General features: G+C 31.3%; 11 protein-coding genes across 14 annotated transcripts; 4 read left to right on the forward strand and 7 right to left on the reverse strand.

The window, feature by feature from the left end:
- Window positions 1-18,615: 18,615 nt before the first annotated feature.
- On the reverse strand, window positions 18,616-22,907 carry LOC127254884 (katanin p60 ATPase-containing subunit A1). 3 transcript variants are annotated; one of them, XM_051280216.1, is made up of 8 exons: window positions 22,609-22,907; window positions 21,894-22,365; window positions 20,911-21,108; window positions 20,386-20,630; window positions 20,121-20,279; window positions 19,941-20,028; window positions 18,984-19,292; window positions 18,616-18,886 (listed from the first exon to the last, which is right to left on the reverse strand). In XM_051280216.1, exons 1-7 carry the CDS (start codon window positions 22,728-22,730, stop codon window positions 19,011-19,013), a joined length of 1,566 nt encoding a protein of 521 aa, XP_051136173.1. In that variant the 5' UTR covers window positions 22,731-22,907; the 3' UTR covers window positions 18,616-18,886; window positions 18,984-19,010. The 3 variants fall into 3 exon arrangements, with proteins under 3 accessions (XP_051136173.1, XP_051136171.1, XP_051136172.1); XM_051280214.1 differs by having other exon boundaries at window positions 21,888-22,365; XM_051280215.1 differs by having other exon boundaries at window positions 18,616-18,904; window positions 21,888-22,365.
- Window positions 22,908-46,370: 23,463 nt separating this feature from the next.
- On the reverse strand, window positions 46,371-47,896 carry LOC127253960 (auxin-induced protein 22C-like). The gene is made up of 3 exons (XM_051278777.1): window positions 47,531-47,896; window positions 46,845-46,932; window positions 46,371-46,591 (listed from the first exon to the last, which is right to left on the reverse strand). The coding sequence occupies exons 1-3, from the start codon at window positions 47,880-47,882 to the stop codon at window positions 46,504-46,506; spliced, it is 528 nt and encodes a 175-aa protein (XP_051134734.1). The 5' UTR covers window positions 47,883-47,896; the 3' UTR covers window positions 46,371-46,503.
- A 3,924-nt stretch (window positions 47,897-51,820) lies between these two features.
- LOC127253961 (cytochrome b-c1 complex subunit 7) lies at window positions 51,821-54,210 on the reverse strand. Its single transcript, XM_051278778.1, has 4 exons — window positions 54,019-54,210; window positions 53,781-53,938; window positions 52,455-52,502; window positions 51,821-52,173 (listed from the first exon to the last, which is right to left on the reverse strand). The coding sequence occupies exons 1-4, from the start codon at window positions 54,113-54,115 to the stop codon at window positions 52,105-52,107; spliced, it is 372 nt and encodes a 123-aa protein (XP_051134735.1). The 5' UTR covers window positions 54,116-54,210; the 3' UTR covers window positions 51,821-52,104.
- A 1,709-nt stretch (window positions 54,211-55,919) lies between these two features.
- On the reverse strand, window positions 55,920-59,437 carry LOC127253955 (DNA-repair protein XRCC1). Of its 2 annotated transcripts, none has more exons than XM_051278772.1 (8): window positions 59,286-59,437; window positions 58,868-59,099; window positions 58,585-58,773; window positions 58,007-58,118; window positions 57,820-57,902; window positions 57,502-57,594; window positions 57,329-57,415; window positions 55,920-56,423 (listed from the first exon to the last, which is right to left on the reverse strand). In XM_051278772.1, exons 2-8 carry the CDS (start codon window positions 59,066-59,068, stop codon window positions 56,085-56,087), a joined length of 1,104 nt encoding a protein of 367 aa, XP_051134729.1. In that variant the 5' UTR covers window positions 59,069-59,099; window positions 59,286-59,437; the 3' UTR covers window positions 55,920-56,084. The 2 variants fall into 2 exon arrangements, with proteins under 2 accessions (XP_051134729.1, XP_051134728.1); XM_051278771.1 differs by having other exon boundaries at window positions 58,868-59,113; window positions 59,286-59,435.
- Window positions 59,438-71,102: 11,665 nt separating this feature from the next.
- Window positions 71,103-74,399, forward strand: LOC127254117 (F-box/kelch-repeat protein At1g80440). Its single transcript, XM_051279018.1, has 2 exons — window positions 71,103-72,354; window positions 74,270-74,399. Exon 1 carries the CDS (start codon window positions 71,273-71,275, stop codon window positions 72,344-72,346), a length of 1,074 nt encoding a protein of 357 aa, XP_051134975.1. The 5' UTR covers window positions 71,103-71,272; the 3' UTR covers window positions 72,347-72,354; window positions 74,270-74,399.
- LOC127254116 (histone-lysine N-methyltransferase ASHR2) lies at window positions 74,272-76,143 on the forward strand. Its single transcript, XM_051279017.1, has 3 exons — window positions 74,272-74,407; window positions 74,489-75,675; window positions 76,092-76,143. Exon 2 carries the CDS (start codon window positions 74,493-74,495, stop codon window positions 75,648-75,650), a length of 1,158 nt encoding a protein of 385 aa, XP_051134974.1. The 5' UTR covers window positions 74,272-74,407; window positions 74,489-74,492; the 3' UTR covers window positions 75,651-75,675; window positions 76,092-76,143.
- Window positions 76,144-76,420: 277 nt separating this feature from the next.
- LOC127254115 (protein MLN51 homolog) lies at window positions 76,421-81,464 on the reverse strand. Its single transcript, XM_051279016.1, has 11 exons — window positions 80,709-81,464; window positions 79,455-79,557; window positions 79,157-79,380; window positions 78,256-79,079; window positions 77,910-78,024; window positions 77,617-77,742; window positions 77,427-77,479; window positions 77,251-77,296; window positions 76,961-77,173; window positions 76,780-76,859; window positions 76,421-76,695 (listed from the first exon to the last, which is right to left on the reverse strand). The coding sequence occupies exons 1-9, from the start codon at window positions 81,215-81,217 to the stop codon at window positions 77,146-77,148; spliced, it is 2,028 nt and encodes a 675-aa protein (XP_051134973.1). The 5' UTR covers window positions 81,218-81,464; the 3' UTR covers window positions 76,421-76,695; window positions 76,780-76,859; window positions 76,961-77,145.
- A 15,994-nt stretch (window positions 81,465-97,458) lies between these two features.
- On the reverse strand, window positions 97,459-101,150 carry LOC127254029 (recQ-mediated genome instability protein 1). Its single transcript, XM_051278885.1, has 9 exons — window positions 100,487-101,150; window positions 99,599-99,769; window positions 99,384-99,529; window positions 99,019-99,155; window positions 98,772-98,912; window positions 98,303-98,697; window positions 98,113-98,223; window positions 97,909-98,037; window positions 97,459-97,818 (listed from the first exon to the last, which is right to left on the reverse strand). The coding sequence occupies exons 1-9, from the start codon at window positions 101,051-101,053 to the stop codon at window positions 97,633-97,635; spliced, it is 1,983 nt and encodes a 660-aa protein (XP_051134842.1). The 5' UTR covers window positions 101,054-101,150; the 3' UTR covers window positions 97,459-97,632.
- Window positions 101,151-112,635: 11,485 nt separating this feature from the next.
- LOC127254629 (thionin-like protein 2) lies at window positions 112,636-113,280 on the forward strand. Its single transcript, XM_051279843.1, has 2 exons — window positions 112,636-113,001; window positions 113,085-113,280. The coding sequence occupies exons 1-2, from the start codon at window positions 112,677-112,679 to the stop codon at window positions 113,168-113,170; spliced, it is 411 nt and encodes a 136-aa protein (XP_051135800.1). The 5' UTR covers window positions 112,636-112,676; the 3' UTR covers window positions 113,171-113,280.
- A 61-nt stretch (window positions 113,281-113,341) lies between these two features.
- LOC127254628 (nuclear pore complex protein NUP50A-like) lies at window positions 113,342-116,383 on the reverse strand. Its single transcript, XM_051279842.1, has 2 exons — window positions 116,276-116,383; window positions 113,342-115,168 (listed from the first exon to the last, which is right to left on the reverse strand). The coding sequence occupies exon 2, from the start codon at window positions 115,091-115,093 to the stop codon at window positions 113,549-113,551; it is 1,545 nt and encodes a 514-aa protein (XP_051135799.1). The 5' UTR covers window positions 115,094-115,168; window positions 116,276-116,383; the 3' UTR covers window positions 113,342-113,548.
- Window positions 116,384-133,402: 17,019 nt separating this feature from the next.
- On the forward strand, window positions 133,403-136,766 carry LOC127254630 (probable sulfate transporter 3.4). The gene is made up of 11 exons (XM_051279844.1): window positions 133,403-133,818; window positions 133,888-133,936; window positions 134,022-134,229; window positions 134,412-134,583; window positions 134,660-134,725; window positions 134,804-134,917; window positions 135,003-135,119; window positions 135,204-135,330; window positions 135,399-135,876; window positions 135,957-136,119; window positions 136,452-136,766. Exons 1-11 carry the CDS (start codon window positions 133,495-133,497, stop codon window positions 136,596-136,598), a joined length of 1,965 nt encoding a protein of 654 aa, XP_051135801.1. The 5' UTR covers window positions 133,403-133,494; the 3' UTR covers window positions 136,599-136,766.
- The last annotated feature ends 2,056 nt before the right edge of the window (window positions 136,767-138,822 follow it).

The following is a 138,822-nucleotide window of genomic DNA, read 5'->3' on the forward strand; positions in this document are numbered from 1 at the left end:
GAAAACATTCAGCCACGCCTGGATGTATGGCCTGATTTTATTAGGGTTTTTCAAGTTATTGTATATAACTAATATCATGCGATTAAATTAATATTTATTGAAAATTAGTACTTTGTTCTAAATTATGTTTATAATTGTTGATGCAAATTTTTTAACAATAAAAAAGTAAAATTCGAAAATAGAAAATTATCTTCGAATTTGATATAATTAGTGTATGAGATTAGGAATCTCTAAACACTGTACGGTACATAAGTAAACTGAAAAATAAATGCTACAGACTCAAAATTAAATGATGATCCCCGAATCACTGACTTTGTTGTCGTTTGAAGATGATTGAAGATGTCCTGCCAGTTGCTGACCCCAATCCTTAAATATTCCTTAGAAACGATACCTGGAACCGTCGCCCGAACAGTTAAACCGCCTCCTCTCAACCGTCTACTAATTCCTCTTTTGATGACACGTGTTTTCAACCGTCTTACCAGCCGCGTAACCCAAGCGACCAAACTACTGCTCTCTCACTCGATCCCCGCAGCAGCCAACCTCCACAGCAGCCGACTTGCTCATCCAACTGCAGACCAATCGACCTGCCTGTCCGACCAACGGACTTTCCGACCTCCTTATCCGATTGTGGACCAACCGACATGTCCGTCCGACCGCGGAACTCCCGACTTGCTTATCCGCCCGCGGACCAACCGACCTGCGGACCATCCGACTTGTGGACCATCCGACCTGCTTATCTGACTGCGGATCAACCGACCTGCCTGTCCGACTGCGGACCTTCCGACTTATTTATCCGACCGCGAACCAATCGACCTGTCTGTCCGACCGCGGACCTTCCGATTTGCTTATCCGACTGCGGATCAACCGACCTGCCTGTCAGACCGCTGACCTTCCGACTTACTTATCCGACTGCGAACTAACCGACCTGCCTGTCCGACCGCGGACCTTCCGACTTGCTTATCCGACCGCGGACCTTTCGACTTGCGGAACGTCCGACCTGCGGATCATCCGACTTTCGGACCATCTGACATGTAGACTGTCCGACTTGTAAACCATCCGACCTGTGGACTGTCCCACTTGCCGATTTCCTTAGAAGAACGTCCGGTTCAACTGATTATCTTGAAACACCTCTTAATTAATCTAGCGGACCCAATTACAGGCCCACATCTCCTTCTAGCTTGGGTCTTTTAACCTAATTATAAAATTCATACTTAACAACTTGTCTGCTGCCATCGGACTTTCAAACGCCACTCCTCAATCGCCGTTTGGAAGTTCGCAATCTATATAACAATACCCCATTTGTAGAACCACCTCTTCAACTGCACCCATTCACGGCAGCACGGTTTTTACCACCAAACTATTCACCTTTGCTGCTGGCTTTTGCTTGCCCCTGAATCTCTGCAACTCCAAATTATGGCAAATCAATACATACATGCACTTCCTATTGACGGGTCCATTCCAGAAACAGAATTTGTTGCTACGAAAATGCTCACTCCTACCATTTGTCATACTGCACCACTCCTGAAGATTCCAACAGGATGAGAGAGATCTTGGAAGCAGGAAACCCCCTCGCTGTCTCCGTCTCCATGACAGTATCAAAACGCACCTGACGGACCCCAAAGACCCCTACCGCACCTGGTACAAAAGGGTGGCGGAACATTTTCGAGATCAATGGAAACACCAACAAATAGACCATGCAATACTTCTATCGACTCTCCCATGTCATTTGCATGAGAAAGTTCTTTTGGCGATGTCGGCGTTCTGGCACTCGGAGATGGGCATCTTTCTCCTTCCCACGGCCCCCATCAGCCCAACGCTCATGGATGTGGCCATGATCACCCATCTTCCAGTTGTAGGTGAGGACCCTGTGATAGGAGCCCTAGATGGACAAGAGCCCAATGCAGACCACTTGGGTGTGGTCTCTGGCTGGCGTAAAAGAATGGGGCTGGACCAAATTTTTAAACGACCAACAAGGAGCAGCCGGGACCCCTGTGACCAACCGCGAGCATGTCGCCTTCATTCTCTTTTGGCTCTGTAAGTATGTCATAATTTCTCCTTCGAAATGCGTCATTCCTCCTCATCTTAACTTCGCCATTCATATAGTCTCAGGTCGTTTATTTTCTCTTGACACTCTCTTCCTTGCCAATCTTTTTTACGGGCTATCCAGGGTTAGGACCCGTCTTACAGATAGTGATAGCAAAAAATTGGATACCGCCGCATCGGGCCCTTTTTTGTTCTTGGAATTGTGATTCCGTCTCTATTTCCCCGAAGCGTTCCAACTCGGCCATCCCCCTGTTGCTCCAACACCTGACAAATCTTTGGGAATAACCCTTAACTGACTTTGTTTAGGTCACAATAACCTCCAAGCATCCGACCCTATCAAAATTGTCATTCTAGCCGATGACTGTAGTAATTCCCGATTTTACATGTACAGAAAGTATGTCGGTTATGTGTCTGACCTATTTTGGTCTTTCCCTGTATCTTCACCCTTGTCCGAACCGGACCCGCTTCCTCATCCAACCAACTCCTTCGCCTCGGATGCTGCTCTTAAACCCAGGTCTTTATTTATTAGTAAGAAAATTGATAAGAAATGTCGCAAAGCGTTTTATACCTTCAGTTATCAGCCTCAAATTCTGGCACGCCAGTTCGGATGCCACAAAGGTTTACCTGGCCCCATCGCCTGTCCACATCTAATAATTCAAAGTCCAGACGGGAGAGTCATCCCTGAATTGATTGCTCCTTACGTATCTCAACTTAACAACTATATAACTTCCAACTCTTACATTCCCTTCCGCGAATGGTGGTCGGTCACCTGGGCCCTAATTGCCCCTGACAAAGATCGTCTGCTGGGCATTCTCCTACCCCAGCCTGCCTTGGTACTAGGGGCGGCTCCAATGACCAACACCTGAAGAAAAATAATTGCCCCAGGCATCGGATCGGGCGTCCCACAAAGAAAACGAAGAGCTTCCCAAATCCAAATTGTCCCGTTCCCTGAAGAAAATTAGCAGACTTCGAAAGACCGTTCATCAGGTCGGGCGCCAGTAAAGACCCGACCCCGTCTAGGTATGTTCCAATAATCCTGACTTAATCTAATTTTTCCTTAAAATTTTTATAAATCACCATTCTTATCCTCAGGCCCGACTCCGGCAAGAGCGACTGTCCAGTCTACTTCAAGCCGAGTCGAATCACCAAAGTCGTCAGCCGACCAACTTCAAGTACCTGAACCCCCGACCAAACGACGAACCTTAATGCAAACGCCTTCACCAGCCAAACTGGCAACAACAGGGGCTTCATTCGATAGTGAGGCGACTGCCTCGCAGATGGGTAGATTGTCTTATGTTGCCTCAGACCCATCTCTCCTTAACGCGGAGCCAACGGTTACGCCTGTATCCGCCTCTGCTGCGATCGCTTCTGGTGCGCCCGCCTCTGTTATAGTCTCTCTCGAGGCGGCCGCTCAAATTAATAGAGATGTCTCTGATGCGGCCATCTGAATTGCTCTCAACGAACCGGCTGTAGCCGCCCTGGGCGCAGCCGACCTGAGGGCAGCAGACCCCCTTTCAGAAGTAGCCGGACGGGAAGAAGAACCCGCAGCTGCTCAACCGAGGGGTCTTTTACAAGAATTACAAGAAGTCTCCTCCTCTGATTCAGAAACCTCTGTCAACTTGGTAGACGCTTTAAACTCTTTTTTTCCAAACTAAGAGCCATTATTCACATAATATTAAATACATCATATTTCCATCATGCAGGGACCCAAATCAATACCGCAGCGTCTATTTGAAGCAGCCGACGAATCGGTCATTGCAATACCAGTTCCCCCTTCTTCCAGACCCATGACGATTCTGGCACCTTCGGCGACCACAATCCGCCCAGAAGAAAGTAAAGTTTTCACAATTAATTCTTGATATTGGGTTTCATATAATCTGAAATAAAAATCCATTCTCTCGGGGATGTCTTGATCTAGCCCCTCTGTCAGCTGTTCCAATTCCGACAGACGTCCGAACCGTAATTGCTAAGGTTGTCGACCAACCTTTCCCCGACCTGGGGTCAGACTTGTTAGACGGACTTCTTCAAGCAATTGATGGCCTTCTATTTCAAATTCTTTCAGAATCGGCAGCCGCCCCCATTCTACATTGGCTGATGGAGAGACTATCCGAACTCCGAAACGACATCCTATTCGCCCAACTCATGTCAGCTGAAACGCCCCTACCTAATTCGGATCAAATAAGTCTGGAGGTTTCCTTGACTAAAACCAAAGAATCACTTCAACAAGCTACTAGAAGGCTGGATGGACTCCTTAGTGCCAAGACTCAAATAGATGAATCAATTCAGACAAATGAAGCAGAATTGATGGCACTTCGACAAGAATGAATTGTCCTGGAGAACCACATGGCTGACGAACAACGCTTAATTCAGCGGTATAAGAAGAATGAGGCCGAACTGGACCAAGAATTAAAGATTCATGCCCGATCTCAACTTATAAGACAGTACCAGTCGGCTGCTAAATGGTCCCAGATTAAAATTGCTTTGGGGTCCCTTCTGTAAAATTTTGGAAACCTTGCTTAGTAAATAAATTTTTCTCCTATTGTTTAGGATCACTTTCCAAAACTCCTACCCTCCAGGGAACAAATCAAACTCATTTCCTTTATAAACATTTGCATTCCCTTGTAAAGTAATGAACGAACGCTCAACCATAAATTTGAAACTCGGGCACGCCTGAAATATTTACTAAAATGCCACACAAAAGTCCTCGTGTTCCTGTAAGCAATTGGCAAAGCGTTATTCAACCCTTCTTCGTGGGTAATCATCCAGTTGGAGGCCATGCCGGGGACTTGCTATGCATACTCAAACAACTAGATTTCAAATTCAGATTCTCCCACTGAGGCAGAAAAACCATTCATCGTGTTATTCGTCTGATGGAAAACGTGCTGGGAGGATATGAGACCCTTCGGGATATACAAAATCGCCTTCCTGACATCGATCATCATATGGATTTGATTGAACACCATGTGACAGCCACACTCCCAGACCTTGGCTAGGATCATACATTTTCCAATCAGCGCGCAGTCTTTTTGAGATTACGCACTCTTATTGATCGTGAGCGTCAAGCCGTAGCAGACTTGAAGGCTCGTACCGACTATTATCTAGAAAAGATGCAAGATCAATGGGAAAAGTATCGACCCGCCTTAGAAGACCTTGTCGATAAAGAACCATAATTGATCCCTAATCACTGGGATGAAGATTCCGACTCAGAAGAAAGGAGTTCTCTGCATGACTTAAATATCTGATAATGAGTTAACCCCTTTTTGGGGTCCGAACCTCTAGTGATTGGGTTCTGAATAAAGTTTATTGTTTCATGCATTCTTGTTATCTGAAAAGGCAGGAAAATACCTCTTCAGATATTTAGCATTAATACAATCATGTACCTTTTTACCTTCTTGATTTATAATAATAAAGGCACCATTTCCGATCTCTTTTTGAACGATAAACGGTCCTTCCCAATTCGGAGACCACTTCCCTAATTGATCAATCTTCTTATATATAGGAAGGATAATTTTCTAAACTAGGTCTCCTTCTTGGAACGTTCTATAAAACTTTTCTTCCATAAGTCTTTGCCCTGATTTCACTCTGCTTCACAATCTGATCAATTGCATGGAGTCGATTGACATCCAAACTTTCCAATTGTTGCAACATAATTTGTTGATATTCCTCAGTAAACTCATCAGTAGTAAGGCTTGTACGTCCAGATGACACTTGAATTTTGGCTGGCAACACAACATCTTGTCCAAAGGTGAGCTGATATGGTGAAAACCCTATGGCGGAATTTTTGTTATTCCTATGTGCCCATAAGGCTCGAGATAACAACAAATGCCACTTTTTTGGGTTCCCTTCAATCGTCTTCTTTATAATTCCAATAATAATCTTATTGGTTGCCTCTGCCTGCCCATTAGCTTGGGGATAATAAGGCGAAGAATGGTTCAAACGAATACCAAACTCTGCCAAGAAGTTTAAAAACTTCTCCCCAGTAAAGACCAAACCTTGGTCGGTCGTTATAGAATGAGGAATACCATACCTATATATAATTTGATTCAACACAAAATCTAACACTTCCTTTTGATCCACACTTCCCAAAGCAACCACCTCGACCCATTTGGTGAAATAATCCGTTGCAACCAAAATAAAACAATGATGTTTGGATGAAGGAGGATGAATTTTACCAATGATATCCATAGCCCTAGATTTAAAGGGCCATGGTTTTACCATAGATTGCAATTCAGTGACTGACAAGTGATTCAACTGCCCATGCTTCTAACACTCTTAGCAACCTTTAGCGAATTGTATACAATCTTCGAAAATCTTTGGCCAAAAGAAACCCAAACGATGAATAGCCCATCTCATATTCAAACCTGCCCTATTAGCTCCACAAATCCCACCGTGTAGTTCTGTCATGACTTCCAAAGCCTGCTTGGACCCCAAACATTTCAAAAGTAATCCTTCGAATGTCCTTTTGTATAAGACTTTTTCTATCAACTGGAATCGCAAGGCTTTCAGCCGTATTCCAATCGGTACATTCGCTCTTGGATTTTGTAGATACATGATAATTTGTGTCCTTCAGTCGGCTCTAGCTTCTATTTCAGAGTCGGCCTCTGCACATATATCTTTTGGGATTCCTCTACAAGCTTTTTGAGCTAACTCGTCTGCAAATTGATTTTCTTTCCTAGAGATGAACTCAATTATCACTACGAAAATTTTTTATAGCAACCGACTTACAATATCTCTGTATTTGCGTAGATGAGGATAATTGCAAACATATTGTTTGTTCACTTGGTTGATTACCAATTGAGAATCCCCTCTTATGATCACGGACTGAACATTCCTGGCTATTAAGGCTTCCAATCCCAAAATTAAAGCTTCATACTCTGCCGAATTATGGGTCATGGCTTCCAATTGCAACTGCAACTTGACCTTTTGACCATCTAGTCCTTTCAACAAAACGTCTGCACCCGATCTGTTTCCTGAAGTAGAACCATAAAAAAACATTAACCAATTTCAGGTACTTACATAAGACATGCATCTGGTCGGTTCCTGCTCATAACCCGAAAAGTCTGCCAAAAAATCCAATATTGCTTGGCCTTTTACCGCCCTCAAAGGAGAATGACATAAATCAAAATGAGCCAATTTAATGGCCCACTTCATAAGCTTGCCCTGCATGGTAGGTCTTTGAAAAATTAATTTGATGAGATCTATCCTTAAATAACCTCAATTCTCCTGGGCAACATATAATGTTCAAGTTTGGTGCATGCAAACACCAATGAGTAACACATTTTTTCTGGCATAGTATAATTTAATTCTGGTCCTGTGAGGGTCTTACTCAAGTAGTAAATTGCCCTTTCCTTTCCATCATCCCCGTCTTGTGCTAATAAGCAACTGACCACTTCATATATATTTGCCAAATAAATTTTGAGGGGTCGACCTTATTTGGGGGGCATCAACACAGGTGGTTGAGCCAATGCTTGCTTTATTTCTTCTAAAGTTGTCTGTTGATCTGGTCCCCACTTGAAAGCATGTCCTCCAACTTTTAATAATTTAGTAATTGGTCTGATCTTCACAGCAGCATTGGAAATGAACCGTCGGAGATAATTTACCTTCCCCAAAAAGCTTTGTATTTCCTTAACTGTTTTGGGTGGTCAGCTGGCAAGAATTGTTTTGGCTTTATTAGCATCGATCTCTATTCCCCTCTCATGTACCAAAAATCCCAAGAAACGCACGGCTGATATACCGAAAGCACATTTAGTTGGATTCATCTTCAACTTGTACCTCTTCATCCGTCCGAAGGCATCTTTAAGATCTCTCAAATGTTCCTCAAAACTGCACGATTTGACGATAACGTCATCAATATATACTTCCATGGATTTACCAATAAGATCATGAAAAATTGAATTCATGGCCCTTTGATAAGTTGCCCCTGCATTCTTCAAACCAAAAGGCATAACCGTCCACTCGTAAATACCTAAAGCTCCTGGACATCTGAATGCTGTCTTATGAATGTCTTCTTCTGCCAAAAAGATTTGGTTATATCCTGGATAACCATCCATCAAACTGAGAATTTTGTGTCGTGCTACTAAATCAATTAGCATGTCAGCCATAGGCATCACATATTCATCTTTAGGGATGGCCATATTAAGATCCCTGAAATCAATGCATATCCTGATCTTACCATTCTTTTTAACCACTGGCTATATTCGTCAACCAATCTGCATAACGGCAAGGTCGGATGAAACCTACTTTAAGAAGTTTCTGAATTTCCTCTTTAATTTAAGGCATCAAATTAGGACTCATACGCCTTGGATGTTGCTTGTAGGGTTTAAAACCTTTTTTAATAGGCAAACAATGCTCTATCAGACTTCGCTCAAGACCAGGCATTTCTGAATAATCCCAAGCTAAACAATCAATATTGTTTTTGATAACTTCAAGTATTTTTACTTGATGCTCCTCAGACAAATAACCACTTATCCTTATTATTTTTGGAACCAGGTCGGTTCCTAAATTAAATTCCAACAAAGGATCTTGTGCTGAAAAAGCTGGTTCTGTCTTCTCTAATAAATCTGGCCAACGAAATTGTTCATCTTCTTGGAAATGAACATCATGAATCTTTTTTATTTTTTATGCTTTTTTCAAAAGCTGATGTAAATAAAATTGATTAATAAGTAAATTACAATCTTCTAACTATGCACTTTCCATAAAAGATATATTATAAAGTAGGTTTGGCTTCCTCATGAGCCATACAGTAAAATTGTTCTTTTAGAAAAACATTGAATTCTGGCTGATGAATTTAAAATCCTTCTTTGGGTAATCATTAGCCATAAACAACTGAGACATTGGGGGTATATGACTGGAATAAAAAACTGATTCTTCAACTTGTTCTGATGCACCGAAAGGGTTGTCATTTTCTTCCATTTTGAAGACCTGATTGCCTTCCCAGAACATTAATATTTGATGCAGTGTTGATGGTACACATTGAGATGCATAAATCCAGTCTCGCCCAAATAGGATTGAATATGTAGTGTCCGCATCCACCACAAAGAAAACAGAATAAATCTTTTTAGGACCGACTTCAATTGTAGCGATCATCATACCTTCTGGTCTGGTCGGCTGCCCTGTAAAGCTAGTCATCTCAAAATCTACTTGAGACAAATCGTGAATTTCCTTCCCTAACTTCTTAAGAGTCTTTAATGGCATCACATTGAAGACGGCTCCGTTGTCTATAAAAACCTTCGTGATTGGTTTCCCGCAAATATGAGCATTAACATATAGAGGCTTTAAATGAGACGCCGTGCCTTCTGGAATGGGAGGGAAGACTATCGGAGGAACCTCTGACTGAAAATCAGGATCTGAAATCTTTGCCCATTCTGGTTCTTCTATAATATCGTCCACCAGACTTGCCCACAGGGGTTCTTCTTCAATCCAATTAATTCATGTCATTCGGCAGGGAACTCGTGGCCCTAGCCGAGATTTGACAGACCTTGAATCTGTTTCCAAGGTAAGAATTTCTTCTCTGATCTCATTTTCAGGTTGAGCTGTCAGAGATTCTAAACGAAATTCCTCAAGAGATGGATTGATGTTAATCTCTTCACAATACTGACATCTGAAACCTTCAATTCTCTCATCTGATACTCCTTTACCTCTCTTCTGTATGGACCGACCTCTTTCAGAGTACTCAAAAACGCCTTGCACATACTTCGGCTGCCTTGATGAGGAGAGTTTTAAGGACCGACCTCCTTTAAGGCAATCTATAACGTCTCGTACATCATTCAGCTGCCTCGATGAGGAGACCATTATAGACCGACCTCTTTCCGGATAATTAGTAGCAACTGGTACATCATTCGGCTACTCAAATGAGACGACCCTTATGGACCGACCTCCTTCCGGAGAATCAACCGCGCCTCGCATATCATTCGGTTGCTTTGATGAGACGACCCTTATGGACCGACCTCCCTCTGGATAATCAACAGCGCCTCGCATATCATTCGGCTGTTTTGATGAAGAGACCTTATCCCTGTACCTCGCAGCATACCTGTGCTTAGCATTACGAATTTGAGTACGATTCATACCCAGAAAACAAGGATCCACATTAACTGGTAAAGGTTTTTTATTTCGAGCCCACTTGCTCCTGACCAACCCAGTCCTTCTAGTCAGATGGTCTCGGACCAAAAGTTGTTCCTTTAATTCTACACTAAAAGAACCATCTTGATTATCCCATTTTTCGGCCACTGGTTTTTCATAAACCTTGAGTTTTTCTTTTGGTCGGCCACTGTTTGATGGGTTTCTTTTTCCCGATTTGGGACTTGCTTGTATATTAACCATTGTTGTGATTACTTTTGGAAAAGGTTGTTGCTCTACACCAAAGTGATATATTTGAGCCGACCTGCCTTATTTTTAAATTATTTTTTATTATTTTAAATGTAATACTCTAGAAAGGATGGCAGTTTTTCTTTATTAAAAAATTATAAAAAAAAGACAAGAGACATTACAAAATGCAAATAAATATGAACATTAATACAAAAGCATTAATTTGTTGTAAGACTTTGTTTACCCAATTTTGTCCTTAACATATTGATGATTATTGATCCAATTGTTGGAATTTTTCTTTGTAATAAAATATTTATTTTCTTCAATGAATTATCTCTAAGCAATTTCAAATATTTTTTATTTGAAAAATGTTTTTATCTTTCTTTTTTTTCAAAAAATAATTATTATTACTGCAATTGGCAATTTGCTCTGATATTTATTTTACAAACATAGTTTTACAAAATTTTATTAATTTACAAGTCAACTCATTGAGCAAATATATATATATATATATAATAAGAATTTGTATAAATGTACAAATTTAAGATTGCTATCAAATTTTGTATAAAGATGTGAATTAAATTCTACCAACTCTTTCATTGTATTTTTTATGCTATGTGAAATATATATTAAATTACTATTGTTAGAGTTATATGCAAGGATATAAATCGAGATCAAACAAATGTTTGATTATGTCTTTGATGCAATGTGAAATATGATATCAATGTCAAATTTAACCAAATTTGAATATTTTACTTTCAACATATTTAACATCATTTTTTATTTTTTTTTATGTATTCTTCAATCTTCCTCTCAAATAAATAAATAAATAAATAAATAAATAATAATAATAAAGAACTCAACTTAGTACATCAATCAAATTGTCTTACTTTGTCCATATTTTCATACCTTTTCATAACAAATGATAACAAAATCACATTTTGCTTGCCGTCACAATGAGAAATATAAAATCACTAATTAAAATATTGAATCAATTAAATTCAATTATATATACAAGTTCTAAAAGATTTAGATCAAGAAACAAAAAATAAAAGATTTAGGTGTGTGTTTGTTCGTGGGGTTTGGTTTTGGATTATTCAATAGTAAAATTTTGAATTTGAATGAATGTTTGATGTGTTATAAATATTTATTTATATGATATTTTAAATTTAAATTTAAATTATAAGTCTTGAATAATCTTTTGATCTATAGCCATGGGTAATGTAATGTTATAATAAATTAAAATAGATATTTGATTTGATATATTTAGAAGGGAAAAATTTGAAGTCGTAAACCCTAATCCAAAAACAAATCAGTCCTCTATAGTTGTTAATGATTAAAAAACTTAACCAAACTTTTTACTCGTTTTGGAATATTCTATGTTTAGAATTCTAATGTTGGTTTAAAGAATTAGTTGATATGATGTTTATGAGAGGAATATATATATATATATATATTTGAGAGTATGGCGATTAAATACTACTCCCTCCGTTTACTGAACACAAATTTTAATGAGTATATTATTACATTGGTTGATTGTGACATAAAATAAAAATATTTTAGAAAGTATATCGATGAGTTAATAATGCGAGATAAATTTTTTGATCAATTGAGTGTATAGATAGTTATGACATCTTTGTTAACAAATATAATATTGAACGGTTTAAATTAAAAGGTATGTAAAAATTATCTACCATAAATAAGAAAATGTACATTTTTTATCATTTAAAATAAAATAAAAAAATAAAAAATAAAAAGAGAGAGAGAGAAAGAAAGAACTGACATAAAGAGATGAGTAAATCAACTAAAAGAAACCCAGAACGAATCAATTCATTCTCAACCGACTTTTTATTTGGCTTCATCTGCAAGTAGCATTATATTTTAATGGTAATTAATTTTTAATAATAAAATAGATAGGATATATATATATATTGCAATAATTTAAAAATAACTATTTATAATCAAAATTTTCTCTTTCTTCTTTATTTATGTGTTTGTAAATGTATATATATATATATACACACGGCGGCAGCTGCGCTCAACAATACTTAATAAACTCACAAAAAATATATGATATTAATATTGACAGTACATTATTTATATTAATATAATACGAATACAAGACATGAACTAACAGTACATGATATAGACTCAGACAGCATATGCAACAATTGATTTTAGCACATGATATACTATTATACAACATATATTGTAATTATGAACAAATATCACATCTTTATTACAAAAAATATATATTGTGTATAATAAAGACATGTGTTGTTTTTATATTTTATACGTGATGTTTTAAAAAATCTCAAATCAGTATCGTAACCCTTCTCGTTTATATATATATATATATATATTAATGTTGACGGATTCATTTAAGCCAAAAAAATAATCTCTACTTCCTTTAAGTATTAATTTATTTTTTTGCATAAATTTTAAATATTAATATTATATTCATATATAGTACAAATCAAAAAAATAAAAACACATTTATTAGTGTCGTATAATACATATATAATAACATATATACAAAATATTATATAAATATAAAGATACCACTACAAAAAAATAATATATTTGTAACAGAATTTCATCCCTAAAGTTCACGTAGCTAACGTAATTCCGTTCCTAATTCCGCCTCTAATGTCATTAGTAACGGAAAAAGTAAATTTAGAGACAAAAAAGTTTTATCACAAAAATTATTTTTTCTTGTAGTATACTTTTCACATTAGATCACACAAAAAATAAATAGATATTTTGTTAAGGGATGAAAAAAAAGTATAATTATTAGCTTATGCTTCCTAATCTAAATGGTCATTTGTGGATTTTGTAATAGATTAAAAAATAATAATGATTAGTGAAAATTTTATAAACTAATTTTAACATTTATGTCTTTTGTATTTTATGTATAAATTAATTGTATGTGTAATATTATATTTGTAAATTATATAAAAGTTAAAAGGTATTTTCATAGTAGTATTTAATTATTTTTACTGTAATAAAAAATTAAAATTAAGTAAAACTGACAAAAATAGTAAAAAATATTATAATTGAGACGGGGAAGTATCTAAATATATATTGCATTAAAAGTTACTATCGAACTATGTAATATATATTGAATATCTCTTATAATTAGTTTCGTTGATAAATATATATATATATATAATACACTATAATTATTTTAATATTAATTTATGTAGTATTAAATTATTATGTTAGTACATATATTAATATACACTCTACCCATTAATATATGTTAATTTATATCGAGGATTTGATATGGGTGAAATTCCACGTATAAAGCAAACAATACCTTCTATAATTATGAATTAATAGATAATATTATTCTATAAAGTAAAAAAAAAAAAAAAAATTATCAAATTTGTGTAATTGTGTCATGTCTGATGAATTATAAAAAAGAAAATCACATGTTCAAATTCACGGATGACAATGAATCAAATGTCATGAATATGATTCAATCGGAGTACTCGATACTCAATCCGAACATATTAGATTCAAGATTTGAATCTGATATAATAATGCTCCGATCGATAATACTCGGATTTGATCTGAAGTAAACTCAACTAAGACTCGACAGGCCCCAAATATCTTTGTTAGTGTTAAGAACTTAACTTAGAATTTAACTATATTAAACTTTATATATGTCATTCAAAAAATTTATAATAAAATCATAATACATAAATAAATCAAACTATAAAAATATTTTTAATATAATTATATTGTTAAAAATTATTTTTTTACAAAATATAATTGATATAATTATTACTATATATTAACGAGTCCTATTAATATCCAAATTTGAATCGGATCCACCATTATACTCTAGATCCAACTCAAATCCAATTAGGATATATAAAACCCGAACGGATACCTTAATATAAACTCAACTCCTAATAAATTGATCGGGTCTCGGATCTACCGGCCCGTTATCGTTCATATTAAAACTCCATCCATTCATATTATCAATAAAAAATAAATTAATTAAAAAAATAAAATATAATAATAATAATAATAATAATAAGTATTTTTCTTAGTATATACTTCAAAAATGAAAATTACTCTACTTATTCTATTTTGACAACACAATTTTCTCGTCTTGTAGCAATTATAGTATTTTAACAGTCAAATCGTAAATTTTTTAGTTCATACGAAAAGTCATAATAGCGACAACCGACGGTAAAAGTAGCTAGAATGGTAATTATTTATTGTATGATTAATTGAACTACTATAATATGACCACGAATAGGTATAATCATCATTGTCATAATTTTTCAAATTGATTCGTAATAATTTGTCCAGTTGATTCATCAAAATTTGGCCGCTAATAGTCATAATTCAATCTGAGCATAAAATTTTCATACGAATAACAATATCAATTGGTTGAAGAAACAACCAAATTGTTGTGTAGCTGAGAATAGTCATATATTGTTGTTGGCGGCATTAGGAAGCCATTAGAATACGAATTGTATAATGCCTACGAACAATATTCGAATATCGAAAAAAATATAAAAGTAATCCTTTGTATTGCAAAATAAATAGAAATAAATAAAAAAATTACACTACAAGGTGATGACCAAAAGATCTAATCTCTACGTATTTCTTCTTGATGATTTGATGTATTTTTATATTATACATATTTATAGAAAAAATAAAATAACTGTTAGTAAATGGTTGGTAATCTCCTAGCAATGAAAAAACAGCTGATAGTATTATGTTGAGATTGATACCGCCGATTGACAAATTGCAAATTGATCGTCTACAGAAATCTGGACCGAATGACAATGTATAATAATAATACAACACAATCAGAAATAATAAAAATAATTTGCAAATGAGTGAACTATTGAACTATCTGATTTATTTAATCTAAGCAATATTTGATTATATAATCTAAAGATGACTGATCTGAAGACTATCAATTTGTAGATTGTCCGATTCATAGACTAACTTTTACAATCTAAACAGTCTAGAGAATACCTGCACTTCGCGCAATCTGTACAATTTAGTCGATTTGTGTATGTGTATAAATATTGTGTATAAGGTGGATTTTTTTTGTTTTGTAAAATTGTTTAAAGAGATGTTTTTTTCTATGCGAAATAAAATTGTATAAGTATATAAAAAATAATAAGTGCGCATAATATAGTAATTTTTTTTAAAAAAAAATATATTAGACATTTTTAACAAAACTATCAAAAACTCCTTGTTTCTTGGTGTGTTAGTTAATTTATTTATTTATTGATATATTTAGTAAATAATACAGTATAATGGGTCATATTGGTTCTACTCTGGTTGGATTGGGCGTCAAATAAGCCCAATAAATATATATGAGAAAGTGAAATCAGAATGGATAATAATATTCATTTAAAAAATAACAATAATGACAGAATGGATTCAACATACTTTTATTGGGTAATATGACAAAGATATGTTGAAAAGTGAAAAATCATAAAGTTTTGAGACAAAAACAGTCATCTACTTAAAGGAAACTTAAAGGAAAATAAAAGCTTGATAAAGTTTTGTCCATGTAAACCATATAGTGATCCCGGTGGAATTAACTATCATTACAGAGTTTCGAATTCACAGATCATTTTTGTCAAAAATAACATGATGCAGGAGTTAAAAAAGTCAAGTATTGAATCGAAATTATAAAAAAAAAAAAAGAAAAAAAATCTGGACAGACAGGAAGTCGTTTAAATTAAATCTGGACAAACTATCTGAACCAAAGAATTCAAATTAAATGTGAATAAAAGCCAAAAATGTCATCAAATCTTCACCATATTGCACCATCTATATAAAAGTCAAATAGAAAGGTGTCCAATTCAAAAGATGATGCTACTAATGCTATTCAAGTCATTGGTCAATTAGCTTTTGAACGTGTTGGGGTAAAATCTAGTATAAGAATAAAATCTACAATTAATCAATATCACTTTACAAATGTTATTGTTTACAATTCTAAATGTGAAAATTATATATATATATATATGTAGATTAATTCATGAATTTATGTGAGGACGATGGCTAAATTATTTGACTTCAAAGATTGAGCCAAAAGAGGTTGAAAAAAAAGTCTGTATAACAAATATTTGGAAGCTAATGTTGGAGAAAAATTAGTACAATGTAAATATATGCGCAGAATCAAATCTTAGATTATTCGAATTAGCAACAGACCACCCAAATAGAGAAGATGTGGAATCATCTCTTTTCTCCCCAACTTTGATTATTTTTTTTTAAATGTTGATTTAAGTTTTTTGTATCTAAATTGTCCTCCACGGTGGGAAGCAAAAAGAAGGAAGTAAAATTGCGATAAGGGGTAAATCGTTTGTCCTTATATTGATACGATTTGATGTTGAATTGATGAATTTGGTGGATTACTTGCTTGATTATAATTGTTAAATGAACTGACCTGCATAGATTAAGGAGAAACTATTTATATTTTTGAACGAGTAGACAAAAGAAGAAGAAGCACTGTCTAGTCCTCATGACGTCGAATAAGGTCTTTTTGTTTGATATCTCCCAAAAAAAAAAAAAAAAAAAGTGGATTGCATGTCTTTTGTTTGGTGTTTTTATTCTTGATTGAGGAAGAATTTGCAATAGTTTAAATGCTTACTTAGGGTGTATTTGTGTGGGGGATTGGATTTTAAACCCCCCAAACAAACACACCCATATAGTATGAAATATTGATGTGATCGTCCATATTGAAGTTAGCAAAATATTAGCTAAAAAAATGGAATATTATTAAAAGTTAATTTGATTTTATATTTAGTTTTGGTTGATGTTTATGCTGGGTTTGTGATCATGAGCCCAATATCAAGAAGGCAGCCCAAATGTTGATCTGATGCAATTTAATTGATCGATAGCAATGACTTAATAGTAAAAAATTACAATGTGTACAATTCATAAGATTTTTTTAGCATCTCGTTAGGATGTGAGATTTCATTTTGGACATGAGCTTGTTAGAAGAGAATATTTTTGAGATTTTTTTATAATTAACTCATGAAAGAAAAACAAGGTAGCAAGTAGGGTGTATTTATGGTTGGTCTGGAACCTTGAGAATGCATAATTGAAATTTCTTAAGGTAAAATCCAATACATTCTTCTTATAAATTTGATTTGTTCTTGATTGAGTGTGATTATGTTTAGGTTGGAACTTCAAATATACATCATTCATGACTGAACTTGGGTTAACATTTACATGTGTCTTAGTTATTGCTTTCATGAAATATTTGTCTGCGTAAATATGAATGTATTTTGTTAGTGCTGATTAATTATTGCTATGAGCAAGTTTGATACCAATCATGTATGTTATGAAAAGTTGAGAAAAAAATAGTATTATCATAAATAAAGGGCCTAAGAATCACTAATTAAATTATAATTTTAAAAAATAATAAGTAGCAAATTTTCATCGCTTAATTTACAAAAAATAACAAGTAATATTTAAAATTATTTGTATATATTTATTGATTATAGTTGCACATTTATAATTTCAATGACATTTCAATTTAATTTTACAAAATAATGACTAGTAATATTTAAAATTATTTTTATATATTTATAATTTCAAAAACATTTATAAAATCCAATATCCGATAACACAAGTTGACGAGTAATACGCATGAAAGATTATGTACTAATACATATGATCGGAGAGTTCTTATTCTTAGAAGAGTAAAGTAATAAAAATTTTAATACAAATGTAAAACCATGCAACATTTGATTAAAAATATTGTCCATGTATTTTTTTAATATGTTATTTTAGATTGTTTACTAGACTTCGCTATTACTCTAAAAATAAAAATATATCGAAAATTAGGTTGGTAATATATATATTATATTAAAATATATGTGTATTTGTATTTTTTTAATAATATTAATGGAGAAATATTCCATTAAAAAATAAACTAAATGTATTTACTTCTTTTATTAGTATAAAACTTGTATATTTAAATTTGTATTTACAACCATATATCAACAACTTCGAACTAAGTATTTTGTGCAAATTTTATTTTAAAGTATAATAAAACACTGAGTCCTTTATACATTTTACTTAAACACAATGTTATAGAATTTACCCAAATATATTGCAGATAGGAAGTTTTAACAAGCTGAGAACACATCCCGAATATATTTTCTCAATAATTAACCAAAACCCAAAACATATACAACCATATAAATTGCATCAAATTCATTTTTCATAAATTCAAAATCTGATTATGATATTGAAACAAACTATGCATCCATGGAATGAAAATACACGCCATAATTGATCATTGCCTTCGGTTTGCGATTACTATTTCACTATCAAAATTAATTGATCAGCACAGTAACTTTACCCAAAATAAATAGATAAAGAAGACCTTCCAAAAGGGCATAAATGGTAGCAACAACATCAAATTGAAACCGTACAAATCAAAACATCGATCGATTGTATTTAGAAACACACACACACAACAAATTTTACCAGAAGACGGGCGAATAAACAAACAAGCTCGCTTACGATGGGGCGCACGATTTTACTACAAAAGAGAAACAAACTAGTTCCATTAGCTGAAAAAGAATATCATATAGGTAAAGCAGTTAGTATTGCATAAAAAGGGGGAAGTGAGATGATACCGGGACATTGCCCTTGCCATTGTCGCCTTATGCTGACCCAAATTCAGTAAACCATTTCTCATGTTTTTCGATATCAGCTGCAGATACACTGGGTTGAACCTTAGTGATGGCTTCTAGAAAGTCGCACATGGCGACAGGATCCTTTGAGATCTCATCTTTTGGCATGTTCTTGATCTCATCCCTTGTCTTTCCTGCTATCTTGCGCCTCATGCCATTTAGTGAGGCATCTCGACAAACATTTGTTAGATCATCTCCACTGTATCCCTCTGTTCGGCGTGCAACGTCATCAATGTCCACGTCTTGAGCTACCTAATATGACCACACAAATCAAGAGAGGAAAATACGAATTATACCACTTTGCCTGATGTCGACGTCTTGATCCTCTTTCTCACTCTAAGTTTATTTATCACTATTCACAAGTGGATATTGGTCTCTCTATAAACAAAAGATTTATTGCATCATTTGCTGGTCATTAGTTGGGATGAGATCCTATATCCTGAAATTGTATTTGTCTGCTACCTGACTAATATGCAAATCATAAATGCAAATACCAATTAATGATTCTACAAAATGGATACACAAAAGCTCGAAATAGAGGATCTCATGCTACTTATTTGGAGAATAACAATTATACATGATAAAATACTTCTACAAAGTTAATCAGGTAGATATGCTAAAAGGGCTTTCTATCCAATAACACGTTAATTGGTTTCTGTTTACATGTTCCTAATCATAATAGAATTGGGGGAGAAAAAGGTCAAAACCAAAGGCAAAGCCTACTGAATGACCTAGTGATAGTATAATTTCAAAACGTTATTGCGTGCCAACAAGTTTCTACAATAGAAACTTACCGATACCATATAATTTTGTAATATACAAGATATAATTTTGTCAAATAGTTCTTACAGGCAAGCAAGCAATGCATTTCAAGGTGCAAGAAGGACAACTGAGTTTTACCTCAACAGTTTTCAAATTTATCCGGATAAGCTCCTTACGACTCTCGAAGTTTGGTAATGGAATATATATTCTTTTCTCCAGCCGTCTCCTGCACTCATTATGAAAGAATAAGCTGATGCAGAAGACTGTTTTGAAGAAAAAAAATATCACTATAAGAAGTGACAGAAAAAAAAGTACAACCTTAACGCCTCGTCTATGTCCCAAGGAAAATTAGTAGCTGCTAAAACCATCACTATCTTGCGCGTACCATCTTCATTTGTGGAAGAAGCATTAACACCATCTACCTGAACTAGAAGTTCAGACTTCACTCTTCTAGAAGATTCATGCTCCCCAGAAGCCCTGAAAAATGAGTAGTACACATATCAAGCAGCGAAAACCTTTAATCTCATCTAATTATTAGTCGTTAACAAAAAAATATTAAGTCACCACAAAAGAAATGTCTTACCCACGAGCATTGCAGAGAGAGTCAATCTCATCGATGAATATTGTACTGGGAGCATGAGCTCGAGCAAGATCAAATAAGCAACGCACCATCCTTTCACTTTCTCCACGCCATTTAGAAGCCAATGTTGCAGAAGAGACATTAAAAAATGTTGTCCCACATTCAGTTGCAACGGCTTTAGCAAGAAGAGTCTTTCCGGTACCTGGAGGACCAAACATAAGAACACCCTTCCATGGCCTCCGAATTCCCTACAATCACTCAGAGAGCATTCGCAAGTGTAAACCCAAAATGTAACTACTTAATTAATGTAATTGTAAAAATTAAGTTCTGAAAAGAAATATATTAGCAATAAAGTAACAATGACAAAGAGAAAATCAAATCCCTGTGAAAACCAGTATTAGACATGAACCCTTGACATATAACAGCTCAACTTCTTAGAAGACCACACAAATGAAGAATATCTTATCCAATATAGAAAAACAAAGAATTTAATTCATGAGTAAATCATCTTCAATTAATAGTTGATACCTGGAAATATTCGGGCATCCAAAGTGGAAGAACCACAGCTTCCTCTAGTAGTCTTTTCGCTTCGCTCAGCCCCGCCACATCATCCCATCTAACACCAGGACTAGAGTCCAAGACATCCCTTTCAAGCATAGCAGCCAAGTCTCCATCAGGACCTTCATACTGAACTTTTTTCGGCTTTGCTTCCTCCGATTCTCCACTCTGAAAATTAAACAAAATCTATAAGAAACGACAAAGAGCAATATCTGAACACATGGTGATATAAGAACTTCAGATTATCCACAATAAATCAAATTTGTTATATGTACTTCAAAGGCACATAGGATAACAATTTAAAACTGCCGGTATGTTTACATTCCTGGACTACTTAGCCTTTACCTTCCTGCAAGAATATAAATAATGCCAGAAAGTGCACGAGCATAATAATGGAAAAGCAATTAAGATCACATTTACTAACATCCATATATCCTTAATAGGATTCGAAAAATAAATTCAAAACCAGTAATGAAACATCATTACAGTAGATCATTTGGTGAGGACAGGTCAAGATGCACACAGCCAGTTTTAAAGTGTAATTTTCCTCGAGCTAGATAAGAATAATAAAATCAAATTTAATATGCTCTATTTCTTGATTAAATATATGGAAGTAAATAAATAAATGCATTTAATGGAAGGTAAAAGAATGCAGAGTTCTCAAAATTATAAAGAGAAGATTGCATATTCATTATCCCTTACTAATTTCTACATTTGCACCACTCACTAACTGTTACTAATCGTTATATAATGAAAAAACTACAATTTTCCCAAGGTGTACTAATCTAATTTTTTGCAATAAAGCTATGGTTATGATATGACTTTAGATTAATTCTTTTTTCAATTCAACAGCAAAGTATGCAAATTACCATTATGTATCACAATACTTGAATCAGTTGGATGCATAAAGAAGCTAGTTTGCAAGAACAAAGTATCTCTTGTCTTACACTTACTGCAGCGTCTGCCTTCCCGGAGGCAGACTTCCCACTCCCCGGAGCTTTTTTCCCAGCAGTCGATGCCCGGACTCCGGTGTTCACCTTACTAGAAACGCTTGTCTTTCCTCCACGCCCTGCAGTTCTAGCTGTAGCTCCACGAGCCCAAGTTGCATCTTGAGGTGACTTCCTCGTGCCCACTGCACCAGGTCGTGTCGGCCGCCTACCTGTAGGATCTCTACTAGGTGGCCTCCACACCTCGGGGTCGTCCATTGGAGCACCAGAAGAAGTTGGATATTCATCCAATGGCTGAAACACAAATGATGATTTGGCTGATATTGGAGGAGAATTAACTCGTCTACCAACAGGAACCTCCTTGAACGACCTTTTCTCTGAATCTAACTGCTTCACAACCTCCACTTCTTCAGAAATTGCTTTCTTTACATTCATCCATTTCGTACGGAGCAATGGATCATCAACAGTATTCAAATGCCTAAACCATATTCAAGCAAGCCACTTTACATCTTTGTGAAAATAATAATTTACGCAAACAACAAGGGATAAAAAGCCCTAATTCTGGAAAGCATTTCCATGAATTTTGTTTCCCGGGGCGGTAGCTACTAAACTAGAGAGCAAAATAGTTAACTTGCAGATCTAAATAAACAAATTAAGCTTCGAAATTTCTGAGAAATGAGGTCGAAGGTAAAACTACCGAACAAAGGGATCGAAAAATTACTTGTTGATCTGAGCAATGGCGCCATCGAAGAAGATAATGGCAGTGTCGTAGAGTCCTTCGATTGCATACTCTCTGGCCAACTTCACGTGATCTTGCAAGCCTGCCAGCGTAGATCCCACCATTTCCTGTTCTCACACAATTTCGCTATACGTAAACAATTCCTAAAAAATTCCCAGCTTTTGCTTGAATCAGGATTTCACACGAATCCAAATCACCGAATCAAAGCCCGCAGGACAAAAATTGGAAGAACACTGAAAGATTCGCGATAACAGTAATGGAAAATTGCTGAAGAATTTGGATTCGTGGTAGCCGAACGCTTGGAGCCATATATACGACGAAGACGATGACGAGGACGACGTCGTATGGTTGATACCTTAAATTACATTTATGCCCTTAAACTCAGAAATATTTACGTAAGAGGAACTTAAAGGACCTTTACGCTATTTTTCGAATAGGAGATGCGCAAAACGGCGACGTTTAAGCAACGGTCGTCTGCAGAAAGATGGCTATGAAATTACATTTTTACCCTTGGCTTGGAGAAGTCATAAGTTGCATTACATATTCATGTCTGTACATGTATGTTACACAATATGAAATAAAATAAATGACTTCTTTGATTGATCGACCAAAAAAATGGAAATTTTTGTGAGGGTATGAAAAATAGTACATAATTTGTATTTTTAATTTAATTTAAGAAGCTCCCATAAAGCCCATAGCATTATTAGCTAATAAAATTAAATTTTTTAGTTATAAAGTGTGAAACTTTATTGTAAAAAAATATTCTGTGTACGTTGCCATATGATAATTTGAAAATTGACGTTTGAATTTGAAATTTCATTTAGCCTTTAGAGTAATTATTTCACAGCAAAATCAAAATTTTACAAACAAACATGTCCTAAAGATATATTATGCAATTTACTTTGGAATTGAAGTTGAAGTTGCAACTGAGATGAATAATAAGTAAAATGCAAATATAAATTAAATTCATTATATTATAATTAAGCTTATCTTTATTTACCATCTTTTGTAGCTTTCATTAAAATGATAAATTGATATATTTATACATAATATCTTAATCTTAGACTTAATATAATATATTTAAAGAAAATTTATTAATTGATAAGAATAAATAATACTCTTTTTTATTTTTGTTGCATAAAAAAACTTTTATATATTTTTAATTTATATCATTCAATAGACTTAGTTATAAATATATCGCATGTATTTATATATTTAATTAATCAAAAAATTTCTCCCAACCCCATTAACTCATTTATATATTTATATATGGGTATGTTTATTTGGTTGATTGAATTTTAATTTGAGATTTGCATCTAGGAAAATTTTTGAATTTAATAGGTATATGATGTGATATAAATAGATATTGATATCATATTTTAAATATAAAAATTAATTTTTAGTATAATATAAAAATAAAAAATATGAGATATTTTAGAGGAAAAAATTATGAATAATAAAAATTGAGTACTCCCTCCTGTCCCATTTCAAAAACGTCTTTTGAGATTTTGTAATAGATTAAGAAATCTATTGATCAATGGAAATGTACAAAATATTTTGACATTTTTGTCATTTACTTTATAAAATAATTGTACAGGTAATTGTATGTTTGTAATTTAAGTAAAGGTTAAGCGTATTTTAATATTAGTGTAAAATGAATACTTTGTAATGAAACAAACGAAAATGATAAAATGATACTTTGAAATTGGACGGAGTCAGTATAATTTGACTAAAAAAACACCCATTTATTAGAACTCGTGTACAACTTTTGGAAGAGATGTTCCATAAATGTTTAAATTGAAATATCACAAACAAATCATTGTCAATGGAGAATTAAAATACATCAATTATACCTCGTTATGAATATTATTTGATCCTTGGGATATATTATTTGTATTATGTGTTGATACTTTTTGGCCCAACTCAATACCAAGCCTAACCCGCAACCCAAAACTCTTTAACCCGACCCAGTTTTCTGACCCGACCCGACACACACCTTATAACTCCCCATTCCCTTCCCTTCTCATTAGAGACAGTGTATCGCGATTCAGTTTTTCTCTCTGGTTCATCTTCATCGTCATTCTTCTCGGTAAGATTGGGAGTTTTCTTCTTCGCCAATATTGCAGTCATTCTAGTTCGATTCCTTCGGTAAATTGTTCATCTGGGTGTTGTTTGTGAGGTTTTTGGGGAAATCGGTCTATTAGAATTTAGGGTTCTAAGATCAAGTCCGTTGGTTTGGAGTTTTGTTTGAAGGCGGTTGGGTTAGTCCCTAAGTATGAGTCATTAGGTTGTAGATTGAGCATTCAAAATAGTTTCCCCTATTGTTTGTCGAGTCGCTTGGAAATCGCCGAAAGAGGATCCTCGTTGTTGTTCGTCCGTTGCCATTAGTCGCCGGAGAAGGGAGCCGTTCTTGTTGTATGCCACGTTGCGCCGGTGATCGTTGATGCCTATTCATTGCCGTTGTCCGGAGTTAGAAGAAATAGGGAAGTGTTTTTGCTTTCAATCTGTTTTCTTTTTAAACAATAAATTGTGTTCTATGAGTTGAATACCCAAATGAATCAATATCTAGTGCTTGCGTGTTGTTTTTGTTTGGAACACATTCTAGTTAATGTTAATTCTATTATTTGACAGATTAGTAAAATCTCAACATTATGACATAAAACATATTGATATAATTTTAAAACTCTCTAACAATTTTCTCAATATCTTAAAAAATAATAATAATAAAAAATAAATAAATAAATAACTAACAAATACAAAAAGATCAATAAAAATTATAACAATACAAAACAAATATATATATATATATTAAATATACATTTTTTTTTCCGGCATATTCAATCTCTAAATGTATTTGTTAGAAATATGATAATAAATGAATAAAATTATTTATGGACAGCTGAGTCGACGAAAATTTCTCTTTCCAAAAGCTAGTTTTGTTACGGTAGTATTTCTAATCATCGGCATACTACTTCTAAAGATAAACCATTTTCGTCTTTGAAAATATAGCACTTCAAAATTCAAAGTTTTAACAAACAATTGAAGGTGAAATTAGGGTGTGTTTGTTTTGTGAAATGGTTGTAAATAAAATTTTTGTAAGATATATGAAATTATGTAGAAAAATATAAAAATAATAAATATGTGTAGTGTCTTAATTTTTTTTAGAAAAACGTGTGTGAGAAAAAAATAGAAAAAAACACACCCTAATTGGTGGCAAAAAATTTAGAAATGCTTGCGGGAAAATATAGCTAAAGAACTCGAAAACTTCTAAACTTGAAAAGAATCGATAAGATCGGTTGGCATGTTTAAAGGAGGAAAAGTGCCCCTTCTATAAACATCTTTGGGTTAGGTTTTGAATTTTTAGAACAAAATTTGTCATCGTTAAATTATACAGTTATCAAGTTATACGTCTGTGTCCGTATCATTTTCAAGCACAAGAGTGGTGTGTAGGCTATTAAATTCAGTTGAGATCCAAAGCGTATTCAAATAATAGTGATTGAAATTTCTACGACATAAAAAAAGTAAAAAAAAAAATAGAGTTATATGAATGAAAAACACCCTTTGTTATTTTTGGCATATTGAAAAATATGTTTTTTACATGATGCAACAAATTTTTCATTTCTAGCATACAAGGTTGCAGAGAGTCCGTCACTGCAATCGTGCAGCAACTAATTTTTTTTATGAGTTTGTCTTTATTCAATGCGTCTTATCCCTTTAATGCCTACAAGAGTCAAGCACGATATTTTGGGATGGTCAGACACGTGTAGAATTATTGGAGAGCACTCCATCTCATTTCATGCAAAGAGAAATTAACCAGGGATTGTTCTATCTAAGGTTGCATGGTATATACCAGAGACAAAAAAATTTGTGATGATTGAGGTTTGAGAGCCAAAATTTAGAGACATAAATTATTATATATAAATTCTAAATTTATTTACAGGTTTTCTTTCTTCCAATCTTCCAAGTGTCCAGAATAGAGGGAATAGGGAAAATATGAATAGAGGATTTGATGCCCTCACCATTCTCTCATATTTTCTCTATGTTTTGAACTATTGTTTAACACTAAAATTCGCTGGAGAGGTCGACGGAGATCAGAAATAATGGAGTTTCAACCGCAAAGGATGATCAAGCTCAGAGCTGCTATCTTGTATGGTCATTGTCAGTACGCGTTTGTGACAACGTGAACCTGTGAAGGTATTTTCCTAGGTTAATCATGATAGGAGCGTGGGTAGAAGGAGTTGTGATTGTTTTTGTTCTTAATCAGCCCTGATTAGTGAATTTCTTTTGAATTGCTATCACTGGATGTAGATTGATTGATAATTAAACCGGGTCAACAAATACCTTGTCTCATTTGTTATTTTCAGTTATGCATTATATTTTGTGGTCAATGTGTTATTTTAACTGTGAAATGTCCACGCTTCGGGAGTTGATCATTTGAAATATTCGAATGTGTTTTGTTCCATAAATCAATTTCAACAAGTTATAATAACTTGTTTGAAGTTTTGGTATTCTATTTTGTAAACCATACACATCAATAAATAAATAAATAAATAAAGACATTATAAGGAAATTCGTAATTCAATCAATATATATTCAATACATGTTGAACTTAATTAATCACATTGATGTATTCAAATATACATATATATATATTTATATTTAATTTCAATCCGATTTATTAAAATATACATCCGATGAATATATATATATATATATTTATATTTAATTTCAATCCGATTTATTAAAATATACATCCGATGAAAGAAGACGGGATCAGATCAGATCTGATCTGAGCCGTTGATTTAGTCACCAGAGGCATTTGCAACAAGCGATGTCCAAACAGCACTCGCACGCCTCGTAGCAGCAAAAGCAGCAACACGCAGCAAACAAGCTGCACCCAATTACCAATTTAATTAAGTAAGTTCAAATTAATTTATTGTAAATAATTAAAAAAATAAATAAATAAATAAAAAGGAGAGAACGACGTCGAATTAGAATTGAGTAGAGTAGAGTACCATGCATAGAGGCAGCCTCTGTCTTGATGTCGGGTCCGGACATGGTCGTAGTAAGACATCTCCTCACGTGAAGGTGGATCCATGCCCAATCAATTCCTTTCTCTGCGGTCAGCTTGCCTCCAGTTCCTGCAGTTATACTTATACTCGCTTCCTGCTATTTATATACATAGAGGAATTATTTTGACGTTTTCTTCGGGACCTATGAGTTTTTAACTTTTTTGGAGTTTTGATTAATAAATTTTTTAAATAATATAGCGTGTGATTTATTGTAAGTTAGAGTTGGGAGTTGGATTTTAATATATTCCCTCCGTCCCCTCTCGCCACAGATCACTTTTTTATCTTTTTTAATACGTCCTAAAAAGATGATCCTTTCCATTTTTGATAATTTTATCAATTTTAAATATATTTAAAAAAAATATAAATCAATTTAATTAAATTTCTAATCCCTTATCCGCAAAACCCCTTTATTTCTATCTCTCTCCTCAATTAACGTAATTTTTTATCTATATTTAAAACTTTTCATTTTTTTTAAAAATTAATTTATGGTAATAATAAATAAATAAAAATATTCTTTTATTTATTTGTATTATATAAAAATTTTATTATATACAAAATGATATTCATATTGAAAATATTTTTTCGAAATATAATCTTAAAAAATTTTAAAATACCAATAATATTATGCATTTAAAAAATAATAAATTAATATCATAACTTATTATTAATAACCTACTAATTTACACTAACTAAAAAGCCGTGTCCCTAATAAAAGGGTTCATCCCTTACTGGACGGAGGGAGTACAATATCATGGTTGTTTTCTTCTGTGGGTTTTATTTATTATTTAGATTTTTTTTTCTTCAAAAATATTACATCAAATAATTATTTTTTATTTTTATATTATACTACAAATTTATTTTACATTCAAAACATTGGATTAATTTCTATTTATATCACATCAAATAACTATAAAGTTTAATTTTTATAAGTATTATACTACAAATTTATTTACATTCAAAACATTCCATTAATCTCTATTTATATCACATCAAACAACTATTCAAGTTCAATTTTTTACTATTTAAAAATTCAAATTCAAAAACTAAAACCCACGACCAAACACACCCTATGTTTTGAAATTGTAATATAATATTTATTTGATCAAAAATATTTTCTAAAATAAAAATACATTCAATATTAATATTATTTTTTAATAATAAATTTTTTATATAAATTAATAAAATATATCGGTTTATATATAATTAAATTATAAAATATAGAAAATGTTAAATTTAAATAAACGTATATTTGTATTTTAAAAAGAAAAGTTACATAGAGTTTGTTTGGTGGTGTATTTTTTTATTATTATTATTATTGGTTCTCAAATTTTATTTATAGTAATTTATCTTTTTTTTGAAAAAATACAAAAAATATCGATTTATTGTAAAATATAATAATCTCTAAGTCCCATAAAAAAATATTTATTTATTTTTTGCACGTAGTTTTAAAAATATTAGTATTATATTGGAATACAGTAGAAATAAAGTAGAAATAACTAAAATAACCTTATTAGTATGTGTGATATAAAGGTAATGATATTTGTGTAATATATTGTAAGTTGTAAGGGTATTTGTAATGTTAGGTAGATAGTACAGTTAAAAAAAAAAAAAAAAAAAAAAATGAATACTTTGTTATGGGACAGACTAAAATGAAAAAATGAATATTTTATTATGGGACGAAGGGAGTATTTAAATAGTTGTTATAAAAAATTCAAAATCAACCAAGCTATGTAAGAACAAAAAATGATCCGATAGTATATCTAAACATGTTTGCTTGGTTTGTATTTGTGGTTGAGTTTGAATTTGAAATTTTCATTTTCATTTGAATTTATTTTTTAATAAATTTTATTAAAAAAGCTAATATATTTTAATTAAAAAATAATATAGAAAAAATAGTTTGAAATTAAAATCAAACAAAACCACACACATTGACATGGTGCATGTATAAATGAATTTTGATGACCACAAGGCTAGAGTAGAGTAGAGTAGAGTAGTCCTACAATAATTGCAGGTTTAATATTGTGTTTGTAACGTGGAAGTTAACACTAATGATTAATTAATATATATGAGTATTATATTAATGGTGAAGTACATGAATTTTATTTATTTTTTATTAAGTAAATTTTATTAAATAATATATTCAATTATTATTTAAATATAAAATATAAATACGTATGAAACACAACAATACTATAAAATTAAAGTAAACAAAGTCTCGTGGTAGGAGTGAACTCGTAATCAAAAAGTTACATAAAATCATCATTTTATATAAAATATTATTTTTATATTATCTATATAATTCTTTATACCTCATGTAAAAAAAATATATAGTTAAGACAAAAAATAAAATAAAAATAAAAATAAAATTATGAAGGAATTCTACTTTTAAAAAAGTTAAGAAATTATTTTAAATAAAAAAATTGAAAGTATATGGTATGTTTGTTTAGTGTTTTAATTTAAAGTATTTTTTAGGTGAATTATGACAAATTGTGTTGATAAAACAAAAAATAATATTTTGTATTAATTATTAATTTTTTGTGAAAAAGTAAAGCATATTTATATATTATGAAAATTCATGTTAGTAATATTTTATTGTAACTTTATTGCCGTAATTACAAAATACAAATTTGTAGCCATATCAGATGGAGGATATATAGCATAAGTAGAACTTTTAAGGTTAAATGTGCCTTTTTTAAAACTATTATTTTATTTGCAATAATCATTCCATCTAAAAATAAAATTTGATTTGAAATAAAATATTAATTAAAATAATAATATTTTGATATAATATTTTATGAGAAAAAATAGTGTATATTTTTTAAAAAAATTGTGAAAAATGAATAATATTTATTTTAATTTGAAATTAAAAGAAATCCACATTAGCTGTATAAATATATTTATATATTACATTAATTAAATAGTGCTGATAACTCGAACAAAAATACATCCAATAATGAAATTAAATAATAATAATAATAATAATAATAATAATAATAATAATTAGATGCAGCAGCAGCAAAGCCCTTCCAAACAGCATTCACAAGTCTCAGCACAGCACCAGCAGCAGCACATTGCAAACAAACTGTGCCAAATATCATCACACAAACAAATTAATTAATTAATTAAATTCATACTAATTATACATATTAAAGATATTCATCTCAAATAAAATACGAATATTGTTCGTTTGTTAATTTTTTTTTTTTTTAAAAAAAAAAAATTGTTTTCTTTTTATTATTCAATTCTCACAAATTTTTATTTGCTATTCAAACTAAAAAATAAACAAATGGTTCATTCACATTGTGTTTCTACCATCATTTTTCAAAATATTATTTTATTTTATTTTTATTCAATTTCTCTACTATGGAATTTCCATGATTTTATACAAGAATTTCTTATTTCTTCTAAGGGTGTGTTTGTTTGGGGGATTGGATTGGATTTATACTATTCATCCAATTTTTTTCTCCAAAACCATCAAATCAAACATTTATTTTTTATTTTTTATATTATACTAAAAATCAATTTTACATTCAAAACATCACATCAGCACCTATTTATATCACATCATACAACTATTCAAATTGAAAATTTTTACTATTCAAATCCCAATTCAAAATCCAAACTCCCAAACAAACACTATACTTAACTACTATTTAAATTATAAATCAAAAAATTTAACTTAAAAAATAATTTGGATATAATATTATGTAATAAAAATATATATTGTTCAGAGGAATAATGAATATTGAATAGTAAAAAATACCGAAACCAAACATCAAATAACTCAATTCTTGTACATGGAAAAAAAAAAACACATTCAAATTGGATTGTGTTTCTACCCAATCCATTTTCTTAATTAAAAGAGCTCAAGGTCGATACAAATATAAAACTAAAAAAACTAAATTGAAATACCGACTAAATCTGACTCTAATTAAAGGAGCTCAAGATCGCTAAAAATAAATAAATAAATTGAAATACTAGACTAAATTCGACTCCAAATAAAGAAGCTAGCTCAGGATCAATAAAGAAAATTGAAGTACCGGACTAAATTCGATTCTAATTAAAAGACCAGTATGATCGACAAAAATTTGAATTGAAATACCGATCTAGATTCAACTCAAATAAGAGCGAGCGAGCGAGCGAGCGAGTAAACAAAAAATTACGAACCAGGCATAGAGGCATCCTTTCTCGTCGCGACGTTTCTGAATGTGCGACGAGGCCGAATAAGACATGCTTTGATTTTCTGGAGCACCACCTCCCTGCATCTTCTTCTTTTATATATGTATATATCTTCTAATTATAATTATATAATTTCCAGCCTCGATCAGGTTAAGATTAATTGAGGTTGTCTTGCCTCACACATATATATATATATATGTAATTGATCTTATCTAATCTTATCCTATGGTTAGTTAGCAGTTGTACCAAGAAAGAACACCATTCTGTTTAAATTGGCTCCTCATTAAATCAAATTAAATTCAGCAGTTGGAAAAAAGCACTTATAGGATGTGTTCATTAATTACATGAGAAATGTAGAGTATGGATGGATGTTGTCTACAAATGGCTATGGCTTCCACTAGCTTATGAAAAATATAACAGAAAATTTATACTTCCTCCGTCCTAATACAATAGTCGTGTTTATCATTTTTGTCCATCCTAAAACGACAGTCTCATTTCCATAAATAATCATAGACTAATACACTCATAAAAGCAAAAGAGTCTTTTATCCATACTTTTAACTTATCTCGTGTCAAACACAACCCAGACTATATAATTCTGGGACGGAGGGAGTATTATCAAGTATTAGTATGTATTAACCCTTTGTAAATTTATATTCTTGTATATTTTCTTTGACTTGGTTTTGAATATTTAATTGAAGTTGAGTGTAATTATTTATTTATGTATAAAATTTGTATAGGGTGTGCTATGTGGGACTCAAAGATTTTGTTTATTATTATTATTATTATAAGTTTTTATAAAATTTAGCATCGGTTTCAATTATTTAGGTATAAAATTAGTGTTTGTTTAGGGAATTTTGTCCAAATTTATTATTCATTAAACTTTCTTCAAAAAAAAATCAAATGAAATATATATTTTTTATTTTCTATATTATACTTAAAAAAATTTCACATTTAAAATATCACATAAACATCAACCTCTATTTATATTACATTAGTAACCACTATTTAAGTTTAAATTTTTTACTATTAAAAATCCAAACATATTAGCCTGTTGGTTGTGTCGATACTTTTGAAAATTTTGGCATTATTTATTAACATAAAAAAATATATTATATCAAATATATATTTTTATTTTATACAATTCACATCAAATACTTCTATTTTTATTGGAGTCATTTTTTTTGCCTATCAAATTTAAATTAATAAATTAATATTGGGCCGATTTAATTTAGTAAGTTCAACACATATAGATCATTTATGTATATAGTTTAAATTATAAGTATAAACAACAAATATTAACATATATAATTGATCTATTCAAATATTCTCTTAAAATTACTTCAAGTATACATTGGAGCTTACTCAAAATTGAATCCAAATTTATAATCATCAACTCGTTAAAATCAGCTCCAAATTCATGTCAATTAGAAATAGAGTCGGATCAAATGGGATTTCTAGAAGTATTCTTTTAGAACTTAATTTACTTTTTTATTTCGTTGTTTTTTTTTATTATTATTATTATTTTCTTTTGTAAGAATGAATAATCTATAAAACAACAGTATGATAGCATAGTTAAAATATTAAAATTAAACTAAAAAATGCATAATCGGGTCTTGTAAAATTTATTGATATTAAATTTCTAGTCGACCCTATCTAAATAATAGTAGTAATAATAATGGTGATGAATGTTTTTATTAAGTTGTTGGTTTCAGCCGTGAATAATTAATTCATTGTTGACATAGAATTTTGTTTGTTATAACGAATATTTGTAGGAATATCAAATGATCAATGAGTAGCTACGTGGTTGTTGGATTGTTTGTAGAATGACTTGTCCTATATATTTTTTTTTTAATCATAAAACGTTTTTTTTGGAAAATAAAAATACTATCAAATTTCTTGCATTTTCCAAAAGGACAAAAGAAAAAGTAATAATAAGAAAATTCAAGTTTACGTCTTTGTTGAAGGTCAAATGAATGCGGAAAAAAGGGCTACACACACTCAATTTCAATTTGGGTAAGTTTTGTTTTAGTTTATTTAATTGCATTTATTGAATGTAAGATATGCCAAACAAATTTTCACATGTTTTGAAAAGTAGTATGGGATGTATCTGATTTGATACATGCTACCTTGTGTTGTCGAGTTTTTATTGGATGAAAATGAGTTTGTGTAAGTATAGATCACTACAAGAAATTATCAATTTTGTAACGAGGATTTTTCATTTCTAAATTCAATTTTTCCGTTACTAATGATATTAGAGATGGAATTACGTTAGCTATGTGAACTTTAGGAACAAAATTCCGTTACAAATATACTATTTTTTTTGTAGTGGATATACAACCCCTTAGAACTATTTTGGCGGGGCTTTTCACAATTTTCTTAGAGAAAATCTAGAGTGTTTTTGTGAGTATCATAGAGAGTGAGTCGAGAGTTTCAAGAGTTCTCACTGTTATTCTAAAAAAAAAAAAGCTCAAATTTCGTAATGTAATAGTTTGAGTGTTACTTTCTTTTCGAGAGAGAGAGGGAGTTTGCTTATTTACTTTGAGAAATTTTTTAGAGATGTTTACCTATATACTGAGAGGAAGAAATTTGAAAGTATTTGGTGTTGAAACATGCTCAAAGCTACCGGATTTATGGAGCCAAAGATGATTGAAGAGGTTTCTATTTATCTGTTGTGTCGATGAATGTCAGTGTGTTTGTTTGTTGAACTTAATGAAAAGAGATTCCAAATAGTGTTGAAGGAGAATAAGGTGATATATATTGTCTACGTCAACGTCTAGGGTCATAGCACAACTAATGGAGATCGAGGTCTTGCATGTTTGTCTTTGTAGATGAAGATACATTTATATGTGATAGAAAACCCAATGTATTTAAGTTGTGTGGCTGATGATTAGTGTTGTTTGTGTGAAATATATTATAACTTGCTATTGCCGAATGCATAATGGAATATCTATGGGTCGGTACCCCTTAGACATATGCATAATGGAATATCTATTTGTGTTTCCATCCACTCTAAGTTTAAAATAAAATATAATCGATTTCAATTCGCAAACCTTGAACTTTATGATTCTCACAAAATCAATGAAATATGTATATAGTACATACTGACCTTGGTTGGAAACCATTTTTGCATATAGAACGATAAGTTGGGTCTTTTGGTTGGGACAATGAGTTGGATCCTCTGATTTCTCCCTCCTAGCCTCAATGCCAGAACACGTAAATTTAATTTTTGTGTATGATAGAATAGATTTATTCTGGCATTTAATAGGCAGAGAAGTACCAGAATCCTTTACGTTAAAAATCATTATCCCACGTTCTATTAACGTGGCATAATGATAAAATGGTTTTAAATCACTATCAATTTGACCAGACCAATTCTATTATTATTATTATTAAATCTATTATTTATTTTATTTCATTTAAACCACCAATAATTAATAAGTGACACGAGGTCTCATCTTACAAGGATTGTTAGGATTGTCTCAAAAGGCATATATCAACAAAGTTTTGGAGAGATTCAGAATGGAAAAATGCTCTTTTAGCGTTGTTCCAATTCAGAAGGGGGAAAAATTCAGTCTCATGCAATGTCCACAGAACGAAATGGAACGCAAGCAAATGAATGGAATTCTTTATGCATCAATTGTGGAAAGTCTTATGTATGCGCAGACTTGTACAAGGCCAGACATCAGCTTTTCTGTTGGTCGATACCAAAGCAATCCAGGATTAGATCATTGGAAGGCTGCAAAGAAAGTGTTGAGATATCTGCAAGGGACAAAAGACCACATGCTTACATACATGAGGTCTGATTGTCTAGAAGTTGTTGGTTATTCATATTCGGATTATGCCGGATGTGTTGATACCAAAAAATCCACTTTTAGATATTTGTTCCTACTAGCCGGATGAGCAATATCATGGAAAAGTGCGAAGCAGTCTGTCATAGCTGCATTCACTATGGAAGCTGAATTTGTGGCATGCTTCGAGGCCACAGTTCAAGGAAATTGGCTGCGGAACTTTATTTCAGGGCTTGGAATAGTCGACAGTATTGCCAAGCCACTGAAAATTTATTGCGATAATTCCGCAGCAGTCTTCTTTTCAGAGAACGACAAGTACTCCAAATGTGCAAAACATATGGATCTAAAGTACCTTGCCGTTAAAGAAGAGGTTCAGAAACAAAAGATGTCAATTGAGCATATTAGCACCAATCTTGTGGTTGCGGATCCGTTAACTAAAGGATTGCCTCCAAAGACATTTATTGCACATGTTGAAAGAATGAGCATTATGAATGTAATTTGATGAACATTATGTTTATGTATTTGACATCTCAAGCTCCCTTATGCATTGTTTCTGAAATTGAATATTTTCTTGTTCATTTATTTGTGCGCATGATTGTTTGAACAAGATGCAATCTATCTTAGACATTAAAGTGGACCATTATGGATGTTTTCAATTATGAATGAATTAAGTAGAAAATGAGTATGTTGCACATGGAAGGAACTATGTCGATTCAATGACGTAGAATCGCCATGACTCATATTAGTATATACTTAATGAATGATGTTGGACTTGTACCAATAAAGTTTATTATTTTATTTAAACTATAAAGACATATTCTGTCACTCTAATGAAATAAAATGTGTTAAGATAATCTCAATTCCTCTACATCTAATTTTGGCATAGTGACAAAAACACTTTTTGCTTCTGGGGTCGTTGGCTTTCAAAAACAGCAACTCTGGCCCTGCTGGTTAAGTCCAATCATGCAGCCCTTGTGTCCCCTCTCGTTGGTGGCTGCTCAAAGACAAATTGGACATTTCGAATTTGTCTTCTTGTGATCAGAACTGATTTGATACAACATCATTCCTTGGTTAGATCAAAGGGAATTTAATCCATGTCATTTCATGGCTGCTGTGGTGGTATGTTTCATTGTATTAGAGTTTTGGGAAGTAGATAGAGTGATCTTAGAGAGATTGGGTAGTAAGATAATTATTGTGCTTATCCTCTCAACAACTTCCCTTCCACCTCCATGCATTAAGTAAGTGATTTTAATTGTATTTCTGTTGGAGAAGCTTGGAGATCAAAGGAAGACTGGAGTTCTGATCAGGGGAGCATTCGAACTCTGTGAAGCCCAGCTATGACGGTTGTTAGTACGAGTTTGTAACAACTGAACCTTGAAGGGTAATTAATTCGTAGCGTGGGTTGGTGGAGGTTTGAGTGTTTTGTTATTAATCAGCACTGATTAATGAACACCTCCTGGATTGGTATCCCCCGGATGTAGGATGGTTTATATCCGAACCGGGTAAACAAATAGCATCTCATTTATTGCTTTGAAATACTTTCATTTACTTCATCGACAAGTGGGTGTCATAACTGTGATATAACTACGCTTCGGGAGGTTGGCCCATTTGGATTTGTGTATGAGGATTTATTGGAGTTGCACTCATTTCCATCCCAACATTTGGTATCAGAGCAGTGTTCTCTAAGTTGCTGAGTAGATTCTCTCACAGTTTGCAAAGATGAGTAAAGAAGGTAGATCTACATCGAGACCTCCACTGTTTGATGGAACAAGTTATCGAAGTTGGAAGAACAAAATGGAAGCATTTCTGATGTTACAAGGTGAAGATGTTTCTGAAGCTGTCGAGTCTGCATGGTCTCATCCCATGAAGACAATTCAAAATGAAGATAATACTGTCACTCTTGTGAAGAAACCAAAAAGAGAATGGACTCTCAATGAAAAGGCTGCTGCAATCGCCAACTCGAAAGCCTTATTTTCGATCTTCAATGCTGTTGATGAAACTCAAGCGAAGCTGATATCAAACTGCAAAGTTGCGAAGGAAGCATGGGATATTCTTGAAAATGCATTTGAAGGGTCTGTGCAGGTTCGAGAATCAAAGCTGGATCATGTTGAAACTCTGTTTGAAGCACTAAAGATGAATGAAGATGAAACAATTGATGTCTATCACAACCGATTCATGGATGTTGTAAATCAAGCTGAAGCTCTTGGTATGCACTTTGAAGAAAAGAGACTGGTGAGAAAAATGCTTAAAAGTCTCACAAAAAATTTTAGGCCAAAGGTGATTATGCTCGATGAACCGCCAAAGCTGAGACACATGACATTGGATGAACTATATGGTACACTGGTAAGCTATGAAATGAACTATCTTGAAGATGAAGCACCCAAAAGTGTGGCTCTGAGTGCTGAAGACTTGGAGATGATTGAGTCTGATGAAGAAATGGCTCTGCTGAGTCGTAAACTTTCTCGAATGATCAGTGAGAAACGAGCTGCCAAGCTAAAGTTTGGGAAGTTTCAAAACAGGAATAGCTATCAGGGAGGAGGTACATCCAGCTCTCAGCGAAAGTATCCTGAGCAGAAACCTACTGCATACAGCAAACCGAAAGATAGATTTGATGGTGGATTTAAGAAGAAGTTTGTAGTGTCTGCAAAACCTGAGACGGTTCAAGAACCTACCTGTTATGGATGTGGTGGTGTTGGACATATTAAATCTGAGTGCCCAACAGTTAAGAAAATGGAGAAAAGGGCATATCAAGCTACCTGGAGTGACAATGAAGATGGTGAATCTGCTGGTGGTGATGAACAGACTGAGAATCATGAAGTTGTTGCATTCATGGCAGATGATGATGATTCCAGTGATGAGAAGACAGAATCCAGTTCTAAAACTACTGATGAGTCAAGAGAACTTGATACTGATGAGTTGATTGAGGCTTATGAGGAAATGGTTGCCGAGCAAAAGAAAGCTGTTGTAAAAAATAAAGAACTTCTGGATACCATTTATCGTTTGGAAGCTCAAAAGGAGAAACTTGAAGATGAACTTGAGAAGTTGACAAAGATCATTGAAGATAAATTTACTGAATCAAAGGAATTGCAGTCAGATAATCTGAAGTTGAAGAATGAAAATGATAGACTTCGGAAAGGGAAGGAAAAATTGGATGAAGTCCTCTCAATTGGTAAACCGTTTGGTGATCACAAAGGATTAGGCTTCTGTGAATCCTCTCAAAGTAGACCAACTACATTTGTGCGAGGTGGTCTGCTTACTGATGTCAAACTTCCAGAAAAGAAATCAACTCAAGTCTGGAAACAGAATTCAAGAAAGAAAAGAAGCAGAATCAGAAACAAAAACCACAAAGAAACTCAGAGTGAGAAGACAAAGCTGTCACAACCTACTGACTGTAAGTACTGCATGTATCCAGGTCATTCGGCTGTGAAGTGCTTGAAGCTGGCAAAAGATGTTATCAGTGGGAGACGGATTCAATGGCCTACTGAAGAGCTGAAACAGAACATTAAGGTCAAGTTTGTATGGATACCTAAGGAGACTCAGAAACAGCTCGAGTGTAATGTGATCTTGTCAAGTCAAGAGTCTACCAGAGCTGATCGATGGTACTTTGATAGTGGTTGCTCAAGGCACATGACTAATCAAAAGGGAATTCTGAAGAATTTTGTCGAAGACCGAAGTGGAGAAGTCATTTTCGGAGATGGAGCAAAAGGAAAGATCAGTGGCTATGGTATTCTTGAAAAAGAAGGAATTCCAAGGCTATCAAAAGTCTATTTCGTAGAAGGGCTGAGTACGAATCTGATCAGTATAAGTCAACTATGCGATGATGATCTACATGTGAAGTTCACCAAGGATTCATGTGAAGTTTATGACACTGCACAAAAATGTGTGATGACTGGTATTCGTTCGAAGAACAATTGTTACTTACTGGAATATCCTCAAATGGAAGCACTGATATTGAAGGATGATGAATCGATGCTGTGGCACACCAGATTAGGTCATGTGAATCCACAGAATCTGTTGAGGATCAGCAAAATTGGAGCTGTCAGAGGACTACCAAAATTTTCAAAGATTCCAAATACTACTTGTGGTGACTGTGCAAGAGGAAAACAGAAAAGGGTTGTGCATTCCTCTTTAGAACAACGGTTCAGCAGCAACTGTCTGGAGCTGTTACATATGGATCTCATGGGTCCAGTTGATGTCTGCAGTCTTGGAGGAAAGAAGTATATCTTGGTCTGTGTAGATGATTTTTCGAGATATACTTGGGTCGATTTCTTACGTGAGAAAAGTGATGCGTTTGATGTTTTTGAGAAACTGGGTACGAGACTCATGAATGAGAAGAAATCAAAGATTAACAGATTGAGAACAGATCATGGAAAGGAATTTGAAAATCAAAGATTTGCTGGATTTTGCAATGGATTGGGAATCAGGCATGAATTCTCTGCTCCAAAGACTCCACAACAAAACGGAGTAGTGGAAAGGAAGAATCGAACGTTACAAGAGATGGCTAGATCGATTATGCATGCAAAGGGAGTAGCCAAATATCTATGGGCTGAAGCTGTCAACACAGCTTGCTATGTGATTAATCGAGTTTATCTCAGATCTCACACAGAGAAGACAGCCTATGAAATCTGGACAGGGAAGAAACCAAATGTTTCTTACTTTCATACCTTTGGATGTAAGTGCTATATAATGAAGGACAGAGATCAACTTCATAAGTTTGATACTCGATCAGATGAAGGCATATTCTTGGGATACTCACTGAACTCGAGAGCTTACAGAGTATTCAACAACCGTACCAAGAAAGTGATGGAATCCATGAATGTGATATTCGATGATACCATCTCAGAGAAGAAATCTATTCACTCAAATGATGATGATGATGAAACTGTACCAGATGTTAAGGTGACTCAGAATCCTTCAGAGGTTCAAGTCATTCCTCAGTCCCAAGATGTTCTGCCACAGACTGGTGACACATTCCTGCAGAAAGTTCTGTAAGATTCGATTGGTCAGAACCTGAGTGCTCAACGGATGTAACAACAACCAATCAACAACCTGCTGAAACTGAATCGGATGCTGAAGTGAGGAGACATGGTTCAAGAATTTCACACAATCATCCAATTGACGCAGTTATTGGTGATCCAATGGGTGGTCGACTGACTCGAGGGAAACAGATCGATTTCAAGAATTTGTCTGGGATGAACTGTTTTATTTCTACAGTTGAGCCAAAGACAGTAGACGATGCCCTCAAGGATGAATACTGGATCAATGCAATGCAGGATGAGTTGAACCAGTTCACAAGAAACCGAGTATGGTATCTGGTTGAAAGACCAATTGATGTGAATGTCATTGGAACTAAGTGGATCTTCAAGAACAAATCTGATGAAAAAGGGAATGTTACCAGAAATAAGGCGAGATTAGTTGCACAAGGGTACACACAAATTGAAGGGGTTGATTATGATGAAACATTCGCTCCTGTTGCTCGTATTGAAGCAGTGAGATTGCTGGTGTCTGTTGCATGTTCCTTGGGTTTTACTCTCTACCAGATGGACGTCAAGACAGCATTTTTGAATGGATGGATTAAAGAAGAGATCTATGTAGAACAACCAAAAGGATTTGTGGATCCTTTCCATCCAGACCATGTCTACAGGTTACGAAAAGCCTTGTATGGATTAAAGCAAGCACCTAGAGCATGGTATGAAAGATTGTCAAATTATCTGCTGGAGAAAGAATACGTTCGAGGATCAACTGATAAGACAATGTTTATCAAGTTGAAGGGAAAAGATTTGATGATTGCACAGGTGTATGTTGATGATATTGTGTTTGGGTCGACTGCAGAATCCTTGAAGAATGAATTTGTGAAATTCATGGAAGCCGAATTCGAAATGAGCATGATCGGTCAGCTTAATTACTTTCTCGGATTGCAGGTTAAACAACATGCAGATGGTATCTTTCTGAGTCAAACCAAGTATGCTCAGAACATGGTGGAGAAGTTTGGATTTCGAGATTCAAAAGGAGTCAGAACTCCTTTGGGACAACAAGAAAAGTTGTCGAAAGATGATGGTGGAAAAACAGTTGATCAGAAACTCTATAGAAGCATAATTGGAAGCCTTCTCTACCTGACTGCAAGTCGTCCAGACATCTCCTTCAGTGTTGGTGTATGTGCAAGATTTCAATCTGCTCCTAAGGAATCACATCTTAAGGCAGCAAAGAGAATTCTCAGATATGTCAAAGGAACGACAGAACTAGGATTGTGGTATTCCAACAGGTCTGGTCTTGATCTCATCGGATTCACAGATTCAGATTGGGCTGGCTGTTGTGATGACAGGAAGAGCACAACTGGTGGATGCTTTTATATTGGAGATAACATTGTTAGCTGGAGTTCGAAGAAGCAAAATTCCATTGCCTTATCCACTGCCGAAGCTGAATATATAGCTGCTGGAAGTTTCTGTGCTCAGTTGTTGTGGATTCGACAAATGCTGCATGATTATGGTATTGCTCAAGACTCATTCACCCTGTTTTGTGACAATACTAGCGCCATCAATATCTCCAAGAATCCCGTTCAACATGGAAGAACAAAGCACATCGACATACGGTACCATTTCATAGGAGACTTGGTGGAAAATGGAGTATGTGATTTAAAGCACATTGGAACAAATGATCAAAAAGCTGATATTCTCACAAAGGCTCTAGATGCTGATCGATTCGAAAAGCTACGAAGGGATTTGGGTATGTGCTCAAGTCCTCCTTGATGATGCATGCTTAAATAAATAAATAAACATCTCCATTTTGTTTGGGAGAAAATTGGAGATTAAAAATAGTCTTCTGAAAATATCAAAAAGAAGAAGGATCATTTTGCGAAAAGAGAAAATTTGCACCAAGGATATTATCGGTATTTGGAGAAGGGTTTTAATTTTAAAACCCAAAAAGGGATGATTTGACGGCTCTGCGTCGCTGCTCTGGCTGTCATCACAGCCTTATAGGAAGTGGTGTTTCAGAGGACATTGAATACATAACTCGAACAGGTCACTCGTCTTCCTCATTTCGCGTGATTTCATATTTCGCTGAGTACAGTGGTGAGGGTTATCCTTACTCTTCTTCCTACAATTTTCTCTTGGAGAGAACAATGGTGCGAACTCGCTTTGGAAAGGAAACAGGGTCAGGAAGTACAGTTGCTCGAGGACGTGGTCGTGGAAGAAACAGAGGTCGTGGGCGCCGTGGTGGACGAATCAGTTCTTCTCCACCTCCCAGCGAACCAGTTAGTGAGATTCCAACTCAACCTGAAGCAAGCGAGGAAGTTCAGGCTGTGGTCACTGACAGTGTGACTCCGCCCTCTCCTAGGGATCACATTGCTGATGCTGAGGAACTTGTGCAGAAAACCCTTGATGAAACTCAAAATGATAGTCCTGAGGATGATATTCCTGGAGATCAAGCGACTGATCATGCTGAAAAAGAGGACGATGGGAAGGAACAAGAGGTTGGTGAAGCTGATCCCAGAAATGTTGAGGAAGACACCATGATACACTCCGAGGGAGCCCCTGAATCTGAACACCAGAGGATCGAAAAGGGTACTTCACCCCTTCATCCTGAGGAACCAGCGGTTACTCATGAAGGTGCAACTGCTGAACTCTCTTTGTCTCTGTCTGATGAAAGTCTCAACACAATCATAGATAGAACTGTTGACAAACTTTTTTCTGAACGAATGGAGCATGAAAATGCTGTGGTGATGCCTGCACCGGTTGAACCAGAAACCAAGTCTGACGACTCGGACAATGCCCCTCTTGCCACTCTGAGAAAACGCCACTCTGGAAAACAAAAGAAGAAAAGGAAGATTTTGATGACTTCTCTGGTCCTTCAAAGAAAAGAAAGAAGGTAGTGATTGCCAAGATGAAACTGAAGCAAAAGAAGTCAAAATCTCGAAAAAGGAAAGCTACACTTCCCCCAGTCTCGGCTGAACAAGCAATGGACGTTACACATTTCGACGATGGAGCAGAGTTGTTCGAATACGATATCTTAGCCAATCGGAAATTTGTTCCTGAGGCCCGTTTTACCGACCCCCTTCACAAAGACGTTGGCTTCCTCGCTTTCTTGAGGATGAAAGGATTGTGACGTTGGGCAGTCTGTCTCAAATCCTATTGCCCGAAGCTTGTCCGGGAGTTCTATGCCAATCTCACACGAGACGTACTGGAAGAGGAAAGTCCTTGGTTCCACAGGGCTTATGTACGGGGAAAGATGATTGAACTCAGTCCTCAAGTAATCAACAAGTTACTACATCTTCCGTCTGATAATCCTGAAGTGTATCCGTCTACCTTGATCAAAGAATCCCGAAGAGAAGTGGCACTTCGACTATCTGCATGGAAATCAGATGACTTTGGACGAGCTGGCCTGGGTGCAACTGAACTGACTATGAAATATCAGTGTCTGTTTCGATTTTGTGCAATGAATGTTTTTCCCACCAGTAATGGGACTAACATTGGATATGAGATGGAATGATGAAGTATGCCCGCGGCAAGTCATTTGACAAAACGAACCTCCCATATCCGGCCCTCATTACACTGTTACTGAAGCAGAATGGGATCCTTCCTGATCCCACTGAAGATTCCATTCAAACAACATTTTTCAAGCCTAGGTCGAACTTGCACAAGCTTTTCAACGACTTTAAGGAACCTCTCCCAGCCGATCCGTCCGGTCAGCTCTTGGAAGCCCGAAGGATACTTCTTGAAGTTTTGCAGGAACAAGCTTCTATTCACTCCACCTTAGCTGAACATAGGAAGAAAATCATTCGTGCTCTACATCTTCATCCTCGGTTTGCCTCCGGTCCGGATGAGGAGGAGGAACTCCCTGACTTCCTATAAGCATCCCAGCCTTTTTTGGCATCTGTCCACGCACGGGGGAGAGATGCAGGAGAGAGGGGGGATTGCTGCTGCATTACTGGAAGGAATGGGATCATCGGATCATCAAGAAAGGGGGAGCTCGGTTTGAACTGTGTTTGTAGCATCACTGTGTCATGACTTCTTAACTTCTGCCTGTTGCTGTTTTAGACTCTTGTTTTGCTGTTCTTGGACTTTAATTTCTGTAAAGGCTGCATGTAGCCTTCTTTGGATTGATGGCATGTAAACCTAACCTTAACTTACTCTTAATTTGGATTAATCTACATGTGTGGGAGATTATCTCCTGCATTGTGTGTGTGGTCACATATGCCAAAAAGGGGGAGATTGTTAAGATAATCTCAATTCCTCTACATCTAATTTTGGCATAGTGACAAAAACACTTTTTGCTTCTGGGGTCGTTGGCTTTCAAAAACAGCAACTCTGGCCCTGCTGGTTAAGTCCAATCATGCAGCCCTTGTGTCCCCTCTCGTTGGTGGCTGCTCAAAGACAAATTGGACATTTCGAATTTGTCTTCTTGTGATCAGAACTGATTTGATACAACATCATTCCTTGGTTAGATCAAAGGGAATTTAATGCATGTCATTTCATGGCTGCTGTGGTGGTATGTTTCATTGTATTAGAGTTTTGGGAAGTAGATAGAGTGATCTTAGAGAGATTGGGTAGTAAGATAATTATTGTGCTTATCCTCTCAACAACTTCCCTTCCACCTCCATGCATTAAGTAAGTGATTTTAATTGTATTTCTGTTGGAGAAGCTTGGAGATCAAAGGAAGACTGGAGTTCTGATCAGGGGAGCATTCGAACTCTGTGCAGCCCAGCTATGACGGTTGTTAGTACGAGTTTGTAACAACTGAACCTTGAAGGGTAATTAATTCGTAGCGTGGGTTGGTGGAGGTTTGAGTGTTTTGTTATTAATCAGCACTGATTAATGAACACCTCCTGGATTGGTATCCCCCGGATGTAGGATGGTTTATATCCGAACCGGGTAAACAAATAGCATCTCATTTATTGCTTTGAAATACTTTCATTTACTTCATCGACAAGTGGGTGTCATAACTGTGATATAACTACGCTTCGGGAGGTTGGCCCATTTGGATTTGTGTATGAGGATTTATTGGAGTTGCACTCATTTCCATCCCAACAAAATGCATAACAGGAAGAGGAGGAACAACTCTTATCTGGTTCCAAGGCCTCGGGTTTCCGAGGCATCTAGGCATGTTGTTCAAGAAGAAGAAGAGAGGCTAATCTTGCACAATACTCCACTTCAGAAGAAAGTGTTGGAGATAAGTTTAGTATTTGCAAAGTGAGAAAACTTTGCTTCCTTTTGTCAACCATCATTCTATTTTGACATTGGATTTTATTTTCTTTTTTGGAGTCAACATGTTTATTGATACTCATGCTTTCTGACAGCGGAAAAGTGTGGTCTAAAGAACATAAGCAACAATCTGGAGAGGTGTTTGTCCTTGGTGAGATAATAATATATGAAGTATGCTCTAAATGGGTAATTTGTGTTGAATTGTAAGAACTGGGTAGCATTACATGTGATTTTAGAAAGTTAATATAGATTTGATTTGACAATGAAAGCAAAAATCTGCCACAGGCTAAGGTATCCTGAAAGAATGTTGTCATTCATCTGATATGATTAAATATTCTGCACATTGAGGTCATGCAAATAGTTGGAACATGTTTTTCTTCTAGTCATGATTTATCATATATTTACTTATCTTCTGCTTCTTGTCTGCTTAGTATGTGGAAGAAAGAATGAGTGGGGTTATATCTCATCTAATTAGACTTTCGAAACAGGTTAATTTCCATTCTTTTATCTCATCTAAGTTTTTCTATGAAGACAAGTAGTGTGTATATATCATTCATTATCCAAGAACAAGTAAGGTAAAATGACAAATCTGCCCATCTATCTGTATTATAATTACACAGGATCTTCAGTCGGTAGACTATGCATTTGAAGATGACGAAGAAGACGAGGATGACGACGAGGATCTCTTCATAATCCTTAACCTTTTGCATGACTCCACAAACATCCTAATAAGAGGAAATTCACAATTTTAATTATTATCTATACAATGTATATGCAATTTATTTTTGAAACATATTACTATAAAATAATAGTTTCATCATAGCTATAAGTTTAATTTCGTTGTAATATATTGATATAGAATGTATAAAGTAGTTCTATTCGATCGCTAAGAAATTATAATAATTTTTTAACAAATTTTAAATAGAGATATATAAATAAGTTGGTCGAAAATTAGGACAAAGTAGAGACGAGACATACTCCCATGGCACATCTCCGACGAGCATCCAGTCGCCATCTTTGTCTTCATATATTGCGATATATTCATTGCATTCTTCTCTGTCCCGACCTGTTTACATTCGATGAATATATATAAGAAAATTTAATTTCATTTAGTTTTTTGTTTATTTATTTATTTATTTCATAAGTAGGATCTTTGTTAACTTTATTTGAACCATATCTATATATAATTAAACACCATCTTATTTTCTAGAAGTATTTTAGTCCTGCTATAATAGTAAAAATATAAATTTATTATTATATAATTTAAATTAAAAAAAAAAAAAAAGAAGCTAAAATGATAAACATTCTGTCCCTTAATTAGTTCAAATATATAGATTTTAATATATTCTGAGTGAAGAATAACTTTTTAATATAATATTTTTAAAAATAATTTCTACCTATCATACTACTTGAAAATAGATGTTGTATGTGGTAGTTAATTACTAAATTCAGCTGTACCATAATTTGGGTTTTTTAATCTATTTGAAATTATTTAATAAATAATAATATAATATTTTGTTACAAATTTATTTGGTGTTTTTTATTTTATTTTATTTTTTTATTATGTATAAACATATTTTTTTAAAAAATAATAATAATAAATTGAATGGTAAAATTTAAGGAGTGTTATATATATATATATATATATATATTATTGGACTTACCGATTTGAAAGCAGCGGAAGAGCCGGCGGAGGGCGGCGAGGAGATGGGAATATTGGTTGTGGGAGCGGAGGTCGATCTTCCGCAGATATGGCGCTCCATCCATGCTTACTTTCACGTATAATCTATTTGTACTTGTCGATGATGATTCAACATTATTAATATTGCTGTCGTCGTCCTCCTCGATCCTCATGGTCTTCTTCCTCCGGTAGGAGCAGACCGGCGGCCATCCGACGACTGCTACCTCGGAAAATACTCTCTTCTTGTCTTCTCCGGGGAGCCCCAGCCGGAGCTCCGTTTCGAGCTGCAGGGAATGGGATGAAGCACTAGTTATTGTACTAGTAATTGCTTCCATCTTTAAGTGTTTGATAAAATGCCTCAGAGAACAATCCATCGATCCGATCCAATTGGTGTATATATATATATATATATGTATGTATGTATGTATTGTGTATGGAGAAGAGAAGACAATGGCAGGTAAGGATGGGGTGACGGTCGGTGACACAGAGAACAATAGTGCCCAAATTATGTATGTATGTTCGTATGTATTATGTTTACATATATATATATATGTGTGTGTATGTAGAGAGAGAGACAGAGAGACAGTACATGTGATCGATCAGGTTAGACGTTCTTCTTCTTCTTCAACCGATCAGTTTAGACAATATCACTGTGTTTCTTTCAGTTCGACCTTATTTTTTTATGATCTGGACCCAACCCAACAGATTCTTTTATTTTAAAATAATAATAATCTCGTCTGTGGATATATGATTAATAGCTGAATTTCCTTAAGAATTCAAATTTTTAGGTGATACGATCATTCTGCGTATCCGACAATAATAATAATAGTTTGGGTACAATTTGTCTAAAGTAATAGTCTTGAAGAAAAAACAAATACTATCATATTAAATAATTTTATTATTATTATTTTAATTTTTTTTTTGTAGAAATTATTCAACTTTTTACTATGATCCAAATCTAAACCCTGCATTGATATATATATATACACGTGTGTTGGAAACAAATTTAAATTTTTTTTCTTTTTTTTTTTAGGTTATATAAATTTTATTGAATAATAATGGCTCTCTCTACTTGATCATGTGATGATACTGTATTGGTCAATATATATATATATATATATATTAGTTTGCAACTAATCATTGTTTTGTAAACAACATGAAAAAATGAGATTTAATTAATTTAATCCAAATTGGGTAGAAATGGATCTTCAAAGTTGGATTGGAACTTTCTATTTTAATTTCAACTTTTTAATTAATTTTGAGTCTTTTTATAGCTTATATATGTCATGGTACACTAGATAAATATTAATTCTCACGTGTGAAGGAGACAAAAAGATTCGCATTTTTTAGTGACGTGAAAATTTATAATCATTATTTTTTTAAGCACACATCAGATAAATTTTCGGGCGCAATAATTTTTAAATTATCTCAGTAAGGTAACTAAGACATTAAACAAACTTTGTATGACAGATAAGATAAAAAAAAAAAAACAGTTGGTTTTGAACACGGAACTAGATGTTCGCATATTGAATTTTGGTTTGGAATTAATACATCTAAAAGATCGTACTCAAATCAATATAGATATGGATGGATTTGAATTAATACAAATATATATAGCTTATAAATTAAAATTAATATATCTGAAAATTAAATAAGCCCATACTACTACTCCCTCTGCACATTGAATATATATATATATATATATTTTTTTTGTCAACAAAAAAGAGAAGAAGTGCAGAAACTCCTAATTAAATTATAATTCAGAAATTGAATAATGGAATATTTTAATTATGATATAGTCAATAATTAATTAGATGAGGTAGACAAAAGTATAATTATACATATGTGTGTATTAATTAATTAAGATTATTTGGTGTGTGTGTCTGTCCCCAACCCAACATATGCTTCCTTGAGGTTTGGCAATCAACACATCATATGATACTGACCGGAACTAGCGTTTAATTTCTCTAGTGTCGGTTTCTCTATATATTCATGTACTCTTATATATAAATTTTTAAAATATAAGTAGTTGTGTTAATATTTGAATATTAATTATTATATCAAAATATAATACAAATTAAAAAAAATTACAAAAATATTTTCATTAGGCGTCTTGTAATACTAATAGAAAGACATTTTTATAAAAAAAAAAAAAAAATTTATACAAATATAATAATATTTTTAATGTCAAGTACAACGATACAAAAGGTAAATGTGACTCTTAAAAACGGATAGAGGAAGTATTTTATATCATATATATATATATTGTTGGGATAATACCGGAAGAAGAACAAAATGCAAACCAAAATCAGATTCGATATACTCCGTCACGCCTAAGTAGGGTGTTCAAACTGTTCCACTAAAACCTTTCTCAGTTTCTCTTCAATCAATTCTCCTTTGTGTCAAAGTACGATGAATGATAACTGCCAATAATAAAAACCAAAACTCCTTCAATGTGAAGGATAAAAATCACGAGGTCTATCACCCAAAATTCACTATATCAAAAAGTTCGTACAATCAAAGATAACCGCAACCAAAAGACTATCAAACTCCACACCCAATTACAAGAATCGAACCTCAATCACAAGAGATCTCTCAACTACTAACAACCCATTCTAATCCCAACCAATAAGATTCAAAATAGAATCCAAACAAATAGTGAGAAATCAACGATATCAAAAAGAAACTTCCGAAAATGACGAGATCGTTGATTAGAATCGAGTTGAATATATTCTCTCCTGCTTGGTGATTCTCTTGCATGCATGAAAACGATTGTCTCTCTCAAATTGCACCCAGATGACCCCTTTCTCAACTATGTTGGCAAGGCTAGCAAGAGTGGCTTCTTAATTCTTTTGGGCTAGAATTGTTGAGCCTCGAATCTAACATATATATATATATAGTAAGGATAATCTATATAAAATACAGAAACATTTTTATTTTTTTCCAATTTTTTGAGATAAAAGCCAGCAAAAAAAATACACTAGACACAGACAAAACCTACAGGTTTAAGAGGGTTTGAACACGTAAATAGGAATCAAACATTTTTAATCATAGGTTTGATTTGTATTTATTAATTTTAATTTAGATAGTTCCGATTAAAGAAACCGCCAATTTGGTTTGAATCCTTGATATATATATTTAAGTTAATATTATTCAAAAACCATCAATTTTAGTTTCGATGGTATATGCACATTTTTTTATTGTAAAAAATGTGTATAAATAATAATTAAAATATAAAAGGTTTGTTTTATTGTAATTTAAAATTGATTTGAAATAGATTATTGTTTTTAATTTTTATTTAAATATTATTTTAATATGATATTTTGCTAGAGATTTTGGTATGTTTCTTTTGAAGTATAGTTTGGAAAATATTTAAATTTGATATTAAAATATTGTATGATTAGATGATTTATGAGAAAAAAAATATATATTTTTTAAGGAGAATGTAAAATCCAAATATTAAAAACTTGGGGTTTGGAGCTAAAGAAACAAACAAAATCTTTTATTATAAATTGTGTAGAGTCAATTGATTTTAATTTGAATTACAAAAGAACATAGCCAAAGTTAAAAATTATATTTTGACCTGTGAAGTTGATATATTTTGACCGAATATTATGATTTTGTTTTTTTACTGTTTCAAACTAAAATTAATATTATTCACTTGTTTTTAATAAAAATAAATTACTTTTTCTCACAAAAACATCGTATTAAAATACTATTTAAACAAAACATCGGTCAAATAAGCATACAATTGAATGACAGACGGAGTATTTTTTTTTATATAATCATAATGATAGTAATTATAAATATATTATTTTTATTACTCCTACAATTTTGAATTTGTTCATTTTGTATTTTTGAACGAATATGAATATTTTTTTATATTAATATAAAAAATTATGTTAAATAATATAAATAATATCTCATATGAATTGATAATTTATCAACGAATATGTATTTATATTATGCTCCATTTTAAAAATATATATATATTTATGAAGAATTATTTCACCTAAAATCACTAACCTTAATGACGCAATAGCACTGAGTGCGGGTAAACCCCCACCATGCCTAATAAACTTCTTCAAAACATCAACCATCGTATTAATATTTATTTATATTTCATCAAACAACTATTCAAAAAATCCAAACCCGAAATCAAATCCACAAACAAACACTACCCATAATGTTCCATTTGCTAGCATAGTAGAGGTGTCTAGCAATTATTAGCATATTATTCATAATAATGAATCAAAAGAATAAAAAACAAATGCATTATTAACACATGCACCTTCTTATTACTTCAAACAACTGTGAGAGAACCTAAATAAAAATCCTGATAAAATAAAACATAATCCTTCAGAAAATGCAGCCATTTTTCCAGATTTATGGAGATAGCAGCAACAACTAATCAATCCAACATTATTAAATGATATGCTTAAAACCCAAGAACCAAACAATAAGAAAAGAGGTTGAAAATTCAAACTGAGTGAGAGTCCAGCCTCAGAAAGGGATCAAGATTACCTTGCCTTTATTCAATGATGGAATCAATCGAACTCAAGGAAGGGTGCGCTGATAAAGTGGCAATGCACCGAGTGCTTTACGCTCAGCATTCTCCCTCTTAACCTACAGTTAACATTATTAGGGCACGGCATAAAAAACCCAGGAAGAAGATAATACTCCTATACCAAAAGAAAAACAACTCCCTTTGCAAAGAAAATAAGAAGATGTGATGCTCGTAAACAAATTATTGTCAAAGCAATTATTGATAATGAACTACACGAGTGAGTATAAGCGTGTCTTTAGAACAAATACTTCAGATAAGCATCTAAATCTAACTTCAACATGTTGGCTCCAAAACATCATGCTACGACAACAAATCGAGGAAATATACAGGTAGTACTTACAAGAGTCAGCATATCCTGAAGATAGTTCCTAAATGGCGTCTGCATAGCCTGTATAGACAGAAGCGTAATAGATTATAAAAATTAAGAACAAGCAAGGATAAAATGAAAACCTTAAAAACAGTAATATAAGCCTATACATGTCAACTATTACAAATTTACTTACTAGGGGATGCTACTGGAACAGGTAACATTAGGTTTTCTTTGAAGTTTGGATTGAGTTTGGAGGTTTGGGGTTATGTTTTGCAAGAGAAAAAATGTTTTTTTTTTTTTTTTTTCGAAAAATTATTCTACAAATCACAAGTACAATCACAGAAGGGCGAAATTAAACATTCCAAATGACCTAGCTCATCTACTGCAGCAAGATTACAAGATTGGCTAACAGTTAATATTAACACAGCAATATAGCATCACCTCTCACTCAACTTATAAGACACGTGTCTATTTTCCGTAAACAGGTTGCGATTATATGGGGTGTCCATATTTATAGGCCATACGCGATTTTTTCACAGGACCTTTTGAATGTGACTAATTTCAAAAAAAAAAAAAAGAAAAAAACCTTTAGTTCCAAGGTAAAAGGCAAAAGTCGGGTTTATAATGAACAGGAGGCAATAAAATCAGCTTCTTGAGAAAGCTATACACTAAGCACTTGTGACACCCTCGGAGTTGAGCCGTTGTTTGGCCTAACTCCCGTGGGTGGATGAACCTATTAGGCCATCCGAAGTTCAATAATAATTAAATGAATTGAATAGACTACTCATGTTAACAATATAACAATGTGCATATTTTTTTTCGAGAGCCCTAGTGAAAGAACTCTAGAGTTAAGCGCGTTTGCCCTAGAGTAATTTGAGGATGGGTGATCCCGACACTCCCGACATTGCGTGGCTTGCGGTCGGGGTGTCACCAGCACTGGTATGTACAAGTCGAGACTAGAGACTGTATAACCAAGAAGTAGCATCACCACTAACTTATATGCTTCTGCCTTACAGGTTTAATTTCTATATTTTTCCATGTGTAAAAATTGTAAAGGAAAGCAGACAAAGGGATTAAAAGAACAAATTTACCTCCTAATCAATAAACCAAATTCAGAAACTCTGACATAAGCTGAAATATAATGCAACACTGTACATCTTTGCAAAGAGGCAAATAAAAAATGAATGGAATAATATGATTTCACATTACATACACAAGAACACATGCACAATCCATTCACGAAAAAATCACTTCCAAGCATTAGCTAATGTTCCATCACCAAAAGAAAATGGTACAACTCTAGCAAATACGGCTACTTTATTAGTATTTTTTTTTTTTTTTTTGGTATCGGTATACCTGGAGATTTTCTGGAAGATACTCGTGCTTCATTGAAATGTCCATAGCTCGCAGGAGGCGCTGATTCCTGGCATCGACGATCTCTCTCGGTAGCCGATTCAGCGCCTCCTTCACATCAAGATCGTACATCGGGTCGTACAAATCGTCATGTCGGAGACCTGATTGATTTCCGAAAACAAAATCAGAAGTCATCCACCAACCGCAAAACAACCATTCCAAATTCAATTAAAATCCTTACCGTATTTCCGCAAGCGATTGGATATGGTCTTCATGTGAATAGCCGCGAGGGGGTTGCGCTTCGGATCCACAAGCCATTTCGATAGACCTGACAACATTTTTCCTCGCCTCCGTCGAGCTTCGCCTTTCTAGAACGCTCCCTCAACCAATGTATCGCTGCCTTCTTCAGATACGCCGTTAATACACACATGTGGGTGTGTTTGTTTGGGGGGTTTGGATTTTGACTTCGGACTTAATAGTAAAAGTTTTAAATTTGAATAGTTATATGATATGATATAAATAGAGGTTGATGTGATGTTTTAAATGTAAAATTGATTTTTAGTATAATATAAAAAATAAAAAATAGGTGTTTGATTTGATGTTTTTGGGAAAAAAATTTGGATTAACAGTAAAAATCCACCAAAATCCTTCAAACAAACACATTCAGACAAGACTTGCCCAACCGGTTCGCACAGGCGATTCCGGTTCACCGTCGACCGAAACCGAAACCATTTTTTACACAATTCGAAGCGGTTTCGGTTCCTTTATTATCTAAACCGTGAACCGCCGGCTCGAACTTCCGGTTCAGGACATATATATTTAAATATATATACAGAACGAAGAACAGGAAAAAAAGGATAAAAATAGTATTTTTAATGAGAAAAAAGGAAGTAAGGAGTAATATATTTTTATAAACATAAAAAAATATATATATATATTTCATAATAATATAGAATTATGATATATTATTTTTACATATTCATATTTTTCAATTTCATAATTTTTTTATATAATTATATTTAATTTAAATGATATTATCATCTAATAATCTTTTCGGGTTACCATTTTTTATTTTCGTTTGTCCCGAAAAAAAGTTATTATTTTTTAATTTAGTATTATACTATCAACCTAACCTAATAAATACATTTTCAATTTATGTCTACTTTTCTTTTGGACGCTCAAAGTAAACGTCAACATTTCAATAGGACATAGGAAGTATATCAGTATTTTTATAATTTAGTTTTAGGCTAAACTGTTTTTTTTAGTCCGTAACTGGATCCCTTAATCATTTTAGTCCCGTAAGTGGAGCCTGTCGCAAACCAGTCCCATAAGTGAAAAATTTTCGATGTTTTAGTCCTTTGGCGCCGAAGATGCCCGCGTGGCTCACCGGATATGACGTGTCCGCCAGGTGTCGCTGACCTGACGGACACATGGATTTTTTATTTGTTTTTTCATTTTTAAATTTTTTTTTAACTTATTTTTAATTTATTTTTAATTTTATTTGTATTTTTTTTATTTGGTCTAATTAAAAAAATTAAAAAATAATAATAATAAATTCACGTGTCCGCCAGGTATCACTGATCTGGCGGGACACCTGGCGGACACGTCACCTCCGGCGAGCCACGCGGACGTCTCCGGCGCCGGAGGATTAAAACAACAAAATTTTTTCACTTATAGGACTAATTTGCGACATGCTCAACTTACAGGACTAAAATGATAAAAGGGTAAGTTACGGGACTAAAAAAACAGTTTACCCTTAGTTTTATTATTTTAACTTAATAGTAGTATTTTATTTAATTACTTATTGAATAATTATATCAATTTTTCAAATTTCATAATGATATTATATTATCATGCCTCTACCTCAAAAGTTTGTAAGATTTTGATTTTGGATTTAGTGATATAAATATGTATTGATGAATATAAAAATTAATTTTAGTGTAATATAAAAAATAAAAAATATGTAATTAATTTGATGTTTTTAGAAAAAAAATATATTGAAATAGTAAAACCGAAAATCAATCCAACAAATAAACACACTTACAATTTTTAACATTATGTTTGACATGTTATTAATGTAATCTTTTCATAAAAAATATATCATATATATATATATATATATAGAGAGAGAGAGAGAGAGAGAGATTTCGAATTTTTTAAAGAAAAAAAATGACCGTAGCTAATTAATCAAAACCCCCCAAAAGTATTTAGATAAACAGAGCAGTCTGCCTGAACAAAAGAAAACATGATGATGGATGTAGCAGCAAAACATTAGCAAATTTACACAACACAATATGTACCTACAGGCTACAAACAAGCACCCACTGCTCCGTAAGCCCGATCGATTTCTTCCTCAGTCATTTCAATTGTCGCATCGCTATCACAGGAAGGAGATTCGGCCCCGTCTCCTCCGGTGTTGCTGCCATTTTTGTTGCCGGATTTTGAGCTCACACGTTTATTTCTGCTGCTGCTTGCAACATCCTCGTCATTCTCCATGTTGAGGAACTCCAGCTCGTACATTTGCTTCGAGAGCATTGCCTCTCTGCATAGCTCGTCCTTGCTGCGCGAACCTGAGCCATCCAGCTCTCCCAGCTTCTCAACCAGCCGAGGAACGCAGCCCCACTGCTCCATTATCTGTTCAATGCCCTGTAGAAAAAACAAAAGGAATTATGCATAGAGTGAATGCACGAACGGGAGCGCGTAATCTGAGGCAGTGACGAAAATTTAAGCGAAAGCACGAAATAATAAAGCTTCATTGAAATGCATAGGTTAAAAACATCATAATGGTCCGAAACAAATAACAATACAAACAATATGATACATCTTAGTTTACATTGTACACTGTTCGATCTGGATTAAAGCAAACATAGTTTTGTTCCCATAATGTTTTAGGATTCCACAGCTGACAAGAGCCCTTTAACTTGTAAGCTTTACGAATTTCATCAACTTAATTAATCATATTTAAATATACATATATATATCATTTGTAGCAGCTACGAGGAGGATATTCAAATCAACAAAGTCTTTGAAAATTTAAGTAATAGAAACTAATAATAGAATTTAAAAAATATTCAAGTGGAGGCGAATTTAGAAGAATACTAGATAAGCCTCATTATTCATTCATTTATCGGGTTCGAACCTGTTGATTATAAAGTAAAACTTGGGGCATTAAGTACCCCCAAAATTCCTATTTCTATTCTGAAATTAGAGTTAAAGACTGCAATAGAAATTTGATCACTAGTAATTGCAGGTTTTGAGAAAAAAATTACTAAGCATCCATCTACAAACAATTTCATATTGGGACATAACAATAGTTTGTCTATACTGAAACAATAAACTGAAAGTAGGCAATTATTTCACAACTAAAGGAGCCATTTTGCTAAAAATTGCGATTGACATTCCCAAGAATTCTACAATAAAACAAACAACACCCAAGCAACAGGATTTTGTAAAGCATATTTACTTTAGCTGAGTTTGCAAGTTTAATAAATATAGGGCAAATAAAGTTAATATACATATATATATATATATATAAGACTGAGGTTGCATACCTGCCCTTGTTTGAAAGCATCAATGGCATCCTGTAAACAGGTCAGGATTCCTTCTGTGGCTACCTTCTTTACCTCAGCAGGCTCCGGCTGTGCATAAGGAAAATATAATCTAGATAAAGGATGGGTATTTAACTTCAGTGCATAGGAATTTAAGTCGGAGTGTTCCATAATACCTTTTCATCTTGCTTTTCAAGCCACGATATGGTTCTTTTAAGATCCTCAGACGCCCACTTCTTCACTGTCGAAGGAGAAAAGCAACCTTTCACCTGATGAGAAAGTGTCACGGTTTAAAATCATGTCAACAGCTAATATAAAGAGCTCGGGAATGTTGTTGTCAAGTTAACCACCTAAGAACTTATCCAAACTGTTTTTGCTCAACACGGATATAAAAACATGCAGGGGGAGAAAAAATTATGTGCACTTGATAGTAAGCAATAACAAACATATATTTTCCACCACAACAAAAATAAGAGAGAACAAAATAGGAGTACCTTGGAAGTACCGGTAGTCTTCTTTGAACATGATCCCTTCTCTTCTTGTTTTGAAGATTTTCTAGATGTGGGCGGTTTTATATCTAGAATGAAAATAGCAAAATTGGTTTAAATACAATATTTCAACCTTTTCCACAACCAAAATGAAACATTAACCAAATGTGCCATACACATAAATAATATTAACCTTGTTTGGCTTGATGCGAAATTGTTTGCCGCCTCCAAGGTTTGCCAGCGTGCATTAGATACATTTCTATGTCAACTAGTTTTCTTTGAGTATAACATTCAGAGATCCAGTCCTACATTCAAATGAAAACAATCATTCCGAATTCCATTAATGGATGGGCTGGGCGATCAACCAAAACACATCAAAGAAGAGAGAAATAAGTATTGTATTTCTTTTTGTCCTGTCTGAGTAATGATGCTACCCAACCCAAGTTCCATGAATTCTTTCTTTTCTTTCTGTGCCTTTCCCTCCTTTTATATATATCTATATATATATATATATATATGTATGTATATATATATTGTTAGGCTAATCACTAATCTATAATGAAATATTCAAAGAAATGGTAACAACAAAAACAAAGACAAGCATAGCTACATTAACTAAGATATGTAACAGTTAGCACGATGTAAACGAAAACATGGAGATTTATTCATATTAGCATAGCATACGTAAATAAAGCAAAGCAAAGCAAATGCATTTCCCCATCATACACGAAATATAGAATGAAATTTATATAAATGTAAAATGCTTTGAACCTTCGATATAACAGTTCCTCCATCAGCTTTAACTTGCCTAAACTTGGGAGTGTTGGCAAATGCACACACAAGAAGGGTGCAATCCGAGTTCCAATCAGGCTGATATTCGGCCCCCATTTCGAGCATCTGCGACCTCAATATACCACGCTCAGGATTCACAAACCCCGACAGCACAAACACCACCCCTTCCTGAACCCAAACATGCCAATCAATTCACCCATCACTAAAACAGCAAAACCAAAAGGCCAAATCCTCATCAGAGAATGCAAATTGAGTTCATCACCATTAGTTTCGAGAAATTCGAGGCAACTGAGCCTGCAGGATAATCAACACTCTCCTCCCCTTTACTTTCCTGATCACATCCATTTTGCTCCTTCCTTGATCCCCCACGGCCTTTCGTTTGCTTCGATTTTTCACTATCATCATCTTCATCGTCCCTGGAACTCATCCATGACGGCAAATTCCTTTTCCTTGACCCAGACATGAGACTGAACCACAACACCCTTTCTCAAGCCCTACAATTTACCAGCTACAAAATGCACATTAAGAGGCAGAACATCAACCGTAGAAATTACAAATTCTGAAACCAAGATGAAATCAAATAGCTAGGAATTGATAAAATTATGCGAATCCAATTGCTGAATCAATCCAGTTGCAGCCAAACAACAGCAAAGCAAAGCAGTTATACATACACAGTATACCTGTATAGAAAGTTTGGTCAGCCATTGACCTTCTAGGGCTCGAAACTTCACCTTCCAGACCCAGCCCGTAGGTGAAGCACAAGCATTTAGACTTGCGCCGGTTTTCGAACCGGCGGTTACGGTTCAAATCCAAACCGGGCGAAGGTTCGGCTTCGGTTTGTAATTTTCCCAAGCCGAACCGTGAACCGCCGATTCAAACCGTTTGGAAGAAGAAGAAAGAGGAGACCTGTGCGGCTGCGGCGGCTGTGGGCTGTGGATGTGTAAAATGATTGGTTAGACATTAGGATTTAGGCCAAATTTTGTGTATTTTAAAATAATAATAATAATATATTTATAATTAAATTTTCAATATATTATTTTTATAAAAATAATAATAATAAAAATAAATAAATATTAATAATATTAAAAAATAATACTAATACTATAATATTTCTTTATATTTTATAAATTTTTATTATATTATTATTTAATTTGAACTACTTACTACATCAATATTTCTATAATTTTTTATTTATTTTTCTTTAAAATTTAATTTAATTTTTTTATTTTAATTATTTTATATTACAACAATATAATTAATTATTATTTATATTATTTTTATATAATAAATATATAACAAACAAATCTAAATAAAATAACAAACAAAATTAATTATTTTTAAATAAAATTCAAATTTAGAAAAATTAGAAAATAAAAAAGAAAAACAATAAAAAATAAATATATATACATATATAAACCGGTCGGTTCAAACCGTAACCAACGACTTATAAATCATAATCGAAATCGTCGAATCGTCATCAAAACTGTCATTCGAAAAATTCGATTTGACATTTTAACAAATCGTAACTGACTGTTTGTAATCGTAATCAGCGGTTTTTACTCAAATGACAAGTAGCTTCAGAATCCAAAATAAATTATGTTTTCTAAAAAATCAATATATATATATATATATTATCTTATTACTCACTTGAATGTTCAATCATATTAATATAATTAATAAAGATTTTGGCATTTTTAAGAGTCTTTTCAACCTCATTTTAAATAAGTTCAATTAGGTAATAGTAATACTCCCTCCGTCCCAGAAATAAGTATCAATTTGCTTTTTTCATGTAATTTTAGAAATATTAATATTATATTGGAATATAGTATGAATAAAGTAAAAATGACCAAAATAACCTTATTAGTATATGTGATATAAAAGTAATGGCATTTGTATAATATATTGTAAGTTGTAAGGATATTTGTAATGTTAGACAGATAATACAGTTACTAAAAGAAGAATGGATACTTTGTTATGGGAGTATATAATATATATACAAATATAATAATTTATAAAATATTTTTAATAATACATGACAACCCTGCAATGTAACGCGCTTCAAGAAGTACTAGTATATGTATATACATGTATATGTGTTGAAATATTTCTATAGGATATATATACCATTATAAAAATTTACTTAAACACAAAATTACAATCTTATAATATCAACAAAATGAACAATCAAATAGAAATTGCTCCCTAGTGATGAAACAAATATTTTTACAAAACTACAGAGAGACAGACCTAGATATTGAGGAAGTTGTCAAAAAATTTCAAAGTTACACCAATAATGTTTGAAATCAAAATGCAATAACGTATCTCACGTTACTTTGCAAAGTTCAAATGATATGTTACAGTGAGATATGACTGTGGACGAATTTTAGTTTTTAATAATTTGTTGCTTGTTTAAGTTATTTTATATATTAAAAAGTTGAATTTTTTTTATTTTAGTTCTTAATAACATATCCCATGAATGACACTACTACCTTTTGATTTTTATGAATCGTTTGCTTTTCTCATTTTGTTTAGATCACTTTGCAAGATTTGGTGTTTATAGAGTTATTTTATATGTGTTGGTTTTATTTTTTTTGTTAATTTAGTTGTTAAATCATTGTGTATTTGTGTATATATGCATGTTGCTGCAATTAAATTATTTTTGTATATAATATGAACAAATAAATAATTTTTTAAATACCGATTGGTTCGGCCCGATTCAATTTTAATTTGGACTATGTTTGGGCCTTAATATTTTAGTTCGAATTAAAATTGGATTATGCAATAATTTGTGCCAAGCCGGCCAGAAATTGTCATTTATAAATAAATATATTAATGTATTGTGTTAATATGTATATACTATATGTTTTTTTGTTAAGATGAAACGTACTTATAATATTTTATTTCTATTTTTTTTAAGTAAATAAATATATTTATAGATCATAAAATTATCTATCTTTTACAAACTAATTTATATAAATTATGTATAAAAATATATACATTTTATTCATTGGATTTTATATTAAAAAAAATTAATCAAATATGCATTATATCGTACCATAATTTATAATTGAATAATATGGTGTCATCAAAATTTCAATGAAATATATAAATTCAAACAAGCATATCATTCTTTTTTAGGTTATATGATTCGGAAAAAAATATATATTTATAAAAATTTGAAAAGAAATTTCTAATCAAATTCAATACTTAGAATATACTCTCCTGTCCCGGCTATCGTGTCATTTTTATTGTAGATACAAAAATTTATGAGAGGTATAATTAGTAAATAATTAAAAATGTATCAGTGAAAATAACTATCGTACGATAAAAATAATTTTAAATTAAGATTGAATAACTAATTAGTTTAATTAAAATTAAATTTAAAAAAATTATAATTTTAAAATGAAATTAAAATGTATAATTTAAAAAAAAAAAAAAAAAGTGAGAAGTATTTAGTTTGTATTTTTATTTTATGTTTAAATAATAATTTAATATGATATTATAGTAAAATAATTAAAAAAGAACCAACTGTAAATTCATTATGCTTTTAATGCTTCGATAAATAGCGTAGAGTTTGGTAGCCAAAATTGCTTAGCCAAGTTCTCAAGATATTTATATAAGATATTTTATTTATTTTATAGACAATATTGCAGTCAATCTATTATTTAAATAAATAAATAAATAAATATCACCAAATAAACATTTATGTTCCTAGGGTAATCTCTTGGGATAAAAATATAGGATTTGTTCTTTTATCATTTCTAATTCAAATTAATATTATTTATCTGGTGTATTTTATCTTATAAAATATCATTTAAATAAAAATTCAAATCAACGCTATATTTTAAATCACGTTCAAACTACAACTAAACAAATCCATAAATTTTCAATTTAGAAGTTATATATAGTAACTATCACGAAGCTCTTTAAAAATAGTTTTCTCCAATAATATACTATGAGTGTATTATTTTAAAATTAAATTTTATTATTTTTAATAGTAATTTAAATATAATATAATATTTTTAAAAAAGAACAATACTTTTTAAATGAAATCACAATAATTATAGGATAATTTTAATTTATATTTAGAAAAATATTCCTATATATTATATGTATCTTAGTTGTCTTATTTAAAAGTCAGACAATTTGTAAAAATTTTATTTTATTTAGACGATTTGTATATCACTATAAATATGTATACATTTTTTATAAATTACATATTTCTATATAGCCTAATGTTATGTTGTTCTATATATAGACATATTTTGTCCGTTTATATTATATTTATTAATTGAATCGATAAGACTATTGAATTGATTCAATCAACATTGTAACCACAGTTCAAATTAATATATAAGTTGTGAAAATAGTAGGAAGCTCCAAAATAAATGCAAGATTACACACAATCTTTTTTTTTTCTTTTTCTTTCTTTTTTTTTTTATAACAAAAAATAAAATAAAATTAGTAGTTTGATATATAGATAGGAATCCTAATGCCAATAGTTTGATTTATTAATTTTTTATTTTTTATGATATATAATGAAGCTAAATTATATTATATTGGGATAGTAGTTTGTAATTAAATTCATGTAACAAGTAGACTATGCAATCATAATTCAAATTAAATTTGATGATTTAGTTGAAGATTTTGATTATTGAATTGTGCCAAATTTCTAGTGTAATAAACAATTTAATATTATTCGTAATGCTGCTCATATTAAAAATTATAACATTAGAAAAATTAATAAATAATTAATAAGTATATTAATAAAAATAATTATATATTAAAATTAAAAACTACATAAATAATTAAATTTAAAATACGATTAAAGTGTATAATCATATTTTCAAAAAAAAAAATTATGTGAAACAGACTGAATGAAAAAGAAAAAAAAAAAAAAAAAAAAAAAGAACACTTTATATACCACAAAGAAAATATAAAAATTATTCATCACTTTCGCACTATTATTGACAAGACATTAAATATATAGATATGTATATATACAATATTAAAAACAATATATATATAATTTATATTAATATAAAATAAATTCAATATATAATAATAATTCACATAACACACGATTATTATTAATATCATCATATAAGATATTATAAAGCACATCTTAAAATATGAATTGTCTAACTTGTTGCCTTGAAACCATATAATGCATGTCTTTTTTTATCTGTTGCACCCTAATCGTCCCTATTAAAATATATTTCATTCCAACCAAAATAATAATTTTATTTTATTATTTTTATTTATTTCAAAATAATAGTTTTTTTACCATAAATAATCATAAACTCATAAAATTATCTTTATTTTTTTTATTATTACGCAACTATTACTATTTTTTTTAATTTAAATTAACACATATTCCTAAAGGCAAAATCAAAGTTTAACTAACACTATATTTAGTGTCAATATAATATTGTTCTTTTACAAGGGAGAGCATAACATTATAATTATATATATATATGTGTGATATTTTATGTAAATTCAAATAACATATAAATCAATAAATAAATGAATTGACTAAAAATTAATTTATATAATATAAATATATTGATATTATAACATTAAATTGTATATATTCAACATATAATACAAATAATATATTAAATTCGTTCGGTAACAAATGACATATTTTTTTCATTTTAATTCATTTTAACATATTTTTTAGTTTTATAAAATTTATCAATTTTAAATGTGTATACTTTAAAAAAATATAAACTTATCAATTTAATTAAATTTATAATATTTTACATGTAGGAGCTACTCAAAACTTATCTATTATTATATTTCTCAATAAAAAATATTTTTTTATCTACATTTAAAACTCTACAATTTTCTATAAAATTAATTATGTTAATCATAAGTAAAATATTAGTATATTATTTATATTATATAATTATTTTTTATAAAATAGTATTCCTATTTTATATAATGAGGTGTATTATTTAAAATATTTACACATATATTTTAAGTTTATTTTAATTATATATTATAATTCTTAATTTCATTTGTCTCATATAATTTTTTTTTAATATAATATACATTTAAATCACATTTCAAATTTTATAATTTTAATTAAATTATTTAATTATTTTAATTTATACTTATTTTTATTATAATAATAATTATTATTAATACACTTGTTATCTTCGTACTAATTATATTTTATTTAAATTTTTATATATCTATAGTAAGGCGGACACGTTATTTGGGACGGATAGAGTATTAATAATAATGGAATGGGCTGACCCAGAAACAAGTGGTAGTGCAGATTCGGACCCGGTCCTAAGCCATTAAACGATAGGCCAATAAATCCTATTCAATTTAGACCCGTTGGGTCAACGTGGACTAAAACCAAAAATATCTTGTTTTCTTTTAAAAATTATTTAAATACAATTATATAAATTTTATTATTTTTATAAGAAATATCTTACTCCCTCCGTCCTACTTATTACGTCTATATTATCGTTTCTGTCCGTCCCACGTCTCATGTCACTTTTTTTTAAAAAAATGATTATCCATTTTAATTTTATTTTAAATTTTTTAATTTAATTTTTTTAATTTTAATTAAACTAATTAGTTAACTTAATCTTAATCTATAATGATTTATATTATAAATTAATTATTTTTACTAATACATTTTTAATTATCTACTAATTATAATTATCCCAATGTAGGACGGAGGTAGTATTACGTTTACAAAACATTTCATAAAATCAATAGTTAAATGTAAAATATAAATACAAATCAAATAGTCTGAAAATAAAATAAAAGTTATATATATAGCTTATAAATGAGTAGTATTCTCTTCATCATTGTCTCATTTTGGATTATTTTATTTAAATAACTTATTAATATTTATAATTCAAATTACCAATTCTTATTTCTATTAATCCAAATATCATTTTTATCATATTAAATTTAGGAGTATTTTAGACTTTTTATTTTTATATGATGCTATTTCTTTTCTTCTTAATTTGCTACAGAAATATTTTAAGACCATACTGACGATAAAGCTAGTATTATTTATATAGGTTTCTTCTAATACAAATAGGATTGGAGATAAGATTAATAAAATTTTGAATTGAATTTTTTTTTTTCTTTTTAATGATATAAGTTGATGTTTGAATTTTTATTTAATATTATAAATAAAAAATAAATATTTGATTTGATAGAGAAAAAAAAGTTTTTTTAAGTTTTTGAAATTATAATTTTGATTTGAGTTTTAGTTTAAATAGTATATTAATATAAAATTTTATAAATATATACTTTTTTAATGCAAAGCTGTACTAATTAAATATTACTGCTTCTTACATTCAAATTTATTTTCATTTTTTTTTTTGTTATTCAAATTTATTCTCGTTTCATATTTTAATAAAAGAATACTATTTTTCTTTACTAAAAAAAAGAAAAAAAAAATTCTTACATAATTTTCTTAAAATTCGTTTCTATCAAATAAACACACAATTAGATAATGGAAAGAGGGCATAAATTTAAATTTTAAAATAAACGAAACACACCACAAAATGAAAGTTTGAAGGCAAACCGACACCCATGCATAAAAAAATCCTTAAATTATGACATAAAGTGGAGGGGGTGTTATATTTAAAAAAATAAAATAAAAATAAAAAATCTTATATTAATAAAAAAGAAATATATATATATATATATATATGACATAAAGTTGCTTGTAACACTGCCCAATAATCGAAGAGATAATTTGTGATTCCCTTTCTCAACTAATGTTATAATCATATCTATAATCTCTGATAATCCAAATATTTTAGGACACTTGATAACGAAATTGTTTGTTCTATGACAGTGATTATCATATATATATATATATACACACTTAATAATTTATTTACTGGATATTTAAATTTAATTTAAATTTAAAAATATGAATAAAAAACACACACACACACATAAAAGCAGTCCAATAATAGTGATATTTAATTACCTTTTGATTATATAAAAGTCGTAATAACCTTAATATTTGTCATTTTCCACGTCAGAATTTTGTTGCAATAATTGTCGTCTATCGATACAAAGTCAACACTCATTTTTTGCCTTATTAATGGTCTTTATTTTTATTTTATTTTTATCTATCTATTTAATTTGCATTTTCTTGTACCTTATTTTTAAAAGTACGATTAGGACATGATTCATTGCATTTTCCATGTTAGTTTTATAGTATACTATTTATAATAAAATAATCTTTCGTAAAAATATTACTATATTCGTCATTCTATTTTATTTTCATTTTTTTATTTATAAAAAAAGATAAGAATAAAATTGGATAAAGACTAAAGGTGCTAGTATATCTTATATATATTTTTTTAAAAATTATTATATTCATATAATTTCAATAATATAAAAAATAATATTTTATATTGAATTATTAATTTTTTATTAAAAATTATTAAAAAAATCCAAGTTAAAGCCAACATTTGGAATTATTTTAGATAGGAGTGGGCCCATTATGTTTGCTTTTTGAATATATATAATTATGTACTTTCTTCTCTCCTGAAAAGTTACTATATTTTATTTTCGTCCGCCCAAAAATAAGGTTATCATTTCCTAATTTAATAATTGTACTATTTACTTCACATAATAAATACTCTTTCAATTTACAATATATTACACAAATGTCATTACTTTTATATTACATCATATTAATAGAGGTATTTTTATCTTTTTTTACTACAATTCAATATAATATTAATATTCAAAAATTTACGTGCAAAAAGCAAATGTCACCCTTCTTGCGGGACGAAGGGAGTATATTGCTTTTTAATATTCTATCATATTATTTTTTACTTTTGCTAGATAGAATTAATTCTGACCATATTATAATTTGGAGGCACGACAATGAATAGATAATTTGCTCATTAAGGCGTGTTTATTTGTAATTATATATTTTTAAATGAAAGTGTTTAGTAAAAAATAATATTTAATACCAAAAAAAAAAAAAGAAATTAAATAACGTATACTAATACTAATAAACAATATCACTCCAACCTTATCTCAACTATTTATGTCATAAAAAAATAATAATAATAAAAAAAAACAAAACAAACTATACATTTAGTTATATATTTAATTAATTTTAGACAATTCCAATACAAATTTGTTAATGATTCAATATAAAATAATAATTAGTTGAAATGAAATTAGTTAAATAAGTTTTATATGTATATAGTCCCATTGCAACTGACATTATTTTTATTTTCGTATATTTCATAATAATTGATATATTTTTATTTTGGTTAAAATTTATTAAAATCAAAATATACTTAATAAATATAAATTAATTTAATTAACTGCATAATATATAACATTATACATTACTCAAAACTCCTTTTATTTCAATCTTTAGCTTAAAAAAAAATATATCTCCATTTAAATTACACATTTTTGTAAATTAATTTATGTTAATTATAAATAAATAAAAGTATTTCTTATTTACTTGTATTATAGAAATTTTAATTTTTTACAAAATGATATTTATATTATATATACTTTTTTATTGCAATATATTTTTAAAATATATAAATATCTATTAATTTTTTAATTATATATATTAAATTTATTTTAAAATTATTAATATTATTTATTATATAAAAAAAATAAAATAATAAAATAATTTATTATTATTAATTAATTAAATATAGTATCATTTCGGACAGAAGGAATATATAATTATAATCATAATTTTATTTTCAAAACTAATAAAATAATAAAAAAAATATTCCTCTTCATCCGGGCAAAAGTTAAAAATGTCCATCCTCATCTGTTTCTTGCCTTTCAAAAGTTGGAAAGCCATGTTCATTATATATTTTTTTATTTATTTTAAAATACCGAAATATTCTAAATTTATTATTATTATATTATTACCCGTTATTAAAATTTTAAAATACTGGAATATTTTAAATTATTATTATTATTATTACTTGTTACTAAAATTTTAAATACTGGAATATTATAAATTTATTATTATTAATATCCGTTGCTAAAATTTTAAAATACTGAAATATTCTTTAAGGGTGTGTTTGTTTGGGGGATTGAATTAGATTTATATTATTCCTTCCATTTTTTCCCCAAAAAATATCAAATCAAACATTTATTTTTCATTTTTCATATTATACTAAAAATCAATTTTACATTCAAAAAACACCTATTTATATCACATCATACAACAATTCAAATTCAAAATTTTTACTATTCAAATCTCAATTCAAAATCCAAACCCCGAAACAAACACACCCAAGTAGATTTGAAAGTCGAATTTGAAGTTGAAAATAACAAAAAATAAAATTAAAATAATATTTTCAATACAAATATATTTTGAAGGTATTTGGAAAAGAATTTTTAGCTTTTATCTGTTTCACCAATCGAAAAAATAATTTATATGTTTAGTAAATTATTTTTTTTAAAGAGTTTTTTGGATTAAAAAAAACTAATATAATATAGTCAGTGTTTTGAAAGAATTGTCATTTTAATTTTATTTATTCCTTATTTATCCTTAAAAATTAATGATTTATTTCGTACATATAAATATATTTTCATTGTAATATTTATTAATTATTTTAATATATTTTATTTAGTAAATTATAATTTATTTTTGTAAGTTAAAAATAATTACTATTATTAATTATTACATATAAATTATTCTATTTGTAAAATATATAAATCTATTAAAATTAAATCAAATACTAGAAAAGAAAAATATTATTAATTTAATTATATATTTTTATTATATAATTTTTTATTAAAAATTAACAAATAATAATTAATATAATAATATATACGAAACACTTATTATTTATATTTTATACAATTTCAATAATAAATTATTATTGTGTTTTTTAATAAAAATAATTTTTACAAATCTAAAAAGTAGAAATTTATTTTATAATATTTTTATAATTTTAAATAATTAATAAAAAAAATTCTCAATCAAAATGAACGAAATTAAATATTTTCAAAAATAACATATAAATGTCCTTAATTGTCGTTTATGTATAACCAATTAATGTCATATAGTTATTTTATCAAATAATTTAATATAACTAACTAATTGAATCAATTAGTTAAACCAACTAATTGAATCAGATAAAACAGTTAAAAAATATCAGCTAATTATCAAATATATTTTTAATATTATATATAAAAAAATCTGATTTAATATTTATTTAAAAATAAAATAATAAATTAAATTCCACCGAAAACCGCCCACCACACCCTCTAAATTCGTTGATTGTTACATTTTGTCAAGCATCATTTATTAAAAATATTTTATTTTATACTATTAAATAAATGTATGTGTTTGAGTATTATTGTCTTTATCTTTATTTTCATATTTTATATCTAAATAATAATTTAATATGATATTAAAAAAAAATTATAATACTCTATTTTTATAATAATAGTGTAACTGCATGATAAAATTTTAAAAAATTGAACGTATATTTTCAATACAAATGAATAGTAAATGCAATAAAATACATAGTAATAATAATACTAATTATTAAATAAAATGTAGCGTGTGTTTTCTTATATTTTTATTTTTCAAATTTTTATTCTTTTATTTTATCTTTAAAAATATTATATTTAATAGTATTTATTTTATATTATAGAACATCACAATAGAACATTATTTTACTTTAGATTTTTTTAAAATAAAAATAAAAATTAAAAAAAAACACACACATTTGTAATATGTATATTTGGCTAGTGATTTTATTTAAATATTTAAATAATAATTTAAAAATAATATTTTAAATAACAAAGATTTTTTTATATAAAAATATAAAAAGTAAATAAATAAATAACAAAAATTAGAAAATATAGTAACAAAAAAATTCACCGTCGCTATTATGATTACGATTATTCTTATCTTTATAGTGGGACCCACTAATTTAGATAGGATTTTGAGGCATCCATTTGACTAAGTACAGTCACGCAATCGCCTGAGTAAAACAATCTTTTATTTAAATTTTTATCTATTATTAATATAATATTAATATTTTTTAAATCTCCTGTTTATTTCAAGAGGGTGTAGCAAATGTTTTATTACATTCACAGCTCAATGCGATATAAATACAATGGAAAACGCAGTAACAAGCGAAAGGCGACAACACTTATCACTGATTATGCCTTAAATACCTAACGAAATCAACACCGTCCATCATTTCATCAACGGCCTGGATGAACCCAGAATGCAAATAGACACAGATACCTTCTAGAAGCACCATTCTCCACGCCTGATTCACTTGTCTCTGTCTCTGGCTCATCTCAGAGCAATTGTAATCACTAAATCAGCCATGGAAGAAAAGAAATCCACCATCGACATATATATACACACTATTATCTCTTCAATCGAGCCCACCTTCTAGAAGCTATTTTCCCCAATTCGGACAGTGCTGCGCTGTGTGGGTCTCTCTCTTTATATACATACATACAGACGTATGTCCTTTCGATTTTATTCTCCTAATAATATACCAAAAGAACAAAAAAAAAAGAAGTGAATTCATCGCTTTCCGCCACACACAAAGTGAGAATTACTCAAACCCAAAATTAGGGTTTCAATCTGTATAAAAAACCCCCAATCTGAATTAATTCCTGCCTTCTGATCCAATTTGATCCCACTATGGTCTTAATTCCAGGCCTTCCCGACGAAATTGGCCTCGAATGCCTCGTACGAGTTCCCCGCCGGAGTTTCCCCGCCGTCGCCGCCGTCTGCCGGAGTTGGAACCGCCAGATTCGGCTTCCTGAGTTCTGGACCCGCCGGAGACTGTCCGGGTCGACCCGGGGAGTGGTCGTTTTGTCGCAGGCCGTTGTTGACCCGACCCGGGAGGTTGGCTCCGAGAAAAGTGTGGCGCCGGTTTACCGGCTGACCGTTTTTGAACCGGGTACGGGTTATTGGGCGCGGCTGCCGGCGGCGCCGGGGTGCGCCGATGGGCTGCCGATGTTCTGCAGGATCGCCGGCGTGGGGCGCAGCCTGGTGGTCATCGGCGGGTGGAATCCGGCGACCGGCGAGGTGTCGAGCGGCGTGCTTGTGTACGACTTCGTCAGCGGCGCGTGGCGGCGCGGCGCCGACATGCCGGGGTGCCGGCGATCGTTCTTCGCCTGCGCGGGGTCCAATTTGGATGATCGGACGGTGTACGTTGCGGGAGGGCACGACGGCGACAAGCAGGCGTTGAAGTCCACGCTGGCGTATGACGTGGCGGGCGACAATTGGTCCGTCCTGCCGGACATGTCGGCCGAGCGCGACGAGGCGGAGGGGGTGTTCCACCGCGGCAAGTTCCACGTCATCGGGGGTTACGCCACGTCCGCGCAAGGCCGGTTCACGACGAGCCGCGAGTCGTTCGACCCGTCCACGTGCCAGTGGGACCCGGTGCAGGACGACTTTTTAGATTCTGCCACGTGTCTGAAGAATGTGTCGGGCGACGGAAGTGGGAGCCTCTTTTGGTGCCGTGGTGCTGATGTGGTTAGCCGAGAGGGAATGACGTGGCGGAGCGTGGGTGAGGTGCCAGGTGAAGTGCGCAAAACGGTGTCGTTTGTGACAGCGTGGCAGGGAAATGTGTTAGTGATAGGGTCAGATAGGTTTGGTGGGGCCCACAAGAGTTATGTGTTGAATTTGAAGAGTTCAAAATGGGAAATGATAAGGTCAAATGAGGAATTCTCAGGTCATGTTCAGTTAGGATGCAGTTTGGATCTGTGACAAATGAGGTTTGAATCTTCACTTGGAGTGTCAATTTTATTTATTTATTTATTTTTCTAAATATATATATATATATATATAAATTAGATGTGATTTATATGGAAAATTAGCATCACAATTAATATTTCTTTTAAGAAAAATTGAAATATTGTATGTTAGAAAGTAAGGAAAAAAAAAACTCAAAAATACTAAAGCATGTGGGTGTGTGTGTGTTTTCAATACTAGTTTACATTTTTTTTTTTTCTAAATGTACTATATTATATATTTACTTAAAATATTTGTATATTAATTTATTATTATTATTATATAAAAAAAGCACAGTTAAAACACTTTTCAATGACTATTAAAATTTTTTGCTATATTTAAGTTTAATATACTCCTGGTATAATTTTAATACTATTTTGTATTTATTTTTTCAATTAATTCGTATTTATTTTTTCAATTAATTCATTAATTATATTTAAGCTGTTAAGTATTTTTGTGTGGTCATTTTTTTTTAATTTTATTATTTGGATTATATATTTTTTTAAAATTTTTTTTTTCTTACAAAATATAATATTAAAATATTATTTAAATATAAAATTTAAACTAGAATGTGTTCTTTTTGCAAATTTTTTTTTATACATTTTTCAAAAAACAAAAATAAACAATTAATATATCACATATATTAATTATTTTTATATTATCTACCCAACTTTCTATACTTCACATTAAAAAAATATGCATTCAAATCATTTTGACAAAATAGTTTTATTTGAAAGAAAAAATAAACAAATTTGTGTTTTGGTTTAAAAAATAGTTTTTGATAATATAAAAATAATGAATGTATATAATATACTAATTACTTTGAAATATGTTAAAAAAATTTTGGAAAAGAAACAAACCCACATTTCCTCTCAAAAAAATATATTACACACTTTTATTTTATACTCTATACACTATATTTTTTATATTCCCTCCATCCTAACTACTTAATTTGTCCGTTCTTTCTATTTTCGTTTGTCTGACGTAATTTGTTTTTCTTTTTTTTTTAAATATAATTATACACTTTAATCACATTTTAAAATATAGATTTATAGTTTTTTATTTTAATTAAACTATTTAGTCATTTTAATTTTAATCAATAATTATTTTTATTTCATCATAATTATTTTCACTAATACACTTCTTAATTATTTATTAATTACATAATGCTTGAGTTAAAGAAGAGTACTTCATATAAAAATATATTTCAAATTTTTTTACAAAATAACACACTATTTTTAATAAAAATATATTATTTTATCTAATAAAATATCTTAGCAAATAATATTCAAATTAAAAGCCAAAGAAAAAGTTTCAATTGTAAACCAAAATAAACATAAATATAAATAGGAAAATTAACAAACATTTTGACATTTTGAATTATTCATTTTAGTTTTTTTTATTATTATTATTTTATTTGAATAGTAATTATATTTAATATTGAAATAGAATAATATATTGTTATAAAAAATTGGAGAAACAAATCAGAAAAAATATTTATCTGTGAGATTTTAATTTAAAAATTTGATTTTGAATAATAAAATTTTGACGTAAAATAATTATTTAATATGATATAAATATATATTAATGTAATATTTTAAAAATAATATTAAATTTTATATTATATAATACTAATAGAGGTATTACTTACACTATATTACACAAATGTTATTACTTTTATATTATATAATTTTTTTCATTATAATTCATTATAATATTAATATTCAAAAATTTAATTGCAAAAATTTAAGGACAACTTTGTTACGGGAAAAAAGAGGAGTGCTTAAAAATGCATAAAACACAGACAAAAATAAAATAAAATAAAGTGTAGGAGTATTAATTTACGGTGACCAGTTTTTATTTTTAAGTTTTTAACTTAAGTTTATTATTCACAAAAAGGCTTCCTTCCATCCAAACGCCGACTTAGGGTTTAATCAAACCTGAAATCCGATCACTCCCATTCCGCCTCCGCCTCCGCCGGGAGTCATCTGCTCACCCACAAAGCAATCGAGTATTTCCCTGACGTTTGGTTTTCCGGTGAGCTTTTTATTACTAGACTACTCTTTATTGCCTTCGGAAGCTCTATCCTTAATTCTCGATTCCGTTTCAAAACCCTAGCGGAATGGCGAACGACAATGGGTCAATTAAACTGGTGGAGATCGCGAACAAAGGAAGGGCAATGGTTTCTTCCCGTCCGTTGAAGGGCGGAGAAATCGTCCTCAGAGACTCGCCTATCGTCCTTTATTCCGCCGTCCCTCACGGCGGCGCCAATTACTGCGGCCACTGCTGCAGGACGATTCTTCCCCACTCACCGACGCTGGTTTCGTGCCCTAATTGCTCCACCGCTTCGATTTTCTGCTCGCCGGACTGCCGATCGGCCGCTCTGTCGACGTCTCACACTCAATTCGTCTGCCAGGCTCTATCTCGCCTCCGCTCCGGCGATTCTCCGGCGATCGACCACGACCGCCTATTGCAAGCTCGATTTCTGGTCTCCGCCTACAATCTCGCAACAGTTGCGCCGCCTGATTTCCGGACTCTCCTTTCGCTTCAAGGTGAAGCTTTCATCGACGATGCATCCGTTTTCCTACATTCGTTAATTTCGTCGATTTTGCCTGCCGCATCAAATTTGGGGCAATTCGGGTTTTCAGTAGAGCTGACATCTGCATTGTTGGCTAAGGACAAGGTTAATGCATTCGGGCTAATGGAGCCCTTCGAGCAGGGGAAGGAAAGGTCTGTTAGGGCATACGGCATATATCCGAGAGCGTCGTTTTTCAACCACGACTGCCTCCCGAATGCCTGCCGGTTCGATTATGTGGATTCGAAGTCCGAATTCCGGAATACTGATATGGTTGTAAGGGTCATCCACGACCTCCCCGCCGGGAGGGAGATTTGCCTGAGTTATTTTCCGGTCAATCTTAAGTATGCCGAGAGGCAAAAGAGGTTGAAGGAGGATTACGACTTTACGTGTAATTGTGACCGGTGCAAAGTCGAGGCGAATTGGTCGGACAATGATGATGATGGGGAGGGAGGAGTTTCCGAGGTGGATGAAGATATGGATGAGGATGTTGCTGATGATTTAGAGGCTGAAGATTGTGACAATGTTGGTAATGGAAACGATGATTTTCCACATGCTTATTTCTTTGTAAGGTATATGTGCGGTAGAGACGATTGTGGGGGCACGTTGGCTCCCCTGCCCGCAGCTGATTCTCGAGGATCTACCGTTATGGAGTGTAATGTTTGCGGCAACTTGAGCGAGTGCGATGGAATGGATGGAAATTAGCAATTTTGGCTCAGCGATCTTTAAGGTGAGCATCTTCACTTTTAATATTGTAGTAGTTGGGTTTCGAGGTTTGGCAATCTTCTTGACTACGTCATTATTTACGTCTTTTGTTTACTATGCTTGATAGGATAAGAGAATATTTCATTCGGCCTAATTGAAAGTCCTCATTTTATCATTTTCGTTTGCCTCACCTCAAAATACCAATTTCTAATAGTATCTCAGTGTTGTCCATACTACATATCTAGATGGAGAGGAAAGTGGTGCCGATCTCAGTAGGATTGAGAGTAGATTAAACTATTGAGTTAGCATCTTCGGTTTCACTGATTGTTTTTGAAGCTTATACTAAAGCACGAGTAAATTTTAGCAATTCCCTTGCGACATCATACTGCTAGGTTTTGCTATTGACATACATGTATTGATATATTGTCTTTATTGTTTCAGATACACAAATTTTGATCACATCTCGGCATTACAACACTATCGTTCGGATGCTTTCTGCGAAAAATAGCACATCAGATGTACAATAACTCAATTAGGTTGCTTTGAGTAAGTATTCATATTTGCATCATGCTGTATAATCATTTATGGAGATCTAACATGTATAATTTTCATCAAGACATCTGAGTAACTACTTGCTTTCCAAGCTTTTCTTTAGCGCATATTAAAATCGAGTAACTTATGTTGATGCACCTTTAACTCATTGATCTAATATCCCACGCTAGTACACAAAATATTGCACATAAAGCACTATTCCATAGAGACAATAAAAAGATATAAGCAGTTTTAGTCCCAAGCCAGATAATATTTGACACTACGCAGAACAAGCAAAAGAATAGATAACACAAGGGTAAATGCCATTTGCAAATTCTCCAAACAAGGATAGAATTGGAAAATGCTCACCATTTATGAAAGCAACACAAACCCAGTTTCACAAAACAAGCGAAAGCTGCACAACAATACTTGTTATTCCCACATATCACCAGGAGCTCGTCCAGTCACAATCATCTCGTACGCTCAAGGAAAAATCTAATGCAAGATAAATAACCTGCAACAGGCAATATACACCATTTATACCTACACCCAGAAATGAAAACGAGTCTAGGCTGTACTCTAGTATTTGTACACTTACATCATAAAAGAACTAGGGATGCCATTCGCCATTCTGCTGCGTTTAATAAGCCCCGAAATCAGGTGTTTTTTAAGATATATCTGATAAGTACCACGAGAACATAAAGGATTAGGAATACATCATCATGTAACATAACTGTAATTGCTGGAAGGCCGAGCAAGTGTAATAGAAGATTCATTACCTAAATTATCTCAAACTATGCAGTAGCCCAAAGTGGTCCAGGTCAAGACCTGGAGAAACACAAAGGGCTTTGTAGTAAGGCTTTACCAAAACCACACCCAAGAAACTCTCTGCTAAAGCCAATCGATGGAAGAGATACATTTTTTTGGTCTTTTTATTCCAAAGGATTTCACAACTTCCATAACTTCACTGATCAAACTTCATCTCTGTGTATCTGTAAGCAAATCCAGATAAGTTATAAGCACGGAGCAATGTAAGTGCGACAGTACATGTTAAATAAACACCACTTGCCTTCGCGGATTCTTTTGCCTCTGCCCAAAATCATCGCTTGCAATCTCTGTGCAGGGAAAAAAGAAATGCATATCAATTCATTTGAACTTTTAATTCCTTGGGAAAATATCTTCTACAACAAAATCGTAAGGTTCTTGTGCAACAATTTATGTAAAACAAAGGTGCATTTTATAAACCTGGACTCTTTGGCTTCCAATCATTATTGCCTTTTGCTGTAGTAGTTTCTTTACTGCAATGCAAGTTCCGCCGGTGATTAGGAAAAACAATATGTAAACAAAAAAGAGAGATATCGCATAGTGGAGGGAAGTTAATAAAAGTAAGGAGCTAGTATAAGAGAATATGTCATTAGACAAAGGAAGCATCTACCTTGAAGTAGTTGTTGAAGGTGCCTGTCCAGATGGCCGAGGATTATATGAACCATCAACGGTGATATATGGAGGACAATATGCTGCACCTAATGCTCCAGCAGCAGCACCGGCTAAGACTGGTAACCTGTATTATAGACATTAAAAAAGAACAATATTCTAAGATTACAGAAAGAACGGGTAAAAGCACTACAAGATGGATGAAAGTCATGTTGTGATCGTGTTTGAACAGCAAAGTTTCACACAAGTTATGGTAGAGCAGTGGTTAATATTGGATGGTGCTAAAGTTTCTACCAAGTCATTTCAGGACTCCCATGACCGAGTTGTGGTTGACCAACATATCCCGGGAAAGCCATGCCAACGGCAGGAACGCCAATTCCTCCAGGATGCTGGCCCCCAAATTGCATGACTGAAAATTTCCACCAAATAACTCATCATAAAAGAAAAACAAAATGAACCAAAATATAACCCCTATAATTAAATTTCTCAAAAAAATACATGCCAAAAAATAAATGGAAACATCAGCAATTTATGCCAATTTTTTTTTTTTTTTAATGATATAGAAAGCTCTAAAATTATACATGATAAACATACCACAAAAATTCACATTTTTAAAGAAGCATAACTGTTAGCATCTTACCTGGCAAGAAAGCAGGGAAGTTTTGGTCGGAACCAGCCATACTACCAGTAGCCCCAATAACCTGAGCTCCACTATACATGAAGGAGCCCTTCCCGCTGCTTTGCACAACCCCTTTTCCTTTGGAAACTCCTGCAGACTTCGCCTGATTTGAATCTGAAGCAGATTGCATCTCTCCAGATTCAAATGCATTAACTGAGCCAGCAGCCGATGGTGGGGAAGAAGTTCGATGCCCACCAGGCAAATGCTGTGTAAATTGCTGAATGGAACCTTGAGCTGTAGATTGACTACGACTTTGACCAGTGTTCCTTTGGAAGTTCTGAGGCTGGCCGGATGAAGGGGCCTTGTTCACTTGGTTACTAGATGGATCCGGTTGATAGGATATATGTGCTGTGACATTTGTTCCTCTTCCTTGACCCCTCAACTGAGGTTGAGTAGGGTTCATATTTGCCGAACCAGTCACTGACATTTGCACAGTGGTCTGCGGCTTCCCAGTCATTGCTGATGCAGAACCATCAATGTACAGTTTATTAAAACCAATGGAATCCACTCTGCTCTTTCCCCTCATCGGCCTGGCCATGTTAGAACCCTCATCCAGTATTGATTGCTGACCATTTTGATTGATTGTACCAGTCTGGACATCCCTCTTAAGTGGCCCAATGTTATCTTTTGAGGAAGAACCAGTTGGATAAAATGGAGGAGAAGCAATGTTGAGATTGGAGGCTACTTGTTTCCTGGGCTGAACCACCTCAGTTTCTGAATTCGATACAGCTTGGGTGGTCTTCTCAGAACGAACATTTGAATGCTTCTCCACATATTTTCCAGATCTACAAATGAGAAATAGCATGAGCATGAGCCTGACTAAGGCAACAAAAGAAACAAATACTAGGAGATCTTTACTCACTGATACTTTTGTGCAACAGGTGCTTCATTACTGTTCTTGTAAGATGGCTGATATCTTCGAGGCCCCCGCCCCCTGACACTCTTAGGAACAATCTTTGGATTGTTGTTAGGCTGGGTGATATTATAATCATTATATTCTCTGGGTCTGTTTCCTTGTGCATAGCCACGGCCTGAGCCTCTGTTTCTACCTCGACCTCTGTAATGGCCCTTAGAACCCCTTCGTGCCTGAAAAACAGCTCTTATAAGGAGACGAATTAAAAAGACACAAAGACGCATTGCCAGAAGTTGTAAATACTCACCTCCTCATGATACCTTTCCTGCATAGTCAGCTCCTCAAACTTATCATGTCCCCATTTCTTCTCATCTTTGGATTCCCATAACCTTCTTCCTCCAAGCGTTCGCCTGTGAAAGAACAAAATTTAGTTTTATTATTTTCTGGAGAAATCTCAAATAAATTAGCAGTGGGGATGCTTGTCGATGCAAGTTAAAAAACTACATATAATACATAATCATGTCGTTGCATTTCAAAATCATATTAACATACATCCTGAACATGAACATAGTATGAACTTGAGATTACTCAATAGAATTTAAGAACTCAACTAGTCACATAAATAAAATAGATACATGTACAGAAAAAACTTAGAGTCAGTCACAAATAAACTAGTCGTAATTTCCAAATTAGCCATCTTTTTCCATTCAAATCAACAGGATATATTCAGCCTACAATAAGGAATTGATTTGACCTCATAATCAAACCCAAGGTTCCTCATAACCAAACCCAAGGTTCTTTTGCAGTCCATTATAAATTAAACACAACAATTTATTCCTGCCTGCTTCTCGAAAGGCTGAGTTTCCACTTAAATCTTCTGACTTAGACATAATATTATTCAACATCCCAGCCTAGCATGTGAATGTGCTTCTTACATCAACTTACCTCTCAAAGCTCTACAAATCCTGTTTCTGGGTACGTTCCAATAGAACAGTGTTATATAGTTTGTTTCCTAAGAAATCAAAAGAAGAAGGTTTCAAACCAATACTAAGGAAAAACAACTCTAAATTAGAAGGCCAGATGCAGCCAAATGGATTAAGGCAGCAAATTGTGGATCCAAAGTGGGTTTTGATAATCCTGTTGAAAATCTGTTTCTTGTCTATCAACCATGGATTAAAAATCCTCTCAAGTACTGCAAACTAAAACATAACACAGAGCAAGTAAACTCCAGTCAAGCGTGCAATTGTTTGTGGTCTCAAATCATTCTTGTTCTATTTACCATCCTAAAAAAAGCATCCTATCGAAGACTTACTTTCATTTAAAATATCACAAAAAAAAAAAAAAAATCAATTTTCCAATAAATTACATTAAACATCTATTTCCATTGCCACCTTAAAAATCTATTTCAATTCAAAATTTTACTATTCCCACCGCCCCAAAACTATATCACTAATACTCCCACATAATCTACACTAAAAGAAAACTTTATGTTTCAAGAAAACACATTAGGCTTTCCAACTATGCTATACAGCAAATGTAGAACTAATGGAACATCCAATACCTATTCCGGCCCCGGACATTGTCGCGGAACCTGTCATCGTGCATGTAAAATGCTCCAGCAGTAGGCACGGCATAGGGCTCTATCTCCTTCCTGTCTCCCTCGTGCTCACCATCTACCACTAAACTATCCTCAATTTCAATCTCCTCTGCATCATTGCTCACTTCCTTCTCCGTTAACTCATTTGAGACTGCTCCGGAAGCTTCTCCACCATCCAATCTTTCCACAGCCACAACCTCCACACCACCGCCGCCGCTTTCTTCCTCATCCAAATACTCTTCCTCATCCGAATCATAATCTCTCTCCCTCTCTCCTTCTCCTTCCCTCACTTCATCCTCATACTCCGCCGCAGCGCCTTCAGATTCCCCGTCGGAATCATCGACTCTTCGCGGTGGTTTCGCCCGGCGGCCACCGTCTTCTTCCTCATCGTCGCTCGCTTCTCTCCTCCGCAACTTCAACGACAGCTTCCCCTCCTCCGGATCGCTCTCGTACTCAATCTCCTCATCAGCCATTAACACCAAGCTGCTCCCGCAATCGGAAATTTCCCAAAACCCTAGATTCACATAAAAACCAACAACTATGGCACACTATCTATCCTGATGTCGGTGTTCCTCAGTGAGATCGAAGGTCACCTATCAATCAGATGTGTGTGCGGAGAGAGCAACAGCAATTACCAAAATCACCATTGGAGATAAAGTAGTACCATTGACGCTCTCTGTACTTCTTCTACGCCCATACGGAAACACTCCCAAATACGGTGACCTAATCAACGATAGAAAGAAGTATCCATTTCGTCACCCGGATCCTCCTGGAATTTTCCTGGATCCGGGTCTGGATTAAACCCGGTCCAGCCCGGCTGGTTATATTCGATCCAATTTGGGTTATGGCGGTTAATTTGAATTGGAAATTCAAGGCCTTTTTTTATATAGTATTTATTTTTTTTCGTTACAAACCAATTTTTATATTCTTTTTAAAAAAATACTAGTACATTTTTTAATTTTTTTTAATAGAAACTATGCAAACACAAAATAAAAAATCAAAGAATTGGTAAAATATAATTTTTAAAAATGGTAAAATAAGAATAACATAACATTTTTAAATAAAATAAAATAAAATTTAAAAGGTATTTGGAGTTTATTATTTTAAAATTTTTTTTAAAACGATTTTTAACATATGAACTACTTCCCTATTATAAGAAGAGCGTCTTATGAGAGGAGTACATGAGTTTTTTTTGTTGTATTAATCTTTAAATATTAATTATTATACCAATACACTATACAAATTAAGAAGAAAAAGACAAAAATATATTTATTAGTATTTTATAATACAAATATAATGATATTTGTGAAGTAAATTATACAAATATAAAAATATTTTTAATGTTAAGTAAATAATGCAAAACACAAATAGTACTGGTTTTATGGGAGGGGTAGTATTTTATTATCTTACAAAAATCAATATTCAACCTAAAATATTATTTTTTATATTATCGATTCAATTCTATATACCTCACATTAAAAAAAAAAAATCAAAATAAAACAATAAACAAACAAGCCCTTGGTATGCAAATGACTTTAGTTTGCAAATTATAGGTGTTTTTTTGGGCATCTTAATATATACTCTCTCCGTCCGTCTTATAGTAAATTTTTCATTTAACTTTTGCATACAAATTAACGTAAATTGGCATTTTATAAATATATAATAATAAAATAGTGTAATTGTCTATTTTGCATATTAAAGTAAAAGTAATGTAGAAATTAAAAAGCAAAGGTATTTCATATTTGAGTGTAATTGATTGTTTCAATTTGTATTTTTTTGTTTGACAAAATGTACTCAAAATCTATGATTTTATAAAAAAAATTATATATTCAAATTAATAAAATTTTATTCGTCCGGTAAAATTAATCCACTTGGGTTTGGTATGAAAATTTAAAAAATAAATATTTTATTTAAAAATGATAAAATAAAAATAAAAATAGTTAGACGGAATTTTTTAAATTTTAGTTATAATTTAAAGTAAATAAAAATATAATGTAATATTTAAATTTTGTAAATAAATGTTAAATGATGAATAATAATTAAATTTTGATTTGTTGTTATGATTAATTTAAGAAGAAATATATATCTATATATAACTAACATAAATTATTTATATAAAAAATAAATAACTTTAAATAGATATATATTAGAAAGAAATGTGTTTGTTTTGTGATATTTTTTTAATTTTTTTTTTTTTTTTTAGGTAAAGTATAAGGAATTGTGGATAGAATACAAAAATAATGAATATTATAGTATATTAATTTTTATGGAAAAATATATGGAAAAAAATTTAAAAGAACAAATAAATTTCTAAATAAATTTCAATTTAAGAATTATTATAAAATAGTTTATCCACTATAAGAAAATATCATTTTTGTAACGAGATTTTTTCGTCATTAAATTCATTTTTTCCGTCACTAATGATATTAGACAGAATTAATGATGGAATTACGTTAGCTACGTGATCTTTAGTGACGGAATTCCGTTACAAATATATATTTTTTTTTTTTTTTGTAGTGATCGCTTAGTAATTTACAAATCAACATTTAATTATTATTCTTCATTCAACACTTATTTACAACAGATACTACTAACTATATTATATTCTCTCTCTTCATTTACTTTACTTTTAACTAAATTTTCAAAAATACCCTTAATTATCTATCATTTTTTCAATAAAATATTCATTTTTCTTAATTCCCGTGCCGAGTCCAAATTGACTGATTTTAATGGACGGAAAGAATATTATGTTATAGATGCATTTTTTTATGCTAAATACTATAAAATATTTTGTCAATAATATCAAAAATATTTTATGTATAGTTATATTATGTAGATTTAGTTGGATAAATATTGAGACAAGTAGAAATAATAATAATAAATTAACTATTATATGTTAATTGAATATTCATATTCATATTATTATGTATTGCATTAATATATATATCTTAAATTTTTTTAAATAATACTTATGATAATCATAACAAAATATATATATATATATATATAAAGTAAACAATCTCATAAATAACTTCTTAAACTTTATTGAACAATAAAAAGAGCTTCCGCTCTTTACAATGAACAATAGACATTCCTTATTTCAATAATCTCTAACAAAATAAACATAATAGTTAACATATAAACATTTAGAATAATAATAACATTATTCTAACATAATTTCCATCGCAATTAACAATAATAAATCAAGACAACGGGCAATCAACCGCCGCCGGAATCATCCCACATTCTTCAGCTCCGCATAAACTAACACAAGCATCCATTGCGTCGACCCGGTCGACATCGTAACCTACCATCAATAAAAATAAATAAATAAATAAATACACATCAAAATACTATTTAATATTTAAATTAAATAAAAATAAAAAATAAATAAATTTTACCATTGGTGGCGATATGAGTCAAAGTGTGAGAACACTTATCCATAGCGCAGCCGAGCTTGCAATAATTGAGCTCCGGCCTGCAGCCGCCGGCGCCGCCTCCGCCGCTGCCGCCGCCGCCGCCGCCGCCGATGATGCATTTGCCGAGGCATTTCACACCACATAGGACTTTGTTCTGTTCGGCGAGGCAGCCGAGCAGACATGGCCCAATGCAGCTTTTGAAGCTCGCCTTAGCCTCGCCGGCGAACAACAGCACCACCAGAGTCATGGCGGCGGTGGCGGTGGCGGTGGTCCTCCTCTTGTCCATGGCAGAAATTGTTTTTTTTCTTTTTGTTTTGATTGTCTTTTGGTTGATATTGATTGTTTGTGTTTTTGGACATATATATAAATATGTTTATGTATGTGTGTATATGTTTATGGTCATAAATAATTTACCTTATTGGGTGAGATTTTTAGTAATTGCAAATTGAAGGTATATTTGGAAAAAAATGACTGTTATGGATAGTTTTTTATTGCTGTTGTTAATTGCGACTAAATCTTTGTCCTAAATTATAGCCCCTCTCTTATATATAGTATTTAAATTTATACACAATTAAATTCAAATTACTGTTTAAATCAATTAAAATTAAAAGTAACAAATTTTGTTTACATGTAAGTTTATATAATTTTTTGTTTTAATTTTGAATAGTAAAATTTTGAATTGAAATAAGTGTTTGATGTGATACAAATATGTATTAGCATGGTGTTTTAATGTAAAATTAAAATTTAATATAAATATTTTTGGAGAAAAAAAAATAAGAAAACCAAAATAAAATTTGACAAGTAAACAGATGTTTTCACTGACTAAACTACATTCTTAAATTTTGTTTGCCAGTAGTATTTATTATTATTAAATCCTTACCTATTATTGATAATCGTGTTCGAATTAAAAATAAAAAAATAAAAAATCACCCATTTGATATGATTTTGAAGTGACATAATTTTGACAGTTCTTTTTTGGACCTAATATGAATTATGTTTAAGATAAAAAAAAATTCTGTAAAAACTTTAAAATACAAAAATTGGAAATAAAAAAAAAAATTGTTATTGAAATAATACGTGTAATATTTAAAAAATTCACACAAATTTTAGTATATGTAGAGCTTATGTACATATATACCCCTACCCTCCAACTTATCATTTTCATTTCTTCATTCGTCCTTTTTTTTTTTATTATACAATTTAATTTAATTTTAATTTAAATTAAATTAATTAATTATATTAATTTTAATATATAATTATTTTTAAGGAAAAATCAATTTTGATCCCAATATAATTAATATTTATCAATTTTAGTTCAAATATAAATATTTATCGAGTATATTCTTTTGGAAGAGTTTGTCTAAAATTTTACTCTTTACAAAAAAAAATTTCTCTTAAAAATATTCAATCACACAACTATTTTTTATTTTTGTACTCTCCTTCCTTTAACAATCTATCCATTTTTTCTATTTTGGTCTGTCTCGTAACAAAATATTCATTTTTTTTAGTAATTGTACTATCTATCTAACATTACAAATACCCTTCAAAATTTCAATATATTACACAAATATCATTACCTTTATATTATAAAATACTAGTAAGGTTAGTTTAGTCATTTTACCTTTATTTCTACTACATCCTACGGAGTATATTATAGTATTAAAAATTAATTTTACATTTCAATGCAATTTCAAACAATTTCAACATAGACATATATTATAGTATTAAAAATTAATTTTACATTTCAATACAATTTCAAACAATTTCAACATAGACATATATAATTGTATTGAAATAATAAATTAATTTTTAATAGTACTATAATATACAAAAATAAAAAATAGTTGTATAATTGGATGTTTGTAAGATAATTTTTTTTTATGAATAATAGAATTTTAGTCAAAATATTTCAAAAGAATATATCTTACAAATTTTTATATTTGAATTAAAATTGATACATTTTAATTATATTAAAATTATTATTGATTCCACTATATAACTATATCAATTGTTCTAAATTCAAAATATATTTTTTTAAAAAAATATAACAAAAAAATAAAAATTTAAACTAAAACAGAAAAATACACGACCGTGTAAAATTATACATGGTCGTGCAACAATATGATCATATATAATTATACACTGAAATATACATGTTCATGTGATAATATGACCGTGTATAATTGTACATGTCAGCTGTTACATCACCTACATTACGTCCACGTCAACAATTTCCGTTAATTTGTTAGTTTTATAACGGTGAGACTAAAATTGATTGAAATTGTTTATAATAGGACCAAAATTGATTGAAATTGTTTATAATGACACTAAAATTGACGAATCTTTTATATTTTAACCAAAATTGATAAATTTTGATTATATTTGCACCAAAATTGATTTTTACCCTTATTTTTACTAATATACTTTTAATTACTTACTAATTATACATCTCATAAATTCTTATATCTACAACAAAATAGATATAATAGTAGAGACAGAAAAAAAAAAGTATTTGAAATTGAGCATGAAGTTCTATTACTATTATAGATACAACGCGTCAACATAATACATATATATATATATACACATGGACATATATGTCGTTTGGGGTTTTAGAGTTAGGATTTGAGACTTTAAATAATAAAATTTTGAATTGAATAATGAAATTTTTCTTTTTTATGACAGAAAACATATATATATTTTTAAAAAATTAATATATTATATATATTCATTATTTTGTATATTTTATGCACAATTTTATATATTTTACAAAACAAAATATTCTTTCAAATTATTTTACAAAACTAACACAACCTATTTTCTCTAATATAAATAAATTGATACGAATTTTGGATATAATATATTAATTGTTAATATAATATATAAAATTTGATAGAAATTCTACAAACGAACATAACAATGTATTTCACAAAAAAAATCACATTTGTATATTCATAAATCATAATTTTAACTTCACCAATACATATACATATATATGTATATATTTATTTATTTTGCAATAGCATTATACACCTTTAATTTCTTTTCCGTTTTTTAGATATTGCATTTTAATGTCGGTAATCATTTATAGGAAACGGGATATTTTTACGGGTAAATTCTGCGATGAATTTATATTCGGATTAACAATCATTTAGTAGAAAATTAATAAATTACAATTTATTACCTACTCTAATTTAGGGTGTGTTTACTCTTGGGATTTGATTTTATATTTTACTATTTTATTTTTTTTAAATAATTGCTAAATTATAATAATTTTTAAAAAGATTTGAGCTTATCACACTGCTTCATTCTTTAGAAATTTCTATTATATATATATATATTCTTGGTGTCGATTTCTTGAGAGATTCATAAGATTCATCGAGAAAAAAAAAAAAAGGAAAATAAAACAAGAAACATCGATCCATAATTATTGTCTAGTCCTTATTTGCAATGGATGCCGATGTAATAAAAACACTTCATTTTTGTATCTCAACCAATGATCGGATCCTGTCAACAAAACAATAAAATCAATCAATAAACATATCGAAAATCTCTTCCAATTTTCTACTAAAAAACAATTTAAGAAAGAAAAAGATTGACAACCTTGAACAATATCTCATTAGGAGGGGCTGAAGAGCAGCGGCGAAGGCAGTCGGAAGAGCACGCAGGAAAACTTGGGCCGGGACGACACTTTTCCCACAGACACTGATTGAAACACGACCCGTCGTTGGCGCCGACGGCCGGATTAATATTTTGTGCATTACGACTTGTTATTAAGCCAATCATCATCACAATAGTCAAATACGTACAAATCTGAAGTTGATTTCTCGCCATTTTATTTCTGGATGAAATTTTAATGTATAAATGTCAAGATAATAATGTGTACCTTATAATTATATATATATATATATGAAATGAAATAAAGAGGTTACCAAAATTCGTGTCATTTAACAAGGTTTCCAAAATTATAAATATTTTTATAATCTAATATCCAAAAATGGCATAAAAACATAATTGTATCTTGCTAATAACAATAAAAATAAATAAATAAATAAAAATAAAATTCAAAACTATATATATCAACCATCCGTATTTAAAATCAATAATAATAGAGAAATTATAGAAAACAAAAAATAAAAATCATATGCAGATTTCGACGTTTACAAGAGAATCAAAGAGGGAGAGTGAGCTGACACGTCAGTTTTAGTTAATTAGTTTATCCTAATTTTAAATATTTAATAAATTAATTAACCTAATATAAAGCATTTTTAATTTTTTTTTTTGTAAAATATAATATAATATAATTATAATATAAATAATAATTATTCTTATATTTACTTGGTCCATAGTCAATCCATCTCATGGTAGATGCAGCTTGCGTGGATTGACTTGAATTTAATAATACTTCATCTGTCTTAAAAGAAGTGTCTTATTGAGAGTTGACAGAGAAATTAAAGAATAATAATATTTAATTTAAAATAGGTATAAAGTAAATGTTATATTAGAGTAATAATTAGAGGTAGCATGAAAAAGTAGGAATAATTTTGTTATAAAGTAAGGACCACGGCTACTAAATAAAGAAACAAGACAATTGTTTTGGAACGGACGAAAATGGAAAAATAAGACAAATCTTTTGGGATGGAGAAAGTATTATAATTATATATTTTTTTTCGAATGTAAGACCAAAAATATATTAAGTTAACGAATTCAACTTATTTTTACGGTAGTTGAATAGTAAGTTGTCAAATGGCCCAAACATATTTTAATATGGATTTGGGCTTTAATTTAGATTCCAAACTCCAAACCTATGATCTTAGAATCAACATAAACTCGTCATAGATCACCAAGAAAAACTTTGAATATGTAAATGTGTTTCAAAAGTATTTTCTATACATTGAGTTGTTTGAGATTTTTTTTTTTTTTTTTTCAAAAAAATATACTCCCTCCGTCCCATAACAAAGTATTTATTTTTCTATTTTAGTCCGTCCTATAACAAAGTATCAATTTACTTTTTTTAGTAACTGTACTATCTATTAACATTACAAATACCCTTACAACTTATAATATATTACACAAATGTCATTACCTTTATATCACACATACTAATAAGGTTATTTTAGTTATTTCTACTTTATTCCTACTATATCCCAATATAATACTAATATTTCTAAAAATACGTGCAAAAAACAAATGAATATTTAGTTCCAGAACAAATAGAGTATAATTAATATATTAATCGGGATCAGTTCGGGTTCGAGTCGGATCCACCTTTAGACCCAGACTTGATAGAGTATATAAGATCTGACTCATGCCCAACTCAATATTTAAATGATTGGATTCGACTTCAAATAAATAGGTTTGGTCCGGGTCAAGTTTCGGGTTTACCCAAACCTATTTCCATATCTACATTCTATTAAGATTTTTGTAGTCAAATATATGAATTTTATATATTACTTCCATCAACAAATATTATTTTTATTTGAATCGTATACGAGTTTTAATGAATATAATATTATATTATTTAATTGTGCCAAAGGTACATGTAGTTTTTAGAAAGTAAATAAGTGTATTATTAAAGGGAGATTTTTTTTATAGATAAATTGAGTATGTAAATAGTTGTTGCATATTTGTAAATAAATTTAATGTTAAAAGAGTATAAATTAAAAAAATATATATAAGAATTTTTTTTGTTATGAGTGAGAATTGTATATATTTTTTTTGAAAAAAAAGATAGAGTATATTTGGCGGACTGATGAAGTACTATTTTAGTGGATTTGTATAATTATTTTATGTGATGTTTTATAAGAAATAATATTATAATAGAAAAAAAAAAATTGTTAAAAGAACATATTCCTAATTAAATATGATTATATGAGAGTGAATCGTGGGTGAATTTAGTTGGTAACTTTTATTTGTTCAGTTTTTTTTATTTTAACAGTAGATTGAATATGATATTTTGTGTGAGAAAAATATATTTTTTAAATAAATTCAACTATTATATACTATAAAAAAAGCAAATTCGTCGAACAACAAAAATGTATAATCAAGAAAAAAAATTTGAAAAAAAAAGGTTACAAAAGAAAAGAAAGACATCGCATCCATCTTAATATGTATGCGCAATCGAACAATCAAAAATTAATATCACAATACTAAAATGTTCAAATTTTATTTCCACAATCTCATAAATAAAATTTAAATAACTATATACAATTTATCACCGTATACATAACATAACATCACATTACAATATTATTTATTATTTAACATCCAGAAAATAAGTATATATAATCATCCATTGCATTGCATGCATTTCAACTGGTGATTGTGGCATCCTACATATTGATGCCATGAGTTTAAACCCGGACGCCTCAAGTCACCTGCCACACATGGTTCGCTTAGTATAACTTTTCTGTCGGGCTTGGTTTATAGGATATTATGTTCGACCAGGGGTTTACCCAGTGCGCATTTTCGGGCATATATCATTTCACATCAAATTAAAGAAGACATTGAAAGCGAACCTTGAGCAAATCTTGGCCCGGGCCATGCTTGCAATCAATCGGGCCACTACACATTTGAGCGCATTCGGTGCTTTCCATAACCAATGTCCATTGTCGTCCAGTACAATCCACTCTACCAATTAATTCTTTTAAATCATATTCTAATATCAATTGTTAGAACTGATTTAACTAAATACTAATATGATATTATCTACTTTGAACGAGATTTCAAACGACCTCGTATTAATGAAATTAGATATGAAATTTATATGTAGTTGGCTCTTTTTTTGACTTTTCAATATGAGACTTAGTTTGCATTCCAACATTTTTCCGAAAAGCCCAACTTCAAGATTGAAGACTCTTGCTGTTTTGTCAATACTAATTACATATATATATATATATTTTTTTTTCTGGATTTTATATTTTCGATAATTTTTCTATCTTATTTCATACATATGTGAGTTTGTTCATTCAATATTTTTAACTGAAACGATTTTTCATAAATATTATTTATATTTTATGATATATATATATATATTAACATAATATATGCTTTATCTACTCACAAAAATCAACAATTCAATATAAAATATTATTTTTATATTACCAGTATAATTTTCTATACTAACATACAAAATACATTCATCCAAAAACACAAATTCTATAGTTTCAAGGATTCACATCAAATTTTCTTTTCAGTATATTCCAATATTCAACAACAATTTTCTCACGCATTCAATCCATCTCAATATTATTTCATATTCATTCAGAAAAAAAAATAAAAAAATACCAGTCCTGAATTCATAAAGGGCATATCAATTTATTATTTTTACGATATTAAATTATCATCATCATCTTCTTTTTCTTTCTTTTTTATTTTTCTTCTTCTTTTTCGTCGTCTTATTATTATTTCTCGATAATATATATTTCTGCAATGGTGAAAGGTCATTAATGCACAGTGCTGCATACTTTCTTACACTTTTGAGCACACACATCTGCTCCAATTGTTGCTATGCTAAGAACTGTAAAATGAAATTAAATTGAATTAAGACGATATTATTTAATTCTAATGCGATCAACAAAAAAAATAGAATATAAGTAATACAAATTCCCACCAAAAAAATCATATCAAATATATAATTTTTGTCAAAATATTATATTGAATACAATTAACGTAAATTTCTAATTTTAATTATGTATGCAATAATTAAAACATATTGGGTGTATTTGGCTATAGTTTTTTTTTTTTTTTTTTAATATTAAAGAATTTCACATAAAATATTTTAAAATCAAGAAATTAAAAATAAACAATCTTACCATTTTGAACCAAAGAAGAGCACTTCTCGACAAGGCAACCGATGTTGCAATAACTATTGCGCTTCGACATACCGCTACCAACGATGGGGCACTTTGAAAGGCATTTGAGCCCATAAAAACCCGGATTTAAGTTTATGATGCATTTCTAACCACACGATGCTAAGCAAAATGGAAGTCCCGATGCTTGATGAGCTGAAAAAGCCATCAATACCATCAATATGATTGTCGATGATACATTTTTCTTGTTATCCATATTTAATTTTTCACTAATTATATTTGGGAGAACAATATAGTTCATGTATTGTTTGATTTTTTTTTTATATTTAAATAATTGATGATCAAATGATCTATTTAATGAAGTTGAATATGTTAAATGAAATTGTTAGGATTATATAACATTATACCGTGGCTCGTGTTAAAAAAGTTAAAATAAAAAACACAAGTTTACATTTAATATGTGGATAAGGAGAAGTTTTCAATTTAAATAAACTTTATTAAATCATGAAAATAAAAAATAATCATAACATTCATATGCAATCAATTGGTTTTTCCATTCAATTATTTGAGAATCTATACACGTTACACATTAATTTCTTTTGAAAAGTTAATTTCTTATATTGTTAAAAATAATAGTAATAAAAAATTGAAAGTGACGATATTGAAACAAATACATACAGTTGTTTCAAAAGAGTAAAGCTCTAAACTTTCATTATTATTATTATTATTATTTTGTAATATATATTGTTTGAGATTTATTTATTTTTTCAAATAAATATGTAATTATATATTAATTGGATTCGATTTAGATATGAGTTGGATCCACCTTTAGACCCTGAATCCCGTAGAGTGTATAAGATCTGAATCCGATCCCAAAATAATAAGGTGAGTCTGGGTCAATTCCGAATTTACTCAGACCAATTAGTATATCTACATTCTATTAAGATTTTGTAGTCAAATATCTTAATTTTATCTACTCATTCCGTCGACATAATTTATTTATTTTTATTGAATTGTATACAAATTTTGTTGAATATAATTTTATATTATTTAATTGTGAAATAAAATGTGTTTATTTTAGAAAGTAAATAAGTGAATTATTGAAGCAAGAATTATTATTTAGAAAAATTGAATGTGTGAATAATCATTACATATTTGTAAATAAATTTAATATTAAAAAGTATAAACTAAATAATGTGTAAGAATATTTTTGTTATTGATAGAAATTGTGTATATATATATATTGACAAAAAATAAAAAAATAGAAAAAAGACAATATAATAAGCATCTTAATACCAAAAAAAATAATAATCTTAATACAAAAAAAAAAAGAAAAAACCGATAATACAATAATCAAGAAAAGTACAACTTAAAAAAAAGAAAAGAAAGACATTGCATCCGCATCCATTTTAATATGCACGTGCGATCGAACAATAAAAAAATAATATGACAATACTAAAATGTTCAAATTTTATTTCCACAATCTCATAAATAAAATTTAGATAGCCATATACAATTTATCACATCACAATATTATTCATTATTTAATCTTTGCAAATAAACATATATAATCATCGATCGCATGCATCTCAACCGTTGATCGCGCCATCCTATATATTAAGAACATAACACACAATAAATTCTTAAACAATGTATCGATCATCTCAATAATCATAATAACAAAACAAAGATCTTTGAAAATTTTTTACCAATTTCTTGAAATCATCGAGCATATATCATTACACACTAAATTAATTTTTTTTTAAAAAAAAAATCGAAAACACGAACCTTGGGCAAATCTTGGCCCGGGCCATGTTTGCAATCAATCGGGCCACAACACATTTGAGCGCATTCGGTGCTACAAACGGTGAGATTTACTCCGCGCCTCTTACAACTGTCGAAGCACGACTGGAAGCAGCCCGGCCCGAGGTGGGCAGCTGGATTAATTCTAGTTTCTGCCCCACAATTTATAAGCAAGAAAGACAATACAATAATCATCGACATTATCACAACTAGCAATTTTTTGTTCTCCATCTTAGGGTAATTTAATTTAATTTGTTCTATGCTCCTCTTATTACAATATGTATAAATATTCATGTAGTATCGTTGAAGGGAAAAGATTGAACAGTTTATAACATGGAATATTGCATATATTATATATGACAATGTTAATATATTCAACATATTTCCATCATAAAATAATAAATTAATGTAATATCGTAATATTAACGTGTTTATTTAGTATTTTATTCCTATACGATTTTCCAAAAATATAGTAATATTAATTAAGTACATAAATATATATATATATATTCAAACTTTTAAACACATATTTTAATACATGTATGTAAATTTGTTACATTTATAAAAAAAAAAGAAAAATACAAAAAGTAGTATGATTTCATTACTAGAAAATTAGACTAAAATTACGGTAGAAAAAATCACGGTTTTAATATAAATTTGTGACTTTTTACTGAAAAGTCACAAAAAAATATACAGAACTATTTCCGTGGAATTCCACTTGTGATTTTTTTTTTTTTAAATTTAAATCAGTGCATTTATGTGACAATAATTAGTTACATATATGATTTTATATAGCGACAGAAATTGCAACAAAATTTCGTAAATCTTTTTAAAATGATGACATTTTCATGACAATAAGTTACATAATAATATCATTACATTTCCGTGACTTTATATCAATTAAAATTGCAATAATTCCGTAACTTTATATTTTTTACAAAAAAATTATATTACAATTGCCACTACACATCATCATTATTATTATTATTATTATTATTATTATTATTATTATTTTTTATTTTTATTTTTTCCGAATTTTACTTTGAGAGTCATAAGCCAACCACTTCCACACTATTTTTCTAATAGAGTTTCTAAACATAAATATATAATTTTTTATAACCCCACTCTCCCACCCAAAAGGAAAACAAAAAAAATGAGTCTCGTAACAGATGATTTGTTGGTGTGGTGGGTAGATTTGTGACTGTGAAATCATAATTTCAAACTCCAAATGTATATTTCTTTTGATAGATTTAGAAAAAATTTAGTTTTAGTTAAATATTAAAATAATATACAATAAGATATTTAATAAGAATTTTTTATTTATTTATTTTAAAAAATACATAGTACAAATAATAAAAATCTGAATTTTATTCCAAAAAAACAAGCCCTATAGTATAATATCCATGTCAACAAAAACACGCAACATCTTATTCTCTATATAAAAAAAATAATAATAATTCTGTTTTATTTTCTAGTAAAAATGTAGTTCTATATATTTTTATTTTTTTTACTATAATTTTTTTTTTTTTTATATTTACCCGCTTCTCTTAAAATTCATATATGATCAAATGGACATAAATATGATAATAGATGCAGCAAAAATATCTAAAATTATAAATATTAAATGCTAAACAAATACTCCCTCCCTCCCGTGAAGGATGGACCATTTTATTAGAGACAGTTTTTAGGTAGTATAGATTAATAATTTATTAATAATAAGTTATGATATTAGTTTATTATTTTTTATATGAATAATATTATTGGTATTTTAAAATTTTTTAAGATTATATCTCGAAAAAATATATGCAATATGAATATCATTTTGTATAGATAATAAAATTTTATATAATACTTATAATACCGTAAATTAGTTTTATAAAAAATGAGAAGTTTTAAATATAGATAAAAAATTATGTTAATTGTGGAGAGATATAGAAATAAAGAAGTTTAGAAGTTTAATTAAATTGATTTATATTTGTTAAGTATGTTTAATATTGATAAAATTACTAAAAATGAAAAGAGGTAGTTTTAACTACCTTTCAACACTTTTAACGAAAAGAAAATTGCTTTGGCTTGTAATTTTATTGCGTACTAGATCAGAATTTATTATTTAAAGAATAATATAAATTTTATTTTATATAAAAAAAATAACACCCAATATGTATTTAAATTCAATATGCATTGTTATTGTAATTTGTGTTATTAATACTCTATCTGTCCCAAATAAGGTGCAACATTTATTTTTTGCACGAATTTTTAAGTGGGTAGTATTAAGTATAATAATTTAGAAATTAGGTGATGCGATTGAAAGAGAAATATATATATATTTTAAATTTGAATGATGTGGGATAAAGTGTGAGGTAAAGATTATGTATAATTAATTATTTCCTATTTTGGAAATATTGTAGGATGTTTGGACATATAAAAAATGAAATGGTGCATGGTGTTTGAGACGGAGGGAGTATAATATTTTTAATGTATCAATTTCATGTTATCTATAAAGAAGGAAATTGTGATTATATTTACGAAAAGTCTTATCAATGTTAAGTAATTAATTTACTTATAGCAGTTATGTGACGGTAAGGGATATATATAATTTTGAGAAAAAATAATTTGTTTCGATATAGTTAAGCCTTTTATATTTCTATCTTTCTCCTTCATAAACAAACTTTCTATTTATTTATAAAATTAATTCATTTTAATTATTTGTAATATATAAAATTTTATTTTTTATAAAATAATATTTATATTGTATATACTTATTAAAATTCAGTTGTTAAAATAAGTAAATATACATTTTAAATTTTTAAAATTATATATATTACATCATAAATAAAATATTATTTAAATAAATCATATTTGACTCAACTTTCAACTCAAAAATTTAATCCGAAAGCGAAAAGTTTTAGGATATCTTTATTGCACGAAGACACGACCAAAATTGATTGGTTAAAATTTATTGCAACAATTATAATGTGAAATCTTTGTATAAGTTATTTCCAAGCATTGCCTTATTAGGGTTGTTATTACCTTTAAGTTTCTTGACCAAAAATTGCGTGAGAACATGAAGAAATGTTGAATTATTAATTATTTAGGATTTCTTTAATTAACATATATTTGATTGATTTTATTTAATTTTGTTCGATTGAATGTTTTGTTTTTAATATCGACATTTTGTTTTTTACATTTTCAATATATATATACATAAATAAACCAACAGTTGTACTTGTACAATGAAGAAAAAAGTGAAAGAATAATAGAAATTTTCTAAAATTCTCCGAAAAGCATACCATAATATTTTTCGGATAATGTATTTAGTTGTTTATTTACAATTTATTTGGATTCTAGATGGTATTTGTTTTGTGTTTTGACAAAATTTCTTTTTCGTAATTATATAAAAATATGTAGAAAAACTCTTACAAAAGAAACTAACTCTTAGTTTGATGAACCTTCGATTAGTTTGCCTTCTTCTTAGACTTATTCAATACTGCATTACCGCACCAACTCATCCAAACAATAATTTAAATATTTACACAGCGTGACTTGCATGTCCGCCTAGTTTGCAGGGTATTAGGTTCGGCCGGACAGCTTATTCCTAGGTTATAAAAAATTTAAAAAATAATAATAATAATAATAATAATAATAATTCAAATATCTATAGAGAAATTTAAATATGATCCATTCATTTTACTTGATTCCGTTTCTGTCAAGTGTTTCATTTCAAACAATTTCCAAGTATTTCATTAAAATCCAATTTTAAATCCAAATATGTCCAACAGGACCTTAATAGACTTATATCGATCAATTTGTTACCTCATAGGCAAGAAAACTTAGCCTAAGGCTCATGTTGTAGACCTAAGGGGATATGACAATGGGGTCTGATCGGGACAATGGCTGCCGTGGAGCAGAACCCGAGGATTCGAGCAGCCTCTCAAGTAGCAGCCAGGCCGAGGCGGAGGCATCAGATGAAGAACAACCTTCATTCATTTCAACAGCAACCGCAACAGGGGAGGCTTTACTCATTTCCACCACCAGGGTACCCTGCCGTTAAAACCAGGTCCGGTTAGAATCGAGCCACCTCAGACCTATCGATCTTTTTTCAAAGTTAATTACACACAAAATGCGGCTTACCTCAAAATTCATCAAGAACGTCTGGAATTGCTTCATCGTCTCCTTCATGGCTGCGGATCGTGCGCTGTCTGAAGATGCAAGCGCTTCTGTTACCTCCTCAGGCAAATAGCCGATTCCTTTCTGCACAACCTGGTTGAAAAACAAACCAAACATCAGTAAAGGTTGCGAGGATTTAATCAGCTATGAATTCGCCTGCGCACGCACATTGTGATCGATGAGGATTTTGGAAATGAGGCTTCCATCATCGACGTAAACGTGAAGCTTGAATGTATTCGTATGCTTGTATTGAAATCCCTTAACCCCAGTCAGAATGCACTGCAGAATAGCTCAGTCGCAAAATTCAGTTTCAGGTATTGAAAATAATGTTTCGATAATGAAATGTCTCAGGACATACCTTTATTTTACCTCTAATGACGGTATCTTCATCCTCAACTGCCACAAGTTTTGCCGACAAACTAGCCAGGTAAGTAAAAGGGACTTCGTTATCTCTGGAAAGTATAAAATGATGTTCTAGTTCATCCACCATAAGTATTTCCTTGGCATCCCTGTCCGTGGGAGATGATGTGATCATCATAGCATCATCCCTGCGACCTGGGCTCGTAAGATCTTCAATAGGTACGGAATTTCTAGAAACGTGAGTAGTATCCACCCCCGTCTCCATAGAAGACGATGCGACATCTGTCATTGGTTCATCAACAGGCCTAGGAATGGCGACAGGATCCACTGCAGATGATGCTCGAGGCTCGGTATACCTTCTAGAAGTTGCATTATTGCTGCCAAATACAGTTCCTGTAGAACACGAACCGTACCAACATTTAAAATGTAATCATATTGCAATTTATATCCAATTCTCAAATGCAAACCTGTGGGATCACTATGTGTCGGGACTTCATCACGTTCGTTTAACCAAGGTGCGGCTGATGGTCTAGGTTCAGGATTTTCCCTATTTTCAGTTGCAAAGGCTTGTTGGGGCATTTCATTGGCTGGAGTACTAATTGTCGTTCCTGCATCGATTGAAATACAAATAACTTTGGTTTTTAGAAAATATGCATGGATAAAGAGAACAATCATAATATATGTGTTACTACCCGATATAAATCAATCGCAAACCTTGATAGCTAGATTGTAAGGGTCTTGTGTTTGTACGGGTCGATTGAGATACATGCTGCGGATCAGAATCACTATGCGGTGTCCACGCAGCAAGAGTTGCCCTCATTGCGAGAGGAGGAGCCACTCCTGTCCTATCCCTGAAATGAGCCGAAAAGGATCATTTGGTAACTATCATTGCTTGGTTGTTACTTTGAATCGATACATCTATCCTAGGTATTTCAGTTGCAAAAACATGGAATTTATTGGAACTAGCATAAGAAAAGAAATGACTACTCTCCATCGACCTAAAGCCATCGAAATAAATTTGATTCCTACAAAATCAGTCAGATCATCAAGGTAGTTGCATTGCAATAATTCTAAGATACCTTTTCCCACGTGGTGGCTTATTTACTTCATTAACGAGCCTTTGTCGTGCAGCTTCTAACTCTTCGACAGACCCTCCCAAAACTTGAAGAACTTCAGGGACCAACATCAACAGACCCCGCCTAACATTTACATTACAAATAGCCACCTGTATGAATTGAATTGATTAGGATAAAAACATCGGCAGACTAAACTCAAAGAAAAGTAGATCGGAGACCTTCATTCCTGCAGGGGCCAGGGCTTCGAGATCTTTGATCGGCCTATACTCCATTCCAAACACACGCTGGACACCGTCAGTCATGGACAACTTGAGGCACCTCTTGACTCCTGATGCAGCTTTTTGGTACCTTCCGCGAAGAGGGCTGCTGATATTCACTATCTCGTCCACCTATACATCGTCAGAAAAAAACATCCAATCGGCTCTAACATGCACTTTTAGAAATCAAAATATCTAATGTAAACCACAGCACAAAAAAATGCAACCTCTAGAAGAAGCCTTTAATCTGTGAAATTTAACAAGCCAATGATTTCACTAAAATCATATATCTACAGCCTTTTTCTAAAATCTAAACATGTTCCGAATTTCACAATAGATTAAAGTGAACATCAATATGTCAACCTAATGAACAAATACTACAAGACCTAAAAAACATTCCATTTTTCAGAATGCCATCAAATTGTCATATTTGCAACAAACAATACTTTCCATTCGTGATTTCTACTTCATGCTTCAATACAAATTCTTCATAGAGAATTCAAGAGTGTGCTTGCTTACAAATTGAACCCCACTTTGGCTTGTCCGACTCCAACGCAAAAATTATTTACCACTATTTCCGAAAACACTCTTGAAACAACTGCCAAATCGACTAATTTATGCATTTGTATTTGCAACATCCAAATCAATCTCCCATCTTGTAATACAAACTGATAATTAGCTTAGCTTCAAAACAGAATCAAACAAAATGTCATTTTTCAAACACAGTTTGCATTAAAAGAATTTCGACTCCAAAACATAAATAAAATAAAACAAAGTGTCTAAACACCCTATGTCACAGCAATGCAATATACCATAGTACATACATATATATATGTATATGTTATATACCTGCAAAACAAAAGGGCCTTTGAGATCATGCAAATGCAAGGAATGGACATTGGGAGGAAGCACACCAGCGCCGCAAAAATTCATATCGGAGCACAAGAATTGCCCAAAGCAAACTTTCGCCTTTACTGAATCGTCCATTCCTTGAAAGCCAGGCATCGACGATTCAAGCCCACGCAAACACGATTCGAGCCATGGCCTTCTCAGTCTGAGCCCTAATCCTTCCAAAATTCCACTCACCGGAGAATCAGACACCTCGAAATAACCACTGCTACCAAAATTGGAATTACCAGTGGACTCGCTGTCGAGGATAATCACTTCTTCCCCATCGCGTCCGTTCCCATTTCCCGACGAATTAGCAGGATTGCGCGTGTTTGGTGTAGGGTTGGGGGAATTCAATGTGACCGTTTGGAAATGGGCTTCGACATTGTCGTCTACGTGTCCTTCTAGATGCTCCTGTGGAGGAGGAGGAGGGGGAGGAGATTGTAGGTCTTGCAGTTCCGGTTCCAGTTGCTCTTCGTCTTCTTCGTCGGAAGAAGATGAAACCACCCTGAGGCGCCTTCTGGACATTTGGTAGCAGAACAAGTTTAACAATTACAAACAAACAAACGTTTGCTGGAATCTTTGCTGCTAAGTATTTGGGCGGGAGGAGGGAGGGTAATGGGGATTGAAATGAGAACTGAAATTAGTGAATTTCGACTGCAAGAACAGCGGTTGAAATTCCGACGGCTCTGGGCGGGTCCGTCGGGTCGGGTCAGGCGGCCTGCATCGGATCCGTGTGGTTTGTTTGTTTTTTTTTTTTTTTTTTTTTTTTTTTTTTTTTTTAACTTTTTGTTTTTTAAAAAACATTGGATTTGGATGTAATATTTTTTTATGAAAAATAATGTATATATATATTTTTAGTAAATTATAAACACTGAATAATAAAAGAATAAGTATAATTGTCAAGTAAATGAAGGATTTAGTTTTATTAATTGAAATCTTAATTTTGCTATTTAAAGATTGTATTTTATTAGTATTTGAATAAAAATCAATTGTAATATATATATATATAATAGAAATAAATTTAAGACCTATGTGAGTATTTTTAAAATTATAATTCAATAATAATAAAATATAGTATTAAATATCAATGTAAAAACTTATGTATAAATTTATAAGCACATTTTAAATCCCACAAAACAAAACTTAAAATATATTTCGAAAATAAATAAATAAATAATTATACACTAGAAGCATAAATTAGTTTATAAAAATTAATAAATCTTAAAGGTATATAAATATATTTATTTTATTTATATTGTTGTTATTTATTTCTCACGTTGTATTATATATATATATATTTCTAATATACACATATTTTTTTCGATTTAGGGTGTGTTTGTTTGGGGGTTTGGATTTTGAGTTGAGATTTGAATAGTAAAAATTTTGAATGTGAATAGTTATATGATGTGATATAAATAGGTGTTGATGTGAGCGTTATGAATGTAAAATTGATTTTTATTATAATATAAAAATAAAAAATAGGTATTTGATTTTATATTTTTTGGGGGAAAATTGAATGAATAGTGTAAATCCAATTAAATCCCCCAAACAAACTTAGTATATTTTTGGGTTAATAATATAAAACCAATGAAATTTTGGATTAAAAGTGTAATTTGTATGATATGGTTTTAAATGTAGACAAAATGTCAGTATTGATTACACATAACTAAAGGTTTTTTGTGTGTGTGTGTTTGAGTGTGAGGTTATTTATTTAAAATTTTATTTTAATAATATTTTAATATAATATTATTTATAAAAGTATATTTTATATTTTTATTAAAGATCATATAAATCGAATGGTAAAAATTTATTTGGAATGCAAATCAAACAATCTAAAGTTTTAAAAAATATATATATGAATTATCGTATATATATATTTTTTATTTTAAATTAATGCAAGATAATTTTATCTAATTAACCCAATATTTAATTAAACTTCAAGTCTAGCTAATTAATTGATACTTTTATTAATTAATTCTTTTTCTAACTCATTATATTTATTAATTATCATTATTTGGTTGCGAAAGATATACATTTAATCTACACAAATTATATTTTCAATAATAAGATATTAACCAATTCAATAAATATATATTTTTTCATTAGTTATTAATTGTAATTTCCACCAATATTGTTCATATAATTTTTAGCATTTATGCGAGTTTTCCATTTTTTTTTTTCAGCTACACATATTTTGCTATTCTTTATTTATTCTCTTGTTGAACATTTCATAAGAAAAAAAAAAAATACATAAAAAGAGTAGTAGATGAAAATTTTATTGCCCTAATTTTCCTTTATTAGATAATTTTAATGCGATGATAAATTTAATTCTTAATCACTAAGATATATCACAACACTCAATAATAAATCATATCCCCTTTTCGTATAAATAAACCTCTTGTCTCAATATATATATTCGCGTATATATAGAGAGCGAGAGAAGAAAAAAATGGAAAAAATTCCGATGAAAACCCTTTGTGTAGCAACCATGGCTTTGATCATTCTTCTTGCAAGAATGGATTGTTGTGAATGTAAATCGATAGCTCAGTGTTCGATTGAATGCAATTTCAAGTGCATTTTTTCAAGGAAATCTTTTTGCGTGGCCAAGTGTCTCATGCATTGCCTGACTCGACCACAACAACATAGTTCTTCAACCCTCCACAGGTACGCAATTTCCTCGACATCCCACTTAATATAGTATCCATTCAACACATCGAAAATTTTATTTTGAAAAAAAAGTAATAATCACAATGATTAATCCCGAAGAAATTGGATGTTGATATTTTTATTTTATTGTGCATCTATGAGTTATGATCTTTTTTTTTTACCCCATAATAGTTATATTGCATGAATTTATAATTTACAAGACACAAATGATAATTACATATATATATATATATATATAGAGAGAGAGAAAAAGATATATAGTACAATATTTTCTATTGGTAGCCAATTGAAAAAAAAAAGTTGAAAAACAAGAAAATAAGGTGGGAAATTATTTAATAATTAACCTTCTCTTTTGTTTATATTATTGTATCATCAATAATTTGTTTTCGAGATATTCATGTGGCATTTTAATTAACAAAACAAAGATTTTATTGATATTTTGCAGATGATTTCAAATTGAAAAGATTCGAGAATTTGTCTTAAAACGCCAACTTGCACTGAACTTGCCATGTAATAAATAAATTCTCATGTGTGAAATAATTCTTCATTTTGCATCACCATTGGTGATTGTAAAAATAAATAAAATTTGCATGACATTCTCATTGAATAAATTAAAATAAATATTATCGATCTAATATTGTTTTCACAATAAAATTTAATGTGTAAAGCTTATTGATCTCATTTCAATGTAAATTGGTTGTTGTCATCTTTATATTTTATTATTTTAATTTTCTCAACTATTCAATCTTAGCGTTTTATAATAAGAATATATTATTTTATTTCATATATAAATATTATTTAAATAAAAATTTAAATATAAAAAATTGAAAAAGAATGCACTTTACTTTTTTTTTATTTATTAAAAATTAGTGAGTTTATTTGATTTTGAAATTTTGATTTTAATTTTGTTTTAAATTGAATTAATTCTATTCAATAAAGATATCCATTTTAAAATATGAAATCCATCAACAAATACATTAACGTCAATTAAACTAGTTAATGCATATTAGACGAAATGATAAACTAGTTATAAAATTTTAAATTTGAATAATTGTGATATATATATAATATTTTGAATATAAAATTTAGTTTAGTTTAATATAAAAAAATAAAAAAATTTATTTTATTTAATATTTTTAGAGGATTTTTTTATATAAATAGTAAATATATATCCTGTAAAAAACAACTCCGAAAAACACATAGAAAATTTTCTTTCAGAATTTTATTCAAATAGAAAATTATTCAGAGACAATACTTGATTACAAAAATTCGATAAAACCATATTCATGTCCCGATAATTTCATATCTTCGCTAGACCATCGATCCGCAAAGCTCAACCACTGATCAGATTCTGCAAACACAAAAAACAAAAACCATGTCGAGTCATTACCACAAGAACATCCTTAACACATACAAATTGTTACAAAATTTATGTTATGTTCTTCCAAGAAGTAAGAAACAGACGCACATTCAATAATATCGCATCCTTGGTGGCACAATTTGGAGCGCAACACTCGTAAGCGCAGTTAGCCGCGCATTGTGCCCGGCTTACGTCGGGATCACAGCTCCTCTCGCACCGTATGATGCAAAAGGGATCGCGGGCGACACGATTAATGGTTTCTTTAGAACAATTAGACACAACGACAATCATCAAAATAGTGAAAATTGATATAATCCCATGAACTTGTCCCTTCTTCATCGTACAAAGTTTTATTGCAATGCTTTTGATGAATTTGTGTGTATATATATATATATATATATATGGGTGATTTGAACCGTATGAATGTAATGAATTGAAATGTTTTTGGTGATTTTGCATTTATACAAAATATTTAATGATAATATTAATAGAATGCTATATTATAATGATAATATTTGATTGTATATATATATATATTCACATTATTCACATTAATAAAATTTAATTTACGTAAGGTGATGAAAATTGAATATTGTTACCATAAGTAATTTAAATATTTATGCTCTTAATTCCTTGATGGTAAAGTATATCCATTTATGTTTGCTTGATTATGGTAACGAATAAATTTCTAAAATACTTTAAATAATTTAAAATCCATGTACAAATTAACTAGGCGAATATATGAGGAAATAAATCAATGCCCATTCCATATGTTAACCTTTTCGTAGTCTAATGGCTGCCGAAATAGAAAATTATAAATAATTTACATTTTTTTTATTGTTTTATTTTATTTTAAATGTTTTTCAACGTTGACAATGTATGTCCAAACAAAATCTGTAAAAAGAGGCACAAACTTGAACATCTAAATTATATTATTGTTAATGGAAAAGATTAAAAAAAAATTTAAATGAAAAAGTTATAATTTATATTTATAATAAAAAAAATTAATTTGATAATGTACAATATAGTTTCAAATATATTTTAACATCCTTTCGCATTTTTTATTTTTTTTATAAATTATCCCGTTAAAATACTATTTGAACTAAACTAAAATCAAAACCCTAATTTCAAACACAAACTAAACAAACCATTTTATGTTTCGTGTATTTTTCTTTTTATTTTTTATTTTTTTTTAAAAAAATTTGGAACATATAATCTTAAAGAGATAATATTTAAGAATACCATGAATCAAATGATAATAATTTACTTTCATCTAACAATATTTAAAATACTGTTTATATTAAAAAAAAATAAAATAAAAGGCTATATTGGTGTTGAAATTAATTTGAAATAAATTGTTAATATGATTTTTTGTTTAAATAATATTTTAATATGATATTTTATATATAATTTTATTAAAAACTGTATTGAATAAACAATACTGATTTGTATTTGTCACGATAAAAATTATTTGCAATTCAATTATATTAACAAAATAAATTAACATTATTTATTCAAATAGTTTTTATAATAAAATTTCTTTATTAAAACTTGAATAAAAAATCTTTTTATGTAATATAAACAAATAATTTATATTAAAATATTTTTTTAATAAAATAAATATGGCGAGAATGCTGCCATTAAGCTTCTTAAGCCTAGGATTGACTTTTCCCAGAGTTTTTGGCTTTTGGTTTTTTTAAAAGTAATTCTTCAGTAGCCGCTAATTTATCTCGCCGCTAATTTATCTCATTTACATTAGACACAGAGTTTTAGGTAAGATATAATTGATGAGTAATTAAGAAGTGGATTAATCAAAATATTTATGATTTAATAAAAGTAATTTTAGATTAAAATTAAGATGATTAAATAGTTTAATTAAAATTAAAAAAATTATAAATAATGAATTTTAAAATATAATTAACGTGTATAATTGTATTTAAAAAAAATAACAAATTATATAGAACGGATAAAAATAGAAATAATGGACAAATTAACTGGAACAGAAAGAACAATATTTTGTACTGTTTATATTGATTTCTATCCAAAGCATAAACAACTTTTGAAGTAGAAAAATACTTTTTTCAAAAGCAATTTGAAGTAGCTTCTGAAATAAATAAATAAATAAATAATATATATATATTTTAGTTCAAATTACTGTTTTTTTCCTTTCTTAATAATAATAATATATAAAAAATATAATTGTATTACTATTTTTAATTTATATTCTATATTTGAATTAAAATATATAAAATTATAATTGAGATATTAAATTTAATAATGATTTTTTCTAAATATACTAAAACTATTAAATATAAATTGTAAAATACAAATAATTTAATATTGGATTGTAATTTTATTTTTAATTTATATATTATTCTTAAATTAGAATTTTAAAATATAAATAACCAATATTTAAAAAAATATTTTTTATACTATAATTTAAAATCAATAAATATAATAAATAAAATTTAAAAATAAATTATAAAAGTTTTATAGAAAAATACAATTATATAATGATATGTCCCTTCGAATAATTTTAACAATTTAAAAGCATTTTCAATTCTATTATATCCAAATATTATTTTTCAAAAAATTACTTTAAAAAAATTATCCAAACATAAAATCAAATTGCTCATTGTGTGACAATTCAATCTGAAATCAATTTGTTAGAACTTAGTGATGACTATAATCAAGATGCCACTTGAAAGAATTCTTAGCTCATCATCTTGAACTTATAGTTAGAAGATAAAGTTGAACAATAAACTTATCGCCTAGAGTAGCTTTACGCAATCGATTTCATCAACCGAGAAGTTCATTTAATTTGATCGAAATAAAAAAAGCTGAATGATTAGGGTTTGTTAAAGATTTGCTTGAGGATTGAAATCAAAGTCGAAATAAATTCCCGTTTGTTTTTCTTTGGTGGTAATTCATCCGATCGAAATAGAAATTAAGGCTAAATGACGATTCAAGATTAGTGATCCTGATATAAAACAGTGCAAATTATAGTGCTTGTGAAAAAATTGTCTGGTGATTCAAGAAACATGAATTGAGATGAAGCTTGCAACACATAGATATGAGTTTATTTGTCTATTTGTTGTTTTGAGATTAGTCACTATGAGAAATATTGGTCTGTTGTGTAAATTTTGCTGAAGCTGTAGTGATCGAGCTTGGATTGGAATCCCCGAAACATGGATCTTTGTTTGATCGAATTCTCGTTTAATGGTAATTTGGTTAACAAATGAATTAGGGTTTCAGAATACAATTATTTCATTACCCAATTTGTTTGAATTTATTGGGAACTCATAAATGTTTATTTTGGAAAATCAATAATAATAATAATAATAAAAACCAATTGGCAAGATCATCATCCTTTTATTCATTAGCCATCATCACACACACATAAATACATAGATATAGCTATTTTCTTACAAAGTTTACCAAGTTGCGACAACGAACAATCATTCCGCTTTTATCAATCATTCTGCAAAGAGATATATATATATATATATACACACACATGAAAACGATCATCAATTGTAAATATATATTACTCTCTCGATCGTCAAATTCTGTACTCGTTCTCTTTATATTTTACAAAGAGATTAGGCACAAAATTGAATAATAGAGATAATTATTTATATTATTAAATGGAAAAAAATAAAAATCTAACCTTAGAACTTTTAGAGTTAGGAGGAGTGCATCGACGAGCACATTCTTCAGCACATTGAGGAGTAATTGGGTGACATTCGCTGTTCTCGCATCGTATTATGCAATAAGGGTCTTTAACAATCTGAACGGATTCATCCGTACAATTAACTGTTAAGACAACCATGGAGACGACCAGAAGCACCATGAAAACTTGCACTTGTTTCTTCTCCATTTTTGTTACAAGATGTTAACATAAGTTGCATATGTATATTATATATATATATATATATATATATACTACCACAAATTAAACTTACTATCTAATATTAAAATTCAAAAACTGCATTAACAATACTAATTTTAATTGCAATATAAATATTTAATTTATTCACATTAATAAGATTTAAATATGGTTACTATAAGTAATTTAAATATTTCTGCCTTAAAGTAAATATATTTAAAAACAGACAATATTTGCTTGGTTATGGTAACAAATAAATTTCTACAAATTATAATCCATGTACAAATTAATTAGACGAATTTATGAGGAAATAAATCAATGCACATTCCATATACAAAAGTATTAATTGACATACTAAATATATATATATATATATATTACTATGTCATATAGATAATTTTTAATAAAAATATTACATCAAAATATAATTTAAATTTAAATCAAAATCAAACAATCTTGTAATATCCCCTCTTTTATTGTGTATATATCTATTTGTTTTTATAAGTAAATTAAAGAATAAGTATAACAAATAGTGTATGTACGAATACATTAACTATAATATCCTTTTAAAAAAAAAATAAAAATACAATATAGATTTTACAATGATATATTCATATATTTATAATTTTAAATGAAATATAAAAATATTTTATTATTTGTGTAGTAACTACACATACTAAATTATAAAATGTATATATTGATTTCCAATAAATTGTCAAGAAAGAAAAATGAGTTTTCTTTTTTTTTTTTTTAAATCGTAGTTTGAAATTAATTTGAAATAAAATTTAAATTTAAATTTTTATTTAAATAATATTTTGATACAATATTTTGACAAAAAACAAAAACTCTTTTCGTTCTAATTCAAAATACCCTTTTTACCATTTTCATTTGTAAAGTCAAAAGTATATATTTTTTATTTTAGAAAAAGTAATGATACACTAATTCTAAAATACATTTTAATTTTATTTAAATTACAGCATACAATGAATTGATAGATAAGATCAAATGGCAAAAATGTCCAGATTTCTTACACACATCTATTAATCAATAAAATATTATTATTTTTTAATCTACTACAAATTTTCAAATGAACCATTTCGATTGGGACGGAGAGAAAAAAAATATATTTTTATTAAAATCATACAGATTGAATAATAATTTCAATTGTAGTCTATCGATGATAAAATACAAAAATATAAAATAATTCAATAACTGATATTCTTTTATAGATTTTAAAAAGTTAAGAGTAAGTTAGAACAAACATAAATGCATATCAACAATAAATATTTAATACGATATTTTTATAAAAATCAAGTACATCAAATTTTTTTATTTAAAATTTTATATTATCAAATATATATTTATATTAAAAATTTTATTTGAATTTTTTTTTTTTTTATTTCAAACCTCATCTAAATTCATTTTTTTTAAAAAATAAAAAATAAAAATAGGATACATACAATAATTTTTACTCGTCAAATAATAAGAGAATTTTATTTTATTTTTTGTTTAAAAAAATAAAATTACTGGTCAAATCCCACCCCCTAAATCAACGAGAATTTCAATTTAGGAACCTGTTTACTAAGTTTAAATAAAATAGGAAATTGTACAGCCCGTGACAACCCGAGAATATGACCAAAAAAAAAAAAAAAAGAAAAAGGGCTTTCTAACTAAAATAAGTCACGAAATAGTAGCATAAGAGATGTTTTGTAAAATAAAATATTGTATTTTTATTAAAAATAATATGGATTAAATAATACTTATTTGAGTTAAAAAAAAAAAAAAAAAAACTCTGAAGTTGTGTTCTTTAGTGAGTTTTACCATATATTTAGATTTTTTTATTTATTTTCAAACAATATCAAATCAAATAATTATTTTTTATTTTCTATATTATACTGTAAAGCATCAATTTCTCTCTATTTATATCGTATCAAACAACTATTTAAATTTAATTTTTTATTATTAAAAATTCTAAATTCAAACATCCAAACCCACAAACAAACACAGTAAAGTTTTGACATAATTTTTAAGGAAATATTTTGATAATTTTTTATTTTTATTTTTATATATAATTATTTCACCTTTACGTTGTATTTAAAATAATTTTATAAATTATACTTTTAGAAAATGAAAAAATAAAAAATTGTACGTAAATAGAAAAAATTACAAAATGTCTTAAATTAGAAATAAAAATACGACAACTTGTCTACAAAAAAACGAATAACAATCACATGTTCTTTAAATTTCATATTGATTAACAAACAGGGTCATATTTCAGTGCAATTATTATTATTATTATTATTATTTATACTCTCTCTATTCAAAAGAAAAACAATTAGTACTTTATAATTCAATATATATATATATATAATAGTATTACTAAAAAAAATATATAGAGATAAATGAATATTTTTATATAACACAAGTTATTTTATGTAATAAATATTTTTGTTCTTTAATTTGTAAAAAGAAAATTATTACATTTTTCCGGCAATTAAAGTATGTCGATAATCTAGTCTGTATGTGTTTGTTTTAAAAATATTTTTAAAATTTCAAATGTATGTTTAAAAGTAATATACAAAATAAATATATTCAATTTGAATACTCTTATCTTTTTGACCGTAAGCTAAAATTATATATAATTTATTTATAATGAATAATTTTATTTACTTATAATTTTATTATTCATACCTAAACCAATAATAATTAATTTTTCAATACTTTTTCGATTCATTTTACTATTTTATTATTAATTTTTTTAATAAATTTCTTATAATATGTTTGCTTTATTTTTTACCTATCATATTTTTTAAAATAAAATACTATTATTTTTGGTCTCATATCGGAACATTGTAGCATAAATAGAAAAGACGAATGAGTATTATTTTATAAAAAATAAAATCATAAACTCTTTGAAATTATTTGCTACTATTTATCTTTTAAGACATCATAAAATATTTGTAACTATCCACTAACAAAAAGTAAAAGTGATAAAAATACTGTCAAATTTATATGATCTAAAAATTATGCTGAAATAAATACCAGAAAATAAATTGAAATCGAAAGAATTATAATATGAATAAATAAATAAATATTTGCATAGGCATAATATAAGGGTGTGTTTGTTTGGAAGTTTGGATTTTGAAGTGGGATTTGAATAGTAAAAATTTTGAATTTGAATAGTTGTATGATGTGATATAAACAGGTGTTGATGTGATGTTTTGAATGTAAAATTGATTTTCAGTATAATATAAAAAATAAAAAATAGGTGTTCGATTTAATATTTTTGGGGAGAAAAAAATGAGATGAACCGTAGAAATAAAATCCAATCCCCAAACAAACAAACCCTAAATTAATTTTATTAAAAATGTATTTATTTATTTAAAAACCATAAATAAAAATTCATAGATAGATCCTATTATAAATAAATAAGTAAAACATTGAAAGCTCTTGAATTCTTTTGGAGATTTGTTTTTTCTTCAGATTTTTATTATTCATAAAAAAAATTTTCCCAAAATATCAAATCAAATACTTCTTATCTATTTTTCTATTTTGATTCATCTCATAACAATAATCCATTTTTTCATGATCCATTTCATAACAAAATATTTATTTTACAAATACTTTTACAATTTACGATATATTACACAAAGTTATTCAGTTTATATTACACCGTACTAATAAGGTTATTTTACTTATATCTATTTTATTGATATTATATATCAATATAATAATAATATATCTTAAACTCTGTGTAAAAAATAAACGGATACTACTTGAGGAATGTAGGGAGTAACTTATTAATTATATTTTATATTATATTAAAAATTAATTTTACATTCAAATTATTGCACCAATACTATTTATATCACATAATATTATTCTAGTTCAAATTTTTTATTATTCAAATTCTAAATCCGCAAACAAACACACGTAAACCATCACGGATAACCCAAAACATAGCCTATAGTATATGTTTTATTCATAGTTCTGCAAAAACCTTACACTTCCAATTCCCACTCCCTCCCGTGACTGTCTGTCTGTCTGAACAAACAAAGAATCGTTTTTCCATCTATCTATCCACTTTTTAATTTTTTTCCTCTGATCACACACATATATGTATAGTGTATCTATATATATATATATATATATATAGGTGATCCAGAGACATGAGAGTAGGTCGATCTCGATTGTAAGTAAGTGTTGCTTTGAGATAGATTTCTATCTTATCTATGGGGAGATTAAGGTTTTTAGTATTATCAATATCATTATCATTAATGATTAATGCAGTGGTGGGTACTACTGATGAACAGTCATCGTCATCCTTCAAAGACTGCTACACAAAGTGTTTCATTTTCTGCATGATCGAGCCCTCTCAGACCCTCTGTTCTTGCACCACCCACTGCCTAAAAGATTGCATTTTTGGATCTGGATCTGGATCAGGATCAATCCCCAATTCTGATAATGATCATCAACACAACCTGCAGCTAGGCAAATTCTGCAAACTCGGCTGTGCCTTTTCCATCTGCTCTGCTTTCACCACCAAACACAACCCCGGTAAGCCTAACTCAATTCTTTTCTTGCTTTCATGTTCCAATCCATCTTCATTAACAATCTCTTTCTCTCTCTCTTCTGCTTAGACGGAGATCGAGTCGCTAGCTGCGTCGGATCATGCTCGAATAGGTGCGCAGCCGGTTATCACCCATCACTATCGGAGTTGCCGTAGAACAACTTAATTGTTTTAAATTCTAAGGATGTTCTTTGATCCGGAAGTTGTTCTACTATTTCACAACTACTTATTTTATTAGTATGGATTCAAACCCCCAATGCCTCCAGGTCACACAGCTCGAAGACTAACAATTGCGGATTACATCATAAAAACACACAAAAAAAAAAGTACAAACAGAACCAGACAGATATGTATTAATACTGTAATCCAAATAGTTAGAGATTTCAAGATGATTTCTAAACGTCTACAAAGCCATTTCAACAACTCAGAAACGATTCAGAAAGCATGGGAGGAGGCAGACATTCGATTTCAATAACGCCCAAAAAGTTTAAATTTTCCGAAAATTCAAGAGCAGAGATAGATACGTACCATATTTTAGTCGGCTTTCGGAGAATTTTCAGGAGTTGTCGCAGCTGGAGGAGGCATCTTCGACTTGTATTCATTAACGACACCTTTAAATTCTTCGACTACAAAAGCATCCTTGAACCTCAAGGCTACGGTCGAGAGGCCTTCCTTCCCTTCGGCTGCGCTGTTCATGCAGGCAAACGTGACACCTTTCTTGTCCATATTGGTCAGCTTCATGTCCGGGAAAAGGCTCGCGTTCAAGATTAGCCGATAATTGCCTCTAGCCCGCATAATAAGTCGAGCTTTTCCAGTCCCCGTCGTCGCGGCGTTCACCTTGACTTCTCCCTTCCCACGCTCTTTCCACGCCCCGTCGGCGTACTCGTACAGAACCGAGTCACCAGTGAAAACACTCTTCTCATTCTCTTCCCCAGTTTCGACAGTAACCTCCTGCATTGGAGGGATTTTACTGCCCTCATTTGTGCTCGCGTTCTTCGCGGATTTACCGAAAATTGAAGTGGTTCCGTTTGTGGATGGACCGAAGGATTTACCAAAGCCACCAGCTTTGAGGTCAGAGTTGAGACCGAAGAAGGGTACAGTTCCCGACTCTAGAGCATGCCCGTCTTTATTAGCTAATCCGAATGAGAAGGTGGAATTTGAAAATCCCGTTCCGGCTCCAAATGTGAAAGAAGTGGTTGAAAATCCTGTGCCGGTGAATCCCGAGAAAGCATTCTGGCTGTTAGATAGTTGCTGAAACAAACCGAATGAGACGGGCCCTTTATTGTTCTTTTCGTCAGTTGCCTCTACATTTTCTTTCTCATGATTGTTCCCCTCAGGTTCGACATCCTTCTTGCATTCAGTCTCGATTTTATCAGCAGCTGTAGTTTGATGAACCCCATCATTGAGATTCTCGCCTCCAGGCAACTCCGCGCTTTCCTTCCCTTTGTTACTTTCCTCGCCTTCAATACCTTTCTTGGCTTCAGTCTCAACGCCATCAACATTTTCTTTTTCCTTAACATTCTCCTCATCTTCGGTATCCTTGTCAAATTCGGTGTTACTGTTATCAGCAGCTGTAGTTATTTTGAGCTCATCTTTGTCACCATTAGTCTCATTTCCTGCGGCCTCAGGTTCACTCTTTCGGTCAACAATCTTGATTTCAGATTCCTTAGCCAATTCATCATTGCCACCAGATTTCTCATGCTGTGCAGCTGACTCGCCCTGTGGCTTATCAATCTGATTTTCAGGTTTGGCGCCATCAGTCTTCTCATTTTCATTACTCCTAATACTCACCACCTCTGATACGACCGGGGGAGCAGATGAAGCAGTAGGGACCAAGCAGATAGAAGCAAATGGATTAGAACCAGAGGAAGAAGCTGGAATTTTTGGAGTTGCTGCCGGTTGGCGACGAACTTTGACAATTCTTCGAGTAGCTAGAATCTCATCACTTGCTTTTTTAAAAGTCCCATCTATCATTTCAGATGAATCTTCATCGTCATCAAGACCAGGATTATCACGAGTTAGCTGTACTCCAGCAACCCTCTTTTTCGAAGGTTGAGAACTGTTTTCTGCATCTCCCATTGCAACTTTTTAAGTGATGGTAAAAGGACTCTAACTCTTCTTAATTAATTATCACCAGCCCAAAAACAGCCAGCTCTGCATAAAACCAGGACAAAATTCAGCATTATGAATGGCAATTATACTGAATCCGCGCAAATGCCTGAGATAGCACAATATGAATAACCCCAAACCCAAACTAATATAATGAGTAAACAAAGAGATAATTGTGTTTAAGGAAACACTAAACTTTATATAATAGTTTGTATCATAATGAAATTTTCCAAAATAAACAAAATAAAGAAATAAAGATACACTAAGTCTCTCTACGTTGTTCGTTTTTTCTAGATCCCAACAAAAAGTGGAGATGATAAAAGAATCATAAGGAGAAATTCTATCAAAATATAAACGGGTTTGAGAAGTTGATGTAAAACAGGAGGCATATACCCTGCCAATGCCCCTTAAACCTGCATATCATTTAACACAATTTTGCTCACGGCTAGGTATGGGTAAGATATTTGCTGTAGAACTTAGAGAAGCTGCAGTGCAAATGAACTTTTGGCAGAAGCAAAATGGAGAACATGCACATTAATAAGATGAAATATTTGCAAGCAGTGTGGTCTAACAAATAAGTAAAGATGTATAGCCCAAAATCCACATTCATAGACAAGTAGCAAAATCACATACAAAATTAAGCTAGTTTGTGTGTAACTTATGCAAATATATATATGCATATAGTTCTAGCATACTAAGCATATTTCAGAATATACCGAACATATTTGAAATGAGAATTCCGATAGTAAAACATAACAATAGCTGCCTTAAAGGCTAAGGCACTGACCAAACTAAATCCATCCTCAGCAATAACTCACCCAACACCTCAGCATTTAAACCATTCTTTTCTACACAATTTTCATTTCAATCTACGCCAAAAACCACGAAAATTAAACCTATTACATACCATATAAAAGGGATGAGACGAAAAAAGCCTTTATACTAAAAATCCAAATCCAGAAATAAACACCGAAAAAGGTAGAACAAGAATTCTACGTTCTGCCAATCCGTGTTGCAATTTCGAACTCAGGTATTTAAACTTGGCGATATAAAACGATACAACAGAAAACAAAAACAATCGCACAATCGAACCATATAGGTAACAAAAAAAATATGAAAAAAACACATAAAGAAGGAATTCTAAAGGAAAACCTGCGACTGCGAGCCTGAAGATTGAAAATCTGAGAGAGGGGTTTGTTGAATTTTGAATCTTAATCGGATCTGCTAAAACCCTAGCCAGCCAGCCAGCCCAGATTCTTCAACTAAAAGAAGGCCAAGCGTTAGGTTATATATATTAGCAGAATTAGACATGCCCAGCATCGGTTTCCAACCCGCTTCCGGTTTGAACCGCCATCAAACCGGAACCGGAACCGGCACCGCTTTTTATGGCTCGGTTTTGGTTCTAAACCGTGAACCGTCCGGTCACTAAATTAAAAGTTATTTTTATTATATAATAATTACTTTTTACTAAAATATTCTTAATTATTTATTAATTATATTATTTCTAAATTCTCATATCAGTAAAGTAGACACCCGAGACAGAGAATACTTTTTTAGTCTTTTTTTTTTATTAATATATTTTTAATTATTTACTATATGAGTAGTATTATAAATGGTACTTCCTCCGTTCTAAAAGTATAGTCTTATAAAAAATAAAGATAAATGACTTTTTTGCAAGTATATTAGTGTAAAAAGTAGTGGCAGTTGTGTAATAATAATGAAAAAGTATGAATAATATATGGTGACACAATTATTTATGAAAATGAAACTATTGTTTTGAGACGAACAAAAAATATAAACAATATCATTGCATCGGGACGGAGGAGAGAATATCAAATCTTTTATAAGTATTCATGCAAATTAAAAATATGTTTGTGGGGTTGATTTAAGAAATTCATTTTAGCCCATAAAAAATCAGGCCCAATATGTGGGCCTGAGCCTTGACCGAATCCAGATGAAGATTTATCCACAGGATTACATAGTCCATAATTTACATTTTAAAACAAATTAGCGAATTGATATTATATTATTAAAATTTAATTAAAGTATTCTATATATATATATATGTACGTATATACAGGGCCGGTCTTGACTTTCGAAAAATTGGGAGCGAAATAAAAATCAAGGTCCTTAAATATATATATACATAAATATTTTCTTACGTATAATAAAATATATATAACAAAAAAATATTTTTTCTAATATTTTTTATACAAAAAATATCAATAATAATAATAATAATAATAAGGCATAACTCAAATGTAGTTTCAAAATTTAGCATAAATTCCTCGTATACTTTAAAAATTGTGTGAAGCTCTTTATACTTTAACGAACCTTATATTTAACCTTTGCCGTGCAAAAGAAATAGAGATGAAAATTTATCTTGTCATCACCAAAAAAATATAAAAAGGTATTTTGTACAACGTTTTTTTAAAATATAAAATGGATATCATGTAATTTTTAAAATATATAGAATATTTACGTTAAGTTTGGAGGAGTTATTGGCAATTTTTCATAATAATATAATAATAATAATTTTGTCTAACTTCTTTTTTTTAATACAAAAAAAATATTAAAAACAAAAATAAAAAGCCTCTAAATATATATATATATAAATGATAATACTTTATTCTTTTACCTATAATAAAATATAAATAATTAAATAAAAAAACTTTCTAGCATTTTTAGATAAAATATCAATAATAGTATTAATATTAATTTTATCTAAACAATTTTTAAAAAAATAATAAAAATTAGAGGCCCTAAATATGTATAAATAATATTTGTTTTCTATCTATAATAAAGTATAAATAATTAAATAAAATAATATTTCTATTATTTTTATATGCAAAATATGAATAATACTATTAATATTAACTTCATAAAATTTTGTGTAATGCATAAAAGAATATTTTTAATTCTAAAATATAAAGTATATAGCACATAACCATCAAACCATATACATCTATTAATACATTAAAATCAAATAATATATATATAAATATAATAATATATCCCCTCCGTCCACAAACGTCCTACTTTTCTATTTGGAATGTTTAACAATTATTGTCACTCTTACTATTTTTATACACAAAAGTTACTCTTTTACATTTATTTTATTTACTTTTTTATTTTCTATACACAATATTAATGTCAAATTTATCATTTTATAACAAAAATTATAATTACCTAAAAATACATATAAATATAAATAGTATATTAAAAAATTAGACGGAAAAAGTATAACATAAATAAATAATAAACCTTTATTTAAATTGGGCTGAAGGACGCCTTCTCGCGAGGCCAAGCCTGATTCACTTGGGGTGTGTTTGTTTGAGGGATTTGTTTGGATTTCCACTATTCATCCTATTTTTTCCCTCAAAAATATCAAATCAAACACCTATTTTTTATTTTTTATATTATACTAAAAATTAATTTTACATTCAAAACATCACATCAATACCTATTTATATCACATCATACAACTATTCAAATTCAAAATTTTTACTATTCAAATCCCAACTGAAAATCCAAACCCTCAAACAAACACACCCTTAATATATTTATAGGATAAATTAATTTAGTGCATATATATACGTTATAATAATCTTTAGTTAGCCTAATCTACAATTTATAAAATTAAAATACAAACATCATAATAAATTAATAATATATATAATCAAAGGAAAAATAACATTGAAATTTTTGAGTGGAATTGGTATATTCTCTGGAATAAATTTGCACTAACAAAGTAATAATATTATTTTATATCCAAGAGAAAATTTTGAGTGCGAAAAATTATAGGTCGTTTTGAGTGGAATTGGGATTTCGTGAATTAAAATAATTATTTGATACAATATAAATTATATTAATATTAATATAATATTTATAAAATTAATTTTTAATATAATATAAAAATAAATATTTAATTTAGTATTTTTTTTAAAAGAAAAGAATATTAATAAATAGTGAAAATTTTAATTAAAAACGTAAAAAAAAAAAAGTTATAAGGGCTCTATTGATTTTTTATGTGCTATGAAAAATTTTGTTATAAATATAATATATATTATTTTAAATTGAATATTTGATTTTTCTATTTTTTTTTAATAAGTATTTGAATTTTTTATTTTTATTTTTATGTTTTGTAAAAAAATATATATTTTGTATTATTTATTATTATTATTTTTGAAAAAAAAATTAGAAAATATTGTTAAGAGAACTGATTATTTATTCATCTAACCTAAATATATTATACCATTTTTTATTTATATTACGAAAAACTATAATATATACATATATACTCTCATAATAATAATAACATATATTCTATCTATTTAATAAATTAGCAATTTAACACAATATCATTCTTTATATTATATATCTATATACACTATTTTTACTAATTTAATAATAAACTAAATTATCAAATCTATACATTATATTTAATAAATCTACACTATAATCATGGTATTATATAATTTTAGTCCATACATTTAATCTCATATTTCGATCTCTAAAATACATAATTTATCTTTTTATGGTACGACAATCAAATTCCAAACAATTGTTGCTAATGTTGTCATTATTTCTAGACCTCCTCGTAATCTTACATATTACATGTAGAATGAACCATCATCTTCAAAATTGAACATACATTATTTGAAATTTGGCTTAATGGTATTTTAAATAATTCAATAAAATTTATTCTTAATTAATTTCGTTTGACAATGCAGTGAATTTCAAATCTCTAAAAGTTTATTGTGTATTTGAAATCTATACATTTAATAAAAGTTAGAACCGAAAGAAACACCATGTCAATTTTTAATTAGAACTTTGATCTGTATTGTGAACGATCATCTTTTGATTACTACCGTAGAATCGCACGTATTTCTTGTGTATCATATTTTTCTCACAATCTCTTATGTCCAAAATAGTTTTTTTTTTTTTTTTTTTTTTTTTTTTTTCAATTTGGAAAGTAAACTCAAAGTTAGAAATCATAGATATGAAAAAAAAATAAAAAAATCTAGTAATATTTTTACAATATTCTTCCAATGTATCACGATTCAACTTCGAGTTTAAATGGAACATAAGTTTCATTATTGAGATAATATATGCTAAGATTCCATTTGCAAAAAGTAAATGGAATATCAAGTGTTAAAAGCAAAACAATATATGTCGTTTAAATTATTTTTTCCTCGTGCTAAATTGATAGAAGCTTCAAAGTTTTCAAAAAGACGGCAAAAAAATAAAAAATTAAAATTAAAATTAAAATAAATACAAAACATCAATATTAGGAAAGATTCTATTCAATTGAGTGTACAACGAAAAAATATTTGATTTTTTATGTTGAATTTAACTGGATAAACCTCATAAATTTACAAGTTATAAGAATCATTCAAGTGATATATATTTCTTTCTACTGCTATATGAAATATTACAATTTTAATTATATATGAACGAATTCTTTATCATGTGTGTGTGTGTTTTTTTTTTTTTTTAAATAAACAACAAATCTATTCAGTTCGTATTATTTTTAATAAAAATTTATTATTTTTTTATAAAATATCACATCAAAATACTATTTAAATAAATATTCAAATTAATATTCATTTCAAATTAATTTCAAACTAAAATCAAACAAAACCATTTGTAATTGTTAGAATGTGTTATACATTAGTTTTATAACTATTTTGATATTATTGCTTTAATAATAATAATAATCTTTTGCAAGAGAGTATTTGAGAGGCCAATACAATATTTATTACTCCCCCATTCAATTTCTATTGTCTTAAAGTATATTTGTACGGTTTTTTAGGTGATTATCCTTTTGATATAACTTGACAAATTTGTCCTTAATTGTATGGTAGAGATTAAAAATAATAAATAAATTAATGGTAAAAATTTAAAATTTGTGTTTAGAAGAAGAAATAGGACAATAATTGTTGAACGTCTAAAATAGGAAAGTAAGACATTAGTTTGTGGACAAGAGAATATTTTTATTTCTTATAATATAGTACCGAAATATAATGGGATGGAAGAATATATATATATATATATATTATGAAAAATGATAATTGAATTCTAAAAGCAAAACTAAATATACAAATTTCATTTTAGTTTTTTTTTTTGTTTTTTTTATGTGAGATATAATAATATTTTATATTAAATATTAATTTTTTTACAAATAATAATAATAAAAAAATATATAATTATATATTGCAAACAAATATTATATATATGGCCTACAATTTTTTCTTCTTAGTGGCATTGCCACTTACTATGTACATGTAAAATAATGTGATAAATAAGAGATTTTGTGCACATTGATAGTTAACGTTAGTTGCCACATTTGACATACCGTGTTTGTTCGGGGATTGGATTGGATTTACACTATTCATTTAATTTTTTTTCCTAAAAAATATCAAATCAAACACCTATTTTTTATTTTTTATATTATACTGAAAACCAATTTTACATTCAAAACATCACATCAACACTTATTTATACCATATCATACAATTGTTCAAATTCAGAATTTTTACTATTCAAATCCCAACTCAAAATCTAAACCCCAAACAAACATTCATCGTCACGTGTAACATTAATTTGATGCGATACACGTAAGGTTGCATTTTGAGGTCAAAATTAGTCAACTCAGTGTTGACTTACTTCTTCAAGGAAATTTCCAATAATATTCATCCACACTTTCGATTGTAAAAAAAAAAAAAAAAAAGACTTAAAAGAATTAGATTCTGTTTACATATGTTCATAATCACTTTTAATACTATTAATCTATAATGATATTTTTTTAAAAAAGTATTAAATCAAATATCTATTTTATATTATAAACAATTATATTAAATACTTTTTTTTTATTATTCTAATATATATATACATATATTTTGATGTGAAATTCTAATATCCATTCATATACTAAAAAAAAAAATATTACTTTCAATAAAATGAAAGGCATAAATTAGACTTGTAGTGAATAATGACAATTTTCATCTCAAGAATTTCTTTTTATAGGCTTTTATATATACAAATATAGTGTGTGTATTTATTTGAAATTTATATTTGATTTTTGGTTTTAACATGATTTGAATATAATATTATAAGAATATATATATTTATTTATGGATTAAAATTTAACTAAATACATAATTTGGGAAAAAAATATAAGTAATGATATATTATGATGATGTTACATCTAAAACGAAATTTAGTACAATTTCATTAATTATTAACCATACTTTACATTCTTCAGCAAATAAAATTAACTAATATTGTAAATCATATACTCATATATACATATACTCCTTTCGTCATATTGAAATGTTGTTATTTTTTATTTTCGTCCGTCCCAAAACAAGGTTACTATTTCCTAATTTAATAATTGTATTATCTATCTAACATAATAAATAATCTTCTAACTTACAATAAATATCATTACTTTTATATTACACCGTACTAATAAGAGTATTTTTGTCTTTTTTTTTTTTTTATAATTCAATATAATACTAATATTAAAAAATTTATATATAAAATATAAACGCCACATTTCAATGAGACGAATAGCGTATATTTTTCTTTATTTTTTAAATGGTTAAAGAAAAATATTATTTTAAAGGATGACAAAAAAAAAAAAGGTGTGAACCAACTCACCGATATGTAGAAAAAATAAAGCAATAGTGACGACATTCAATTAAAATTAATATAAATATATATATATATATACAATAAACTAATAAATTTTATTAAAATAACATTTTGTTGATACTATGAAAAAACTTTGCCCACCACCACCGCATCAATTATTTCCCATGCATATGTTATATGTGTAATATCAAATTTCAATTTGTATTTTTGTATTATAAGTTAGTTCACTTAGTATTTTTTGGTAGTACGAATCCTATAAATATTATTAAATAATATAATAAATATAATTAATATATATACTCTATTCACTCGTCAAAATCAATAATTTAATATAATTTATTAATTTTTATATTATCAGTATAATTTCTCTTATCTAATATACAAAAATACAAAGTATACATATCCCGTTGTTACGTACGAAATTTAGAATTAGGTTAAAAGCCCAAGGTAAAAAGAAGAATGGGCCTGGCAATAGGGTTGAGTGAACTGGCTGAAGGACACCGTGAGAAAATCAAGGAATAAATTTATTTATTTCTAAGGAAAACCTCAGGACGGAAGGTTCTCAGGTCGGTAGGTCCTCAGGGCGGAAAGACCCCAGGACGGAAGGTTCTCAGGTCGGTAGGTCCTCAAGACGGAAAGACTTCAAGTCGGATGGTCTTCGGGTCGGTAGGTCCTCAGGGCGGAAAGACCTCAGGATGGAAGGTTCTCAGGTCGGTAGGTCCTCAGGACGGGAGGACCCCAGGTCGGTAGGTCCTCAGGTCGGGAAGTCCGCGAGACGGAAAGACGATGGGTCGGAAGGTTTTCAAGTCGGGAGGTCTTCAGGTCGGGAGGCCCTCAAGATGGAAAGACCTCAGGTCGGAAGGTTTTCAAGTCGGGAGGTCCTCAAGACGGAAAGTCGTCGAGATGGGATATCTGCAGGTCGGGTAAACTGTAGGTCGGATAGAAGGTGGAGTCAGACAAACGCGGAGGTTTTTGATCAAAGACAGGGGGCGGTTGATATGGAGGTCGGCCCAAGTGGGGTCGGGCGAAGAAGTAGGTCGGACGAAGGAAGAAGTCGGGCCAAAAGAGCGGAAGGTCTGTGGTCGGCTCAAGGAGTGAAGTATAGGGAATTTTGGTCTGCTGGGGACACGTGTCAGCATGAGAAAGGTTGGAAGACGGTTGAGAAGGAGACGTTGTAACCGTTCGGGTGACGGTTTTTCAGTACGGTTTTCTTCAAAGAATATTTAAGGATTTGGATCATCATTTGGCAAGGAATCTTCAATCAACTTCAACAAAGCAAAGTCAGATTTGGGGATCACCACTTTAAATTTCAGTATTTTATTTTCCAGTTTATTTTCTGTACCATACAGTGTTTAGAGATTCCTAATCTCAGGCACTAATTAATCAAGTTTAAGGATATTTTCTATATCTTTGAATTTTACTTTATTTTTGTTGAAAAATTACATCAACAAATTGGCGACCACAGTGGGAGCAAGACAAAATTGCTCATTCCAATTCCGGCGATAATTTCATACGTCTTAGATCCGGCCGAATCATCGGAAGGGTTATGGCAGGTTCACAACCGCAATCTTCGGCACCGGTGGGAGAATCCGTTCCACCACCTATTGTGCCAAATGCCGGGGAAATCCCACAACCACCAACTGAATGGTGGTCTTTTGTTCAACAATTGAACAATCAGCATACTTTGGATATGCAGAACATGTTGCGTGAGCAACAAACGAACATGTTGCGTGAGCAACAGAGTCTGATGCAGAACATGATAGATCAAGCACTGTCAAGGGTTAGTCTTCAACCCACTCAAACTCCACCAGGAGTATCACCATCCAGACCACAGGCAAATTTCGCGGGGCCATCATTCGTGGATAGTACATTCCCAAGTGCCACAAATCCCAACCGAATGGATCGGGGAAAAACTCCTTTGACTTTTCCCAACAATGTTCCACTGGGACCAAGGGTTACCAATTCGCAGCCAAACAATACAAGGGAGGACAGGCCTGAAGGATATATACATGATCCGATTCATATTCCTGTGCAGGATCCGTTCCAGGTTCCTGGTCATCAACGCTTGCATGTAGATCCTGATGAGATTGCACATATATTAAGGGATCAGTATGGATTAACTCCTCAGATGGCTAACCGCCCTGCATATCAGAGACCTTTCCCAGAAAGGATCATTCATGAACACCCTCTCCCAAGGAATTTTCGGCCACCCGACTTTCATGCATTCTCAGGGGAGGACGGATCTTCCACCATAGAACATGTTGGTCGGTTCACAGCACAATTAGGAGAAGTTGGCAATAACCCTTTTTATAAGTTACAGCTGTTTGGTTTGTCTCTTACCAGAACGGCGTTTTCATGGTTTGTAAGTCTGCCTCCTGGACAAATTCAGACATGGGAAGGACTGGAGATGGCATTTCACGCTAGATTCTTCAATCCTTTACCAGTTGTTTCTTTAACTGATTTACTTGAATTGAGACAGTATCCAGAAGAAACTGCTTCACAATTTATCGAAAGGGTACGATTGATGAAGGGACGATGTCCTACGGTAATCAGTGAAAAAGAGATGACCAATTTAGTGGTCCGGAATATGCATACTCGCTTAAGAAAGGCACTCACTGCCCTAGATGTTGAGGATTTGGCAAGTCTTGCATCCAAGGCAGGACGTTTAGAGTCTTTGTTCAGAGAGGAAGATCAGCATAACAGGCGTAATAGAGGCCAACATATGGCAAGTATGGGAACAGAGACATGTGACTTTGATTTTCATCAGTCAGAAGAGATGGCAGCCGAAATCCTTTCTGGAAAACCTTATGTCTGCTCTAAATTGAAGCCAGTACCAGGATCTGAAGGAAAGGAGCAACCGACTTTTGATAGTTCGAAAGCTGATGAAATCTTTGATATCTTATTGACTGATGGGCAGATCTGTATTCCAAAGGGGCAAAGATTGGCCACTAAAGAAGAAATCAAGGGGAGACCATATTGTAAGTGGCATAATTCTTTCACACACAACACAAGTCAGTGTACTCATTTCAGGAAGGAAATTCAAAAGGCCATCAAGACAGGTCGGCTCAAATACATCACTCTAGGTGTAGACCAGCAACCGTTTCCGAAAGTAACAACAGCCATGGTTGACATCCGACAAGGTTCAAAGATAGGGAAAAGTTCGGCCACTGTTGAACAAACAGGGGAACGAACTCAGGCAAGCCCCGAAACAAAAAAAGGAAGTCGGCCAAATAGTGGCCGACCGGAAGAACGACTCAGAGTGGTTGAAAGGCCAGTCGCTGAGAAATGGGACCGTCCAGACGGTTCTTTTAATGTGGAGGTGAAGGAAAAGGTTTTAGTGCGAGACCATCCGACCAGAAAAATAGGTTCAGTCGGGAACGATTGGGCTCGAAATAAAAAGCCTTTACCCGTTGATATAGATCCTCGTTTCCCAGGTATGAATCGTACACAGATTCGCAATGCCAAACGCAGGTATGCTGCAAAGTATGGGAAACGAGGTCCTTCAGCAAAACACTTAACCGACGAGCAAAAAGCAGCCGACCATCTCCCAGGAGATCAGTCCATGCAATCTAAAGGTCGGTCCAGTCGGGTCTGTTCGGGAAAGCAACTGAGCGACGGATTAGGCGCGTCCGACTATGCCAAAGGAAGTTCTTCGGGACAGGGGAAAGGTAAAGGAATGGCAGATGAAATAATTAAAGGTTTTAGATGCCAACATTGTGAACGGATCAACATCAATCCATCTCTTGAAGAATTCCGTATAGAATCTTTGACGGTTCAATCTCAGAACAAGACAAAGGAAGAAGTTGTAACTACAGAGGAGAATTCGAGATCTGTTAAATCTCGTCTGGGGCCACGAATCCCTTGTCGAATGACAGAGATTAATCAGATGAGAGATGAACCGATATGGGCGAGTCTGGTAGATGATACTATGAACGAACCTTTATGGGCATTCTTGGCAGATGATGAGTTAGAAGAACCAGAATGGGCAAAGACTTCAGAATCTGAGCCTCAGCCAGAGGCACCTTCGATAGTGTTTCCTCCTTTACCAGAGAGTGCGATCTCTCATTTGAAACCTCTGTATGTTAATGCTCACATTTGTGGGAAACCAATCTCAAAGGTTTTCGTGGATAATGGAGCAGTCTTTAATGTTATGCCTTTGAAGACTCTCAAGAAGTTAGGGAAAGGAATTCATGATCTGTCTCCTGTGGAATTCGAAATGACAAGTTTTACAGGGCAGCCGACCAAGCCTGAAGGTATGATGGTTGCCACAATTGAGGTCGGACCAAAGAAGATTTCCACTGTTTTCTTTATTGTGGACGCAGATACTACATATTCTCTTTTGCTGGGACGAGACTGGATTCATGCCTCTCAATGTGTGCCATCAACTTTGCACCAACAGTTAATGTTCTGGGAAGGAAATCAGGTCTTTAAAATGGAAGCGAATGACAACCCATTCGACGTAACAGAACACGTGGAAGAGTCAGTGTTTTATTCTAGTCATTTGGCTCCGATGTCTCAGTTGTATATGGCCAGGGAATACCCAAACAAGGGTTATAAAGTCACTGGCCAGAACTCGATGTTCTATTAAAAGAACACCTTCATTGTATGGCTCATGATAAAGCCACACCCATTTTCGTATAATTTGTTTGTTATGGAAGATACAACTTTAGAAGTATGTAGTTCTCTTATTAATAAGTTCTATTTAAAACAGTTATTACATAAAGTAGAAAATAATAAAGAGATTCTGGATGTTCACCTCCAAGAAGATGAACAATTTCGTTGGCCCGACTTATTAGAAAAAACAGAACCAACAGCTTCATCACAAGACCCGTTATTGGAGTTTAATTTAGGAACCGAATTGGTTCCAAAAGTGATCAGGTTAAGTGGTTATTTGTCCAAAGAGCAACAAACAATGATGCTTGAAGTTATTAGAAACAACATTGATTGTTTAGCATGGGATTATTCAGAGATGCCTGGTTTGACAAGAAGTTTAATAGAGCATCGATTGCCTATCAGAGAAGGTTGTAAACCTTACAAACAACCTCCAAGGCGAATGAGCCCGGATCTGATGCCTCAAATCAAGGAAGAAATCCAAAAACTTCTCAAAGTAGGTTTCATTCAGCCTTGCCGTTATGCGGAGTGGCTGGCTAACATTGTGCCAGTAGTCAAGAAAAATGGTAAGATAAGGATATGCATTGACTTCAGGGATCTGAATCTAGCTACCCCTAAGGACGAATATGTGATGCCTATGGCCGATATGTTAATAGATGCAGCAGCAGGGCATAAAATCCTTAGTCTGATGGATGGTTATGCAGGTTATAACCAAATATTTCTGGCAGAAGAAGACATTCCTAAGACAGCATTCAGGTGCCCAGGGGCTTTAGGTATTTATGAATGGACAGTCATGCCATTCGGGTTAAAGAATGCAGGGGCAACTTACCAAAGAGCCATGAATTCGATCTTTCATGATTTAATTGGCAAATCTATGGAAGTTTATATTGATGATGTTATTGTTAAATCTTCCAGTTTTGATGAACATTTGAGGGATCTTGAAGAGGCATTCGAAAGAATGAAGAAGTACAAGTTGAAGATGAATCCAACCAAGTGTGCTTTTGGAATATCAGCAGGGAGCTTTTTAGGATTCTTAGTTCATGAGAGAGGAATCGAAATTGATGCCAATAAGGCTAAAGCTATTCTTGACAGTCGGCCACCCAAGACGGTTAAAGAAATCCAAAGTCTTCTGGGTAAGGTAAATTATTTGAGGCGTTTTATTTCTAATGCTGCTGGCAAGGTCAGACCCATTACTAAATTGTTGAAAGCTGGAAGAGATGCTTTTGAATGGGGTCCCGATCAACAGACGGCTTTAGATGCTATCAAGCAGGCATTGGTTCATCCTCCAGTCTTGATGCCTCCTAAACAAGGTCGGTCGCTCAAACTTTATTTAGCAAATACATATGAAGTGGTCAGCTGTTTATTGGCACAGGATGGTGATGATGGGAAGGAAAGGGCAATCTACTATCTCAGTAAAACCCTTACAGGACCAGAACTGAATTACACTATGCCAGAAAAGATGTGTTATTCATTGGTCTTTGCTTGTACTAAACTTGAGCATTACTTGCTGCCCAGAAGAGTTGAGGTTATATCAAAGGTGGATCTCATCAAATTGATTTTACAGAGACCTACTATGAAGGGCAGACTCATGAAGTGGGCCATTAAATTGGCTCCTTTTGATCTTCAACATTCCCCGTTGAGGGCAGTCAAGGGACAAGCAGTAGCCGACTTCTTAGCAGAATTTTCCCAAATCGGGTGTTCTCATAATGATAGCGTCCGACCATTCGGTTGTTCATCATGTTGGAACACCCTACAGGTCGGATGTGTGCCCTATATAAGTACCCGAACATGGTTGATGTTCTTTGATGGTTCTACCTCTGGAAACAAATCAGGGGCAGGGGTCTTTTTGCAAGGACCCGACGGACAAAAGATTAACTTACAACTAAGATTGGAAGCCATGACCCATAATTCGGCAGAGTACGAAGCTTTAATTCTGGGTTTGGAGGCTTTAATTGCCAGGAAGGTCCAGTCTGTAATTATAAGAGGGGATTCTCAATTGGTAGTCAACCAGGTAAACAATCAATATGTTTGCAATTACCCTCATCTTCGCAAATACAGGGACATTGTGGGTCAGTTACTGACAAAAATCTCAGAAGTAATAATTGAGTTCATTCCAAGGAAAGAAAACCAACGTGCTGATGAGTTGGCTCAAAGGGCCTGTAAAGGAATTCCAGGGGATATGTGGTCGGAGGTCAAGTCGGGCATAGAAGAAAAGACAGACCCAATACGCGAAGTCATGGTCGGGCAGGAGACTGTCGGACCTAAGCCCGACTGCGAAGTTACGGTCGGGCAGGAGATAGTCGCACATGAGACCGATTGCGAGGTTATGGTCGGGCAGGAGACTGATGGACAGGAGCCCGACTGCGTAGTTACTATCGGGCAGGAGCCCGACAGCTTAGTTACAGTCGGACACAAAGGTACCAGTGAAACAGTGCCCGATTGGAGAACAGAGCTTATCACGTATTTACAGAATCCTGGTGCAAATGTTTCAGTTGCGACGCGATTGAAAGCTTTACGTTTTCAATTGATAAATGGAATTTTGTATAAGAGATCATTTGAAGGTCTACTTTTGAAATGTTTGGGGTCTAAAGAAGCTCTAGAAGTGATGACAGAAGTACATGGTGGCATATGTGGAGCTCATCGGGCAGGTCTGAATATGAGATGGGCCATTCATCGTTTGGGTTTTTTCTGGCCTAAGATTTTTGAGGATTGCATACAATTTGCAAAAGGCTGCCAGGAATGTCAAAGACATGGACATTTAAACCATCTGCCAGTAACCGAATTGCAATTCTTGGTAAAACCATGGCCTTTTAAATCATGGGCTATGGATATTATTGGTAAGATACATCCTGCCTCATCGAAACATCATTGTTTCATATTGGTTGCGACTGACTATTTTACCAAATGGGTAGAAGCTGTTGCTTTGAAAAATGTGGATCAGAAAGAAGTGATAGACTTCGTTTTGAATCAAATTATTTATAGATATGGTATTCCTCAATCTATAACAACCGACCAAGGCTTGGTTTTCACTGGGGAAAAGTTTTCTAGTTTTTTAACAGAGTTTGGTGTCCGACTACATCATTCTTCACCTTATTATCCCCAAGCCAATGGACAAGCGGAAGCAGCAAATAAGATTATTATTGGGATTATAAAGAAGATGGTTGAAGGGAACCCGAGAAAGTGGCATTTGTTATTGTCTCAGGCTTTATCGGCACATAGGAATACCAGAAGTACGGCCACAGGGTTCTCACCTTACCAACTTACATTTGGCCAAGATGCTGTTTTACCAGCCGAAATCCGAGTATCATCTGGCCGAACAGAATTTACTGATGGTGGTCTTACAGAGGAATACCAACAACTTATGATGCAACAGTTAGAAGATTTGGATGTTAACCGACTCCATGCAATAAGGCGAAATGTGAAACAGAGTGAAATCAGAGCAAGGAGTTACGGAAAGAAAGTTCTCCATAGGACGTTCCAGAAAGGAGACTTGGTCTGGAAGACCATTCTTCCTACGTATAAGAAAACTGATCAATTGGGGAAGTGGTCGCCGAATTGGGAAGGACCATACATTGTTCAAAAAGATATTGGAAATGGCGCGTTCATTATTGTAAATCATGAAGGTAGAAGAGTACATGATTGTATTAATGCTAAATATCTGAAGAGGTATTATCCTGCCTTTTCAGATAACAAAACTGCCTGAAACAAAATATTATTCAGAACCCAGTTATGGGGTTCGAACCTACTGGAAGGTTCATTTCTGTTAGTCATCGTGTAGTTGTGAGAAATTTTCTGCCTCTGAATCAGACTTTTCATCCCAGTGAGTAGATATTAGCTCTGGTTCTTCTTCAATAAGATCTTCCAAGTCTGGTCGGTACCTTTCCCATTGGCTTTGCATGTCATCTAGATCTTGATGGGTACGTGCTTGCATGTCTGTTAGGGCTTGATGTTCACGGTCAACAATGGTACGCAATCTTGAAAAGACTTTTCGTTGATTGGAAAATATGTTATCCCAACCAAGGTCTGGAAGTATGGCTGCTGCATGATTTTCAATCATTTCCATGTGATGATGGAGATCAGGAATGTATTGATTCGCCATAGTTAGAATGTTTTAAGATTGTGATTCACACAGGCTTGTATCGCGAAGAAGGAAGTTAACCAGGAGTATTGCCGTAACTGGTATAGTTGCTAAGGGAGTTTTTCAAGAAGGTAGTGCTTTATGAACTTCCAAACATTGATTGTTAAATGGTGTTTGAAAGTCCCTTGGCGGCGGGCAAGTTGTTACGTACGAAATTTAGAATTAGGTTAAAAGCCCAAGGTAAAAAGAAGAATGGGCCTGGCAATAGGGTTGAGTGAACTGGCTGAAGGACACCGTGAGAAAATCAAGGAATAAATTTATTTATTTCTAAGGAAAACCTCAGGACGGAAGGTTCTCAGGTCGGTAGGTCCTCAGGGCGGAAAGACCCCAGGACGGAAGGTTCTCAGGTCGGTAGGTCCTCAAGACGGAAAGACTTCAAGTCGGATGGTCTTCGGGTCGGTAGGTCCTCAGGGCGGAAAGACCTCAGGATGGAAGGTTCTCAGGTCGGTAGGTCCTCAGGACGGGAGGACCCCAGGTCGGTAGGTCCTCAGGTCGGGAAGTCCGCGAGACGGAAAGACGATGGGTCGGAAGGTTTTCAAGTCGGGAGGTCTTCAGGTCGGGAGGCCCTCAAGATGGAAAGACCTCAGGTCGGAAGGTTTTCAAGTCGGGAGGTCCTCAAGACGGAAAGTCGTCGAGATGGGATATCTGCAGGTCGGGTAAACTGTAGGTCGGATAGAAGGTGGAGTCAGACAAACGCGGAGGTTTTTGATCAAAGACAGGGGGCGGTTGATATGGAGGTCGGCCCAAGTGGGGTCGGGCGAAGAAGTAGGTCGGACGAAGGAAGAAGTCGGGCCAAAAGAGCGGAAGGTCTGTGGTCGGCTCAAGGAGTGAAGTATAGGGAATTTTGGTCTGCTGGGGACACGTGTCAGCATGAGAAAGGTTGGAAGACGGTTGAGAAGGAGACGTTGTAACCGTTCGGGTGACGGTTTTTCAGTACGGTTTTCTTCAAAGAATATTTAAGGATTTGGATCATCATTTGGCAAGGAATCTTCAATCAACTTCAACAAAGCAAAGTCAGATTTGGGGATCACCACTTTAAATTTCAGTATTTTATTTTCCAGTTTATTTTCTGTACCATACAGTGTTTAGAGATTCCTAATCTCAGGCACTAATTAATCAAGTTTAAGGATATTTTCTATATCTTTGAATTTTACTTTATTTTTGTTGAAAAATTACATCAACACCCGTATTTTATATCGTGTCTGTGTTTATGTAGAATTGAGTATAAAATATATATATTCAAATACAAACTGGATTTTATTTTTATTTTAAAAATTTAAACTCGAACATAAAATGAATTATTTTAGGGCCATGTTTAAATCAATCTAATTTTGTTTTGATAAAATCTCGAATAAAATTGAAGTAGCATAAAAACCAATCAATTCAGGAACTTATATTTAATTAATACACTACAATTTTTTTTTTTTTTGGAAACATTAATCATATTAGTAATATCAATTTAATTACCATTTCAATTAATTTTGTTTATTTACTCACAAACTTCAAATCTAAATTCCAACCTTAAAATGAGGCTACTAAATATTGTGTCAATCCAAAATTCAATTTGACCCAATTTTTTCTACTTTTATTTTGGGTTCATATCAATTCAATTAAAAAATAAAAAAAATAAAAAAATCAAAATCAAAATCTCTAAACCAGATTTACAGAAATTTAGGGTTGAATAAGTTCAGATATTCTTACATTGAAGCCCTAGTTAATTAAAATTATAATTCAAAAAAATAAAAAATATATATATACAGTGTAAACGTCAATTGGGCAAAACGTCGCGTTCCGTTATTCCAACACTCCAACAGTTTCCCGGCAAAAAGCGTAGCCCTTCCACATTCTTCCATGGCTGACGATATACATGCATACATACACATACATATATATATATATATATATAAATCCACCGATGATATTCTAAAATCACTGTAATTTCACTTCTTAAAAAAAAAAAAAAATGAATCCAAACAGAGTCGACCAATTTCCGACGACGGAAGAATCGGCGTTGCAAATCGCAATCGAAATGCCTTGTCCGGAGGTGCACAGAGTCGCCTTGCCGCCGCCGTGCACGACGGCGGAGAAACTCCGGCGCCGCCTCTCTGAGATCTTCTTCCCCGACGACCCGTTCCACCGCTTCAAGAATCAGCCATGGCTGAAAAAAATGATCGTTGCCCTGCAGTGCTTCTTCCCAATTTTCGATTGGGCTCCAAATTACAGCCTCCGACTCCTCAAATCCGACGTCGTTTCGGGCCTCACCATAGCCAGCCTCGCAATTCCGCAGGTCTGTTTGTTTCTTATTTAATAATGTCGGAGTTTGGAGAGAGATTCATTTCCTTTCGTTCTTATGCAGGGGATAAGTTATGCGAAGCTTGCGACTCTGCCGCCGATAATCGGACTTTGTAAGAGCTAAGAACATCTTCAATTTTGTTCACTTAGATTAGATGAATAAAATTAGTGTTCGATGCATTTTATGTTTTGTTGTAGACTCGAGCTTTGTTCCGCCGCTGATTTACGCGGTGCTCGGGAGCTCTCGCCATCTCGCCGTTGGCCCTGTCTCCATCGCGTCGCTCGTGATGGGCACGATGCTCGGCGAGGCTGTCTCCGCCGCACACCAGCCGGTTCTTTACCTAAAACTCGCCTTCACTTCGACTTTCTTCGCCGGATTGTTTCAGGCATCTCTTGGATTTCTTAGGTACACTAATTAATGTTGCATTTTTCGATTCTATCGAACTTTTTAGGTGAAATTTGTCATTCAAACAGCTTTTTCTCTGCGGCATCTTTCGCTGTAGTAAAAGCAAGCAAGTTACGAAGTTAACTGATGATTCTGTCGTTTGCTCGAAAATGGAATAAGTTTTGTTTTTTCTTCTGGCATAGATTAGGATTCATCATCGATTTCCTGTCGAAGGCGACGCTGGTCGGGTTCATGGCTGGCGCCGCTGTGATTGTCGCGTTGCAGCAGCTGAAAGGCCTTCTCGGGATTTCTCATTTCACCAACAAGATGCAGCTTGTTCCCGTTTTGTCTTCGGTTTTCCATCACATCGACGAGGTAATATTTTTAGCCGAAATCCTCTGTAATAAGAACGAACATCATTCGACTCACAGAGGTTGTTTTATCTCTGCAGTGGTCTTGGCAGACCATCGTCATCGGAGTTTTGTTCTTGATCCTTCTATTGGGGACGAGGCAAATTGTAAGCGATTTTTGTAAATCTGTTGCTTCTTATCCGTTAAGGATTCTCCGGAAATCTCATCGATGAATGATTGCGCAGAGCATGAGAAGACCGAAGCTCTTCTGGATAGCTGCGGCTGCGCCATTAGCATCGGTTGTTATGTCCACAATTTTGGTCGTTTGCCTTAAATCCGTCGCGCCGGGGATACAAACCGTAAGAATTTACCCGACGATCGTGTAAGAATTTTGCATCAAATGCATCGCGGAGATGCCTAATTAAACAACAACGCTATTTTCAGATCGGACACTTGGCTAAGGGACTGAATCCGCCGTCGGCGAACATGCTACACTTCAATGGTCCGTATCTCGGCCTCACCATCAAAACCGGCATTATCACCGGGATACTTTCTCTTACAGTAAGTCGCATTCTATCGATGTTTTCTGCATTGCATTTATGTCCTGATGACATAACTCAACCCCATGTTGCAACAAATCTGTAGGAAGGGATCGCCGTCGGGAGGACATTTGCAGCTCTGAAAAACTACCAAGTCGACGGCAACAAAGAGATGATGGCGATCGGGCTAATGAACATGGCCGGCTCTTGCTCCTCCTGCTACGTCACCACCGGTGAGCTCGACGCTCGCCAAAAAAAAAAAAAATCGTCGCAAATTCGCTGACTTCGCTTTCCTTTTCAGGATCGTTCTCGCGGTCAGCTGTGAATTACAACGCCGGCGCGCAAACAGTTGTGTCTAACATAGTAATGGCTGCGACCGTGCTCGTGACGCTGCTGTTTCTGATGCCACTTTTCTACTACACGCCGAACCTCATCTTGGCTGCAATCATCATAACAGCCGTCGTTGGGCTGATCGATTACGGGGGAGCTTATAAGCTCTGGAAAGTCGACAAGCTCGATTTCGTGGCCTGCCTCTGCTCCTTCCTTGGCGTTCTTTTCATCTCCGTCCCACTCGGCCTCACCATAGCCATTGGAATCTCTGTTTTCAAAATTCTGTTGCACGTCACGCGGCCTAATACGTTCGTTCTTGGTAACATCCCCGGGACGGGAATATATCAAAACCTCGACCGGTATAAGGAAGCCATTAGGGTCCCGTCGTTTCTCATCATCGCTGTCGAGGCGCCTATTTATTTTGCGAATGCTAATTATCTTCAAGAAAGGTATAGTTTCGCAATCCATCTATAGATTCTGCGATTTCACTTAATTTTTGGTGCATTCACAAACACCACGCGAACCGCAGGATCGCTCGGTGGATCCGAGAAGAGGAAGAGTTGGCTGCGTCGAACAATAGCGACGACATCAAATGCGTGATCCTCGACATGACCGCAGTCACGGCGATAGACACGAGTGGGATCGACACCATCAACGAACTTAGAAAGGCGCTCGAGAAGCGATCACTCAAGGTAAAGAACGAAATATGTTACTTGACTATATAATACTCATCATTCATCCAATTCTGTACTCAGTTGACCAGGTACAAATTAAAAAAAAAAAAAAAAAAGGTAAAACTAGAAAATTTTATTTTTTTGAGTAAAAAAAAAAATAGAAAAAAAATGATATTTTGAATGATGAGAGAGGTAACTAATAATACTTATCAAAGAGGGCGACTAGTATTTGAGTACCACCTCCTTTGTTGGCTTATTGTTCATGTGCAAGATTCGTATAAAATTTAAATTGACTTTACACGTGAAGTGACATGTTTAATTAATGATGCTTATATGTACTTGATATGTAGCTCGTGTTAGCGAATCCTGTGGGGAGCGTAATGGAGAAGCTCCATGAGTCGGGCGTGTTGCCGGAATTCGGATTGGAAGGAATTTATTTGACCGTTGGAGAGGCCGTTGTTGATATATCGTCGTCGTGGAAGAAGACTCGACCATAAATAAATAATTTTTTTAAAAAATAAAATAACCGCCAAAATCGAATGGCCAAATATATTTGTAGGGAGTTTTGGTTGTAAATTATGTTCTCATGTAGCATATATATATATATATTGATATTGTTTAGTTTTAAATGTTCCAAATATATAAAATATCCCCTTTGTTCATAATTATTATTGGTTCCTATCTAAAATGTTTATGTAGTACAATATAGAAGTATGTAACATATATACTGAATATTATATTATTAGGTGATATTATTTTTGTGTTGCTTATTTGATTTATTATATGTATAGTATACAAATTGATTTGATCTAATCAACATCAAATTCAAAATAAAAGAAAAAAATTTATATTAGCCATTGAATTTGTATAAAAGAAGTCTAAAAAGTAATCCATATTATATTTTGCTAAATATAAATAAAATAGACAGAAACATTAATAATTGGATGCCGACACAAATTATAAAAGAGAAAGAGACTATTTAGGGAGTACTTATTTTATAAACTAGAAAAATATTTAGTAAATAAATTAATATTATATTTAAATTTTCACTTAAATAACTAGAGAAGATTACATTTTGTTTTTTTTGTACTTCTTTTGTAGGAACCTCAAAAGATCCAATATAATATAAAAATTAAAAGTGAAAATAAAACATGAATCTTAGGATGCATTCGATACATTTGGAATATATTTTTTTTCTTAGTTGTTTGAATCAAAGAATTTAAATTTAGAAAACAAATAATTTATTATTATTTTTTTTAATCTTGTATGCAGAGAAAAAAATAAAAACTGAGAAAAGTATTTCCGGTATGCATGCTTTTTTAGATCCAATATAATTTCGATTATTAATATGTGGATTTTTACTATATATTTTATTTAAACAAACTATTTTTGCAAAACATTGTGATTGAAACAAATAAAATATGTAAATAAAAAATTTAATTTTCTATTTATATTCCTCAACTAAAATTTTTATTTTATCGACATAGAAAATAACATTTTTTTTTCCTTTACCTAATTTTTAGGAATGCATTAATACGAAATCTTTGTCCATTCCCAATTTTGGTAGTAGCCACCAATTACAACACATTGTAACACTCTTTCTAAAATCGCTTATTAAATTAAAATGTTGATTGAAGATTTATCAGCATCATGTTAATTACTCTAATTAACATATAAAAACACTATAAATATCATTTGAAAAATATAACAAACAATACATGTTGTATAAAGTACTAATATATAATGTCAGTTCTATTTTATATGTGTAGTATAAATGTATATCTAATGTATTGATCATATCGTAACAGCCTCCGAAAACATGTAAAACAAAAGGACATCAGCAAAATGAAACCAACAGGAAATAAAAGAAGACCCCGTTGCAGTAAGTGCATTGAAACCTAACAAAGTCCAAACTGTTCAAACAATGACGAAGAAGAAGATGACAACGGAACATTCATTAGTTAGATATCTACTCTGGAATCTGGATCGAGTTGTTAATTGACTAGGCTTTTTATAAGGTACGGGACGTCAAAATTAATGTTTACTTGGGGTTCAACATCTAAATGCTCATCGATAAAATTTATATTAGGGTTAACTCTAAATTTAACCAAGTATGAGGAAATAATTTAAATGAATTTTCTAAATTCTTAAGAATTGAACTCTATAAATACTTACTATATGCACATATTTTTTTAAAAATAGTTAAGTTATTCTATTTTAGTATTGTTGGTCGACTATATAATAATTAATCATCAGTATCTGTTTAAATCTAAATTTTTAGGTAATATTGATATTTGAGATAGTATCAAACTGAATTTGATAATAATTCTTGAAATATTTAACAAACTGAATATATATATATCTTAATAAATGTGATGCATTCATATATATATATATCTTGTAGTATATATTTTAAACTTTAAATAAAATTTTGTCTAACAGTTTTGAATAATTCACATATATTACATATTTTGGTAGGTGTTTATATATAATTTATCTATAAAACCGAGTTAAGAAATTTTTTAATTGATATTAAAACTGTTAGATGATTGGAATAGTCTCCATGAGCAAGTCTTGCATACATCTCCTTGCATCCGAGGGGCGTGTTAATTGACTCTCATATGTAAATATATTAATGATGCACATGTCTAACAATTAAATTTTTAGGTGAGACGATCATTCTGATTATCTAACAAAACGTTTATAATTTTTCAATTCATA

The sequence above is a fragment of the Andrographis paniculata genome, unplaced genomic scaffold, assembly GCF_009805555.1.
Source record: "Andrographis paniculata isolate CXL003 unplaced genomic scaffold, ASM980555v1 Contig52END, whole genome shotgun sequence".
Lineage (NCBI taxonomy): Eukaryota > Viridiplantae > Streptophyta > Magnoliopsida > Lamiales > Acanthaceae > Andrographis > Andrographis paniculata.

Excerpts from the sequence above, each read along its gene's own strand:
- LOC127254884 (XM_051280214.1), bottom strand. The coding sequence starts at position 22,730 with ATGGTGGGATCTACGCTGGCAGGCTTGCAAGATCACGTGAAGTTGGCC. Across the intron at positions 21,109-21,887 it reads AGGCAGACGCTGCAGTAAGT|AGTGGAGAATCGGAGGAAGC; the intron begins GTAAGACAAGAG and ends TTTAATTTTCAG. Across the intron at positions 20,631-20,910 it reads GGATGCCCGAATATTTCCAG|GGAATTCGGAGGCCATGGAA; the intron begins GTATCAACTATT and ends GAGTGATTGTAG.
- LOC127253960 (XM_051278777.1), bottom strand. The coding sequence starts at position 47,882 with ATGGAAGCAATTACTAGTACAATAACTAGTGCTTCATCCCATTCCCTG. Across the intron at positions 46,933-47,530 it reads CTTCCGCTGCTTTCAAATCG|GTCGGGACAGAGAAGAATGC; the intron begins GTAAGTCCAATA and ends GAATGTAAACAG. Across the intron at positions 46,592-46,844 it reads GTCGGAGATGTGCCATGGGA|GATGTTTGTGGAGTCATGCA; the intron begins GTATGTCTCGTC and ends TCCTCTTATTAG.
- LOC127253961 (XM_051278778.1), bottom strand. The coding sequence starts at position 54,115 with ATGTTGTCAGGTCTATCGAAATGGCTTGTGGATCCGAAGCGCAACCCC. Across the intron at positions 53,939-54,018 it reads CAATCGCTTGCGGAAATACG|GTCTCCGACATGACGATTTG; the intron begins GTAAGGATTTTA and ends GAAATCAATCAG. Across the intron at positions 52,503-53,780 it reads ATCTTCCAGAAAATCTCCAG|GCTATGCAGACGCCATTTAG; the intron begins GTATACCGATAC and ends CTGTCTATACAG.
- LOC127253955 (XM_051278772.1), bottom strand. The coding sequence starts at position 59,068 with ATGTCTGGGTCAAGGAAAAGGAATTTGCCGTCATGGATGAGTTCCAGG. Across the intron at positions 58,774-58,867 it reads CGAATTTCTCGAAACTAATG|GAAGGGGTGGTGTTTGTGCT; the intron begins GTGATGAACTCA and ends GTTTGGGTTCAG. Across the intron at positions 56,424-57,328 it reads ATGCTTTCAAACAAGGGCAG|GGCATTGAACAGATAATGGA; the intron begins GTATGCAACCTC and ends TTTTTTCTACAG.
- LOC127254117 (XM_051279018.1), top strand. The coding sequence starts at position 71,273 with ATGGTCTTAATTCCAGGCCTTCCCGACGAAATTGGCCTCGAATGCCTC.
- LOC127254116 (XM_051279017.1), top strand. The coding sequence starts at position 74,493 with ATGGCGAACGACAATGGGTCAATTAAACTGGTGGAGATCGCGAACAAA.
- LOC127254115 (XM_051279016.1), bottom strand. The coding sequence starts at position 81,217 with ATGGCTGATGAGGAGATTGAGTACGAGAGCGATCCGGAGGAGGGGAAG. Across the intron at positions 79,558-80,708 it reads AATGTCCGGGGCCGGAATAG|GCGAACGCTTGGAGGAAGAA; the intron begins GTATTGGATGTT and ends GTTCTTTCACAG. Across the intron at positions 77,480-77,616 it reads CCTTCAACAACTACTTCAAG|TAAAGAAACTACTACAGCAA; the intron begins GTAGATGCTTCC and ends CTTGCATTGCAG.
- LOC127254029 (XM_051278885.1), bottom strand. The coding sequence starts at position 101,053 with ATGTCCAGAAGGCGCCTCAGGGTGGTTTCATCTTCTTCCGACGAAGAA. Across the intron at positions 99,770-100,486 it reads AAGGCCCTTTTGTTTTGCAG|GTGGACGAGATAGTGAATAT; the intron begins GTATATAACATA and ends GACGATGTATAG. Across the intron at positions 98,913-99,018 it reads CTTACAATCTAGCTATCAAG|GAACGACAATTAGTACTCCA; the intron begins GTTTGCGATTGA and ends CAATCGATGCAG.
- LOC127254629 (XM_051279843.1), top strand. The coding sequence starts at position 112,677 with ATGGGGAGATTAAGGTTTTTAGTATTATCAATATCATTATCATTAATG. Across the intron at positions 113,002-113,084 it reads CACCACCAAACACAACCCCG|ACGGAGATCGAGTCGCTAGC; the intron begins GTAAGCCTAACT and ends TCTTCTGCTTAG.
- LOC127254628 (XM_051279842.1), bottom strand. The coding sequence starts at position 115,093 with ATGGGAGATGCAGAAAACAGTTCTCAACCTTCGAAAAAGAGGGTTGCT.
- LOC127254630 (XM_051279844.1), top strand. The coding sequence starts at position 133,495 with ATGAATCCAAACAGAGTCGACCAATTTCCGACGACGGAAGAATCGGCG. Across the intron at positions 135,877-135,956 it reads GCTAATTATCTTCAAGAAAG|GATCGCTCGGTGGATCCGAG; the intron begins GTATAGTTTCGC and ends CGCGAACCGCAG. Across the intron at positions 136,120-136,451 it reads TCGAGAAGCGATCACTCAAG|CTCGTGTTAGCGAATCCTGT; the intron begins GTAAAGAACGAA and ends CTTGATATGTAG.